The sequence below is a fragment of the Pituophis catenifer genome, unplaced genomic scaffold (genome assembly GCF_029215685.1).
Source record: "Pituophis catenifer annectens isolate HBS135680 unplaced genomic scaffold, rPitCat1.0.hap2 SCAF_2, whole genome shotgun sequence".
NCBI lineage: Eukaryota > Metazoa > Chordata > Lepidosauria > Squamata > Colubridae > Pituophis > Pituophis catenifer.
Window position 1 is genome coordinate 43,005,791 of NW_027256882.1, and position 114,924 is coordinate 43,120,714.

The 114,924-nt window shown below is 43.2% G+C and overlaps 1 protein-coding gene across 1 annotated transcript; it reads left to right on the plus strand.

Moving 5' to 3' along the window:
• The first annotated feature begins 4,602 nt into the window (after positions 1-4,602).
• On the plus strand, positions 4,603-101,941 carry PLXNB1 (plexin B1). Its single transcript, XM_070933505.1, has 36 exons — positions 4,603-5,721; positions 23,580-23,762; positions 32,113-32,241; positions 37,725-37,825; positions 40,491-40,623; positions 43,767-43,923; positions 45,549-45,657; positions 45,766-45,874; positions 47,139-47,993; positions 49,257-49,382; positions 51,441-51,563; positions 55,075-55,168; positions 55,869-56,035; positions 60,672-60,823; positions 62,932-63,037; positions 64,382-64,518; positions 66,320-66,496; positions 68,970-69,138; positions 71,794-72,036; positions 75,610-75,786; positions 77,269-77,417; positions 77,549-77,649; positions 79,180-79,397; positions 81,485-81,663; positions 82,695-82,761; positions 84,118-84,264; positions 88,170-88,347; positions 88,677-88,780; positions 92,595-92,679; positions 92,912-93,078; positions 94,448-94,608; positions 96,587-96,734; positions 98,177-98,241; positions 98,348-98,423; positions 100,278-100,352; positions 101,722-101,941. The coding sequence occupies exons 1-36, from the start codon at positions 4,603-4,605 to the stop codon at positions 101,824-101,826; spliced, it is 6,591 nt and encodes a 2,196-aa protein (XP_070789606.1). The 3' UTR covers positions 101,827-101,941.
• Positions 101,942-114,924: the final 12,983 nt, after the last annotated feature.

Sequence of the window (114,924 nt, forward strand, 5' to 3'; positions counted from 1 at the left end):
ATAAAGAATTCTATTCTAGAAACAACAAAGTTATAGTCATAAGAAGCTAAGAAAATAGGTAATAAGAAAGGTGAGAAGGATAATAGTAATACAACCCTACTAGGTGTTTTGACATCCCAGGGGATAAAACAGTGTTGTGGGAATTAGTTGTTTAGCAAATTGATGGTATGGGGGTAAAAATTGCCCTTGTATCTAGTTGTTTTGCCGTGCAATGCCCTGTAGCGTCATCTTGAAAGAGTGTGAATGGAAACCCAGGTTGCAACTCTTTTGAAGCAGCCGTATCTTTAAGCGGCTACAGTTGTGCAGGTCTTCGAAAAGACACGGCTGCTTTAAAGAGTTGAGTATAGATGCTCTGAAGCTCTGTTTTGGATTCCGCAGCCCTGCCCGCTAGGTCTCAGAAGCTTAGGTATTCATGTTCCCGTTGGAGGCGAGGGTTGGAAATATTCATGAATTTCTTCCCAACTGAAAGCTTTCATTTATTAGTGGACACGTGATTCAGCGAAACGACTTGAAAGAAAGAGGCTTGGCATGGACAGCCTGTTCCTCATCAGGCTGTGGAAAGCTGTGTGTCCAGCCTCTTTTTGATGGAGCTTGTTCTCCTCGCCAAGCTTGAGTGTGTGAAAAAGCCAAGTGTGCTGGCTGCATCAGGAGGCTTTCCCACTGAGACTTGAGCCTGGACCCTTCTTTCACCGCCCTGGCCACGTTGACCCTTCACGCCTTGATGGGCAGTTCCCATAGTGATGGATTAAGAATGGGGAGGGTAGGTGGCATTGTTCCCCTGCAAAGGCCTGAAACTGTTGTCTGCCGGACTCATTTTTGCAAAACTTGGAGGTTGAGAGGCCCAAGTTTCTTTCTTCCTGGGAAGCCTTCTTTTTCGTTCCCACCCTTCTCTGGCAAACCCCGCTCTTTTGCCTTACTGAGTAAATTGCTTTCTTATTCAGTAGAATCTATTATTTCTCTTTCTTATCTTTCGATCATTAACATAATGCTGACCTAGTGGATGGGTTTGCACAACACACAGCTAGTTCTCGGCTTACAACCACCATTCATTTAATGACAGTATAAAGTTGCAAGAGTACTAAAAAAAATTTCACTTATTATACACTGGCGACCGCAGCAACATCCCCGTAGTCATGTGATCAAAATTTGGATGCTGTATTTGCGGTGGTTGCAAGATTCTGGGGTCATGTGATCTCCAGGGGTGGGCTTCAAAAATTTTAGCAAGGGGTTCTCTGCCCGGTTGCTGGGTAGGTGTGGCCATGGTGGGCGTGGCCTCTGTTTCCGGCCTTCCCGAACTTATTGTAGGCCCATTTTTGGCCCTCCCCGAGCCTCCGTGCGCGCCCTGCACTTACCTGCATCCAAAACAGGCCGCGTGGGGACTCCTGGGAGGGGAGGAGTGGGCAGGGCCAGCCAGGAGTGGGATTTGGGGGTTCTCCGAACTGCACAGAATCTTAGCTACAGGTTCTCCCGAACCTCTGCGAACCCCCAGCAGCCCACTCCTGTTCTTCTCCCTTTGTGACCTTCCCAGCTGGCTTTCAACAAGCAAAGTCAATCAGAAAAGCCGGGTTCGTTTAATGACCAGGTAATTAACTCAATTGCAGTGGTTCATTTAACAACCATGGAAACGCAGGTCATGAAATTAGGTACGGCTCACTTAACGACCCACCTTGCTTAGCAACAGGAATTCTACTCCTAACTGTAGTTATAAGTTGAAGACTATCTGAACTAAACCAGAATGAAATGAGGTTAGGTAGTTTCTGATTCAGTGAGCTGTGTGAATCCAAGCATTGTCATAACATATTGTGTGAACTAGGCCATCAGAACAGGATAGGGATTATCAAACTTTAAACCCCTTTAAAGGAAAATGAGTGTGTAGGACTCTTTTGTGAATAGAAGACATGATTTCATTGAGCTAGAGCTGGCCAAGAAATAAGCATATCAGATAGTTCTAATAATAATTTTAAAAATAGTTTTTTGTGTTCTCAAACTTTGAAGCTACAAGCTTGTGCAGGGAAAGTTGAGGCGAAGCCCAAAATGAGTTTTGACAATGCTGCTGCTTTGTCTGTGCAAGCCAATTCTTTTTAATTGTGTCCCCTCTAAATTGTTTGCAATTCCCAGGATGTGTGTGTCATGACCCACTTTTTGAGAATGCAGTCATGATCCTATATTAGAGCAATTTTTCAGACACAACGTATTATGTAGGCAGAGCAATTTTTTTTTTTTTGCTTTATTGTGTTCGGTTTATTGTATAAATACAACCATTGTGTTCAACCATTTGTGGTCCCATCCAACTATTTTGTGGTTCTCAAGATGATGGACTTTGGGGGACTTCAATTCCCATCAGCCTTAGCTAGCAGAGCCAAAGTTGGAGGGTATGGGGTGGGAATGGGATAAGTAGACCATTTCGCTTTCTTCATATTTTCATTGGCTCTGCAAATTTTGGTCCAAAACTCCTTGGCTGTAATCAGCAAAGATTTACTGGTGACTTAATTTTATTTTATTTGCTCTTATTCTTCCTGTTTACATGGGAAGTTTAGATTTTATTAGTGGAATGCATGTAGTTTGAAAGCGAGAAAAAGTATCTTGCAGCCAGTGGAAAAATACAAACAAAAATGAGTTTATGAGTTTTATCTACTTAGTTATTTATTACATTTTTAACAGGGGTGCTATTCAGCAGGTTCTGACATGTTCTGGAGAACCAGTAGCGGAAATTTTGAGTAGTTCGGAGAACTGGCAAATACCACCTCTGGCTGGTCCCAGAGTGGGGTGGGAATGGGGATTTTGCAATATCCTTCCCCTGGAGAGGGGTGGGAATGGGGATTTTGCAGTATCCTTCTCCTGACACGCTCACCAAGCCACACCCACAGAACCGGTAATAAAAAAATTTGAATTCCACCACTGATTTTTAACTTGCCTTTATTATTTTATAAGTAATTCAAAGTGGCAAACATACATAATACTTCTTCTGCCTCCTTCTTTCCCCACAACAACAATTCTGTGAGGTGGGTTGGCTGACAGAGAGTGACTGGCCCACGTTCACCTAACTTAATTCTATTTTAATTGGGTTTGTTTTATTATTTTTATTTGATTTTTTTATCCTGCCTTTATTACTTTATAAGTAACACAAAGAGGTGATGTGAACATATATAATACTCCTTCTCCCCTTATTTTCTCTACAACAACAACAATCCTGTGAGGTAGATTGGACTGACAGAGAATGATTGATCCAAAATCACCCAGCTGGTTTTCCTGCCTAGGGCGGAAACTAGAACTCACAGTCTGCTCATTTCTAGGCCAGCACTTTAAACACTACACCAAATGATTCTTTTGCATCATTGCCCCACTCTTTCTAAAAATTGAGTGTGAAATTATTATGCGATTTCCCCCCTCAGAGACCATTCATCCTATTTTTAGAATAAATAAAATATACCTATAGGTAGTGCTCCATTTACGACCACAATTGAGCCCAAAATTTCTGTTGCTAAGTGAGACAGTTTTTAAGCGAGTTTTGCCCCATTATATCACATTTCTTGCCATAGTTGTTAAGTGAATCACAGCAGTTGTTACAGTTAGTAGCACTGTTGTTAAGTGAAACTGGCTTCCCCATTGACTTTGCTTGTTAGAAGGTCACAAAAGGTGATCATGAGATCCCAGCTCACTGCAACACTTATAAATATGAATCAGTTGTTAAGCATCTGAATTTTGATCACATGACCATGGGGATAACGCAACCAACATAAGTGTGAAAAACGGTCATAAGCAGTGGTGAGATTCAAGTAATTTAACAACCAGTGCCCTAATGATTTCTTCCAACAACCAGTTTGCCAAACTGCTCAGAAAATTAACAACCAGTTCTCCCGAAGTGGTGCGAACTGGCTGAATCCCACCACTGGTCATAATTCATCTTTTTTTCAGTGCTGTTGTAACTTTGAACTGTCACTAAATGAACTATTTTAAGTCAAGGACTACCTGTAGTATACCATTCACCCTTTCAAAAGAAAATGTGCAAATATAATAATTCACATATGAATGTGCTTCAGCTTTTATTCTTAATTTCTCTAACTCCATGTGGAACTAATTACTACCCTAAATGCACACATTCATAGTTGAGAATAATGGTAAATCTGTGATTCTGACTTTTTCAGGGGAAAAAAAATGTGTATATGGTTTGACAATTACTCTTTCCTATTGATTATTTTGCTCCAATATGTGGAGGATGTAGATAGATTTGAATGTTACAATCTGTTTGAATTACTGCGGCAAGACAAGAATTGCACATGGTGTGGTCTTAATCCTCCAGCTTTGAAAGAATTGTGCTTTAGGGCCTGGAGTATAGCAATAATAATTACATTTATATCTAGTAAATTGTATTGATTACATTTATATTCTTCTTTCCTCTTAAAATGCCCAAAGGAGCTTTATCTCCAAGGAGATGACAGATAATAAATACATAGAAACATACGAATGAGCATAATCTCCTTTGTTTTTGGAAATGCAAAATAGAATATATAAAAAAATTCAATTTCACATAGATTATGTTATGAAATTTTCCCCCCCAAAAAATAACCTTACCTCTGTCACCTTCTCTCTTGTAGGATAAGTATGATGCCTCTGGGGACATTCCTTCTCCCTTTTCTGTGTTTCCTGCGGCCAACAATTTCACAGGAACTACGATATCCCACCTTTTCACGCAATGCCACCAAATTTATTCACTTTATTATGGATCCCGATTCAGGAACTCTGTATCTAGGAGCTACAAACTTCCTTTTTCAGTTGACCCCAGACCTGGTGATGGAAGAAGCAGTTTCCATGGGCCCGATCCTAGACAGCAAAGATTGTCTTCCTCCTGTTTTCAAGCAGGATTGTCCCCAAGCTCTGGAGACCGACAACTACATCAAACTCCTGTTGATCAACTCGTTAGAGAAGGAGCTCATTGTTTGCGGCAGCGTGTGGCAAGGGATCTGTGAGAAGAGGACTCTTGGCTTCATTAAACATGTCCTCTTCCAACCCCGGACACCAGGAGACACTCAATATGTGGTAGCCAATGATCCCAATATTTCCACCGTGGGGCTGGTTGGTTACTCCAAAGAAAATGTGCCGCTTCTCTTTGTTGGCCGAGGATACACCAGTCGGGGCGTTGGAGGCAGTATCCCTCCCATCACAACTCGCAATCTCAGGGCCCACCCAGGAGAGGTGCCAGGGCCCGACTCCCACTCCATCTTTTCCTACGAGGAAACAGCCAAGCTGGCTGTGGGTCGACTCTCCGAATACAGCCACCATTTTATCAAGTCATTCACTCATGGTTCCAGTGTCTACTTCCTGTTCTACCGGCGTGATCTCAAGTCGCAGTCCCGTGAATACAAGACGTACATTTCCCGGATCTGTCTGGACGACGCCCACTATTATTCCTATGTGGAGCTGCCCTTGGTCTGCAGGAACGAAGGGAAGACATATAGCCTCTTGCAGGCAGCCTACGTGGCCCAGACAGGGGTAGAAGGACAAGTGGGAGATTCACTTTTTGTGACTTTTTCTGCCTGGCAGGCTTCTTTGGGGAAGCTGAGTGAGGAATCTGCACTCTGTGTTTACCCCATGGAGGAAGTAGATCGCTTCATAACTCAAACCAGGGACCTTTGTTATACCAAGGACGGGAAAACAGAGGATGGCAGGGAGGTGGCCTACATAGAATACGATGTCAGCTCTAGCTGCGTCCAGCTCTCAGCAGTAAGTGCACTTTTATTAAATTTCTACATCACCCATCTCACCTAAGTGACTCTGTGTGGTTTACGACATCACATTTATTGCATATGGATGTAAATCTATCCAGGGTGCTGGAAAAGTCAGTGCCCACAAGCAATTTGTTATATCAATTACGTTAAAGGTTTGAATGGGTTGCCATTTGTTTAACGCATGACCTTTGAATAAGCTAATATTTTCTCAGAAAAAAAATTAATAAAACATATTGCCCTTTGGGAATCTTACTGTAGGTACATCCTATGCATGTAATTCACATGGTTTTGGATGGGATTTCCAGGCAATTTGCCATTCAGGCCTTCTCATAATTCTCAGTTGTATTGTTTTTCAACAATGTTGACTGGCAGCCCCCAGGGGGAGAGCCTTCTCTGTGGGGGCACCTACTATCTGGAACGAGCTCCCCCCGGAGATACGGAGGATCCCGGATCTGCGCACCTTCCGCCGCGCTCTAAAGACCTTTTTATTCCACCAGGAGGGCCTGGCCTAACTTTCTCCCTCTTTTTAAACAATTTTAATAATTTAATATTTTTAATATTTTTAATACTCAAAGTTTAAATTTGTTTTAAATTGATTGGGGTTTTAATCTGTCTGGGCCAAACTATTTAATTCGATTTTATTTCTGCTTTTTAAATTTTGTATATATGTATTTTATTGTTGGCTGTTCACCGCCCTGAGTCCTTCGGGAGTAGGGCGGTATATAAATCAAATAAAAGTAAAGTAAAAGTAAAGTAAGCTGATGATCCCTCATAACCTTTAAGAAGTTTGTTGGCGGAGACGTTCCAGCAAACAAGGATGATGATGATTAGACTTCTGTCCCGTTCATTCATTCATTCATTCATTCATTCATTCATTCATCTATCTTTCTTGGTCAATTCAAGTTGGTGAACTCACCTAATATTCCTGCCTTCTATTTTCCCCATGACAATTAGTTTTTACCCGCCTCTGGACCTCATGCGGGCTGGACAGGGATACCCAAAGGGCCAGATGTGGCCTGGGGACCATAAAATGCCCAGGTCTGGTCAAGAAGCTGTATCCAGCTCAGCGCAATATGCCTAGGATTTATTACTATTATTCAGCTGCACTGCCCCATTGATTCCCAGAGGGAATTCATAGGGTCCTTTCAGTTGGGGGAGACCAAATGGCAGCTGTCCAAGCCAGCTTAGAATCAGTCACTCTTCCCTGTTAGATGCTGTGGGCCTAATTCAGCACACAGGTCGCTTCTGATCTAATTTATGAATGATCTGCTTTGTTGGTCCCAGAGAAAGGCCAACTAAAGCTGGTACAGAGGTGAATGAAGTCCAGAATTCAGTTTTTTTAAATAGAAGTAATAGACACCAACAGAGGTTTTTCAGTATAAACCCACTCATCTTATATTCCTGAGCATTTGGCACTGAGAAGGATATTGGCTTTGATCCTGGAGGAGGTATGTAGCTATCATGAGTACTGACAGTTTTATGTCTATTAATTTTTCTAATCCCCTTTTAAAACTGCCCAGGCTTCTGTGGTTTGACTTATGTCCCAAGTGAAAAGCTGCTTCTTGCCTGTTCAGAATGTCTCATAATTCAATTTCACTTGGTAAGAAATGGAGAGAAGCTTCCCTGCCACAGGTTAAACATGAGTCAGCGCATACATAAGTTGCTTATGTTATCTTAGGGCTCATGATCATCTGCATAGAGTCTAACTAATGGAAATTAATGGTTCTACTCTATTCTGCCCTGCTGAGATCCTGTTTGGAATATTATGTCCAAATTTGGGCACTGCAGTTGCTCATCTGTCAAAGATAGCCCTGTTGTGGAGTTTTTTAACCTTGGCCTCTTTAAGTTGTGTGGAACTGGCTGGGGAATTCTGGGAGTTGAAATCCACACATCTTAAAGATGCCAAGGTTGTAAAACAATGCTCTAGTGCAGAGGTCTTCAAACTTGGCAGCTTTAAGACTTGTGGACCAGTGGTGGGTTTCAATTTTTTTTACTACCGGTTCTGTGGGTGTGGCCTGGTGGGCCTGGCAGGGGAAGGATACTGTAAAATCTCCATTCCCACCTCACTCTAGGGGAAGGATACTGTAAAATCTCCATTCCTTCCCCAATCCAGGGAAAGTTTACTGCAAAATCTCCATTTCCTCCTGATCAGCTGGGACTTGAGAGGCAGAGAATAGATGGGGGCGGGGCCAGTTAGAATTTTTACTACCGGTTCTCCGAACTACTCAAAATTTCCACTACCGGTTCTCCAGAACTGGTCAGAACCTGCTGAAACCCACCTCTGTTGTGGACTTCAACTCCCAGAATTCATGCTGGCTGGCTGGAAGTTGAAGTCCACAAGTCTTAAAGTCTTAAAGCTGCCAAGTTTTGGGGACCCCTGCTCTAGTGATTCTGTCAAGAGCAGGGGTTAGATCAGATGACCTCTGGGGCCTCTCTGCCTACTCTATACCAGATTCTGGTACTCTATACCAGGGGTCTCCAATCTTGGCAACTTTTAAGCCTGACAGACTTCTACTCCCAGAATTGCCCAGCCGGCTTTGCTGGCTGGGGAATTCTTAAAGTTGAAGTCCTCCAGGCTTAAAGTTGCCAAGGTTGGAGACCCCTGCTCTGTACCATCTCTTTGGATACCCAAGTTTTTCCTTAAAAGGAAGTTGAGTACTTTAATTGCATCCTTTTGTAGCTTTTCCAGTTTAACAGTATTAAATTTGAGGCCCAGAATTAAGCGAGCTTACAAGATGGATTTGTATGAAAGGGTTAGGATCAGGGGCCTTTTGTTCTGGATTCATTTCTTTTTTAATATACCGGTAATCTTTATTGAAAGTTTTAATAGAATAGAATAGAATTCTTTACTGGCCAAGTGTGATTGGACACACAAGGAATTTGTCTTCAGTGCATAAGCTCTCAGTGTACATAAAAGATATAAGTGATGAATCATGATCATAGTCATCATAAATACATTCATCATAAATCATACGATACAACACTTAATGATAGTCATAGGATACTAAATAAGCATACTAGGAAACTAAACAAAACAATATAAATCATAAGATACAAGCAACAAGGTTGTACTCATAAGTAGAAAAGGAGATAGGTAATAGGAAGGATGAGAAGAATAGAATAGAATAGAATAGAATAGAATAGAATAGAATAGAATAGAATAGAATAGAATAGAATAGAATAGAATAGAATAGAATAGAATAGAATTTTATTGGCCAAGTGTGATTGGACACACAAAGAATTTGTCTTGGTACATATGCTCTCAGTGTAAATAAAAGAAAAGATACATTCGTCAAAAATCATAAGGTACAACACAATGATAGTCATAGGGTACAAATAAGCAATCAAATCATATTAGGAAACAGTCAATATAAATCGTAAGGATTCAAGCAACAAAGTTACAGTCATTAGTGGAAGGAGATGGGTGATAGGAAAGATGAGAAGATTGATAGTAATGCAGACTTAATAACTAGTTTGACAGTGTTGAGGGAATTATTTGTTTAGCAGAGTAATGGCATTTGGGAAAAAATATTCTTGTGTCTAGTTGTTCTGGTGTGCAGTGCTTTATAGCATCGTTTTGAGGGTAGGAGTTGAAACAGTTTATGTCCAGGATGTGAGGGGTCTGTAAATATTTTCACAGCCCTCTTTTTGACTCGTGCAGTATACAGGTCCTCAATGGAAGGCAGGTTGGTAGTAATTGTTTTTTTAGCAGTTCTAATTATCCTCTGAAGTCTGTGTCTGTCTTGTTGGGTTGCAGAACCAAACCAGACAGTTATAGAGGTGCGGATGACAGACTCAATAATTCCTCTGTAGAACTGTATCAGCAGCTCCTTGGGATTTAACAATTATCAATAACTATTAACAGCAATAATAATAAATGCAAACAAAAATGGAACATTTCTTAAAGTTCCTCCTATAGAAAACAGCTTCTCTTCATAGCACTAGCTTGACATCTCAACAAACTAGCTGTCATAACCCTAAGATCCCTCCAGATGTGTTGCTGTCATTTTACATCTCATCAGGCACAGTGGGGGAAGGTCTGGAGACTATCTGGCTGCTTAAACATTGTTTGCTATTTTTTGTCACTGGCCAGCTGAGAGAGAGAACAAACTGCTATTAGCATCAAGAAAGCAGGAGCCTTCTTCAGAATTGCCATATAGGAAGAAACAATGATCTTGCCTGATTTGAGATCCCAAGAAGATATGAAATTAAAGCTTTCCTTGCCTCTTCATTGGTCCTGATTTCCTTCTAGGCCGGAGACCGTTCTTTCTGAAATCCCTTGGCCTTCTTTCTTGGAGACATACTGTCCTCCTAAATCCTGGCTCTTCTAGATTAGACCCGGGCATTTTATGGCCCCTGGATCATATCTGGCCTGTTGAGTGTCCCTGCCCAATGTGCGTGAACTCAATCGGAAAGTAGAAATCAAAAGTGTATGCCACGCATTCAATACAACCGCATTGCTTTTATTTTGAAGGCACTTGCTGATTTTTTTCTCCAATTTATGTATATGTGTGTGCCTTTGCACCTTCGCAGCCCTTTTGGTTTGGCCCCTCCATCCCCAATTTGTCATGTGGCCCCTTGGGAAAATTAATTGCCCACTGCTGTCCTACATTGATTCTGAAAGTGCAAAAAAAATATATTCCAATATTCAGCTGTACTGTATATGGAGGAAGTTTATTCACAAGGCATGTCTTTTAATTGACTCGGGTAGATACCGCCTTCACTGTGACACTTTTTGCACATCACAGACAACATTTAATTTTGTAATTGCTGTTGTAGCAGTACTAAACAGAAATGCATAGCATCATAATTAACTTTGCTGCACAAGAGAATAATAGGTAATTTAAACTCTGCGTGGGTTGTTTTATTTTTCCTGCTATAAATTGAACCTCTAAATTGTTATTTCAAATGCCCTAATCATATACTTCAGAAATAATTAACTCTCCTCCTGTCTCAATACACACAAACACTTTTGGGAGTCACAGAAACATAAATGTTTGCGGAGGGAGATGTTTGTAGCTAGAATATGATTTGTGCCATATTATTATAAAGCATCTAGATATTTGGAGGGAGTGCCGTAAAAAATATTTCCAAAGTCTTGCTACTGATGATGTTATTTTTATTTATTTATTTTTTATTAGTCATATTTCTATGCCGCCCACTCTCCAAGGACAGTATACTAAATAGCATATTGCCCCCAACAATCTGGGTCCTCATTTTACCCACCTCGGAAGGATGGAAGGCTGAGTCAACCTTGAGCCAGTGAGATTTGATCCGCTGATCTGCTGAACTAGCAGTCAGCTGAAGTAGCTGCAGTACTGCACTCTAACCACTGCGCCACCTTGGCTCTTTATCTTCTCTTTGTGACGTCCTCCAGATGTATGGACAAAATGTCTGAAATCATTGCAGTGTCCATTTTGGCTGGACTACAACTGTATTAGCAGAGTGCCCAGACTAGGCGCTCCCTTTAGATCAGGAGTGTCAAACTCAAGGCCCACAGGCCTAATCTGGCCTGCAGGGTGCTTAGTTCTGGCCCGCGCAACCGTCATGGAAATAGCGAAAGATCGGCCTGCAGTGCCTCTGCCAGCGAAAACAGAGCATGCGCCCCTCCCGAGCTTCATTTTCGCTGGCAGAGGGTTGCAGGAGGCCATCCCAGCCAAAAACAGAGCTCATATTTGCTGGCAGAGCACTCAGGCCGCCATAGGTGCCCCGCGGCATGAGTGATGTCAAGCTGCCCCCCCCCCCAGTCAAATACAATCCTGATGCGGCCCTCAGTGAAATTGAGTTTGACACCCCTGCTTTAGATAGATGATTTTGTGAGGGAAATTGTTCCAATATCTCATCCTAAAACACATAAGCAGAGTTTTGATAAATCACACTAAAGATCCATTCTCAAGAGGCTTTTGGGAAGCTGGGAAGGGAGAACCAGGCAGTATCCTTTGTTGTTGTTTCTCCTGTCTATAATTATTCTTCTGTGCCTCTAACACCTAGATAAACTCTTAGAGGCTAAATATAAGAGGAGCAATTACAGCCACGGTAGTGCTTTTTGAGGGAGGCCATGTTCACTCATGGCTACTGCTGCATGTTATGTCAATGAGCTGGAAAAAATTACATTGTGTGGATCCAGCTTTTCTTCCTTCATCTGTCCTAGGCAGAACATTTTAAATGGAAAAGGCTGAGTGGCTTCAGGGATCAACTGATTTCCAATTCTGAGGGCAAATGCATAAGTGAATGCAGAGACACACACCCTTCACAGCCCTGTTCTCCATGGTTTCTTTGTCCTATATAAGCGTAGTATATAAGTGTATATATAAGTATATAAGCGTAGTACACAAAATTATCTGCTACAATGTCCTACCTGTCGATGACTACTTCAGCTTCAACCGCAATAATACACAAGCAAACAGTAGATACAAACTCAAGGTAAACCGCTCCAAACTCTATTGCAGAAAATACGACTTCAGCAACAGAGTGGTCAATGCCTGGAATTCTCTACCTGACTCTGTTTTTATATCCTCAACCCCCCATAACTTTAACCTTAGACTGTCTACTGTTGACCTCACCTCATTCCTAAGAGGCCTGTAAGGGGCATGCATAAGTGCACCAGTGTGCCTTCCGTCCCTTTCCTACTGTTCCCATTTATTCATACCCATTTCCGGTATTAATATCCATGTTTATATTTATTCCTGTTATCTCGTACATTTTTGACAAACTAAATAAATAAAATAAATAAATATATTCAAAAAGGCTCAGGCACATCCAGTTCAAAGCATCAGGTAGCTGGGAATGAGAAAAATCTGCCCTGGTTTTGGGACACACAGCAGAGGAAAATAGGATAAAAGAAAGAAAAAAATGACTTTCTTGCCATTTTGGTTCTTCCTGGCAACGGAAGAGTTAAAACTTCCTCTTTTGCCACTTCTCTGATTTAAGCATCTTCCTGTTCACCTACCCCACCCCCACCCCCAATTTTGCAGCTGCTTGGCCAGCCTCCAGATTCCCAAGCATGGCTGTCCATCAAATATCCATCCTGCTCTTAGGAGAGAGGTGAGGGGTGAGAGGGAGGATTTTTAGAAAACTGCAGCCAGCCAAAACTCATCAGAGGAGGGAGGAGGGGAACAGAACAGGAAGTGCCAACCTACTTGTTAGAAAGTGTCACACTGAAAATCCTCATCTCTGAGCATTTACTGTGATTGCTGTTCATGCCTAGCAGAAACTCAAAAATTTACAAACGATAGTTAAACAGCCCAGTTACAACACTGAGTTTTACTGTGTTTCCCGCAACTTGCATGAAGTTAGTCCTCGAGTTACAACCATTAATTTAGGGACCATTCAAAGTTGCAACAGTACTGAAAAAAGTGACATGTCCGTTTTTGACACTTACGACCATTGCATGATCAAAATTTGGACACTTGGCAACTGGCGTGTATTTATGATGGCTATAGTGTCCCGGCATCATGTGATCAATCACCTTTTGTAATCTTCTGAGAAGCACACTCAGTGGGGAAGCCCGATTCACTTAATAACCGTTTTACTAACTTAACACCTGCAGTGATTCACTTAACAATTATGGCAAGGAAGTTCATAAAATGGGGCAAAATTCATGCCGTCTGGACTACCTGTGTTATACTTACAGCTGTGGTTGTCCCAGAGCAAGGGGGTTTTTGGGGGTGGGGAGAGAGACAGAGGGAGGGAAAGAGAAAGAGAGAGAGAGAGAGAGAGAGAGAGAGAGAGAGAGAGAGAGAGAGAGAGAGAGAGAGAGAGAGCGTAACATAGTGTGTTGTTTGGGAAGAATCAGATGCTTAACAGCTTGTTATAAATAAGAAGGATGATAAATTTTAAGATTTCACCTCTGGCTAATTTCATTAGATTGACAAGGATTTCAAATTCTCTGTTGTTTAACAGCAGAAGTAAGAAAACCTTATTTCTTCCCTACACATTACTCCTAAACTGAAAAAGGGAAGATTTGGGATACCTACGTAGTAATTTGGGCCTTTTTGAGTGTAAAAAATAAGAGATCCGTTTATTTCAGGTGTAAAACAAAAGCTAAACTGTCTTCAGAGGAAACAAATTCTCTGAATTGGTTCAGAGAACTATTTAGCTCTAAATAGGTGTCCTTTTTAGACCAGCTGACCCTCGTTGATGGATTTAAGATTCTTGACCAAAAAACAACAACAACCCAAAACAAAACATAATCAGGTCCCAATTATTCTTATTCTTGTATTTTCCTTTATTCCAAGTATGGATTGTAACAAGTGAGGCCAGAAACAAGGTGGGTGCCTCTTGTGGCTCACACAGCAGGTTTGATGTACAAACACTGCAAGTTGATGAAGGACATAAGGAGGATATGTGATGACCTGCAGAGCAGAGGAATGTTAAAAGTCCTGACTACCCAAACTGGTTTAAAACCTGGCATACTTTGCTCCAGACCTCAGATCTCTCAGCCATGAGCTACGGTAAATGAAGTTATTAAGGGAAGGAGCGTTGACAGAGCGCAAACACTAGCACCCGAACTGGAAAACCAAAATCCTCCTCAATTTCTGGTGGATGTATTTCCTTTAGTTGTAAGACACCAAGGGAGGAGTGATGACAACATGTTTATTTGTTTAGGGCAGAAAACAACAGAAAGATAAATCAGCTCTATTATCTGGATGGAAAGCCGGAATTTAGGTCTCTAGATTTGCTACAGTAATGGAGCACTAAATTAGGAGAGTGTTTGAGATGAACAACTGGAGAAGAGAAAATTGTGTTACGACATCCCAAATGATAGTTCTAAAAGGTATCAACTACGGATAGTTCTCGATTTGCTATCGTTCGTTTAGTGGCCATTCGAAGTTACAATGGCACTGGGGAAAAAAATGACGTGTTTTTCACACTCATTCATTCATTCATTCATTCATTCATTCATTCATTCATTCAATTTATATGCCGCCTTTCTCCGGAGACTCAGGGTGGCGTAGGATCATTGCGGCATCCCTGTGGTCACACGATCAAAATTCGGACACTTGACAACTGGCGTGTATTTATGACGATTGGGGGGGCCATGTGATCCCCTTTTGTGACCTTCTGACTAGCAAAGTCAATGGGGAAGCCAGATTCACTTAACGACCGTGTTACTAACTTAGTTAACTAACTGCAGTTAACTAACTTAACAACTGTGGCAAGAAAGGTCATAACATGGGGTAAATTTCACTTAACAACTGTGTTGCTTAGCAAAGGAAATGTTGGGCTCAACTGCAGTCGTAAGTCAAGGACTACCTGTAGTCCTAATTAGATAATTTGAACACCCTGTGGGGGGAGGGAACAGGACTGATCTACAGGGGAGGGTAAAAATAAAAAAGAGAGATAGCAATAAATGTAAAAAAAAATGTTGATTAGATAGTGGTCACCATCTTGACCGTATTAACTGCTGATCTTTAGATTTTCTTTGCAGTAAAACATACTTATTCTCACTAACAATTAAATGTCCACTGAGGGACGGATGCTGTGAGTAGTACCATTATGGGTGAATGCCATTATAATGTCTTTATTGAAATGAATGTGCGGTATCAAAATAAATCACATGGCTGAATGAAAAAAAAGATCTGTGGGAAGAACCATCCTATCTCCACAGTATTGGCTTCTTAGCGCTGTACGATCCCAGCTACATAAATATGCTGTAGGGAACATGGACTTACCCAGTGGTTTGAGAACTTAACCTTTAGCCTTTAATTTAAGGGAGGATTTTTAAAAATCTCTGTGTGGTCATCTCCACATTCTGTCTCTTAGCTTTATTGCCAGAGGCAATTTTTAGCTTGGCTGGTTCCTGACAGTGGTCATTCTCTCTTCTTTTTTAGGCAAAAGTCTATTTTTTTCTCTCCTCAACTTTGCAGTCAGTACAGGTTTGCTCTGGAAGCCATTTCTTCAGGCAGTTCCCAAGCCAGCTTTGGTTTCTATTTTCAACATTTAGGGAACAGCTAAAAACATCAGACATTAGACAAAAATAGAGTTTGGCCAGTTCCATTACAAAACCATTAGCCTGGATTCCTGATGATCTGAACAAACTTCAGCAAACAAGAATGTGTTTCAGATGAGGGTTTGGGGTGATAGGGAAGAAAAGTATAGGTAGTCCTTGATTTACAACCCTAATCGGAAGCAGGATTTTAGTCACCGAGTAATACTGTCATTAAAGAAATTATCACATGACCGGACTTGGATTTTACAGTGATTTTTACTATGGTTGTACTATGGATTTTTACTAGGGGTGAAATCCAGCAGGTTCTGACAGGTTCTGGAGAACCGGTAGCGGAAATTTTGAGTAGTTTGGAGAACTGGCAAATACCACCTCTGGCTGGCCCCAGAGTGGGGTGGGAATGGAGATTTTGCAATATCCTTCCCGTGCCACACCCACCAAGCCACACCCACAGAACCGCTAAGGAAAAATTTTCCTTAGTTTTTCCTTAATTTTTCCTTAGAAAAATTTTCCTGAGTCCTTCAGGAGTAGGGCGGTATACAAATTCAATTCAAATTCAATAAATAAAAATGTTGAATTTCACCTCTGTTGTGAAGTAAATTGTGTGGTCATTAAGCAAATCTGGCTTCCCCAGTGTAATTTCAGGATGCTGCAACCGGTCATAAATGCAAGCAGGTGAGCAAGTGCCCAAATTGTGATCATGTGACTACAGGGGTGGTGTGGTGTGGTACAACGGTTGTAACTTGGAGGACAGGTCATAAATCACCTTTTGAGAGAGAGAGAGAGAAGCCTTTGAACCATCAAGGATTACCTCTACTTATTGACCTGAGTCAATTTTCCATGTGACATAAAGAATATTAAAAAAGAAAAAAAATATGTGCTTAAAACATGTTTCCTTTTTCTAAGTAAACACAGTCTTGCAGGACCTTGATGGGGATTGGCCTACAGCTCATGAAAGTTTCTGCTTCTTTCTGCTTTTTGCTTTTAAAGACTATTTGCAGGAATATTTTTAGAAAAAAAAATAACTCTCAGAGCAATGATTGGCAGGAAATGATCACAAAGAAGACAAGGCTGTTTGTCTTCCTTTCCCCACATCACAGTTTTATGGTCTGGATCAGAACCCAGCATAGTGACCAGTATCAGTTGCATGGTGGACAAAGCTTCTGTCATCTGCATGAAAAACCACAACGTGCTTTCAAAACTTCAGAGATGCCCCCCAGTTCAAATAGTTTAGAGATCTTCGTTGCAAGACTTTCCATAGTTAAGAACAGATTTCATGTGAAATACTGAGCAACACCATAGCTGAACGTCCCAACCAACTGTGAGAGGGATCTTGGAGTCCTAGTGGAAAACCATTTAGATATGAGCAAGCAGTGTGCAGCAGCTGCCAAAAAAGCCAACACAGTTCTAGGCTGCATAAACAGAGGGATAGAATCAAGATCACACGAAGTGTTAATACCACTTTATAATGCTTTGGTAAGGCCACATTTGGAATCCTGCATCCAGTTTTGGTCGCCATGATGTAAAAAAGATGTTAAGACTCTAGAAAGTGTGCAGAGAAGAGCAACAAAAATGATTAGGAGACCGGAAGCTAAAACATATGAAGAACGGTTGCTGGAATTGCGTATGTCTAGTTTGATGAAAAGAAGGACTAGGGGGGACGTGACAGCTGTGTTCCAATATCTCAGGGGCTGCCACAAAGAAGAGGGAGTCAAATTATTTTCCAAAGCACCTGAGGGTAGAACAAGAAGCAATGGGTGGAAACTAATCAAGGAGAGAAGCAACTTAGAACTAAGGAGAAATTTCCTGACAGTGAGAGCAATTGATTAGTGGAACAACTTGCCTCCAGAAGTTGTGAATGCTCCAACACTGGAAGTTTTTAAGAAGATATTGGATAACCATTTGTCTGAAGTGGTGTAAGGTTTCCTGCCTAAGCATGGGGTTGGACTAGAAGACCTTCAAGGTCCCTTCCAACTCTGCTATTTTGTTATAACGTGCTCCCTTTCACAAAAGACTATGTCTGTTTTCTATAAGCCTATCTTCTTGGACCCAGAGGGCATCCTGTCTCTTTAAATTTAGCTCCTAGGATTTCTGGCCAGCTCCAGGAAACTTTTTATGCAGGGCTAGATAGTGGAAGTATTGGACAGGCCCAATAAATCAAGCCTGGCTTACTCATTTGTTTAGCTGCTGTAGTCCAATGAGACTCTTTTCTTCGTTGATCTTCATGATAAAACATAGCATCCTGCATATTTACATTTGCACATTGTTTGGCTATGGGAAAGAGAAGCAAAGGCTCTGAAATAAGAAAACCAAGTTTGAAATGCAGTCTCTCGATGCAGATAGCTGGTGAATAAGCAGCTGCGTGTCCTTCAACAGAAATAATGACAGAGGATACAGATGATAGCAAGAGTCAGAGGAAAGCTTATAACTGCGATGGTGGGAGTTGTAGAAGAGGTTGGCTAGATGGATGAGTTTTCACCTCCCATCTCCTACTAAAGCAGGCTGGATCACAAGGAATTATGGGAGTTGTGATCCCAAACATCTGGAGTTGCCTAGTATTGGACTAGGGGATGTAACTCGGTTCAAAATGATTTGGGGAGGAAACTTAATGTTTTTTTAGTTTTTGCAGGTGCCTGGCCTTGGAGTGTTGCTGTTAATATTCGAAATAAATAAGCTGGCTTAGGTCAGCTTCTAATTAAATTTGCTCCTTGAAATACAGAGTGTCTTGCTTAGATAAATCGTGCTAATGACACCATATGTATTCACCAGTGCTCTAGCAGACCTGAAAAGATGTTAGGCAGCTACTTCATCTTAGCCTCATTAACTGTCTTATTTTCTCTGAGTTGGTTTTGGGGTTGTGGTAAGGAAGGGGATAGAACAGGGGTGTCAAACTCAATTTCATTGAGGGCCGCATAAGTGTTGTGTTTGACCTTGGGGGCCGGAATGGGCGTGGCCAGGGTGGGCATGGCCAGCTTGATGTCACTCGTGTGATCAAATATCACTTTTGCTAATAGTTTGTTTTGCTACCAGTCTGCCAGCAAAAATTGAGCTCATGAGGGATACATGTGGCCCTCCCGGGCTCCATTTTCAGCTGCGGCGGCCTCCTGCAGCCCTCTGCCAGCAAAAATGGAGCTCATGAGGGCACGAGCTCCATTTTCGCTGGCAGAGGCCTGCAGGAGGCCATTGCAGCTGAAAATGGGGCCCAGGAGGTCCATGCACGGCCCTCTCGAGCTCCGTTTCTGCTGGCAGAGGCACTGCAGGCTGGTCCTTTACTGTTTCCAGGGCAACCCCACGGGCCAGATCTAAGCACTCCATGGGCCGGATTCGGGCCCCGGGCCTTGAGTTTGACACCCCTGGGATAGAAGAAGCAGTAGGAAAACTTGGAAGGGTGTTAAATGGAGGATAATAATTGAACTCCATTTCCATCGAATCCCAGAGGGCAGGCAGAGCAACTCCACAGCCGAAGCCCTGTCTAGACTACATCTTGAATATCCGGGTCAAGGAACAATTCTGAAAGAGGCATTTTTTGAGTGTTTGCACTAATGCTATTGACGCTGAAGACTTGTGATGGGATGTAATGAGGAGCTGGATCCCCAGGAGAGAGGGGGTGCATTCCAGAAACATAAGGGGGAAACTCAGATGTTATGTGTGAGAGAGAGAGAGTGAAGAAAGCCCCTCCCTAATAGTTCACACTTCACAGTATATTATAGATACAGATAATAGAGTTCTCAATCTGACAAGATATGAGGTAAACAATAAAAGACATCAGCTCAGAAGAATCACCTCGTGTCATTCTTGGTTTTGGGCCTGACAAGACTTTTGATACTCTAGTTCACGGGTGTCCAACCTTGGCAACTTTAAGACTTGTGGACATTAACTCCCATGGCTGACTGGGGAATTCTGGGAGTTAAAGTCCACAAGTCTTAAAGTTGCCAAGGTTGGATACCGTTGCTCTAGCTGATTCTCAGCCCTTGGCTAAAGCTTGGGGAGGCAAACAAGCCCCCTCATCTTTAAGAGATGGCTAGGAAGCCTTTAAGGGATGGCTAGGAAGCCTTTAGGAAGCCTTAGGGATGCAGTGGCTCAGTGGCTAAGAAGACTCTGAGCTTGTCGATTGAAAGGTCAGCAGTTCAGCGGTTCGAATCCCTAGCGCCGCGTAACTGAGTGAGCTCCCGTTACTTGTCCCAGCTTCTACCAACCTAGCAGTTCGAAAGCACTGCAAGTAGAAAAATAGGGACCACCTTTGGTGGGAACGTAACAGCGTTCCGTGTGCCTTTGGCGTTTAGTCATGCTGGCCACATGACTATGGAGACGTCTTCGGACAGCGCTGGCTCTTCGGCTTTGAAACGGAGATGAGCACACAGCCCATGTGTGCGAGGGGCACCTTTACCTTTAGGAAGCTTTTAGCAACTTCAGGGTTGAAGTTCTCCCAGCTCACATCTTACCCTTAGAGGAGTGGTAATGAACTCTTATTGCAATCTGACGTTGATGGGGACAAATTTAGAAAAAATGGGTTTGAGGGAATGACCAGCAAATGTGTGGTATAGAGCTCAGGCTGGGTTCGAATCATTGCAACCTCAACGTTGAAGAAGAATGGAGGTTTAATAGGAGGAAGCAATATGCTTTCCGTTGTAAATTAGTCCATCTTCTTTCAGATTCTGCCCAGGGTTGTGATTTATAAATCCTGTCTCCCAGACACAATGGAAGTCTGTTATCCAGAGCCAAATACAAAGTGGTGATTCAGAGAGAGATATCCACCCTTGTCTACTGCACTGTGTGAGTTGACGTACTACCTAGCCTGCTGGGCAGGCGCCTTTTCACAGGTCTGCAAAGGACTTTGCTGATAGAATAAACTTGTGTCTCGTCCAGCTAGGACTTCACATTCAGAACAGGTGCTGGTGAGATGACAGAGATAGGCAATGCTCCAGAAATGATGATTTTTCAGTTCATGCAGCCTAAGTCTCTTGATGGACAGGTTGCTTGGAGGAGCGAAACCAAGCTCATGTATTTTGGGCCTGTGCCCATCTTGGCTGGCTATGAGGAGTGGAAATGATAAATCTTTATTTAAAGGAGTGCTGTGTTCTAAAAAAGCTGATTGTCAGAGGCTTTATTAAAGTTCCATCCTGCCATTTTACCTGATATATCAGATTCTTATAACCTTTTTTTTTCTGAGTACAGTTCACAAGTGGGTGTTGGCATTACATGTCCGAGTTTTTCTTGGATTAATCTAATTATTTGGACCAGTGGTGAAATCCAATTTTTTTTACTACCAGTTCTGTGGGCGTGGCTTGGTGGGTATGGCAGGGGAAGGATACTGCAAAATCTCCATTCCCACCCTACTCTGGGGCCAGCCAGAGATGGTATTTGCTGGTTCTTCGAACTCAAAATTTCCGCTACCAGTTCTCCAAACTGCTCAAAATTTCCGCTACTGCTTCTCCAGAACCTGTCAGAACCTGCTGGATTTCACCCCTGATTTGGATCCACCATAAGTTGAATTCAGATCTACAGGTAGTCCTCAACTTACAACCATTCATTTAGTGACTGTTCTAAGTTACAATGCATTGAAAAAAACCCGGTTAGGACCAGTCCTTGCAATTATCAACCATAATGAAACAAACAAAATGTTAAAAGGCTATGATATTTATGTAGTTATTTACCAAGCACATCTAAATTATATTAAGTAATCAAAATATTTGTACAATCCCCAACGCATGTCGCAACTTTTGAGCACCCCTAATGTTTGGAAATCGAAAATTGGAAAAATTTGACACACCCTACCAGTACAGCATCCCCACAGTCATGTGATCAAAATATGGTTGCTTGGCAACCAGCATGCATTTACAATGGTTGCAGCATCCCAGGATCATGTGACTGCCGTCGTTTGTGACATTCCCAGCTGGCTTTCAACAAGAAAACTCAGTGGAGAAAGCAGGATTCACTTAACAACCATGTGATCTACTTAACAGCTTCAGTGATTCACTTAGCAATGGCCAAAAAAAATAATCATATAATTGGGCCTGCCTCACTTAACAACTACCTTGCTTCGTAATGGAAATTTTGGTCTCAATTGTGGTTGTAAGTCAAGGACTACTACTATTACTATTTTAATAAAGCTCTACTTGTCTACAGCACCTTCCCTTTCCATGCAGCCATTTCTTCCTGGGCTTTTCGGCTGCTGTGTTTTCTGCTGATTGGCAGCTGCCATTGTTCTGTAATCTTTGTGGATGATCCAGCGATGACCTCGGCATTAGGGTCAAAGATAGTGTGGGAAGGGGGTGTGAAGGCAGCCGACATCTGGAAAAGCAAAAGAAAAGCCATCGGGATTTGTGAGGTGGGAAGAATGACTAAAAGGAAAGATAGACCAGTGTACAAAGGGAGGCAACCACTCAGCCTTCCTTTCCCTGCATGGATACAACCAATCGGTGCCTGTGTAATGGCTTCTGGTTTGGTGTCGTGGTGATACGGTCGAGGGAAAGCTGGGCTCGGCTTGCAGTCCAAACAGAGCACTGACCGGTTCCTTTGCCAATCCTGTTCAATCCAGGCTGGATTTTCTGAAGCTGGTTTAAGCAGCAGCCAGGAGTACCCCCCCACCCCCCCCAAGAAACAAGCAGCTTACACTGCAGTGCAGAACTGCCTTAGATTATTCCAGCAGAGTCTAATAAAGGGCAGAATCCACATAATTCGGAAAACATAGAAGATAAGCGGCTGATTGTTCTGCAGTTTAGAGACTGCATAACTTAGCGCTTGGATCGGTTGTCCTGGCTTCTGGCTCGTTCTGGAATACAGTTCATCATGCTGGTTCTTCATTATGAAACTGAGAACCATTTTTACAGAATAACAGAGTTGGAAGAGATCTTGGAGGTCTTCTAGTCCAACCCCCTGTTTAGGCAGGAAACCCTACACCACTTCAGACAAATGGTTATCCAATATCTTCTTAAAAACTTCCAGTGTTGGAGCATTCACAACTTCTGGAGGCAAGTTGTTCCACTGATTAATTGTTCTAACTGTCAGGAAATTTCTCCTTAGTTCTAGGTTGCTTCTCTCCTTGAACTCTTAAAGTGTTTGTAATAAAATAGTTAAAGGCCTATTACCTCTTCCCATTCATATCTACTCCTAATTTTCAAATCTCGGAAAATCTTCTGGTAAAAAGATCCTTACCATGCTTTCAGTCAGCAATGAAAACAATTTTTGTTAAGGTTTTGTTTCTGATCTTGTCTCCTGATTGCATTGGGATGAATGCGTTGGCTTCTGATTTATTTATTTAATTCCCAGATACCTCTCGCTTAGATTTACTTTTTAAAATTTTATTCTTGGACACACTACATTACATTTTATTACATTAATTAATTTATGCCTTTATATGCAATCCGGGGAACATGAATAATTACCACGATGGTGAATACAAGTACATTATATTTTTAAATAGTTTTGTCTAATGATTGTACATTTTCTCCGTCACTTAACGGTTGGAAGGTGTTTACAAATATGCAGATGATGGTAGTAATGATGGAAAATCTTTATCTGAGTTACTATTTCAAACATCAGCCAAGAGGGGGAAAACCTCTGTTGTTTCTATTATTAAATTATGCGAGGAGACAATCTTTGTTGAAATTATGGAAGGAGACATTTGTTGGTGCACTACACAACTTCTTGTGATTTTCTATTCTGTTCCCCATCTACTTACTACCCACTTAGCCAATTTTATTTAACCTTGGTAACTTTGAGATGTCTGAATTTAAACTCCCAGGATTCTCTAGCCACGATACCAGCTGGGGAATTCTAGGAGTTGAAGTCCAGACATCTTAAAGTTGTGAAACCCTGCCCTTGGCACTGATGAGTATTCTTGAACTCTAGCATGATATATTTGTGTCAAAATCAATGATCTTGTATTCTTCCTTCATCCAAAGGATACTTTGGCTGCCTATCCTTGTGGTTCGGACCACACTCCCAGTCCCATGGCGAGTCGAGTACCACTTGAAGCAGCGCCAGTCCTGGAAAAATCAGATGCCCGACTAACTGCTGTGGCCGCCAGCATTGAAGATGGACACACAGTTGTTTTCCTGGGTGACAGCCAAGGACGACTACACAAGGTAGTTATCTCAGACCTGAGAGGGAAAGCGTGCTTATACAGATAATGATTTTATTACTTCTCAAAGTTGGTTTTTATAGCCAAGAGGAGAATAGCTCTCTATATGCCTTGCCCCAGCAGAAATCTGAGTCCATTTCAGAAAAAAAATATTACCAACAGAAGAGAATATTTGTAGCTCAAGGTTGAACTGTGAGGTTCTAGGTGCTCTCTGACTTCGATGATTTTCTTGAAGACATTTCATTACCCAGCTAGGTAACATCATCCGTGCTAGTAGGGAGTGCGGTTTGCTCTCTGTTTATATATAAATGGTTTGCCCTGTCAGTCTTGGTGGGGTCTTCTTGGCGGTTCCTTGATTAGGCTGTTGTTTACTGTTTGCTTGTTTGTCTGAGTTAGAAAATATTCATTATATAATGAGTGCAGGGGTGAATAGCCTAAAACAGGGCTGCAGGGTGGATGCTTCACACACTGGCCACGCCCACATCTTAACTACTACATACCTATATTCACTTTCATAATCCATGTGGGATTTTTTCTTAACCACAAATGTTTATTTTTCATACATTTTAGGCCAGGGGTGTCAAACTCACATCATCACAGCGGTGTCACGTGACATATCAGGGCTTTCTCCCCCCCTTTGCTAAACCGGGCACGGGCATGCTTGGTGGGATCACCTAATTGTGGGGACATAATTTCAGATCACATAATTTCAGGGGTGGTAAATGGGAGGACTGGTCATAGATTTCATTTTTTTCAGTGCCATTGTAACTTCAGACAGTTGCTACATGAATGATTCTTAAGCGAGATTAGCTGTAAGTGGAAATTTCCATGCATATTGCCTTGAATTCCCAAAGAAAAATTACCACATACATGTAGTGGATAAAGGAATATACAGTAGTTGCTTTATACTCTCACGCTTGGCTAGTTTCCCTAATAATTTTACTGATTCTACCTGTGACCACATTAAGGGCCACATCTGGCTTTCAAGCAAAATAAAACTGCTCACAGATGTCTAGAAACTTGAGTGGCTTCTGTGAACTGAGCGAATTCTGAGATTTCACACAGCCTCATTGATGACCAGAAACTTGAAGAAAAATTAGAGTCTGAGATTCTTCAACTGGCACCAACATCTGTGTTTGTTGTAAATCATAGAAACATATATTCTGTTGTTATTATTCTGTTACATATCCCTAAATAATTTTTCTTCTTTTTGGCAATGCAGGCTGGTGTAGAACACTCTGCCCTGCAGTGTATATTTGATAAAATAGAATAGAATAAAATAACAGAGTTGGAAGGGACTTTGGAGGTCTTCTAGTCCAACCCCCTGCTTAGGCAGGAAACCCTACACCACTTGAGACAAATGGTTATCCAACGTCTTCTTAAAAACTTCCAGTGTTGGAGCATTCACAACTTCTGGAGACAAGTTGTTCTACTGATTATTGGTTTTAACTGTCAGGAAATTTCTCGTTTGTATGGCTTCTTTGAAAAGTAGGTAAATTTCTGAATTCGGAAAAGTGACTGAGCTCATTTTCCCACATATAAATAACTTGCGATATGAACCTTGATTTGATATATCGCTGCATTAGTGGCAATGGCATTTAATACAACCTTGACTCAAGATTTAGAACTACATTTTTTTTCCCAGCTATCGCCCAGAAATGCTTTTTTTTTTCTTTTTTTTAAAAAAAGGAAGATTTTGCAATCCAGAATAGCAATTATTTTGGGCGGGTTCATGAAAAGAAGAAATCCGCGGTATCTGGTATGCAGTTTCCATATTATAAATCAGAAAACTGAAACTGCAAGATCATCATAGATGTCCAGATGTCTCAGCTGTCATTTAGCCTGACTGTCCTGTCAGACAAAAGGATGTTCTGAGGCTTTGCAATACAGGTAATCCTTCCTTACCATTGCCTCATTCCAGCTACCGTCCTAAGTTACGACTTAGGACTGTGAAAAAGCAGGTTTACAACCGGACCTTGTAGCATTACAACATTCCATGGTCATGTGACTGCCATTCAGGTGCTTCCTTCGGTCACATGATCGCCATTTGTGACCTTCGTAGCCAGATTCAGAGAAGCAAAGGCAATGGGGAAGACGGCAGGAAATCACAAGTCGTGGCCACGTGATGTTGCGCTTAACAATTACCCAATGATTTGCTTAACAACCACAGCTGAAAGTGATGTCATAAGTTGGGCAGCTTCACATGATGTTTCATTTTACAACTGTATTGGTTAGTGATGGAATTGCCAGTCCCAGTTGTGGAGGGTAAGTGAGGACTACCTGTACCACACAGCAGTATCTTTATCAAACCTTGGTGTGCCAAAATGATGCATGTGTGTGATGACGCCATCACTCAAAGAGTCTTATAGAATAGAATAGAATAGGATAGGATAGGATAGGATAGGATAGGATAGGATAGGATAGGATAGGATAGGATAGAATAGAATCGAATAGAATAGAACAGAACAGAACAGAACAGAACAGAACAGAACTCTTTATTGGCCAAGAGCCTTGATAGTACAGTGGTCTACGCACCCTGTTATTAACACAGCTGCCTGCAATTTCTGCTGGTTCGAATCTCTCCAAGGCTCAAGGTTGACTCAGCCTTTCATCCTTTCTAAGGTAGGTGAAATGAGGACCCAGTTTATGGGGGCAATAAGCTGACTTTGTATAAAATATACAAAAGTATGAAGGCTATTGCTTAACGCATTGTAAGCCGCCCTGAGTCTCCGGAGAAGGGCGGCATATAAATCAAATTAAAAAAAAAAAGTGTAATTGGACACACAAGGAATTTGTCTTGGTGCATACACTCTCAGTGTACATAAAAGAAAAGATACGTTCATCAAGAATCACAAGGTACAACACTTAATGATAGTCTTAGGGTACAAATAAGCAATCAGGAAACAATATCAATATAAATCGTAAGGATACAAGCAACAAAATTACAGTCATATAGTCATAAGTGGAAGGAGATGGATGATGGGAACGATGAGAAGATTAATAGTAGTGCAGACTTAGTGAATAGTTTGACAGTGTTGAGGGAATTATTTGTTTAGCAGAGTGATGGTGTTCGGGAAAAAAACTGTTCTTGTGCCTAGTTGTTCTGGTGTGCAGTGCTTTATAGGGTCGTTTTGAGGGTAGGAGTTGAAACAGTTTATGTCCAGGATGTGAGGGGGTCTATAAATATTTTCACAGCCCTCTTTTTGACTCGTGCAGTATACAGGTCCTCAATGGAAGGCAGGATGGTAGCCATTGTTTTTTCTGCAGTTCTTTAGTGACGTTCTTTTGCAGTTCTTTCTTGCAGTTCTTTTGTTTTGTGAAGTCTGATGCAGGTAAACACTTTGCAGCATTTGCATGGTGATCCTTATTTATTTCTTTTATTCAGCGTACAAAACAGCCCAATTTTGACTATGGATAACAAAAAAATAAAAACACTCATCAAATGCAGATGACGTGCAATTAAAAACACCCAAAGTATCCAGGAAGAACAACCAATTTTCCGGGCTTTTTAGACACTGTTGAGGTGAGGGTCAGACAAATCTCATGGAGGATGGTGTTATGACATCACAATAGAGGTAGTCCTCAACTTATGACCACAATTGAGCCCAACATTTCCATTGCTAAGTAAAACAATTGTTAAATGAGTTTTGTTCCATTGTACGACCTTTCTTTCCACAGTCGTTAAGGGAATCGCTGCACTTGTTAAGTTAGTAACAAGGTTATTAAGTGAATCTGGCTTCTCTATTGACTTTGCTTGACATAAGGTTGTAAAAGGTGATCACATGACCTCTGGACCAGTGATGGGTTGCCCCCGGTTCAGACCGGTTCTATAGAACCGGTAGTAAAACCGGTGTGAGGCTCTGCCCACTGACCCTGACACCATCAAAATGCTTCTGCGCATGCGCGAGCGAAGCAAGTGCGCTCGTGCGATCCCATTGCGAACCGGTAGTAAATGTAAGTAGAACCCACCCCTGCTCTGGACACTGCAACCTTCGTAAATACAGTCCGGTCAAAATTTTGATCACATGACCACAAGGATGCTGCAATGGTTTATAAGTGTGAAAAACGGTCAGAAGTCATTTTTTTTCATTGCCATTGTAACTTTGAACGGTCACTAAATGAATATCCCAAAGGTGCTTTTTCAGGAAACACTTCTTTTTTTTCTTTTGAAGACATTTCGCTTCTCATCCAAGAAGCTTCTTCAGCTCTGACAGGATAGTGGTAGTGGGTAGCCTCCTGAAAAAGCACCTTTGGATGAATGAGAATCTCTACAGCCTTTTCTCTGAATGGATGGTTGTAAATTGAGGACTACCTTTATCATCATGTACACATCACCGTCTGCTCCCCATGCCACCTCCATGGACACCCCTGGTCCCACAGCAATGCTTCCTGCTGTCAGTCCACACTAATCAGACTACACAGAAAACCAACATTGCTTCATTTTGGGGCATTAGCGCCACCTAGCGTTTCTGGGAGTTGAAGTCCACATATTTATAGTTGGTGAGATTAAGAAACACTACAGCAGTGTTTCCCAAACTTTTGACATATGTGTACCCCTTCTATAATTTTCGTAACGCTGAGTACCCCTCATTAAAAACATATGGTACCCCTGGGGGTACGCGTACCACACTTTGGGAAACACTTAGATAACACTGCAATTCTCCGGCGTTTAAACAGCTCCGCGGCTCAACATCAACTGTTAATGTTCCCGCAGTTTAAAAATGGCCGAACCCGAGCTGCGTGAAGGATGCGCAGAAGTTCCCGCCATAATGAGTTGCGATACGATGTACGATGGCCCCCGTTCCCGTGTAAAAACTGCGATACGCGCCTATTTCTTTCCTTGTTCTGTGGGTGCAGCTAAGCACGGTGCAGTGGATATTCCCACGTGATCCCCACCAAACTCTGGTGCAACGCGTACCCCCACCAAACTCTTCCCGTACCCCTGGGGGTACGCGTACCACACTTTGGGAAACACTGCACTACAGTATGCAATGGTTGGTAAAACCACTTTATTACAGCATCTACTGTAATACAGCTTAAATATCAGAATAACGTATATCACAAATGTTAAAACAGTAAGGAGAAAAAAGAGCCAAAGAAAAGACGAAAACCACAACTGCATGAACACAATATTAGAAGACCTGGAAAAAACAAAATGGATTTTGCTTCGACCTGCAAAGAAACTATCTTTCTGAGGAGGACATTCCAATATCTAAGGGCTTCTTGGCATCCATTTGCAGCACTTCAGAATAGGTAAATGTGGGTGACTTTATGTTTTGGTTAACAACATCGTGGAAGGTTTCCTTTGATGGCACCAAAGTGTGAAGACCTGATAGCAGTGGTGAAATCTAGCCGGATCTATCCGGCTCGCGCGAACCAGTAGTGCCAGCGGCGGGAGGCTCTGTCCACCTGCCGGGACGTCATTATGTCCTGTTTTTGAGCCTCTGTGCATGCGCAAAAGAGGTGTGCGTAGCGAGCGAGCGCGCTCCCATTCCCGAACTGGTAGCGAAGGTAAGTGGATTTCACCGCTGCCTGATAGGTTGTCTAAAAACAATAGAGGGGACCAGACTGGGGAGAAGTACTCCAAAGCAGCTATTACAAAGCTTCATTGGCTACAATTCTGATCTGATAGCAGCCAATAAAGACAGGCAAAGTCAAGAGCCAGAACCAACAGAGATTCCAGAAATGCTCTCTGTGGGGTAGAATCACAATCCTGAAAGCCCGCATAGTTTCTAGGATCCAATCTGGGTCAGTCACTGGAATCAGAATTTAGTTTTCCGAGTTTTTGGATTCGTGCTGGAGCGTATCCACATGGAACTTCCCTGAGGATTGGCTCCAGTATGAGTCCGAAAGCTTGGAAGACTAAACCTCTGCTCCCCGTGACCGAATGAGATTGGCTCTACAGCATTATCCTGGAACATTTGCCTTCATCCCACACAGTTTCTCTTTACCACATTTTATACTTAACAAAATCACTGCACCTCTATAACTGTCTGGTTTGGTTCTGCAACCCAACAAGACAGTCACAGACTTCAGAGGATAATTAGAACTACAGAACAAACAATTGCTACCAACCTGCCTTCCATTGAGGACCTGTATACTGCACGAGTCAAAAAGAGGGCTGTGAAAATATTTACAGATCCCTCACATCCTGGACATAAACTGTTTCAACTCCTACCCTCAAAACGACCCTTTAGAGCACTGCACACCAGAACAACTAGACACAAGAACAGTTTTTTCCCCGAACGCCATCACTCTGCTAAACAAATAATTCCCTCAATACTGTCAAACTATTTACTAAGTTTGCACTACTATTAATCTTCTCATCGTTCCCATCACCCATCTCCTCCCATTTATGACTGTATGACTGTAACCTTGTTGCTGGTATCCTTAAGATTTATATTGACTGTTTCCTAATATGATTTTATTGCTTATTTGTACCCTATGACTATCATTAAGTGTTGTACCTTATGATTCTTGACGAATGTATCTTTTCTTTTATTTACACCGAGAGCATATTCACCAAGACAAAGTCGTTGTATGTCCAATCACACTTGACCAATAATATTCTATTCTATTCAAGAAGGGGGCATTATTTTGAGATCCCCCCCCCCGCATTCCCCTCTCCTCCACTCTTAATAATTCATTTTCCCTTTCCTCTTCCCAAGGCCATATCTACATTATTTCACATCTGGATTCTCTCTAGGTCGCAGGGTAGAAGAGTGCAAAGCGTTTCATTTGATCTATTTGAACTCGCATCACAAATCCCACAGGAAGCATGAAAGTTCTGTTTCAAGGGCAGAAAAGGTTCTGAGCAGCAGTTTTGTGCTTGGAATGGACGGTAAATAACAGTTTTGTGCTGCAAATGGGACTTTAGGGAAATGTCACGCTCAGAATGGTTTGACGCACAATGGTTGTACACACTGCTGTTCAAGAAATAGTGGTTTCCTTGGCACGATCTTGCAATAGGTGAACATATATGGCACCCTTCTGTATGCTTTCTTACCCACTGGGACAATATTTCTCAAGCCTGGCAACTTTAAAGAGGTGTCGACTTCTATTCCTGAATTCTCCATGATGGCTGGGTATTCAGGAATTCATACCATAGCTCTTAAAGTTGCCAAAATTTGAGTCACACTTCACTTCAACTTCTTTTCCTTTAACTCGTGCCCTTTGTGTGTGTTGAACTACTACCAAAATAACAGAGTTGGAAGGGATCTCTGAGGTAATAAGTTGTCGTAACAACTTGCGGACTACCTGTATTTCATTCCCTCGAGATTCTGGAGGAGAGGTGGGGAGTATTATCCTAACAGTTCTAATGCAGGCATATGTCCAGCCACATCTGTTTAATGCAGTGAACACCAGCCTGGCTTCTCTTCCCTATCCCCTTCCCCGTGGCCCTGCTTTAATCTGGCAACCATTTGCTTTTGCTTTTTCAAAAGTCCGATTGTTTGCATGCTCCCCTTTTGACAGTCCACATGGAACTGCCTTTTTACAAACCCGAATTGGGAGGGAGGGGCCTTCCTCACCCATCTTCCAGATGGCAAGTTTCTCTTCCTAACACCATTATCTTGATCTAATATTCCCAGCAAACAAACGGCAATGCAGGTTCTTCTCAATCTTTTTTTTTTATAAATCTGAAATGTAACTAAGTTTGATGGAAATGTCTTAAAAGATATTTGCACCAGAACTTGACAATGAACACTAGGCCTCTGGGTCCATCATCAATAACACTTAAAGTTGCCGAAATTAAATAACGGTTAATTAAAAACATCAGGATGGTTGAAATTGGTGAGATTTCACAGCACCGATAGGATTTCAGTTGAGAATATGAAAAATGTTAGATTAGGACCTTTAACAGTTTTCTGAGATTTGGGTGAACGTGCGAGATTTTGGCTCTAAGTGTCTATGGAGATTGTCAATCATCCAGGTCATGGTTGTCTCAAAGGTGCTTTTTCAAGAGGCAACTGGACTTTCTGTTTTTTTTCTTTGAAGACGTTTCGCTTCTCATCCAAGAAGCTTCTTCAGAATGAGAAGCGAAACATCTTCAAAGAAAAACAAGAAAGTCCAATTACCTCTTGAAAAAGCACCTTTGGGTTGGCCCTGTGTATTTTTGGGAGGTACCCACACTATTGCTTGATTGTGTGCTGCAGTGCTCCCTACCTGAAAATGCCAATCTTTAGTTTACTTTGACTGCAACATTGAGTATTGGGGAAGGTTTCTGATAATAAAAGAGGTATAACAATAATCTTCCTTTTCACCAAAGGATACAATTAACAAGCTTCCTCCAAGATAGTTTCTCTATCCCTTTCAATTAAATAAAGCATTAGCCATTTTGATTTGTTACCTTGCAGGGCTACATGGAAACAACGGGAGAGGCCATCCTCTATGCTTCTTTGATGATCCAGCTGAACAGTGCAGTATGTCGAGACCTCCTGTTCGACCAGCCGAAAGAGCACCTCTACGTCATGACTCAGTCAATGGTGAGAATAGATGAGGCCCTGTTGATGGAGATGAGGAAAAACATCCTATGATGATGAGAGAGCTTGTTCTGTTCTGTTCTGTTCCGTTCCGTTCCGTTCCGTTCCGTTCCGTTCCATATGGGGCATGCTAAATCAGTAGAGTAAAAGAACCCAGTAGTGCCCAAACAGAATCCCCAACTAATGTATCCCACCTCAGATCTTAAGAAAAAACATTGCAGATGAAAAAAATATTCTCTGCAGCTAAACATTTAAGGATACAATCCTATCTTTTACCCATACCCAAGAATATCTATGATAGGACTATAATAGGATATTACTTCCAAGCAAACGTGTATAGAATTATTCTGTCTTAACGGCACAGCTGTGTACCAATATTCAGGCATAATTCCTTTTTAAATGCTACAGTAGGGGCCAAAATTGTGGAAACCTTTTGGGAAAAGTGTATTTTCTAAAACTAGCGAATAACACCACTTTTGTTTGGAGTAGTACCATAACATTATATATCAATGGAAAGATAATTTGATCAAGAATGTAATGCAATAAATTTTATGGAGGATTTGCTATTAGAATAGCAGTTACAGTATAAAGAAGAAAAGTGAAACACGTAGAAAAAATGAGATATACAAAAATTATCACGTCAATTAATACTTAGTTGGGTAACCTTTAGCATGAATTACAGCCTTACAATGTCTTCCCATGGAGCAAACCAAGTCTTTTAGTTCTGCAGCTGTTATAATGTGAAACCAAGATTGAATGATTGTTTCTATTAACTGGGTTTTATTGCTGGGTCGCTTCTGACTAACAAGTTTCTTTAGTCGGCTCCATAGATTTTCAATTGGGTTAAGGTCTGGGCTATTCCCAGGCCATTCCAGCAGTGGAATATGATTATCTTGAAATTCCAAAAAAAAGTGTCATTAGCCATCAAACCTCAAAAATACACTTTTCCCAAAAGGTTTCCACAATTTTGGCCAGTACTGTACAAGATTGACTCCTGAAGAAAATGGAAGCCATGAGACTGTGAATTCTAGTCCTGCTTTAGGCATGAAAAACCAGCTGGGCCAATCACTCTCTCAGTCCAACCCACCTCACTGGTCTGTTATGGAGAAAATAATAGTAGGAAAGAATAGTGTATTAGGTATGCTTCCTGCCTTGAGTTATTTCTAAAGTAATAAAGGCAGAATAAAAATGTAATAAATAAGAGTTTTTTAAAAAAATCTAATAAATAAAACAGTATTCAAAATATTAGAGATGTGCCAAATGATTTGGAATTGATGACATTTTTAAGATCTTGCAGCATTTGGACTTTCAGCCACATTTAGTGATTCGATGTATTTTTCATCCTGTGTGCCCCAAAGGAGAAATTGTTCTAACATTCTTATAAAATGGTGATCTTCTCTGAGCCATTGGTGTAGTAAAGTGGGGGTGGACAAGTATGGCCCCTTTATGGCCTATGAACTTCAACTCCCAGAATTCCTGAGCCAGCCATGCACAGGAATTCTGGGAGTTGAAGTCCACAGGTTGTAAAGGGGCCGTAGTTTCCCAACCCTGTAGTAAAGGATGAAAAATACGCATCCATGAATAAATATAATAAAGTCATAATATCCAGATGATGCTTGAATATTGGAAGCCCCCCCTCCCCTGCCAGAAGCAAAAGCTGTGTATTAATTTACTTTGACCTATGGAGTTGCATTTCATTTTGAAATAAAATTGAAAATAAAGCCACCAATGTAGTACAAGATCTCAAGAGAAATAAAGCAATGTAGAAATAAGGTTTACAAACCTTAGCGCAAGTTTTGTGGAACAGCTGGAGAAAATCAACTTAAGGAATTGATTGGTCTGGTATATGGCATATCTAAGGTGTGCAAATGCGTGTGCCCATAGGATAAAATAAAATAAAATAGAGGCGTCTGTATTTAATTAGAATTTGATCAGTAGTCTTACTGAAACATCCTTGTGGAAATGAACAAGAATCATTTATTTGGTAATAAGTATTTTGAAACAAGGGATGTTCTTGCTTGCAACTTGAAATACATTTAAATATAATCATGGCCTTTCAGATGGTATTAGCCCACTGATGTTTGGATGGTTGCTATGGAGACTTCAGATCATATACCTTTGCCATGTTTAAAGTGTTATTTACTCAGGAAATAAGAGCATTAAGCTCAAAGTGAAATAAAGATGTAATCGTAAAATGGATATGGGATTTAGAGAAGGGACCAGTCTCATGAACATACTTTCCTTTAATTTATCTCTCATCTTGTTATCTGCTTTTTCCCAAGGACTCCAGGACTTAAGACTGATTATGTAACTATACTTAGGAATGGGCATACATGTAGGCATTAAACTATCTAGCACCTATGGATTGCAAACCATTTATTTGCAAATCAGCCCCATCAGAGTAAATACAACATTGTCAGACTTTGCAGACCCACAAGAATCCAGAACCTTTGGCAACTGTTGGGTTTCAAGAACAAGTTCTTTATATAGAAACCATCATTAAACCCACTTGTACCTCTTTCTCCTTCCCACACTAAGTAAGGCCTTCTTGGCCTTTCTTTGACAGGGCTGTCCAGTTTTGTCTGGCTTTTGATTTTTGCAGTGGTCAAGATTTGTTACGGTGTAATTTTTCTCTGGCGTGGGTGTGAGGTAAAACTCTCACTTTTATCTGCAAATGCACAATAGAGCTGTGCAAGGCTTTGCACTCGGCTCCAAAACTGTGTTTTGGAAAACAAGGGGTGCTTGTGTGGGTCTCATCTGCAATTTTTTAAAAAATTTTTTGAAAGCTGTTGTGTCTTTTCCTCAAACTAGGCACCTGGTTCTCCAGCTGCTAGGTGATCTTGGGAAAAGCCCAGAATTGCTTTAAAGAGTTATAGAAAGGTGCTGTGTTTTGAACTCACCAAATGTTGCAAAGCACATTTTTAGGAATCAGTTCAAAGGACCCCATTTCATAGCATTCATTTGAGGGCTGGGGCGGGAGAGTTAATGTTAGCTTTTTAATTATAAAATGGTTCAGACAATATTGTACCGAAGCCAAAAAAAAATATAAGATAACGGTGGAATAAGCCTAGCAGATGAAATTTTCCTCTATCTAAGAATCTCTCCCAGCCTGGTGCCATTGATCGCTTTCTGTTTTTTATCAGCTCTCCATCAAGTTTCTCATTAGGGACTACTAGCTCTGTGTCCAAGGGAATTGGGAATTTCAACCTTGATATAAATCCAATACCAGAAAATTTCATCGGAGCCTATCTCATGCCCCCATTCTTCTTGCCCCCAATTTTGCAAGTACCCTCCTTCCTGCCTGTTGCTGTAACTTTTTGGATCTTTGATAATTTTCCCACCTGGAGCAAGCAGTGACAGAAACTGGGCAGGCCTGGATATATTCTGCATATTTAAATAAGGCTGTTGTGTTCAGTCAGAATCACCTAGGAAAAACAGAGCATTCTGGTGCAGTAATAATAGGCCATTTGTTATAAAAACAGGAACTATTCCAAAACCAAAATTGTAATATGTGGTTTTTGAACCAAGTACATTTAGATACAGATCTTAGAACTTTTAATAATGAAAAAAAATCTGCTTCTGCTTCTAACATGGAAGAAAGTACAGGTAGTCCTCAGCTTACAACCACTATTAGGATCAGAATTTTGGTTGCTAAGTGATGCATTCATTGAGTCATCATGTGACTAGACCCAATTTTATGATCATTTTTACTGTGACTGTTAAGCGAATCATGTGGTCGTTAAAGTGCATCACACAGTTGTTAAGCAAATATAGTTTCCCCAGCTGATTTTACTTGTCAGAAGCCAGCTGGAAAAGTTGTAAACTGGAATCAGATGACCGCAAGAAACTTGCAACCATTGTAAATACGAGCCAGTTGCTAAGTGCCTGAATTGCGAATGTGTGATTGTGGGGGTGGGCAACAGTCATGGCTTCGAGAACTGTCATTTTTCCCGAGGCTGTTCTAACTTTGAACCATTGTTAAACAAGCAGTCGTAAGTTGAGGACCCCCTGTACACAAAAAAAGTGATACATTATCAAAATGAATTGATTAAATTCTCTTCCCCTCCACTTCTTCAAATGACGAGTGTCGAAATTAAAGGAAATTAAGGAACCATTGCCCATCTCGCCAGGATAATAGAGCAATACGATTGGTAGAGCCTTGGTAGTACAAGGGTTTAAAGCACCCTGTTATTAAGCTGCTTAAGACCAGCTGCCTGCAATTACTGCAGGGTTCGAATCTCGCCAAGGCTCAAGGTTGAACTCAGCCTTCCATCCTTTCTAAGGTAGGTGAAATGAGGACCCAGTTTGTGGGGGCAATAAGCTGACTTTGTATAAATATACAAAAAGGATGAAGGCTATTGCTGAGCACATTGTAAGCCGCCCTGAGTCTTCGGAGAAGGGCGGCATATAAATCAAATTAAAAAAAAAAAAAAATACAGACTCTTAATTTGGAAAGTGCTTGGGCTTTTGAACTGAACAGAGAATTCCAGGCTCAAGTTTCTGGTCAGCCATAGAGATCAGCTTCCAAAAACTGTTGTGGGATCGAATGAGGGGAGACCTGCTCTGTGCATTGTCTTGAGTTCCTAGGAGAATGCTGGGATAGAATCAGTGGTGGGATTCAGCCGGTTCGGGTGAACTGGTAATTAAATTGTTGGCTGGCCCCTCCCCTCCCCGCCCCTTCCAGGAGTCCCAACACGTCTCATTTTGGCTCCCAGGTAAGTGCAGGGAGGCCCTCTAGGCTCAAAACGGGGCACAGGGGTGCAGTACACCTCCCTGTGACCCGTTTTTTGCTCCCAGGAGGCTGTAGGGAGGCCTCCTAGGCCCAAAATGGACACACACACCCCGCGGCCCATTTTTGTTCCCAGGGGGGTGCAGTAGGCCGAGTGCCTATCACACCCCCGGCCATGCCCACCATGGCCACGCCAGGGGTGGGTTCTAAATTTTTTTACTACTGGTTCTGTAGGCGTGGCTTATTTTGTGGGTGTGGTTTGATGGTCATGTGACAATTCTTTAGGATTTAGCAGAGGTACTGGTCTACCAGGCTTTTAACTGCTTGCAGAGCCGTACCTGTCTACCTATTTGTTTTTGGAGCGCACCAGTCTACCCATTTGTTTTTGGAGCGCATTGGTCTACCACCACACTGCCTTTTACCGCTGATCAGCTGTAGTGCAGCCCTTTGAAGCGCCGCGGCAAGAGTTTAAACAGTTTTTTTCCTTCTAGCCGATCAGCTGGGACTCGGGAGGCAGCGAATAGATTGGGGATGGGGCCAGGCAGAGGTGGTATTTACCGGTTCTCCAAACTACTCAAAATTTCCACTACCGGTTCGCAAGAACCGGGGAGAACCGGTAGCAACCCACCACTGGGCCACGCCCAACCAGCCGGTCATTAGGGCAGAGAACTGGTTGTTAAATTATTTGAATCCCACCACTGGATAGAATTATAGTATAACAGCACGTCAAAATCCATTCTCTGCTTCTCTCTTCCAGTTGGCCAAAATCCCCATCTTTGAATGTTCTCAGTTCTCCGATTGCAAGTCCTGTTTGGCAGTGAAAGACCCGTATTGTGGCTGGTGTGTTCTTCAAGGAAAGTAAGACCTCATTTAATTCATTTCATTTTTTTTCATTTATTCGAATTTCTATACCGCCCTTCTCCTTTCGGACTCAGGGCGGTGAACAGCCAGATAAAAAACATCTATACAAACATCACAGTTAAAATAAAGTTAAAATAATTTATAAATTTGGCTCATAATTTAAAACTTGTCAATTAAAATAAATATTAAAATTTTAAAACTAACCCTAAAATCAGGACAGACCGGCTAGCTGAAAAAAATGAGTTTTTAGGGCCCGACGAAAAATCCGGAGGTCGGAGATCACTCGTATCTCTGGGGGTAGATTGTTCCATAGGGTAGGTGCCACCATAGAGAAGGCTCTCCTCCTGGGGGTCGTCAGCCGGCATTGTCTGGCCGACGGCACCCTGAGGAGGCCCTCTCTGTGGGAGCGAACCGGCCGGTGGGAGGCTATTGGTGGCAGAAGGCGGTCCCGTAAGTACCCTGGCCCTAAGCCATGGAGCGCTTTAAAGGTGATCACCAACACCTTGAAGTGCACCCGGAAGTCCACCGGAAGCCAATGCAGCTCGCGCAGGAGAGGAGTCACATGGGAGCGCCCCGTCGCTCCCATAATCCCCCGCGCAGCCGCATTCTGCACCAGTTGGAGCCTCCGGGTGCACCCCAAGGGGAGCCCCATGTAGAGAGCGTTACAATAGTCCAGACGAGAAGTGACGAGTGCTTGAGTGACCGTGCGTAGGGAGTCCCGGTCCAGAAAGGGGCGCAACTGGCGTATCAGGCGAACCTGACAAAAAGCCCCCCTGGCCACGGCTGTCATATGCCCTTCTAAGGACAGCCGCGCATCCAGGAGGACACCCAAGTTGCGGGCCCTCTCTGTGGGGGCCAATGATTCGCCCCAATAACCAGCGATGGCGTCAGCTGGCTATACCGGGACGCCGGCAGCCACAGCCACTCGGTGTTGGAAGGGTTGAGTCGAAGCCTGGGAATTCATATCCATCTGCTTTCATATGGGATATCTCTGCTGACTTCCAGAAATTAACACAACACTGTCCAGAGGGTGAAGTAGATGCAATCCTAAAATTTCCCCCACCCCCCAAAAAACGTTTTGCTATAACTTTGTGCTGGATGATTCTAAAGAACTCCTTCAGGGGCACCAATGAGGATTTTGCAGAATCCTTTGTTCACATGCAGCAGTAGTCCTGAATTCAAATACAATGTTTTTGGAAGTTCTTGTAAACTGTAATTCAAGAAGTTGGTTATAAAGTCCCTGTAAATCCTAAACATTTGTTCCCTAATAGGCTTGGCAGGACATTGTTCTTACAATTTAGAAAGTACTGATTAAAATTCCTTGTTAAGCAGTGCATTATCTACTTCTGGAGATCATCTGAGGTTCCCAGACGAATTCATTGATTACATCTGTTCCTGGGATTTGGTAATTATGTGTAAATTAACTGAACAGATTCTAAGTGGGAAAGAAGAATCACTTCCAAGAGCCCATTATCTGTTGTTTCACATACGAATGCAAACAAATGTTACCAGGCAAGAAACATAAAAGGAAATTTATTGAAAATGATGTTCCATTTATATTTTCCAGTATTTTCTCGGCGCTGTTTGGAGAATTAGGGTTGGAGGAAATTTCTAAACAAAAATGTTTTTTTAATGGAAGCAGAAAAGTGTAATAGCCATTTTAGTTTTGTTTTCTGAGTTGCATTCTTATTTCTATAATATTTGCATTTATGTGTAAGCAACATAAAACATAAATTAAAAAGCTTTCTCTTTGCTTGCGAACATTCTTTAATTGCTGGTTTCTGTGAGGGATCAAAAACATTACTGAGGATTTGGCTTTGGAACTGAGATCCAGTGCTAAGAGTTGGGGAGTTTCTCCAAATTAAACCAGCTTGCAGATCAACCTCATCTGATTATTCCATAAGGCAGTGCTTCAAAACCTTAGCACCTTTAAAGATGTCCAGACTTCAACTTGCAGAATTTAGGGAGTTAAAGTCCAGACATCCATCTTATCTTTTTCTACTACCTTCTCCTATTGATATCTTATAATTATGTTATATTGTTATTTGCATGTACACTGAGAGCTCATACAGGTAGTTCTTGACTTACAATGGTTTATTTAGTGGCCATTCAAAGTTACAACAGCACTGAAAAAAAAAATGTGACTTTTGGCTGTTTTTAATTACCACCTTTGTAGCATCCCCGTCATCATGTGATCAAAATTCAGACGCTTGGCAACTGGTTTGTACTTATGACTGTTGCTGTGTCCCAAAGTCATGAGATCACCTTTTCTGACCTTTTCATGAGCAAAATCGACAGGGAAGCCGTGATTCACTTAACAACTGTGGCAAGAAAGATCGTAAGATGGGGCAAATGTCTCACTTAACCACAAAATTTTGGTCTCAGTTGTGATCGTAAGTTAAGGACTACCTATACACCGGAGTCAAATTCACATTTGGCCAAAAAAGAATTTTGTTCTGTTCTGTTCTGTTCTGTTCTGTTCTGTTCTGTTCTTAAAGTTGCTAAGTTTTAGGGGCTTAGCAAAGGGGCTCAGAGCAGCATTCATTACTTTCCTTATGCAGAAGGTATATTTTCTGGGAACAGCATGGATGTTTTCAGGCAACCCTATACAATCGCCTCATTCAAGAGTCTCGTTGCTCTGCCTTTATCCGTGTCTCTGCAGGTGTAGCCGTCGCTCCGAATGCACCAGGTTCCACGTGAAAGAGCAGTGGCTATGGGGCTTTCACTCTGCCCAGCAATGTCTATCCGTCCTGTCTCTAAGCCCCACCAGCATCAGCAGGGAAGAACAGAAAAACGTGAGCTGTGATCCATAACGTTTCCCTTTGAAGGCAGAGACGCCATCATGAGATGGTACCTCACCCTCCAGTGACAGCAAAAGCCTGAATGTGTGCGCATCTTTTACATGAAGAGAGAGAACATGGAGTCTATTTACACTTTTGCTCTTATTGCAAAATGTTAAATGGATGTTGATTGGGTAACTATGGGGACCGAAAGAAGCTTGTTCAGAACAGGTGGATGGAATAGAAGAATAGTGTGGGTCAAAAGAGAAGGGGGGGAGGGGAATGAACAGACAGGCAGAAGATGTTGAGTCAAATAGAATAGGACCAGGGGAGACATGATAGCAGTCTTCCAATATTTGAGGGGCTGTCCCAGAGAGGAGGGGGTCAAGCTATTTTTCAAAGCACCTGAAGGCCAGGCAAGGAACAAAGGATGGAAACTGAACAAGGAGAGATTCAACCTAGAAATAAGGAGAAACTTTATGACGGTGAGAACAATCAACCCATGGAACAACTTTGCCTTCGGAAGTTGTGGGAGCTTCATCACTGGAGGCTTTCAAGAAGAGATTGGACTGCCATTTGTAAGAAATGGTGTAGGGTCTACTGCTTGGGCAGGTGGTTGGACTAGATGACCTACAAGGTCCCTTTCAACTTTGTTAATCTGTAGATCACTTCAGTATTGTTAGGTAGCAGCTCCCAGAATTTCAGCCAAAAATCCTTTCCAATCCCTTAGGATTGAAGATTTGCACTGAATGACAGTCTCTATGTCTCTGCCAGTATAGCCGAGGTTAGATCCTAAATCTTCCTTGCTCTAACTTAGCTGTCTCCAAAACTTTCAGCTGTGATGGAAATAGAAGCATCTCTCCTATAGGTCAGCAGAGAGCAATGAAGAGTATTTCAGGGTCCTTGGTGGTCTCTGAGCTTGGTTGTTTTCTTACGAGCATTTCATTACCCAAACTAGGTAACAGCAATGAACATGGCTTTGACATATCCCACTCTGGAAACAGAATAGAATGTTGGTACTGGTTGTGAAGGTTGTTTCTGATTTAAGAAATTTTAAAAAATCCAAAAATGCAGTGTAGTAATGTTTAATGACTGCCCAGAATTCATGAATTCAGAACTTCAGATGCCCAGAAGTTTTGATTCAGGAACATACTGCAAAAGATTACTGCCAGTCCAGTGCCTGGGTGAAAGCTCACTCTTGGTTTTTCACTTCAAATTTGTACCATATTCTTAGAGGAATATGGTAGAACCAAATCCAATCATGGTTTTTATTATTATTATTATTATTATTATTATTATTATTATTATTATTATTATTATTATTATTATTATTAGATTTATATACCGACCTACTCCCGAAGGACTCAGGGCGGTGAACAGCCAAAAAATAAAACACATAGATTACAAAATTTAAAAGATAGTATAAAACCACATTAAATAATTTGGCCCGGGACAAGTTAAAAACACCCCCAATGGTTAAGACAAATTTAAAATTTACAATTTAAAAAGGGAAAGTTAGGCCAGGCCAGCCTGTTGAAATAGAAAGGTCTTGAGGGTGCGGCGGAAGGTGCGTAGATCCGGGATCCTCCGTATCTCCGGGGGGAGCTCATTCCAGATAGCAGGTGCCCCCACAGAGAAGGCTCTCCCCCTGGGGGCCGCCAGTCGACACTATTTGGCCGATGGCACCCTGAGGAGCCCCTCTCTATGAGGGCGTACTGGCCGGTGAGAGGCTACTGGTGGCAGCAGGCGGTCCCGTAAGTATCCAGGTCCTAAGCTCTAAAGGTGGTAACCAAAACCTTGAAGCACACCCGGAAGACCACCGGGAGCCAGTGCATCTCGCGCAGGAGAGGTGTTACATGGGAACGCCATGTTATTCTTTGCTTTCAGAACACATAGAACACATAGAAAGCTTTCGTCCTTCCATATGAGAAGGAACGTCTTCCTAAGCACCAGAGGACAATTTTTCTGTTCCACTCTTGTTCTTCCATGCCAGTTTTTGCGGAATAAATAGACAATCCTGTGTTCCTTTGACAGTCTCAACTGGCCTTCCTCAACTCAGCAAGATGATTAGGGAAGGCAGATTCAACTCAGCAGTAAATTAATACATGGATATGATTGTAGTAAATTACATTTTGAAAGAATATCGTCATGCACATGCCTAATCTGGTTACTAAATTGACCTATGTGGCAGAGTCAAATAACACAGTAAGTAGAAAACAAACAAACATATTATTCCCACCCAACTTTACACAATGTGTAAACACAATATATAGAGTATAATTGGCTTAATCAAGCACACTGTGCAATTACAGCCAAAATTTAAACTTTTTAAATTGACAGTTCACAAAGAGCACCATTATGTTTTGTCTGGCCTATTTAAAGCTTAGTTGACCATCTTCATATTTTACAAGAATGTTTGGGGAGGCCTGGATGTCACTTTTGATTAAAGAGAAGTGTTGTCAGTTTACATAGATTTACATCAGTGTACATAGGTCTCCAGCTCACTTATATAAGCATATCACAGAGGTGGGTTGCAACAGGTTCTGACCAGTTCTGGAAAACCGATAGCGGAAATTTTGAGTAGTTCGGAGAACCAGTAGTAAAAATTCTGACTGGCCACACCCCCATCTATTCTCTGCCTCCCGAGTCCCAGCTGATCGGGAGGAAATGGGGATTTTGAAGTAACCTTCCTCTAGAGTGGGGAGGGAATGGAGATTTTACAGTATCCTTCCCCTGCCACGCCCATCAAGCCACACCCACAGAACTGGTAGTAAAAATTTTTGAAACCCACCACTGGCATATCACCTATCTCTACAATATGGGAGATAACCAGGCTGACCCTAAGGGATGGGCCAAATGCATCATCAGTCTAGAGTCCCTACACCCCCGAAAACTTAACCCCCCCCCCTCCCCTTGAAGTTTATTGACTCTTATCTTGCACCAATTTGCCTTGAGTAGATCAGATTCTTATATGGAATAAACTCAGAGTGCTTTTGAACTCTATCCTGGCTCCTGGTTTCTCGCACCTGACAAACAACTCTGTTTTTCTCCATGCTCCCTCCTCATTTTCAAAAAGGGAGAGAATGCTGATTATGCAAGAGAATCTTCCTTAGGAAAAGCAAATTACTGTACTGATCTGTCTGCTCTCTGATTGACAGATATTCCTGACTTTTTCGGACTTGCCAGCCCTACAGAATGGAGAGTCCTATTCTTGCTTCTTTGGAGAATATAAGAGCCCAGCTATACTGATGGGTTCAGGCATTATGTGCCCCTCGCCAGAGCCCAACCATGCCCCAAGTTTGAATGCAGGGACAGGTAAGTGGCATGTTCGGAAAGGTCTCTGTGGTGGAAATGTTTTAGAAAGGATAAGCAGGCCGCTGTGCCAGAATGAAACAGGAAACAGTTTGCTTTGTAATGATACCAGTTGGTTTCTTCAGCTTGATGGTATGAGATACAGGGCTAGAATGGACATCCTTTTTCAGTCTCATTGCCACATCTTTTCATTCAGTCTTGCTTCGAAACCGCAAAGTTGTGAGGAGAATAACTAATGGCATTACCAGAATGATCAAGGCCGAAATTGTGGCCAGGTATTTTGCGACAGGTTACTCCCTAAATTCCTGAAAAACAGGAGGAAAACTATTGTACTCGGAGTTTAATTTATGCAGGTGACAGCTTAAAATATCCCAATGTTCAGAAAGGTCCAAAAATATCAATCCAACCATTCTAGAGGCCACGTATGAGATCTAGTCATCCCATAGACTTCCCTCACTGCTCTAGGAGAAGACATTGAGGCCTGCTGTAGGTTTTCTATAGCAGGGGTCTCCAACCTTGACAACTTTAAGCCTGGAGGACTTCAACTCCCAGAGTTCCCCAGTCAGAAAAGCTGGCTAGGGAATTCTGGGAGTTGAAGTCCTCCAGACTTAAAGTTGCCAAGGTTGGAGACCCCTGTTCTACAGCATGATTCATCTTCAACCTTAGGGAAGTGGTGGGCTGCGAGTAGGTTACGTTCGGCCCTCAGTTTAAAATCAAATCACTTTAGACCGTTAGTTAAAAGCAGCCTCTTCTCTTCTACCTGGGAGAAAAAGACAAGCAAAGAGAGAGAGGGAGGGAGGGGGAGAGAGAAAGGGATGTGGAGAATGGACATCCCGAATACCATATAGTTTTGATTTTGTGTCCCAGATGTATATTCCCCAGCTGTCTATGGCACCACAAACCCTCCAAGAGGAAACAGTCCTCAACAGGGCTCAACAGCCCACCCTATTTTAACAGACCCCCCCTGCAAAGCCAGATTTAAGTCATGATAGGTATTAGCAGTTACTTGGGAACCATAAATATTGTGTTCTGATGAATGTGATTCGCATCAATATTGTCTTAAAATACTGGCCTTGAAGAAGCCTTAGCTTCTCTTCAGCTAGTTCTCTGAATAACAGATAGTCCTTGACATGTGACTGTTATGGATCCTGCCCAATTTGGTTGTCAGCAGTATTAAAACTAGTCATTCCGGTGACCAATCTGATTTAATCTTATTTGAGGCAGTCATTAGGCAAACACTGCAGTTGTTAACCAAATGCATAGTTCACTATGGGTGCGGTGTTGCCAAAAGAAGGAAGTGTTGGTTTTCAGGAAAATTATTCTAAAACATTGTCACGTGACCACAGGATGCTGCAAACAGCCTTAAATGTAGCCATGTTGCCGAGTGCCTGAAGTTTGGTCACAATCCAGGTCATAAGTCGGCCAAAAGGAGGTCTTCAAATGGTTGCTAAGTGCCCGATTGTAAATCAAGGACTACAGTATCTGTAATTTTTCCTGTTTAATTATGTTTAAGCATAGACAGAAGAAACAAGAAATATTGATATGTAAGTCCCTCAGACTGGAAATACAAATTCCAGCTGCAGATGCTGTGGCATCATGTTTGAAGCCTGCCTGATTTCCATTTTCAGACCACATCACCATTCAGCTGGAGGTGCGCTTCCACGACATCTTCATTGCCTCAACAACTTTCTCCTTTTATGACTGTTCTGCTGTGGCTTCCCTGAGGAGATCTGCACCGTACGTCCATGAAGAGACCTTTCCTTTCCCCAGATGCCTTTCCCCACGATTGCATTCTCGCTTCGATTGGTTGGGTTTACTCAACAGCTGTTGTGTTCTTGTTCTTAGGTGCCAGGGATGTGTGAGCAGCCATTGGGGGTGTAATTGGTGCGTCCATCAACACCTCTGCACACACAAAACTGTCTGTGAAGATGGGTCCATTATCTACAATCAGAAGGTAGGTTTTTCATAGGTCTTTTAAATCACAAAACTACATCTCACCGATTTTGGCCATATCATGTGGGGGAATTTACAAAGTAATTGTGTTGGGTAGAATTATCAGTAAAAGGAAACCAGCCCTCCAGAGAACATGATAGCTGGACACCATCAAAGCTGACTCCAGCCAGAGCATAGACAAAGCACAGAGAAGCAGTGCAAGATCGGTAGATGTGGAGAGACCTGGCCCATAGAATTGCCAAGAGTCGGACATGACTGAATAGATAACATCATTGTCATCAGCAACAACATTGGTCTTCTATGAGAACGATGACAGTGGGGGATTTGTGAATACATGTGTGTGAGCATGTGTACATATTTAATGTGCAACCCTAGATCCAAATGGCAATAAAAACACTGTGAATGAAAAGATAGCTTGTTCCTAGTTTATAAGAATCTTAGCTCAGTCTGGTTTAGAATACGAGACCTTCTGGGCACTTTTCAAGAAAACCTGGGAATCAGTGGGTTGCTATTTATGTATACTCCATTTTTTTAGGATTGCTTTCTGAAGGCAGAAATGCAATAATGTTCATGTCTAGATATCACTGACACTCCTCCTCCTCCTCCTAATTACGCAAGAATTATTCATGTGTTTTTAAAAATGGCATTACTAGTATTACAATTAGACTAAAATGCATTATTTCAGGGGTTGGCATTGCAGAAGCCTAACTATTGTCTTAGCATGTCCTGTGATTCACAGTATCACATCACACCCTAACATGGTGTATTTGTTTGGTGATGGCATTCAATATGAACAAAGCAACAGTATGGTTAAGCTGGTGTATGAACTAAAGCAAGGGACACGATGGCTCAGTGGCTAAGACGCTGAGCTTGTCAATCAGAAGGTCGGCAGTTCAGCGGTTCGAATCCCTAGCGCTGCATAACGGAGTGAGCTCCCATTACTTGTCCCAGCTTCTGCCAACCTAGCAGTTTGAAAGCACGTAAAAAATGCAAGTAGAAAAATAGGGATCACTTTGGTGGGAAGGTAACAGCACTCCGTGCACCTTCAACATTTTAGTCATGCCGACCACATGGCCGTGCTGGCTCTTTGGCTTAGAAATGGAGATGATCCCCACCCGCTAGAACTGGAAACGACTAGCACACATGTGCGGGGGAACCTTTACCTTTACCTTATGAACTCAGGCATCGAGTATGGCCTCCTTTTGATCCTGTTTTTTCCTAGCACTGACTAGCTATCTCTTCTCCATTTTCTTTTGCTTCTCCAGACTCAGATACTGGACTCCAGCCCATTCCCTTCCTCAGCCATTCCAAGTACAACACAATCATCTTTGCCTATTGTGGCCACTGAACCCCCTACATTCTCGGAAACACCAGGGACTACTTCCATGCCTGCTCCCACCACCATTCCCATTATCTACACCAGCCTGCCAGCCACTTCTGCCCCGACCACTTTGAAGCCCGAAACCCTTACTTCCACAGAGGCACCTCTATCAACCCCAAGTACGGTTACTTTGCTGGAGACAACCCGGGATTCTCTGACATTGCCTCCTACTGAAGTGCCCACTACTGCGACTGTTGGTCCTACCTCAGAATATCTCTCCAGCAACCAGCTGGAGATACTTTCTTCCACAGTGCATCCTACTTCAGAACCAGCTACAGATCCAGAAGATGGCTCTACTGATTCGTCTACTACCATGTATAGCACACCCCAGCCTGTTCTAGAGGGAAAGACGCCTTTTCTTGAAGCTGAAAGTTCCTCCACTCCATCGTCTGCCCCTACGTCTTCTTCCCTAAATCCTCTCACCCCTAACCAGACCGGAAGCCCTTCCACATCTACTAGCGTACTACCACCAATTGACCTGGAGACCGAGCCTCCCATTCTCGAGTTGCCTTATCCTACAGACCTTCCAAAGTGGCTTCCTCCTGAAGAGATCTCAGAATCCCAGGAGAGCGAGGAATGGATGGTTTCGCTGCCACCTGAAAACGACACCTCTTCTTTCTCTGCGTCCATCCTTCTCTCAGGTGATGGGGACTCCTCTGAGAGTGACATCTCTGATTTTCCTCGAATTATGAACCCAACACTCGATTATCAATATGACGCGCCTGGATTCCTGGATTTGGTAAGTCTCATGCTTCACTTCAGAACGCCACAGATGTTATTGCGTGTCATTGATGGTTGATTGGCTGGTTTACTCTGCATACACGCATAAACACATATGACTACAGGTAGTCCTCGAAGTACAACCATTTGTTTATTTGATTGTTCGAAGTTACAGTGACACTGAAAAAATTGACTTATTACCAGTTTTCACACTTACGACCATTGCAGCACCCCCATGGTCACATGGTCATTCAGATGCTTGGCAACTGGTTGTGTCAAGCACCGGGAAAATCAGGAGATTCAGATAGTTCAAACAAGTATAAAGATTTATTGCAAGCTTAAGCTCTCTACAAGAATCTGAACTACTAATGGTTAAAGAAAATTAGCGGCAGTTAAGAAAGGAGTTCAAGGTGGGCTGGATTTAGATCTCTTGCGGGCGCACAGGGACTCATGACTGATGACGCGTTTGACCCCTCCCTCAGGCTCAGTCTGGTCATCCCCTACAGGATCATAGTTTATGAAGGTTGTAGTGTCCCAGGGTCATGTGATCATCTTTTGCAACCTTCTGACAAGCAAAGTCAAGGAGGAAGCCAAATTCACTTAATAACCATGTTACTAACTTAACAATGGCAGTGATTCATTTAACAACTATGGCAAGAAAGGTCGTAAAATGGGGCAAAACTCACTTAACAAAGGTCTCACTTAGCAATAGAAATATTGGGCACAATTGTGGTTGGAAGTTGAGGATTATCTGTATAGGACAACCTGGTTTCAGTGTTTCTGTGCATATTCTGTTTTATTAATCTATGCCAGGAGTGTCAAACTCAAGGCCCGGGGCCCAGATTCGTTCTATGGGGTGCTTAGATCTGGCCTGCAGGGCTGCCCTGGAAACAGCAAAGGACTGGCCCACAGTGCCCCTGCCAGCAAAAACAGAGCTCAGGAGGGCTGTGTGTGGCCCTCCCGAGCTCTGTTTTCGGCTGCAACAGCCTCCTGCAGCCCTCTGCCAGCAAAAACGGAGCTTGGGAGGGCTGTGTGCAGCCCTCCCGGGCTCCATTTTTGCTGGCAGAGCACTGCAGGAGGCTGTCACAGCTGAAAACAGAGCCCAGGAGGACCATGCGCGGGCTGCAGGACATTGAGCTGGCCACACCCACCCTGGCCACACCCACTTGTTCCCCCAAGGTCAAACACAACCCTGATGTGGCCCTCAATGAAACTGAGTTTGACACCCCTGATCTATGCAGAATCCTCTTTTACTCTCTTCAGCATGTTTGTGTGCTTTCAGACGGAGGAGTACAGCTGGGGGCCTGAAGCCTGTCCGTGTGTGAGGGGCATTCAGGGATCCTCTCTGATGCCGGTCAATGTGCAGAGAAAGATCACCCTGATTGGACAAAACTTTCACCTCTACCAGGCAAGACTGTGGCAGCGGGTCAGGTGGGGGGGGGGGCAGGGTGTTGTGAGCCTGTGCTCTACCTGGAGGGCGTAAACCCAGTGGTGTGCTGGAAACCAGCTTGCACCGGCTTGTGAAAGCCGGTTATTAAATTTTCTGGAATTTTGCCAGCCAGCTGAGAGCAGAACTGAGCCACTAGGCTAGCATTTCGCTGGCCTATGACGGTAATAATGATTTGATTGATTGCCTAACTTAGCATGCCAATCAGCTGTTCTGCGCTGATTGGAATGGAGCCAGCAGAGACAATTCTTAAATATGTACAAGGACACCACTCCTTGCACCTTTTCTATGACTGTCCTACTCCTGCTGCGATATTCATTCTATGAATTTCATTGTTGGTGATTGTGAAAGGAAAGATAAAATATGAAGCATATTTCTGTTCTCTTTCCTTTAAAAGCAAGTGCCATATAGAGCCGTGATGGCGAACCTATGGCATGCGTGCTGGAAGCAGCACGCAGAGCCATCTCTCCAGGCACGCGAGTCATTGCCCGTTGCTCTTCCGGGTTCTGGCGCGCTGGCCAGCTGGTCTTCATGTGCATGGGAGCACCGGAAACTGGAAGAACAGCTGCCTGGCGTGCATGTGCACGCCAGGAAGATGATCATCTGGTTTCCGGTGCATGCATGCACACCAGCCAGCTGGTCTTCACATGCGTGCCAGAAACTGGAAGACCAGGTGGCCAGTGCTCATGCATACACCGGAAACCGGAAGATCATCTTCCCGGCGCATGCATGCACACCAGGTGGCTGCTGTTCCATTTTCCAGCCAGCTGGTCCTCGTGCGCACATTCATGCCAAAAATCGGAAGACCAGGTCCTCGTTTTGGCACTTGGTGCTGAAAAGGTTCGCCGACACTGATATAGAAAGTCCTCACTCACCAACCACTCGTTCAGCAACTGTTGGAAGTTATGACGCTGCTGAACGAGTGACACTTACAACCAGGCACTTAAGAAATTGCACTAAATAGCATTATTTGAACTAAGAACTATGTTTAAAGGTTAAATTGCTATATTTTTAAGATTAAAGATAGGATTTAAAATTTGGTAAAGTAAGAATGGAATAAAGATTTAATGAGCATCATGAAATATAAATATGTTTGAATTGTATTGTTAATAGTGAGGATTTAGGATAAGAATTGTGAAATGTATTATGAGACATTAATTGAATTAAGATTTAAGGTAGGTTAATAGAAGGGTAATTGTTTCGATCAAGTAAATATGTGTTAATTTTTTTAAAAGATGGTTGAATTTGTGATTTAAGATTAAGAAATAAGTGTTATGGCAAAATAGAATAGATAAAATTTTGTTAAAGATGACAAAAAATTGAACAAATTGATGACCGGATCAAAAAAAAACAAAAAAAAAAACAGGCACTTAAAATCACTCCACTCCCAATCTTGATTGTGATCTGGATACTTGCCAACCTGTTCACACATCCTATGATCACAATTCAACACTTTCCCTGCTGGCTTCCCACAAGGAAAATCAATGGAGAAGCCGGGTTGGGAAGGTTGCGAGTCGCTTAGATAAGTCTCGCCCACCTGACAGCAGTCACCTCCAGGCCCGAAATCTCTTGCATGTGGAATAGTGTACCAAATATATATATATATCTTTGTGAGACATATTGCAAAAAATATGTGGCTGTTGGGGAAAATGGTATAAATAAAGCAGTTAAGAATGAAAATGCACATGCAAAATGCAACGTGCAAATATTATCAAATTTGCAAAGTGATTTGGAAATGGGATGGAACAAACCTGGCTTTGAAATAGTCTAAATCAGAAGTCTTCAAACTTGGCAGCTTTAAACTATGCTGGCTGGAGAATTCTGGGAGTTGAAGTCCACAAGTCTTAAAGCTGCCAAGTTTGAAGACCTCTGGGTCTAAATGTTGTAGTTAGATAGCGAAGACTGATGCATTTGCCCAAGGCTGGCTCAGAAAAAGTTAAAAGAGTTACATGGGAGGTTTGGAAAGGAAGGCAGGAATCTCATTCATAAGAATCAACTCTGCTTTCCTTTCCTTTCAAGGATCAGCTTTGGGACTATGAATGTGCCTTGGTTCTGGAGGGGAAGACTTTGTCGGTAGAGGCTTATATTGAACAAGATGAAAATGATCCCTCTATTTTCTACATCACCTGCCAATTGCATCAGGTAAGGGCTTCATGGGAGCAGAGTCAGTGTTCCCCTAACTTTGGTCTCAACATTTGTTTATTGATTTATACCCAGTCTTTCTTATTTTTATAAATAACTCAAGGCATTGAACATATCTAATACAGGTAGTCCTTGACATATAACTGTTTAAACTTAACAGTAGCAGTGGGAAAATGTGACTTATGACATGTGTCATAAGTCACATGTATGAAATGTGACTTATGACTTATGACAAGTGTGATTTTGGACATGTGATCAAAATTTGAATGCTTGGCAACCGGCATGTATTCAGTGTCCCATCTGATCACTTTTTTTGTGATCTTCTGAGAAGCAAAGTCAAAGGAGAAACTAGATTCATTTAGCAACCATTTTACTGACTTAACAACTGCAGGGATTCACTTAACTGTGGTAAGAAAAGTCGTAAAATGGGGCAAAATTTCACTTAACTGTCTTACTTAACAGAAATTGTGGTCCCAATGGAGGTCGAAAGTCAAGGACTTTCTGTACTCCTTCCTCCTCCTATTTTCCTCACAACAACAACAACCCTGTGAGCTGAGTGGCCTAGCTGGCTTTGTGCCTAAAGTGGGATTAGAACTCTAGCCTGGTGCCTCAACCACTAGACCACACTGGCTCGCATATATATCCGTGCATCTTATTTGATATTTTTAAAAGGCCACCCACATGTTGAGTGATTCTCGGTGGCTGCCAAAGCATAGCCAAAAAAAGGCTGGGTATAAAAATCTGTCATCAGAAATATGTTACTCCCCCGCTTCAATATATAACAGCCAAGATACAAAGGAAAATAGAATGGGGGAGAAACAGGAAAGCCAGTAAATCTCGGTGACCAGCCGGAATATTCAGCGATGATAAAATTCTGGAAAAGGAAGGAAACAAATAGTAGCTGGTCTCAGCTAAACCGATGCAATAACAAAAGATAGCTTCAATTGAGCCAAAATCAAGTCTTGGTCGCATCCGTATCTCTGACAAAAGTATGGAACTTGTGTGCCATTTTGTGCTAGGATATAATTTTAATATAATCCTTCACACTACTCCAGATGTTCCTGTCATCAGCTGAAATAATTGGAAAAAAGTAAAAACATGAGTGTTAAAATGATCTAAATCAGATTGTAAAAAGAACATTCAAACCATCTGGAAAACAGTTAACAAAAGAAAAGGATCTTACACCGTTTGATTTTTATTTCTAAAATCCTAAGTGCAAAAAGCAAGAATCTACAAAGCCAACCTATTTCCCCAAGGCAGAATCCCATTATTCTTTATTATTATTATTGATGACCTCATTGATACACTAAGAGGAAAATCCAAGGAATACAAACAATCCTAAACTCATACTATCAGCTCAGTGAATATATTCAACTAGGCCAGGGGTCAGCAACCTTAAACACTCAAAGAGACACAAAGGTCCTAACCAGAAGCCCCCCATTCAATTCTAGAACCGACCAGAAGTTCAGTTCCCTCACCATAGAGTCTCTTCCTAGCATGGTGTCCTTTTTCCTCTGCCTGTCCTAACCGAAAGCCCTATCAATTGTGGAGCCAATCGGCGACAGGGAGCCGCAGCAGAGGGATGGAAGAGCCACATGCAGCTCCAGAGCCGCGGGTTGCTGACCCCTGAACTAGACACATACCAGTCGGATGGTTAGGAAGAACAAAAGACAAAACACAACAGAAAATTGCTACAGCAAAGTGAATGGAATAGTCACTAAGATCCCAGGCTTGCTACAAATTGCAATGATGCATTTGTACAAGTTTATACAAATAACAAAACACTTCTAATTGCATAATGCACGTGCTCTACATGGGGCTGTCCTGAAGACCACCCTGAAGCTTCAGCTGTTCCAGAACGGCGCGATGTGAATAACCGTAGTCATGTTTTTATGTGCCCACATGACACCTCTGCTTCATGAGCTGCGCTCGTTGCCTGTTTGCTTCCAGGGGTGGTTGCTACCTACAAAGCTCTACATCATGGGTGTCAAACTGGCCACGTCACGTTTCCTTCACGTTAAGTTTCGCAATGTTTTTCCCCTTCGCGGAGATGGGGTGGGCGTGGCCTGCGCGTGATGCATCCGGCTCGCGGGCCGCCAGTTTTACACCTCCGCAAGTCTACATGGTGTAGTAGGGCAGTTAGATGGCTAACCATTTTGCCATCACAAAAGGAGCGGGGTATGTGTGTCGCATACTATGCACCCTCCCCCCGCACATGTGCATGCAACCCCCCTCCCCCCGCTCCTGGCACGCAATGGCACAGTAGGCCCATTTTTTGCTCTCCCCAGCCTCCAGACCCTTGAGGTCCTCCGGAGGCCGAAAATGGCCCGTTTGCCACCTTCCGGTCCCACTGGAAGTTGGCAAACAGGCCATTTCTGGCCTCCGGAGGGCCTCCGGGGGGGTGGGGGGAAGGCCATTTTTGCCCTCCTCAGACTCCTAGAAAGGCTCTGGACGCTGGGGAAAGAGAAAAACGGGCCTTCCCCACCATCCCCTGAGGTCCTCTGGAGGCAGGAAACAGCCTGTTTCCCTACTTCTGATGTGCCCAGAAGGCCCAAAAATCAGCTGGCAGAGCTGAGCTCGCGTGCCTACCAATATGACTACGTATGCCACCTGTGGCACGGGTGCCATAGGTTCGCCATCACGGTAGTAGGGCCTAGCTACTACCTCTCCCATAGTATCATCCCAAACAATTCCATCTTGCAGGATTGTTACTTTCCACATTCCTTTGATTAAACAATGTTGTCGACTGAGAGACCCGGGACTTTTGCCTACCCCATAGTAGCGCCTGCCCTCTGCATCGAGGTTTTGGGCGCCTCCACTCAGCTGTTGTTTAGAAGAGCCGTCAAGGCCTTGCTCTTCCCCCAGGTCTTTTAGCAAGTGACAGGGAGATCCCTTGTTTCATTCCATCCAGGCCCTCGTTATTGCTGCATTTTATCAGGTTTATTATGATTTAGTTTTCCCTCTGTATGAAAATCATGAAATGTGTAAAGGGAAAAGGAGAAAAAAATGATATAATTGGGAAGGCAATCTTTGGAGTCAGTATTATTTTTCCCTTAGGTTTTTTTCCCCCTAAAAAATACCAGTAACATACAGGCTATCCTCAACTTACAGCCATTTGTTTAGCAACCATTCAAATTACGACAGCACTGGGAAAAATTACTCACAACCAGTCCTCGCACTTACAACCAATGTAGCATTCTGACGGTCAGGTGATCCAAATTCAGGTGCATGGATTAACTGGCTTGTATTTACAACAGTTGCAGTATCTCCAAGTCATGTGCGACATTCCCAGCCAGCTTCCAACAAGCAAAGCCAATAGGGGAAGCCGGATTCACTTAACAACCGCATGAGTCACAACAGTGGCAAAAAAGGTTGTGAAATTAGGCGCAACTCACTTAACAACCGCTTTGCCTAGCGACAGAAATCTTGGTCCCGGTTGTGATCGTAAATCGAGAACCATCTATAATCTTGTATCTTTTCCAAGACTAATACTTGGGTGTCTCTTTTTCAGTACAGCTACTCGGCTCCCCAACTAGAATTCAGTGTGGTCATTTTCGTCCAGCGGAAACGGCATCTCCGCGTGGACAGCATTGAAGATCTCCATGGTAACAGGGAAAGGGCACTGGGCTATCATGGCTTAATAACAACAACATTGGAGCAACTATAGACAAAAAAGTCTTTGTTTTATGAAATAAGAGAGTTTGTGGTAGATTCTAGGCATATCTTGATTTGCTTTAATTGAGCTTGCTTGCATGTGACTGAGTTGTGTTCTGCAGTGAACTAGGAGCCAGTGGGGCGGTTGAAGTAGAAATTTTGGTAGGCAAAACATGGTGCCTATCAAGACTAGGGAGGGAGGGAAGGAAAGAATAGGGAAGGAAGGAAGGCACAGGAAAGGAAGATAGGCAGAGGGAGGGAAGGAAGGAAGGAAGGAATAAGGAGGGAAGGAAGGAAGGAAGGAAGGAAGGAAGGAAGGAAGGAAGGAAGGAAGGAAGGAAGGAAGGCACAGGAAAGGAAGGCAGGCAGAGGGAGAGAGGGAGAGAGAAGGAAGGAAGGCACAGGAAAGGCAGGGAGGGAGGGAGGGAGGGAGGGAAGGAAGGAAGGAAGGAAGGCAGACAGAAGGAGAAAGGGAGGAAGGAAGGAATAGGGAAGGAAGGGAGGCACAGGAAAGGAAAGCAGAGGGAAGGAGGGAGGAAGGAAGGAAGGAAATAGCTTGCTTCTGTTTCTTGCATCATTTGGTTTCTGCATCCAAAGAATTGCTGTATAGACCCTACTAATGCCCAGCTCAATGTGTCTCTTTCTCTTCAGTGACCTTATACAATTGCTCGGTGGGACACTTAGATTGCAGCCGCTGCCAAACCGCCGATGCCAAGTATAGCTGTGTGTGGTGTGGAGGAGAGCAACCTAGCTGCCTATTCCAAGACTCCTGCAAAGAAGAGGTCGCAGACACATGCCCGGCCCCATTGATTCATGCAGTGAGTAACCGTCCGGTGTGATGGAAGCCAGATGCTTGGTGAAGAAACCCACAAGAATCTAGAATGCTTGCAAATAGCCCAAGGAGGCCCCAGACTGGTGAAGATAATGGTTACCAAGGCAGCTAGTTCTGATATAGCAACTGGAGAGCTTCTCGTCCCAGGAAGCAGCAGCTTCCTTTGGAGAAGGAATAGCCATTTCCCTTTCTTTCCAGCAGCCTACTTTGATTTTGCACCTAGCTAAAGTTCTGAAACGCCTTAATCATAGAAACATCTGGGGCTTTTCTTTATGCACAACAGAGAGCAGCTTGTAATAAGTTGTAATTGTATTACAACGTAAAATAACAAATACATATGGTAGTGTGATTTGAAGACAGGAAGTTAAGAGATGTGTCTCTGCTTGTGCTTCATTCAGCTGGAGCAGCAGGCTCTTCGGGGTGTGCAGGTGGAAAGGAAAACCTGATTCTGTCTCCAAGCTCCAGCTTTCTATTAAAGAGAAGAAAGCAACGCATGTTGGCTTGATCTGCCTACAGATTGCAGCCTGGAAGCATTTGCAGGAATTGCATTTGGCTATACAGTTAGACCAGAGGTCTTCAAACTTGGCAGCTTTAAGACTTGTGGACTTCAACTCCCAGAATTCTCCAGCTGAGAAGTCTTAAAGCTGCCAAGTTTGAAGACCTCTGAGTTAGACCATTTAGATCAAATGGAGCTATAAATCTCTATCTAAAGGGTAGTATAACAGGATAGTTTTTGTATTCTAAAAATGGAGCTTCATCCATATATATATAATTCATGAGCGTTGCTTTTTTCTGAAAAATACATAAAATGTATATCGGGACCAAGTCTTATTTATACGAGCCATCTTGATAAGTATCTGTAAGACAACTGATCAGAGAATAATGTTCAGAGCTCCCCCTTCACGTTTACAAGCTTTTTCACAAAATTGACCTTGACAGGAGAAATCAATATTATACTGAAATTTAAAGAAAGGCTTCACTGAGGAACGGGGTTTGTAAAGAAGATGGAGGAGAGATAGGAGGATAATGAATAGAGGGCAAGTAGGAGAGAATTACAGGGACGCGGTGGCTCAGTGGCTAAGACGCTGAGCTTGTCGATCGAAAGGTCGGCAGTTCAGCGGTTCGAATCCCTAGTGCCGCATAACGGGGTGAGCTTCCATTACTTGTCCCAGCTTCTGCCAACCTAGCAGTTCAAAAGCATATAAAAAATGCAAGTAGAAAAATAGGGACCACTTTGGTGGGAAGGTAGTAGCGTTCCATGTGCCTTTGGCGTTTAGTCATGCCGGCCACATGATCACGGAGATGTCTTTGGACAGCACTAGCTCTTCGGCTTTGAAACAGAGGTGAGCACCGCTCCCTAGAGTCGGGAACAACTAGCACATATGTGCGAGGGGAACCTTTACCTTTACCTTTACCTTTACCTTTAGGAGAGAATTATCCCGAAAAATAACATATACCGAAAAGAAGAAAAAGTGATTTTTTTTTTAATTAGATTTATATGCCGCCCTTCTCCGGAGACTCAGGGCGGCTTACAATGCGTTAAGCAATAGCCTTCATCCTTTTGTATATTTATACAAAGTCAGCTTATTGCCCCCACAACTGGGTCCTCAATTTACCTACCTTAGAAAGGATGGAAGGCTGAGTCAACCTTGAGCCTGGGGAGATTCGAACATGCAATAATTGCAGACAGCTGAATGTTAATAACAGGCTTTTAGTCTGTTGAGCTATCCAGGCTCCTGATTTAAAAGAGAAAACGTGTAATAGCAACGAAAACAAACAGGAGGATATGAAAAGATGAAAACGGTGATAAAGCAAAAGGCAGACAATCAGAACATTAAGCAGATATGTTTTAAAGGCCTTGATAAGATCAGAAGAAAATCAACCGTGAACAAAACCCAAAACAATAAAGAGATTTTATAGTGCCTTAAAAAGGTAAACAGATTAATATGTACGTAGATTGCTTTCTGTTTAAACGTTTCAGAGATAAGCATAGAAGTGATTAAAATACGACTGATAAATTTACAAAACCTTAAAAAATAATACATAACATAACACCACATGCTTTAAAAAGGGATGGGGCCAGGAACAAAACTACCGTAATCATTTAAAACACATAGGGATGAATAGGGAAATTTCAGTAGAAGTTCTCACAATAGATTCTCCTGAAGAGAGAATTACAGTAAGTCTGTGCCACCATAAAGAAGACTGACTAGTGAATTACTACAAGACCATCCACAAGTCATAGTGCAGGCAGAAAGACCTCTTCAGACACAAGGAATCCATGGTGACAGTTAGAACAATTAATCAGTGGGAACAACTTGCCTCCAGAAGTTGTGAATGCTCCAACACTGGAAGATTTTAAGAAGATGTTGGATAACAACATGGACTCCACTCCCTTCATCCAAGGAAGCCAGGCTACCTAGACCACGACTTCCAGGTTGTCATCTCCTATGTTCACCATTTCCAAAGAGGCCACCGTAATAGTCAATTGCAGCAAAAACAAAAAAGAGATTTTTTGCATCTTGAAATCTTTATCACTAACAGTTGCCACTCTAGGGACTAGAAGCACGTAAACGGTGTCCCTTGAATGTCATCTATCAGAATTTGGCAACAATGTGAGAACGGGGTAGAAGAACAGAAAAATGAACACTGAGTCTATTCGTCCTTCGTTCCATGAGTTTAAAATTCAGGATGCAGTGAGCAGTTTTGCTAGTAAAGTCATAATCATGCTACCTATCCCATAAATCCCACCAGATTTCATCTGGTGAAATTTCATCCAATTAACATAGTTATAGTTTAGTTTATAGTTTATTTGATTTGTATACCTCCCTACTCCCGAAGGACTCAGGGCGGTGAACAGCCAACAATAAAATACATAAATACACAAAATTTAAAAACCCGATAAAATCAAATTAAATTATTTGGCCCAGACAAATTAAAATACCCCAATAATTTAAAAACAGATTAAAATTTACATATTTAAAAAGGGAAGAGATTAGGCCAAGCCCACTTGATGGAATAAAAAGGTCTTCACAGCACGGCGGAAGGAGCGCAGATCCGGGATCCTCCGTATCTCCAGGGGGAGCTCATTCCAGATGGTAGGTGCCCCCACAGAGAAGGCTCTCCCCCTAGGGGCCGCCAGTCGACACTGTTTGGCTGACGGCACCCGGAGGAGTCCCTCTCTATGAGAGCGTATTGGCCGGTGGGAGGCTATTGGTGGTAGTAGGCGGTCCCGTAAATAACCAGGCCCTAAGCCATGGAGCGCTTTAAAGGTGGTAACCAAAACCTTGAAGCGCACCCAGAAGACCACCGGGAGCCAGTGCAGCTCGCGCAGGAGAGGTGTTACATGGGAGCGCCATGTCGCTCCCATTACCACCCGCGCGGCCGCACTCTGCGCCAGTTGGAGCCTCCGGGTGCTCCTCAAGGGGAGCCCCATGTAGAGAGCATTACAATAGTCCAGGCGGGAGGTGACGAGGGCATGAGTGACCGTGCGTAACGAGTCCCGATCCAGAAAGGGATGCAACTGGCGAATCAGGCGGACCTGATAAAAAATCCTCCCAGTCACGGCCGTCAAGTGCTCTTCTAAAGACAGCCGTGAATCCAGGAGGACGCCCAAGTTGCGAGCCCTCTCCGTGGGGGCCAATGATTCGCCCCCAATAGTCAGTGATGGCGTCAACTGACTATATCGGGACGTCGGAAACCACAGCCACTCGGTCTTGGATGGGTTGAGCCTGAGCCTGTTCCTCCCCATCCAGATCTGTACGGCCTCCAGGCACCGGGACATCACATCAAGGGCATCGTTGGGGTGATCTGGGGTGGAGATGTACAGCTGGGTGTCATCAGCGTACTGATGGTACTCCACCCCGAAACCACTTTAACCATAAAGTTAAAGGTAAAGGTTCCCCTCGTACATATGTGCTAGTCGTTCCCAACTCTAGAGGGTGGTGCTTAGCTCCGTTTCAAAGCCGAAGAGCCACTGAGCCACCGTGTCCCAGTTATCCAATTAACATACTAGAGGACAAATCTGGAAATCCCTACCTCTTCTTTTTCTTTTCTTTTTTTTATGGGACCCTGTAGTCCCATAATTCATGGTCAGGATGACTGGATGAAGCTGAGCATTTACTGGCATATTCCCTTCCTGATGCCTATGTAGGGCTCACAGTAGATATTTGTTCTTTGAGCCCTAAGAGAGAAACATCTGCTGCTACCTAGGATTGAACTTTCAACCTTCTGAGTGGGAGGCAAGCGTCTTCACCACTAGGCCACTACCCTGTTCGCTTTCCATCTTGTTTATGCCTTCCTCCAATATTAGGTCTGTCCCACCAGCAAGGAATTATAAAGACTGAAGATCATTATTGGTCTGTTTCTGGTGTGTGGTGCATTAGATAAGTTCACCAATTTAGTGTAGTTTTCAAGTAATCAGATAATATATCTCAGCTGCAAGTTTCTCAGCAGCTACATATGTTGATTTTGGATGTTTTAAAATGTCCTTAAAATGTTTTTAGTGTTTTTATCGTAATCTATTTTTTGAATTGTAAGCCGCTCAGAGTCATTGACTTAGAGGGGTGGCTGTAGAAATTGAATAAATGAATAATTTAAAAAAATATCCCTGTGGTCATCAGGTGTACCCCCTAACTGGTCTGGTTGAAGGTGGCACCAGAATCACCATCACGGGTTCGAACCTTGGGCAGAAGCATCAAGATATTGCAGAGACTGTCACAGTTGCAGGAATCCCCTGTGAAGTTGATGCTCTGGTGTATGAAATCTCCAGCAGGTAAGTGCACGACCAGCGGGCTCATGGCAGTAAGAATGGCACTGTTCTATTGCATAGCTGATAGTGACAGTGAACATGTCTGCCCTTCTCCCTTAAGCAGATGGTGGTCTTTCCATCAGCAGCAGCACAATCTTACTTACCACTAGCTGCTTCTGTCCAACTGATGAGGGTGGAAGAGGGTTCTCATGGGCCACTGGAATTCATAGGACCAGCTTTAGTGACAGGAGAAAGACTACAGGAGGATCTGGCAGTGACAGGCTGAAATTTGAAGCTTGCAATAATATGAAGTTTAAAACATAGGTTCACCGAAACCTACAGGTCCAACCAAACCTAGCAGATGCAAGGAAACCAAAGTTACATCCCCTCCAAATAAATAAATGCCAGTTGCTATATCGGACACCTTTCCCTCATTCCTATTTTACAAGGTACTGGGAATTGTAAAGCAGTGAAGGAAGGGCAGCTACTTGACTCCGGAGTTTCTTTGTCCCAAGTCAGTAAGACGTGTTCAAACTTGATGCTTCTGCCATTTAAGCTGCTTTGTCCATGAACTCACTGGTGAGATAATATCCTGAAGGCAGGACAAGAAGCAACGGGTGGAAACTAATCAAGGAAAGAAGCAACTTAGAACTAAGGAGAAATTTCCTGACAGTGAGAATAATTAATCAGTGGAACAACTTGCCTCCAGAAGTTGTAAATGCTCCAACACTGGAAGTTTTTAAGAAGATATTGGACAACCATTTGTCTGAAGTGGTGTAGGGTTTCCTGCCTAAACAGGGGGTTGGATTAGAAGACCTCCAAGGTCCTTTCCAACCTTGTTATTCTGTTATATCCATAAAAGTAGGAGAAAGAAAATCCTTGATTGCGGCTGCTATTTGTTCCCATTGGGGAAAAGAAGGAAAGGTTGATCATTGGGGTGGGGAACCTGTAGTTCTCCAGCTATTGGTAGACTGTTATTATTTACAGCGAAAAAGAATTGGACTCCAGCAGCATCTAGATCAGTGTTTCTCAACCGTGGCAACTTTAAGATGGGTGGACTTCAACTCCCAGGATTCCTCAGCTAGCATAGAGTTGAAGTTGAAGTCTACCAGAGATGTCAATCTAGAACAGGGGTGTCAAACTTGCGGCCTGTGGGCCAGATGCGTCACGTGTTGGCCCCACCCCTGCCCGGTTTAGCGAGGTGGGGGGAAAGTCCCGATACGTCATTTGACACCGCCATGACAACGCGAGTTTGACACCCTTAATCAAGACGAATAAAGACCTAAATGGCCATGTACCCTGATTTTGGATATTTTAGCCCTTGAAACTGCAAGCTTCAGTTTTGTAATGAAACCACCTGCGATAGGAGAATTGTCTTCAATAACTAGGCCGCTGCTTTGCTGACTGATGTCTCTGGCAAAGCTGTGCTTTGGGAGATCCGGTATAATTTTTTTTTTAATTTGATTTATATGCCGCCCTTCTCCGGAGACTCAGGGCGGCTTACAATGCGTTAAGCAATAGCCTTCATACTTTTGTATATTTATACAAAGTCAGCTTATTGCCCCCACAAACTGGGTCCTCAATTTACCCACCTTAGAAAGGATGGAAGGCTGAGTCAACCTTGAGCCTGGGGCGATTTGAACCAGCAGTAATTGCAGGCAGCTGAATGATAATAACAGGCTATTAGTCAGCTGCGCCACCAGGCATAATTGAAATCTAGGGAACCAGATGAAGCAAATCCCACATCTGAATGTAAAAGGGGATTTCTCACGTGAAAGACAGGTGACAAAATGCAGTATCAAGGAGTTGAAAGATACCCAGAATCCATCCCATTCATCTTTATGCTGTGAATTTGGTCACCACAAAACACACACCCTCACACAGAGTCTCCTGCATTACCAAAAAGATTTATTCGCCAAGCTCTTGGCTCGAGGAAGTGATCCAGGTCTCAGACTGTGGAGGAAAGACATTTGCTCAACAGGATAAGTCTTCAGGTGGGTGACGTCTCCTCCCCCACCAGGCCAAGAGCTAAAAGTGCCCCCCCCTCTCATTAACTCAGGTTTAGAGCAGCCCATGTGGTGCACCTTGGTGGGGGACTCTTCTCCATCCTCTCTTCTGCCCTTGTCCTGCAGTATCGTATGCACCACGGGCAGAAGCGGCACAGAGAGGTCCGGGCATGTGGTCGTGGAAGTCCCTGGAGGTGGGCAAGGCATCTCTGCTCATGTATTCACCTATCAGGTAAAATAAGTCTTACAGCTCAAAAGGAGGGATAACTTCCAGGAAAAAGCAGACATCTCTGCCCTTCATTGAAGCCCTAAATAATTCATATGGTGCCATTAATGCACTTAAATTCCAGTATATTTGCAAGGGATTCTTGATGTTCTCTGAGCTTGGTTGTTTTCTTGCGGATGTTTCATTAACAAACTAGATAACTTCTTCAGTGCTCACTGATGATGTTATCTAGTTTGGTAATGAAACGTTTGCAAGAAGGATGTCTATGGAGATTCTCAATCACCAAGGTCATAGTTGTCCCAAAGGTGCCACTGGACTTCCTTTATTTTTCCTTGAAGACCTTTTGCTTCTCCAATCCAAGAAGTTTCTTCAGTTCAGATTCAGCCAAGCTAAAGAAGCTTCTTGGATGTGTAGCTGAACCTCTTCCAAGAAAAACCAGAAATTCCAGTGGCCTCTTGAAAAAAAAGCACCTTTGGGACAACCATGACCTGGATGACTGAGAATCTCCATAGACATTTGGCCAGAGTAGTTGGGTGGCCTGAAAAAAGTGATTTATGACTGTTTTTTTTCACATTTACGACCCTTGTGGCATCTCTCTGGTCACGTGATCAAAATTTAGTGTTTCAATTAAGGAGAGCGACTTCTGCTTTTCCTGGAACCATTGTAAATACATACCAGTTGCCAAGGGCCCAAATTTTTATCCCGTGAGCCTTTTTATCACATGATAAATGCAAGGACTGATTGTAAGCCGCTTTTTTTCTGTGCCATTGTAATTTCAATCATTCACTAAACGAATGGTTGTAAGTTGAGGACTCCCTGTACTGCTATGCTGGGTAGGACTGATAGAAATTGGAGTGCTAGCTAGTTCAGAGGACCATAAATTCCCACTTCACCTCCCCACCTCATGATGCTTTCACATGGAGCTGGTTCAATGAATGGGGTTACATTTTCTTTTCCTCTTGAGTGGAGGGAGCTTTGTTTCCTGAGCAAAAATTGGCCCTGGAGCAACCAGATCAACCCTCCGTAATTTAGAGCAGTGGCCCCCAACCTCTTGGGCACCAGGGACTGGTTCCGTGGAGAGAGGTTTTTCCACAGATCGAAAGGTTCATGGTTTTGCATGCTGCCTGCATCCACGGGTGGGGCTTCGCCTGTTTGCGTGGCCCAGCTGCTAGCATGCCGCGGCCCGGTGCTCCTCCACAGACCAGGGATTGGGGATCCTGATTTAAAGGAGTCTGTTATTCGATGCACTAATGGTTTCAAGAGGACTAGCACCCTCACTCCCCAAACATTCTTTGCTTGTGGATGTTGCCTTTTCTAATACAGCCGTTCCTTCCCTGCTTCTCTCTGCAGAATCCAGAGCTAAAATTTGTTTCTCCAGTTCGAGGCCCCAAAGCGGGAGGAACCAGCCTCACGCTGACCGGATCCAAGCTACTGACTGGAAATCCCAGCACAATCAGCATTTGGGTTGGATACTTCCCTTGCTACATGTAAGGAAGTTGGGCTGCCAGCAGCAGCTTTTTCAGATTGGCTTCTTGTTTGAGGATGTAAGAATATGGCATCTCGGTCCGAGATGCATTTTATTGGAATCCAGCTATCCCACCCCATATATGCACACCCCGTATATGGGTGTGCAGAGGGAGATATACTGCAGACACATACATGCAGGATGAAAGACAACCTTTGCTATGGGTTTGGAAATCATGCAGGGCAGGGGGAGGGGGCTGCATAAACTCCTGCTTTTTATGGTTGTTGAAGATCCTCATGAAAAACCTAGTCTCAAATCTCTAGTCTGCCTGCTTTTTAGAAGTTTGGGGGTTTTTTTAACTTTATTTTTGCAAATGTATTAATCCAGTTTCTGAGTTCTCATTTTTCCATTCATGTATCTTTTTCAGTTCCTTTCTAATTTGTCTGTCTATACATGCATATATATTTGCCTGGACTACATAGATTTTGCCAAATAATTTCCCCAATGCATTTTTGTACATTGTTTTCATGAATATATGCATTTTGCTACAGACTTGCTCCTCCGTTATGCTTTTAAAAGCATATTTTATTTTTTTAACGTATATTGGTTTTAAAAGATGCAAAATTAGATCTGATCTCATTCAGATAAGAACTGAATATCTTTCTTCCCATATCCCTATCCTGCACTTCTAAGAAGATTTGACAGAAATCCTGCTCAGCCCCTTGTGAATCTTACTAGGTTCATATTCAAAAGTTTTGTTATGATGTATGCAATATATTTGTGATAGGGGAAATCCATCAGTCAAAGCCTTTTCAATCTGTTTTAGGTTGTAATCCTACAAATAGTTGGGAATAAATCCTATCCACTCCAAGGAAATAATTCTGAATAAATAGGATTAGGACTACACTATTCATTGTTTCAAACATTAATAAAATAAAATGGTTATCAAAACAGAAAACAAGAGCTTTGTGGCTTCCCAGTGCCATTAGACAGAACACGGGAAATGATGGAGAAGATTTACTTTATACCAATTATTGTTTCTTATGGCACAATGCTATTCGCATCATTGTTTTCCTTTATATGTCCCTAGGAACAAAAGTCTAGAAACTAAGATTTTATGTGTAATGAAAAAATACAACTGAAGACTCAAAAACTTTTCATGAACATGTTTTTAATGTTTAATTACATCAGGGAAAGGAGCTTCTGGGGACAGCATATATTTACAGTCTCTTCAAGCTCCCTCTCTTTCATTTTACACTGGCTGTGCATTTAGATGTGATTCATTTTCATGGCAAGGTAGAATTTTGGAATGTTCTCACAATTTATGGTTGAGGAGAAAAGGCAAGTCTGTGAATTCAGTCTTCTCACCTCCTCCTCTTGGTGGCTCCTGGAAGATATTTTACAGAAAGCCACAGAGTGCCCAGCTTTGCCCACAAATACAATGTGGCTTTTAAATTGTCTTTTTCAAAGTTTTATTGTTTTTTTTAAAAAATAATTTTATTGAATATACAATTTAAAAACATTAGACTTGGTGCAACTTGTCTGGTACATACTTTTCTAACACTTTTTCTTTCGTGTATATTACAATATAACATCATGCATATTCCATATATACTTTTTGTACATTCAGTCACACTTCAGTTACATACATATTCCCTTCGTATCTATTCAAATCCAATTTAATCCTATCTAATATTTCGTATATTATTTTATTTATTTTTCTCCCCTTTCTTCACTCTGTTTTATTGTTTTGTGGTATCAGTAGACTAAATCTTTTCTAGAGTAAGTTTATATATTTCTCTTGCTTTCTTTTCCTTCTAAAGCCATTCTGAGATGCAGGAACATGAGTTGCTATGCCAGACAAGCGCCAGTAATGTGTCTACAGAGTTTTCCATCACAGTCAAATACGGCGATCAAGAACGGAGGTTGGAGCATTCCTTCTTCAAATACACCCTTGACCCCAACATCACCTATGCAGAACCAGCCAAGAGTTTCCAGAGGTAACAGCAAATAGGACAGATCTTGAGATGAAGCTTTGTGGTTGGTAAATCCTGTCCCTTCTGCTCGTGGTTGACTAGGATTGATAATTTTAGGAGTCCAGTGGTGTCTAAAGAAGAACAGATCCCTATCCTATCTTATGCTGAGGTATTTTAGCATTTAAGGATTAAATGGCCTGCAGGTTTCTGTCATGCTGTCTATTGGTGTTTCCGAACCAGCGGTGGAGATCATTGGTACATCATGAGGACTATGCTAGTGGTTCCTGATATAAAAGCCAAAATAAAATAATAATTAAAACTAAAGCAAAATCTCAGAAGACAGTTGGGGCAAATCTAACGTGTTTTCAGTCATTTTCCAATTTTATATGTAAATGTAATGTTGAGGTTTAATGTTGAGATACCATTTGAAGAAGAGCATGGGTGCCATCATGCTACAGTCAGTGGCATTGTAGACATGATGCAGTGATCCTCCAAATCTCTTGGATGATGATGATGTCCTGGTCCACATAAAGGAGAAGCTAACCTGTATCAGAAACTAGTTAGTCTTCCTGAAGAGAAAGCAGCCAGTGTAGGTTTTGTATCTCCCCATTACAATTCCCCAGATCAGATCAAAATTTCCAGCCAGTAGCTGTTCTCGGGAGTCAGACGGAGAAATGCTTTCAGCCAACGTATCTGGAGTTGCCAGTTGTGTTACCAACAAGATGGGCCTCTGGATAGCATGATTGAAAAAGAGTTTCTACCATTCTTAATTTAGCATTCTGACCACTGCAGGGTCGCAATAGCATTTAGACTTATGTACCGCTTCATAGTGTTTCACAGCCCTCTCTAAGCAGTTTAAAGAGTCAGCCTATTGCCCCCAACAATCTGGATCCTCATTTTACCCACCTCAGAAGGATGGAAGGCTGAATCAACCTTGAGCCTGGTGAGAATTGAACTGCCAAATTGCAGTCAGCCAGCAGTCAGCAGAAGTAGCCTGCAGTACTGCACTCTAACCACTGCGCCACTGCAGGTAGTGATTATCATCCAGTGAACCCACATATCTTCTCTACGAAGTACCAATAATTGCACAGGCAGGCAGACAATTCTGTGAACATCTTTGGACATCACAGTTTTTTCATAGTTGTTATGTTTTGGCTATTTTCAGGTGATTTTCCTTAAACTGTGTAATAAGATAACAAGGTTATCAGAATAGAAACATAGGAGGCTGCCTTAATCTGTCTTAGATTATTGGTCCACTGAATTGCGAATTCAGACTCTATATTTATATGCGAATTTAAACTCTAGAACAATTAATCAGTGGAACAACTTGCCTCCAGAAGTAGTGGGTGCTCCAACACTGGACGTTTTTAAGAAGAGATTGGATAACCATTTATCTGAAATGCTATAGGGCCATGATGGCGAACCTATGGCACACGTGCCACAGGTGGCACATGGAGTCATATTGGTGGGCACGTGAGCTTTGCTCTAGCTCAGCTCTGGCGCACATGTGCATGCCGGCCAGCTGATTTTCAGCCCTTCCGGGCCCACCGGAAGTCAGGAAAAAGGCTGTTTCCGGCCTCCAGAGGGCCTCGAAGGGGGGGGGGGAGGTCGTTTTCACCCTCCCTAGGCTCCTAGAAAGGCTCTGGAGCCTGGGGAGAGTGAAAAACGGGCCTTCCAGTCCCACTGGAAGTTGGCAAATTGCCTGTTTCCAATCTCTGGAGGGCCTCCAGGGGAGTGGGGAAGGCCGTTTTCACCTTCCCTGGGCTCCAAGAAAGCCTCTGGACCCTGGGGAGGGCAAAAAACAGGCCTACCGGGCCCACCGGGCCATTGCGTGCCAAAAGCGGGGGAAGCGCAGGGGGGCAGGGTGCATTGAAATATGGGTGTGGGCATACACACACGCGACCCCCCCGCGCGACCCCCGCTTTTGACACGCAACGGCAAAAAGGTTAGCCATCACTGCTATAGGGTCTCCTGCCTGAGCAGGGGGTTAGACTAGAAAACCTTCAAAGTCTCTTCCAACTCTGTTGTTATTGTTGTTATAATGGTTGGACACAGTCTGTTGTTAACCCACAATCTGTTTGCACTACTGCTCTTATTGGCCCCAGACAAGAGGTTGAGTGGCCATGAATTGTAGAAGTTGTTCTCTGAACCATTTGGACAGCACCAAGCTGCCACCTCCTGTTCTACGCTACCTACTGAGGCCAATGTGATAGGATCTATGAGGTTGCCAAGAATCACTCTGGGATTGTCTTTCATTACTTTAATGCAGACATAGGCAACTATGGTCCCCTAAGAACCTGTGGACTTCAACTCCCAGAATTCCTGAGCCAGTATGACTGAATGGCTGGCTGAGGAATTCTGGGAGTTGAAGTCCACAGCCCGTAAAGGTGCCACCGTTGCCCACCACTGTCTTAATGAAACAATTCCAAAGCTTCAAGTACCAAAACTAAACATGCTAAAACCATCAACGTTTGTTCATCTGTATGCATGATTTCAGTGGCGGGCGAGAGATAAGAGTTCGAGGACATAACCTCGATGTCGTGCAGTGGCCAAAAGTCCGTGTCACAATTTCACCCTTGGAGCGCCGACGTCGGGGAGTGGGAAGATGGCGTAGGATTATTCCAGAAACAGGATGTCTAGAGAACGCTCTCTGCAGTGTCCAGCAAGTAAGTGAAATTAAAAAAAAATATTTCCCTTAGCCTGTTTCAAGTTAATTCTAGAGGGATCCCGGTTGGAGAATTAAGAACCATGTTCTGCTCTCTTCAGAGCCAAGAAGAATCAGGTGGATTGAAGACAGTTCAAAAGTTTGGATATTATTCCAACAGTCAGAGCCATTTGGCTTCAGCTGATTTTTCTAGCATGCCACGCATGGGGGAAAGGAGCCATGTTCTATTCTGGAGGCATTCTTGAGATCACCCAGATGGCAAAGATCAGTTCCCCACCTATCCAAAGAGCCAGACTTTAAAAAGCATGGCTGTAAATTACAGGAAGGCAAATTCTTATCGAGTGTTAGAAACAACTTCCCAAACAGTAAGAATTACTTTGACAGTGGAACCAATTACAGGTAGTCCTTGGCGTACGACCACAATAGAGCCCAAAATTTCTGTTTTTAAGTAAAACAGTTGTGAGTTTTGCCCCCACTTTATGACCTTTCTTGCTACAGTTAAGTGAATCACTTCAGTTGTATAGGGTTTCCTGCCTAGGCAGAGGGTTGGACTAGAAGACCTCCAAGGTCCCTTCCAACTCTGTTACTCTCTTCTCTTCTCTTCTCTTCTCTTCTCTTCTCTTCTCTTCTCTTCTCTTCTCTTCTCTTCTCTTCTCTTCTTTTACTCTACTCTACTCTACCCTAGTCTATCCTACTCTACTCTACTCTACCCTACCCTAGCCTACCCTATCCTACCCTACCCTACCCTACTCTACTCTACTCTACTCTACTCTACTCTACTCTACTCTATTCATTAAGTTAGAACCACGGTTGTTAAATGAAACTGGCTTTCCCACTGACTTTGCTTGTGAGAACTTCACAAAAGGTGCTCACAGGATCCCGGAACACTGCAACCGTCATAAATATGAACCAATTGCCAAGTTTTAATCATGTGACCATGAGGATGCTGAAATCGGTCATAAAACTGTCATTTTTTTCAGTGTCATTGTGACTTCAAATGGTCACTAAATGAACGGTTGTAAGACGAAGACTACCTGCAACCAAAGAAGTGGTGGGCTCCAATTCCCTAGATATGTTTCCTTTCACTAGAAAGTAGAAACTAGGTAGCCCTCAGCGAGGAATGCTTCAATTTGGGATTCCTGCATTGAGGGATGGATCTACTGGCCTCTTCCATCTCTATGATTCATTATCTTTGGCCTTTCTAGGAAATTTTCTGCTATGCTGGGGAGTGGGGTGCCCTTTCTGCACTGCCAAGGACTCTGACAAATCTTTATTACACTTATTTTAAGCAAATGCTGCTAATAGAGATGTTTGATTCTTGGGGTTTCCTTAGGAATTTCCTTGACTTTGCTTGTGAGACGGTCACAAAAGGGGACATGGCAACGGTCATAATTATGAGTCAGTTCACAGGCGTCTGAATTTTGTTCACATGACCGTGGGGAAGCTGCAATGGTCATAAGTGTGAAAAACGGTCATAAGTCACCTTTTTCATTGCTGTGGTAACTTTGAAGTGCCACTAAAGGAACTTTTGTAAGTCGAGGATTACCAGTACAACTATCCCATGTAGCATAATTCCCACCCAGTTTTCCCCTCTCTGGAACCTAAACCTTCTCAGCTAGCAATGATCTGCCATTTTGTATGTTTCATTTCCAGTGGTGGGCTTCAGACCCACCGGTTCGCTGTGCGTATGCGCCTTTCACACATGCGCCTGGCCTTCCATGCATGTGCTTTGCTCGTGTGCGTGCCTTCCACGCATGCGCCTGGCCTCGGAAATGTGGCTAAATAGGACAGCATAGTGCCGGGGTGGGTGGACAGGCCCACCCGTGATCTCCACTACCGGTTCGGGCGAACCGGTCTGAACCAGCTGAATACCACTTCTGTTCGTGTCACCAAAAATAGATTACTTTTTAAAGATTTTTGTTTATCCCACTTTTATTATTTTTATAAATAATTCAAGGCATAGAACATACCTAATACTCCTTCTCCCTCCCATTTGCCCCATAATAACAACCTTGTGAGATGGATTGGGTTGAGAAAGAGTGAGTGGCCTAGGGGCACCCAGCCGTCTTTCATACCTGAGACAGGACTAGAACTCCCAGTTTCCTGGTTTCTAGCCTGATGCCTTAATATATATATATATATATATATATATATATATATATTTTAATCGTTCATTGTTTAAATATATCAACAGTACCTTTTTACTACTGGATTTATGTGATTTTTTTTCCTTTACACAACTTACTGCAAATTGTATTAATCATTAATGTATTTTCATGTAAAGGTGGCACATACATCTGACTCCCAAACCCTATCCCATTCCCCCCCCCCCAAGCACTCTGTAAAATAGGTTGGACTGAAAAGCAAAATATAGAGTCGAAGCTTCCCTTGTTCACTTGGGTCTTACAGGTTTTGGTCCAAAATTCTAAGCTCTAACTCAGTCTACTGTGCTTGGAGACTTGGGTAAAGGAATGGGTCTTGGAAAAGGGTATGGAGAGCCACTTCAGAAATTTCTTGGAAATAGAAATTTAGAATAGAATTCTTTATTCTTGTGTGTGATTGGACACACAAGGAATTTGTCTTTGGTGTATATTTCTTGAAAACAGTAGCTTTGGAAGAATTGTAGTCATTCATTTCTCTTCCTTTCTGATCCTAGTTTGAAGAGCCATGTCAGGTCAACTCCTCCAACCTCATACTTTGCAAGACTCCAGCAATTAAGCCGTTGTCCCACCCCATTCAAGTAAAACTGGAGTTTGTCCTGGATAATCTCAGCTTTGACTTCAATGCCTTTCATCCCACTGGCTTTTCTTATGAAGTTGACCCTTTCCTGAAACCCCTCAACACAGACGACATCACCAAACCCTACCGTCACAAGCCTGGAAGCATCATCTCCGTGGAGGTAAACGGAACAACTTGTTCTGCATAAGTGGAGGCAACGCCCCTTCTTTGGTTATTGGCTGTGATCATCCTGTATTATGTAGGATACTGCTCTTACGTCTGAGGTTCTCAGGGTACAGTGTTTTATTTTTTCCTCATTTCTGAATCGTCCATCTCTCTCAAAGAAGGAGTCTGGATGGTGCACAACAAAATATTAAAATAAAAGAAAGTATATACAAATTTTTAAAGTATTATACATTTCTTTATAAATAAATAAACAACTGTACGTGTATTTATATATGTACAGTAATTGATCCATTCACTAATTTACATTGCACATTTCCTCTACGATCTCATGGTGATATAGCTAGTCTTCTATCCACTCATTTTTTCCCCCCACAGCTAGAGAGAGAAATGTCAGGCTGAGATAACTCAAAATCTGCTATTAGTTTCTATGGCTGATGGTGGCTGGAATTGGGATATGCCTTGTCCTAGCCAACACATCATACCGAACACTGATGAGCCAAGTAAAGCAAGAAGAATATTATTATTTCTGGTTTACAAATAGTCTGCCTCAGGCTTGGACATTCTGTATAACCCTTGGGGATAATAATCTAAGATGTTATAGATCAATGACCCCCAACCTTTTGGGCATCAGGGACCAGTTCTGTAGAGGGAGGTGTCAACTCTGAAGTGAACCTGGCTGAAGCCATCTTTTGCTGCCTCATAGTTGCCACGAACCCTGAAAGTGGGAAGGGAGGTGGGAAATAGATAGACCGGCTAACAGTCAAAATAAAAAGTTTTCCTGTGGGAACCAAGGTCATCTTAACAGGTGGCTTGTGGAAGGAGGAGAGGAATTATTATTATTATTATTATTATTATTATTATTATTATTATTATTCATATTTCTATGCGCCCACTCTCCGAGGACTCTGGGCAGCTTACAACAATTGACAATATACTAAATAGCATATTGCCCCCAACAATCTGGGTCCTCATTTTACCCACCTCGGAAGGATGGAAGGCTGAGTCAACCTTGAGCCAGTGAGATTTGATCTGCTGATCTGCTGAACTAGCAGTCAGCTGAAGTAGCTGCAGTACAGCACTCTAACCACTGCGCCACCTCGGCTCTTGTTGGAATGGCCAAGCAGCCCTGCCAGCTATTTTCTTTTATTGAAAAAGTTTTAAAACAAATTTTCCCCACAACCCCCCCTCCCAACCCCCCCTCCCCCTCCCCAACTTCCCAGAGCAGAACACAAGGTATTTCTATTGATCTTTAACAATAATCTAAATTGCATAACCAATCATTAAACTAACACCCCTATAAAAAAATTCTTAACCCCCCCATATATAAAATCCTATTTCTTAAACATAATACTTCTAATATCACTTATATAGCGCTTATACAAATAAAAGAGATCATTCATAAGCTATTTGATATTTTTTGGTCTGATACTTATTTTGTATATAATCAATCCATCCTGCCAGCTATTTTCATTGGACAATGTGACCGGTGGCATCTGGGAGGGAGGATTTTTGCTCTTTTAATTAGGTGAAAACCGTGGAAACTTTTAGAGTTGGTTTTCACTGGCTGTGCCGATATGACGTATCCAATAAATATGTTCTTTGAGGAATCTACCTGCCTTGGAGTTCTGCTTTTCATGGGTCCGTTATTTGGAACGTTGACAAGAGGTTTTTCCACGGACTGGAAGGGGCATGGTTTCGTGTGCTGCCTGCATCCCGTGGATGGAGGTTCGTTTGTTTGCGTGGCCCAGTTTCTGGCATGCCGCAGACCGGTGCCATCCATGGACAAGGAGTTGGGGACCCCTGCTGTAGACCTCCTCTAGTTGCATAAATCTGACAGATCCTTTTAACACAGGGATGAAGGATCTATGATTTTTCCAATTTTTCTCGCCTACAATTCCCTTTAGCATTAATCTCTGGATTGGGGTTGGAAAAAAAAATGGATGAAAAGGAAATAATAAATGTAAGGGGTGTTGAAAACTTATATGGCTGCAGGCATGGATGAATTAACCAGAGAAGAATTAAAGTATGGGTGTAATTAAAATATGGATGTGGTTTGTTTATGGGGAGCTAGAAACTTACGTAATATATACATGAGGGGTGCATCTGTGCCTCATGAACTGGAGGAATGCCACTATTGTTCCTTTATACCAATGTTTTTCAAACTTGTCGGCTGGAGAATTCTGGAAACTGAAGGCCATTCATCTTAAAATTGCCAACTTTGAAAAACACAGCTTTATTCAAGTGGAAAAGTAGGAAGAACAAATGCTAACACTGCATGGAGCTTGGTTTGCTGACATAGCCTGGGAATGTTTGACAGAAGTCTGGTTTAATGGATAGAAGGATGACAACGAATAACATTTGGGAAATGAAGTGGGGTACTACACCTGGCGGGGGATGCATGAGCCAATTTTTTTTTGCTCTTAGCAAGTCTTTGAGAAATGTGTGATCATGAGAAGAAAGATTAATGCAGAAAAAGCTTAACTGCCAGAAAACGAATCATAAAACAAACAGGTTTGAGGTACAATGTATTTTGTACGGAGTTCAAATTTAGTTATAGAATGTAATAAACTATGATGGAACAGGAGCATGTTTGGTAATCATTGGAATTCACAAGAGACGCAAGACCTTCAATCTGTCCTCTGCCCTCAGCACAGAAATGTAGCTGGGACTTGCCTACCACAACAAGCTAGTGATTATTTTCTTTTTCTTTTTGTTTATTTATTTGGAAACTGGAAATGAACAGACTAGGGTCCCTCAAAATAGACAGTACTGTATTAATGGGACAATGCAAGGTGTCGATACTCTTGTTATTAGTATTATTCATAGTATTATTAAGTAAAGTAGCGTTTGTTAAATTATTTCATATAATAAATGTTTGTCGAGGTCAGCAAACAACCTGAAACTTCATGAAGGAGTTGATGAGTTGTTGGGGAGCTCATTTGAATTGATGTAGAGCAGGGATGTCAAATTCAAGGCCCGAGGGCCGGATTTGGCCCGTGGGGCCACCTGGAAACAGCGGACCGACCTGCGGTGCTTCTGCCAGTGAAAGCAGGCTCGCGAGCTCCGTTTTTGGCTGCCACGGCCTCCTGCAACCCTCTGCCAGTGAAAATGGAGCTCGGGAGCCCGTTTTTGCTGGCAAAGCACTCGGGCCACCACAGGTGCCCCCGATAGCAGTGATGTTGAGATGGCCACGCCCACCTTGGCCACGCCCACCCTGGTCCCCTGAGGCCAAACACAACTCTGATGCGACCTTCAACGAAATCGAATTTGACACCCCTGGTGTAGAGTAACCAAAGGAGCTTTTTCAAAAGGCAGCTGGCCTTTTTTTTCCCCCTTGAAGATATTTCGCTTCTCATCCAAGAAGCTTCTTCAGTTCTGTAATCCTTCCATCCTCCACCATTCAGTCGGAAATGAAGAAGCTTCTTGGATGAAAACAAAGGAAAAACAAAGTCCAGTTGCTTTTTGAAAAAGCACCTTTGGGACAACCATGACCTGAATAACTGAGAATCTCCACAGACGTGGTGTAGAGTAACTTTTCATAAGGGTGTCCTTATCTCTGTTCCTCCAGGGAGAAAATCTGGATCTGGCCATTTCTAAAGATGAAGTAAAAGCCATGATTGGAATTGGGGTCTGCTCAGTCAAGACCCTAACGAAGAACCACCTGTATTGTGAGCCTCCTACTGAACAACCGGCTCCTCAGCACCGGGCTAAACGGGAAGGTACCGACTCACTGCCAGAATTTACGGTAAGAAATAGTCTAGGGCAGTGTTTCTCAACCTTGGATACTTTAAGTTGGAAGGACTTCAACTCCCAGAATTCTGGGAGTTGAAATCCACCTATCTTAAAATGGTCAAGGTTCAGAAACACTGGTCTAGGGATATTGAGAATTAAATTCAATCCAGAATGGGAAACTTGGTTTAGGAATTTGGTGTTCTGCTTTAGAAATTGCAATGATGTGTAATCCATTTGGGGTGGGTGGGGAATGAAAATTTTTGGTCATTGGTTTCTTCCTTCACCATCAGCAGCTCTGAGGGTGTATTGAATGGGTGTCCAACTTTTTGGCTTCCCTGGGCTGCATTTAGTGAGGAGGAATTGTCTTCGGCCGCATCTAAAATATATAATATAGTTTATGTATATAAATATTGCTAAAAGAGCCTTGGTGGCGCAGCAGACTAAAGTGCTGTTAAGTAGCACCAGCTGCCTGCAATTACTGCAAGTTCGAATCTCACTAGGCTCAAGGTTGACTCAGCCTTCCATCCTTTCGAGGTAGGTAAAATGAGGACCCAGATTGTGGGGGCAATAAGATGACTTTGTATAAAAAAAGAACACCGCTTGGGGGGCCCGAAAGCCCTACTAAGCAGGTATATACAAAAGTATGAAGGCTATTGCTTAACGCATTGTAAGCCGCCCTGAGTCTCCGGAGAAGGGCGGCATATAAATTGAACTAACAAATAAATGAAAATAAAATCACATAAAAATGTTTAAGTTTACAATATTTTAACAGTTAGAACAATTAGAACAGTTAGAACAATTAATTTAACAGTTAGAACAACAGTTAGAACAATTAATCAGTGGAACAACTTGCCTCCAGAAGTTGTAAATGCTCCAACACTGGAAGTTTTTAAGAAGAGATTGGACAACCATTTCTCTGAAATACTACATAGGGTTTCCTGCCTAAGCAAGGGGCTTGGATTAGAAGACCTCCAAGGTCCTTTCCAACTCTGTTATTCTATCTTGTGGGGCTGCATTACTAGCTGTCCAGGGCTTCCTGCGGCTCACAGGTTGCACACACCCTGGTCTATCAGATAAAGGATCTCAAATTCTTGTCAATAAAATGAAAGTTCAGAAAATAATGCCAAAAGGAAGAAAAAATAGGACTGGTGGTTAGCTGTGATGCTTGAGAAATTGTGATGGGATGTAGTGAGGAGGTGGATCCCCAGGAGGGAGGGGTGCATTCCAGAGGAGTAAATCAGCCCAGATATTATGAGAGAAAGAGGGTGAAGACAGTCCCTGCCTAATAGTTCACAGAGTATATTGTAGTCGCAGACAGTAGAATGCTCAGTCTGGCAAGATTCTGTCTATAGGCATGAAAATAACTCATCTTGGAAGAGTTGACACATGTCATTCTTAGTTTTGAGCCTGACAGAAATATTATGTTTGTCCAGGTTGATGCAATACGTACTGTTATCTCCCAGGCTGTTGTATTTACATGTTTGTCCTCCTGCAGGTTCAAATGGGGAACAAGAACTTCTGGCTCGGACGTGTGCAATATGACACAGAGAGTCAGCTCACTTTCCCCCTGGAGGCCCGGATTGGCTTGGGAGTGGGGACCTCTTTTGTGGCTTTGATTGTACTCATCATCGTCTTCATCTACAGGTGAGAAGAGGGTGGTCAATTGTGGTCGTAAATCGAGGACTACGTTTATATGATCCAATGAAGGGGGTACCTGCATAAGATCTGGGAAGATCTGACCAGCATGGTTTTTTATTTTCTTTTTTTCATTATAGGCGAAAGAGCAAACAAGCTCTGAGGGATTACAAAAAGGTTCAAATCCAGCTCGAAAATCTGGAAACAAGTGTTCGGGATCGGTGCAAAAAAGAATTTACAGGTACCACTTCTGATTCTATCCTTTTTTATAGTCACAGATCAGAATTAAAAATAAAATAAAATGAAAAACAGAACAAAACAAAACAAAAAAGTTAATATTACATTACAGTTAGTGGTGAGATCGCCGATGAGTGGCCAAAGTCTGCCTCATTTTACAGACATGATAATAGAATTTAACTTCATTCTCATACTGAACTGATAGTAACAGCTGTATACATAAAATAGATTACAATTTCCCAGATATTTTTCCAGGTAAGGAATTATGAGTTCCTGAATCCTTATAGAGGGAACAATATAACAGCATTTGAGCTGTAGTTTCAGTGGCCCCTTGTCCATAAAGGCGCGGTCTCAGGTCATATGAGACTTATTTATATCAGCCTTCCAAAATTGCTTTGGAAGAGTATGCTAGAGTTAGTACCCTTTGAAATTTAGAAATAATTATACAATATAGCTGGTTTACGAAGGGAGTCTCAAGAAAATGTTCTTAAGTACTGCAGATAGATCCTTTTGGATTTCCTGGCCTTTAGTACATTGTTTAAATGGGGACAGTAAGACAACTGACTGACTGTGCCCAGCTCACCATCGGCATCTTGCCGTGCCCAACTCGCCATGGGACAATCCACATGGGATAGCTCAATGCGATAAATGTTATCCGACACTGTTCCTTCTCCATTATTTCCATTTTTGTCAATGAAAATAATGTCGAAGAAACAGTGGCGGATAATACCGCGTTTCTCCAAAAAGAAGGCCAGGTCTTATTTTCTTTTCACCACTGAAAAAACGGCTAGGCCTTCTTTTTGGAGGGTTCTAATTATTGACTCACCTCGCAGTGGTGGCAGCCCCGACAGCCCCACCCAGCAGGAGCCCGCTGCTGGCCCACTTCTTCTGCGGCCGCTTGCCGCCACTCAATCCGGAGCTCTGTTATCGGCTGCAGATGCCTTCTGGCAGGCATCTAAAGGTGAAATGGAGGCCGGGGCGATGCGTGCGAGTGGCGGCAAGCAGCCACAGAAGAAGGTGAGGCAGGTATCATGGTGTACGAGGCCTGGTAAGTAGGGCAGCTCCACCACCCCCATCCCCACGCTAGCTTATTTTTTACCTGTGTGCCTCGCCCGACCCCCTGTACCCTGGGGTGAGTGGGGTCTTAATTAGAGCTAATTTTGTAGTTGGGGCTTCATTTGATCACATGTGCTCAAAAACATAATGGCTTCTTTTCAAAGTGGCTCATCGTTTTGGAGAAACACAGTATTTATCATGCTGAGTTATCCCACATCGAATTGTCCCTCAGCGAGTTCTCCCACGGTTGAGTTGGCAGTGACAAAATTGTAGCGAGATGGCTGCAGCAAGTTGTCTATGGCAAGAGGTCCCATTCTGGCTTAAACGTACTGAGTGCAGCTCATAGATGAAGATGGCATGTTCACTCAATTCCTGATATAAGGCAGAAACATTTTTAGTTTTCTACATTCATGACACATACAGACCCTCTCTTGTCAGGCCACTTCCACATGTCTTGTGTGATTCCCTCTGTTTCTAGACCTCATGACTGAAATGATGGATCTCACCAGTGACTTGGTTGGCACCGGGATTCCTTTCCTGGACTACAAATCCTATGCAGAACGCATCTTCTTTCCGGGCCACCGGGAGTCTCCACTGCAAAGGGACCTTGATGTGCCTGAATCTCGGAGGCAGACAGTTGAACAAGGCCTAGTGCAACTCTCTAATCTCCTCAACAGCAAACTCTTTCTCACCAAGGTATGTTTTAAATACGGAATCAAATCAAATTAACCACACAAAACACAGTTCTGCCATGGCAGGATCCAGACTGTAACAAATAGACTAAAATGTTGCATTTAGTATGCTATGGCTGGGTTTCCATAATAATACCCAGGCTTGTTTTAAGGCCTACAGACTGCACTCAAATAACATGCTAAATTTGTTTGGTTTCAAAAAAGCCAATGCAATCCTAAATTGCATTAACAAAGAGATACAATCAATATCAAATGAGGTACTAATACCACTCTATAAAGCCTTAGTAAGACCGAACCTAGAGTACTGCATCCAGTTTTGGTCACCACACTTTAAAAAAGATGTTGAGACTCTAAGAAAAAGTGCAGAGAAGAGCAACCAGGATGATTAGGGGACTGGAGGCTAAAACATTCGATGAACAAATGTTGCAGGAACTGGGCATGGCTAGTCTAGTGAAGAGAAGGACCAGAGGAGAATAGCAGTATTCCAATATTTGAGGAGTTGCCATAGAGAGGTGGGGGGTCAAGCTATTTTCAAAGGCACCCGAAGGCCAGACAAGGAATAATGGATGGAAGCTGATCAAGGAGAGATTCAACCTAGAAATAAGGAGAACTTTTCTGACAATGAGAACAATCAAACAATAAAACAGCTTTGCCTTCGGAAGTTGTGGGCGCTTCATCACTGGAAGCTTTCAAGAGGAGACTGGACTGCCCTCTGTCAGAAATGGCGTAGGATCTCCTGCTTGGGTGGGAGGTTGTACTAGATGACCTACAAAGTCCTTTCCAACTCTGTTAATCTGTTAAAAAAAAAACTTGGCTTTTTTTTTTTTTATTGCCTTGGCATGTTGTGCGAATCTAGCCTGCTCGTTGAATTTTTAGTATAATTGTGCAAATGCAGAAAACGGGTAACCCAGTGACAAAGTTAAATGGTGTTGTGCAAAGTCAGTGGATGTTCACTACATGAAGCATAAAATCAATTTCCCAGTCACCAGGATAGAAAAATATTGGAAAGCCTATTAGCAGTTATTACAATATGTTTTTTAAAAAGAATCTCCTGAGCATATGACTGTTACTCAGTGCAACTTTTTATTTAAAAAGTTTTATAACAAAAGCCTGTTACAGGCAGTCGTGGACTCACAACCAGTTGTTCAAAGTTCCTACTTGGGTGCTACTTAGCACTTAGACTTATATATTGCTTCATAGTGCTTTTACAGCCCTCTCTAAGTGGTTTACAGAGTCAGCCTATTGCCCCCAACAATCTGGGTCCTCATTTTACCGACCTCGGAAGGATGGAAGGCTGAGTCAACCTTGAGCCAGTGAGATTTGAACTGCCAAACTGCAGCTAGCAGTCAGCTGAAGTAGACTGCACTGCTGCACTCTAACCATTGCACCACCTTGGCTCTATGGCACCTGGGCACTTATGACTAAGATTCTAAGTTCCAGCAGTTGACCCTGTCTACACAGTCACATGACTATACTCGTTTGAGAACTGGGACACATTTATGGCCATCTGCAACATCCTACAGTCATGTGACAATGTTTTCCACCATATTTACTTCTGATTTTTGGCAAACCTCCCCCCATAGCGAACCATTGATTTGCTAAACAACCATAGTTGCTCACTTGATGACATTTTATGTCATAGTCATCAAATCGGGTTAGTCGTGTGATCAACCTGCTTTACAACTGTCACATCTTATGACCATGATGGGCAGGCTCCATTATGGTTGTAAGTTGAGAACTACCTATAATAAGTTATCTGTAAAAATAGTCAAAACAGGATGCAAAATAACAAAAATGAACAGATTCTTTGAGTGGAGGAGCAGAAAAAGAGATGGGAGGTTGGTGAGAAATTACACCGTGATGTCTTTTTAGAAAATGCAATCTTGTCCAGATTGCATATGTTCTTTCATTTGCATATAATAAGACATGGAATTTTTTGCTTTATTTATTCCTGCTTGAGGTTTTTTTTTTTTTTTTTTGCTTGTCTTAACTTTTTATGAGCTACCAATGAATTAAAATGCCTATTCTGCCCCCCCCCGAAATAATTGCACTAACTGCAATGCCATCTTAGATCATCTCCCTTTTGTCTAGTTTATTCACACCTTGGAAATCCAGCGCACCTTTTCTCCAAGGGACCGGGCTTATGTCGCATCCCTTCTCACAGTCGCCTTGCATGGGAAACTTGAGTACTTCACAGATATCCTCAAGAATCTCTTGAATGACCTGGTAGAGCAATACGTGGTCAAGAACCCAAAGCTGATGCTGAGAAGGTGAGGGTCAAGGTCAGAAGAAAAGCCCAGGGGAGATAGACAAATTGAAGAAGGATCCATGCATCGGGTCTACTGCTCATGATAGTTGGGGGATGCTACAAAGTTGGGGGACAATACAATGGGGAAGTTTTATTGTCCTTGTTCCTGATACCCAGATTTATTTTTTTTGTAGGCATCTAGTATAACTTTGTGAAACAGGACATTATTATTATTATTATTAATTCAATTTGTATGCCACCCCTCTCCGAAGATTCAGGGCGGCTCACAATGCACTTAAAATCATTATAAAAAACATTTAAAAATTAAAAACATTAAAAACTCATTCACACCATTCATGGCCGGATCTCGCTGGATTGCAAAAGCGAGATCAACGGCCCCAGGCCTGCCGGAAAAGCCAGGTCTTCACCGCTTTTCGGAAGGCCAATAGGGTGGGGATGGTCCAGACCTCAGGAGGTAACTGGTTCCAGAGAGCTGGATCCAAGAGGCCTTTGATCTTCTTTCTCAAATTGAATAACATTCTCTTGATTGCTGGCTCATATAAATAAATCTGGTCTGAATACTTACTGTACCAAAAACCATCAGAACTAAACCAGAACAATAATATTTAGTCCAGTGTTCAGTTTGCAGCAGAGACCAGCTAAAAAAAGCTTAGTTGTGGCCAAGAAGGCAATACTCCATTCCCAGTATTTGCCAGCTAACATAATGGCCCTCTAAGAAACAATAGCCTCTCACTTCTTGATATGAGAATGGAGTAAAGGTCTTTTCAGTATGGGACTTACAGTAGAATCCCCTCCATAAGAAGCTGACAGTGTCCACATCTCATAAGAGATTTAGGCCGGTATTCTCTGCATGATGTTCAAGAGTTGTTGTTTTTTTTTAAGAGAACTGAATTTGCCTCCCTTCTCAGTGTTAGGTTGTAGTTTTTAATACCCTTCGTTTTGGATTCTTTTAAACCAATTGGGAGGATTGTTAGCATTGAAGGACAATATTCAGTGGGGTCAAGGTTGAAACAACTTCATCTTCTCTTTCAGGACAGAAACTGTGGTTGAGAAGCTGCTGACCAACTGGATGTCCATCTGCCTCTATGCATTCGTCAGGGTGAGACATCCATCAATTCCATTTTACGTAGAAGGTCAACATATATACCATGTACTTCTCAGCCAGGTAGCCGCATAAACCTCTGCTCTAATGCCAAGGACCCCTTCATTCTCAGCTGTTAGGATATTGATGGAAGAGTACAGAAGGCTTAGTGAGACATCCGCGAGTGTCCTCTTGTGCATTAAATATTGCTAAAGCAGATGAATAAGAATCTGAGCTGGCTCTGGATCAGGAACAAGACATTCTAGCCAAGGTTTTTTTTTTTTTGTAATTAGTGACATGATGACATACTGGGAACAGTCAGACCTGTGAAATAGGAATTTATACTGTGCCTGTTTTTTGGCACACTAGTGCTTAGGTTGAACCCAGACATTTTTAATGCTGCTGCAAGCCGGCCAGCTGCTGACTAAAACAGATCTGCTTATCCTATGAATTGAATGTTGAATGTCCTTCTGAATCTTTCATGGTTTTGAGACCCAGGTGATGCCTTTTCCTAAGATCCATCAACTTATAATATATTTGCATGGTCCTAATGTTGCACATCAGACTGGATTCATTTGCCAGATGAAAGTTAAAAATTGGCACTGAACCTGGCCAAAGATTTCAGTCACCCACTGATCTATTTCTTATATACAACTAAAAGGTCAGAAATGCAAGGTGGAAACTTTAAATGCTCTAGATCCGTGATGGCGAACCTATGGCACACGTGCCCAAAGTGGCACACGAAGCCATTTCGCCCGGCACGCACGGCCTTGCCTGTTTGTCTTCCGGGATTCTGGCATGCATGCGTGCGTGATGATCAGCTGTCCTTCATGTGCGCTGCAAGTGCCGAAAACTGGTCTGTGTATGTGCACCAACCAGCTGATCATCGCGCACGCATGTACGCTAGAAACCCGGAAGACAAACAGGCAAGGCTGTGTGTGCCGGGCAACATGGCTTCGTGTGCCACTTTGGGCACGTGTGCCATAGGTTCGCCATCACGGATCTAGAGCATTTAAAGTTTCTACTTTGCATTTCTGACCTTTTAGTTGTATAAGAAATAGATCAGTGGATGACTGAAGTCTTTGGCCAGGTTCAGTGCCAAATTTTAACTTTCATCTGGCAAATAAATCCAGTCTGATGTGCAACATTAGGACCATGCAAACATATTATAATTGATGGATCTTAGGAAAGGCATCATCTGGGTCTCAAAACCCTGAAAGATTCAGAAGATTCGTTTGGTTTTTTCTGGAGCGCGGCCCCGACGAGCATGGGCATCCGTGCACGACATTTCCACGCAACCTTTTTGGCACTCGCTGCCAAAAAGGTTCGCCATCACTATTCTAGATGTTGAGGATTTCTCTGTTTCTCCATTAGGACTCTGTTGGGGAGCCCCTCTATATGCTCTTCCGGGGTATCAAGCACCAAGTAGACAAGGGGCCTGTGGACTGGGTCACTGGGAAAGCCAAGTACACCTTGAATGACAATCGACTTCTCCGAGAAGACCTGGAATATCGCACACTGGTAAGGGCTAATGAGGCACCTGTCAGGAAGAAGCACAGCTAGAACCAATCGTAGACCACGCAATCAGCTGCATGCTTCTAGCCATCTTCAGAATCCAGGATGCTTCTTTCCAACCTCCATCCTTTTTCCTACCGTAATAGTCTTCCCATTCTTAGCAAGTTGTCTTTTTCAAGTTCTGTGGATCAAGCCAACCTTCACCCTGGCTAAGCAAACGGGGTGGGAAATGGTGTGCGACTATTCTTGCCCAGTCTACTCCAACCTGTTGCTCTCCACAGCATGTTAGATTTTATTTCCCAGATTGGATGTGCTGTGACATCATTGCACAAATGGCCTGATTGCATAATGATGTCATGACACAATACAAGTACAGTAAGTATGATAGTTGCTGGTATCCTTACAATTTATATTGACTGTTTCCTAATACGATTTGACTGCTTATTTGTTCCCTATGACTATCATTAAATGTTGTACCTTATGATTCTTGAGGAATGTATCTTTACTTTTATGTATACTGAGAGCGTATGCACCAAGACAAATTCCTTCTATGTCCAATCACACTTGGCCAATAAAGAATTCTATTCTATTCTATAATTGGATTTGCTATGCAAATCCTGGGGGCTGAAGCCACAACACACCTCAACTGGAGAAGACTGTATTAAAGCATCCGCATCGTTTTTCACTTTTTTTCCCCAGCTTAAATAATACTTGACTACTTTAATAAGGCTGGGTTCACGTACTGAACTGAGATGAAGAAAATACAGTTACTGTGTCCACATAACATTTCCAACATTTCCAACCCTTCCAAGACTGAGTGGCTGTGGTTCCCGGCATCCCAATATAGTCAGCTGACTCCATCACTGACTATTGGGGGCGAGTCCTTGGCCCCCTTGGAGAGGGCGCGCAGTCTGGGAGTCCTCCTGGATACACAGCTGTCCTTGGAGGAACATCTGATGGCTGTAGCCAGGGGGACCTTTTGTCAGGTTCGTCTGATTCGCCAGTTGCGACCCTTTCTTGATCGGGATTCCATGTGCACAGTCACTCATGCCCTCGTCACCTCTCGCCTGGACTACCGCAACACTCTCTACATGGGGCTCCCCTTGAAGAGCACCCGGAGGCTCCAACTGGTCCAGAATGCGGCCGTGCGGGTAATCACGGGAGCTGCATGGCGCTCCCACATAATACCACTCCTGCGCGAGCTGCACTGGCTCCCAGTGGTCTTCCGGGTGCGCTTCAAGGTGTTGGTTACCACCTTTAAAGCGCTCCATGGCATAGGGCCTAGTTATCTTCGAGACCGCCTGCTGCTACTGACAACCTCCCACCGACCCGTGCACTCCCACAAAGAGGGCCTCCTCGGGGTGCCATCAGCCAAACAATGTAGGCTGGTGACCCCCAGGGAGAGGGCCTTCTCTGTGGGGGCACCTACCCTATGGAACCAGCTGCCCCCTGAGATAAGGAGAATCCAAGACCTCGGTGCCTTCCGCCGTGCCCTTAAAACTTTTTTTTTTCATCAAGCCGGGCTGGCTTAACATATTTTTACATTTTTAATTTTTAATTGGTTTGTCATTTTAAACTGGGGCCAAATTAATATATATTCTTTTAATTATTCTTAATGTTTGTGTTGTATGTTTTTATCTGGCTGTACACCGCCCTGAGTCCCTTGGGAGAAGGTGCGGTATATAAATTTGAAATAAAATAAAATAAAAATAAAAAATAACATAATGTTCTCAACCATTATGACATAGTTCCCATAGGGCAGTGATGGCTAACCTTTTTGCCATCAGGTGCCAGGAAGGAGGGACGGGGGAGGTTTGCGTGCGTGCGTGGCCACACCCATAATTCTATGCTCCCCGCCCCACGCATGCACACGCCCCCCTCCCCCCTGTTCCTGGCACGTGATGGCCAGTAGGCCCGTTTTTCTTTCTCACCTGGTTCCAGATCCTCTCTATGCATCTGGGGAGGGTGCAAACAGCCTTCCCCACCCCCTCGGAGGCCCTCCGGAGGCCCAAAATGGCCCATTTCCCAACTTCCGGTTGGACAGGAAGTGATGTTTTTTGCTGTCCCCAGCCTCCAGAGACTCCTAGAGAGGTTAGGCATGTGCACTGGAGTTGAGCTGGTCTCCCAGGCGACATGGCTCCGTGTGCCACCTGTGGCACGCGTGCCATAGGTTTGCCATCACGGCCATAGGCATGAAGACTGGATTCCAGCACTTACACTGAATTGCCAATTACCAGACCTATTCCCAGTGAGCCTAGCAAACTGTAAATTCAGCATGCTAAATGTGTGCCCCCAAACCCCTACTCTTTTCTACAAAGATTATGCCGAGTGAAAGTATCAGAATCTTACCTGCACAGAGTGGCTCTCTTTGAAAATGAACCGCCCCCTCTCAAATGCATTCATTTCTGCAGTTTAATTGGAGAAAACAGCTTCTCTGCAGAGCTAGCATGGAACAGGTAGTCTTCGACTTAACAACCATTTGATTAGTGACCGCTCAGAATTTCAATGGCACCGAAAAAACTGACTTATCACCGTTTTTCACACTTACGACCATTGCAGTATCCCATGATCCCGTAATCAGAATTCATATGCTTGGCAACCGATTAATATTTATGACTTTTGCTGTGTCCCGAGGGAGTCATGCGATCACCTTTTGTGACCTTCTGATAAACAGAAGTCCAAGGGGAAGCCAAATTCACTTTACAACTATGTTGCTAACGTAACAGCTGCAGTGATTCACATAACAACTGTGGCAAGAAAGGTCGCAAAATGGAGCAAAAGTCATTTAACAGCTGTCTCGCTTACCAACAGAAATTTGAGGCTCAATTGTGGTCGTAAATCGAGGGCCACCTGTATATTGCTTTGGATCTAGATTGACAGAATTCAGTTCCCCACGAATCCATAACACTTACTAACTTTTGGGCAATCGGTATCTCCCTTCCTGATCTATCTCACAGAATGGCTCTGTTCACACAGCACTTTTAACTGAGCCTGGGTGGGGTGGGGTGAGGTGAGCCAAAAACCTGGATCAAGTATCCCATTCCTCAGAGTACTGAATATGCTGATAGATCAGTCTGTCAATATTTAACAGCTTCCTGTCAACTGTTTTCCTTTCTTCTCACTGCGATGAAATCCTGCAACGCCCTCCCAAAAGCAGAGCTTCAGTAAGCATCCAGTTTCTGCTGCCAGCTGAGAGAAGAGCCTCCCAAAAGCAGCATCAGTGAGGGAAAGTTTATGAGCCCCTCCCCACCCCCAAACCAGTGGTGCTACCAGTTCGCCCTGGTTTCGTGCGAACTAGTAGTGGCGGGAGGCTCCACCCACCCGCCCAGAAACGAGCAAACCAGTAGCAACTGGTTTTGAAACCCGCCCCTGCCCCAAACTCATCTGCAATGTCACCTATCCTGCTTGCACCACTGTGTATATTTTCTCTCTGATTTTCATTCTGGCCAAATCATAATCATGACAGGGAGTGGGAGTGGGAGGGAAGCCCTCCTTTTCACTGGCTCTCTGATGGCTGATCAAATCTTTCCAGTCTTGCATGGCTGGGACATACCAGTTGGGTCACGGGGAAGGAGAGTTGCATAAGCCATGAGCCAAACCAGTGACTATGAGGATAAAAGAGAAGCCACGCGTACCTCCAATTAATTAATGAATCCAATTCTAATCCAAGACTGGCTAGGTGGCTCAGTGGCTAAGACACTGAGCTTGTCGATCAGAAAGGTCGGCGGTTCGAATCCCTAGTATAAGTCTCCTGCGTGAGCAGGGGGTTGGACTAGATGACCTCCAAGGTCCCTTCCAACTCTGTTACTATTATTACCACAGAAGGGGCCACCAGCACTCCTGTGATTGCCAGGAGCTAAGAAGAAAAGGAATACACTGGATCAGTTGGCCTTCATTTCTGGTTTTTGCAGACATTAACGGCACTGTCGCAAGCTGGGAACACCGGGGGAGGAACGGAAGGCAGCCAGGGAGTGTTGGTGAAGGGTCTGGATTGCGACACGATCACCCAAGTGAAAGAGAAGATCCTGGACCAGCTCTACAAAGGGACACCTTACTGCCATCGACCTGACCCGGACTCACTTGACTTGGGTGAGTCAAAGACGCTGGAAGAGCCACCTTGAGTAACCCCCACCCCCCCAAAGTGGAAGGCCTCCCCAAGATCCCCTAAAGTGGAAGGCCTCTTGTCAGCCTCCCTTGTCAGCTTTATCCAGGTTGCTAGGCAATTGCAAAAAAAAAGTATTCCCATCCATTTCCAAGGCAATCCAGATGAACCAAATTAGCCAACAGGATGTGGGGAGGATCCCTTGACTAACTGCAATAGCCAATAGCATGTTGGGATGAACAAATGTGGGATTTTGCAGAGTGCTGCTTCCTAACAAGTTTTGCCTTTTGTCTTTTCTTCTGGGTGATGACAACAGAATGGCGGTCTGGGCTGGCTGGACATCTCATCCTCTCTGACGAAGATGTGACTTCAATCATCCAGGGCAGCTGGAAGAGGCTCAACACACTGCAACACTATAAGGTGAGGGAAGCTCTCCTATTTTTATGGTTGTCTCTGCAGTGGTTAGCTTCACTCAGGATAAGAAAAAATATTTTGGCCTTTTCTCAGTGAGCATCTTTGTGGTTCCGTCTGGTCCTGGAACCTTCCAAAAGGGAAGAAGGTTAAGGCAAGGAGTCTTTTGGTCTTCTCTGCCTCAGAAGTCCATGAAAATACTCTCCCTTAGAATTAGGCTACAGGTGGCCTAGCAGTTAAGACACTGGGCTTGTTGACTGGACGTTTGGCAGTTTGAGACCCAAATGCAGGGGTGAAAGAACCAGCAGGTTCTGGAGAACCGGTAGCGGAAATTTTGAGTAGTTTGGAGAACCGACAAATACCACCTCTGGCTGGCCCCAGAGAATGGAGTGGGAATGGAGATTTTGCAATATCCTTCCCCCAAGAGTGGGGAGGGAATGGGGATTTTGCAGTATCCTTCCCCTGCCATGCTCACCAAGCCACACCCTTTGGGATTCTCTGCCTCCCCCCTCCCCCATGCCTCTGCCTCCACCTGGCTCCAGCACTCACTTTTCGCTCAGAGGGAGACTTAAAGCTTTGTCTGCTTGCAAGTGGGGTGCTTTGAAACAGTGCTAATCGCTCAGTTTCAAAGATCCCCACTTGCAAACAGACGAAGCTTCCAGTCTCTGTCTTTCCTCCATCCGGGCGAAATGTGTTTGGGCGCCTATGGAGCAAATCGCTCTGTTTTCAAGTGGCCCATAGGTGCCCAAACACTTTTTGCTCAGTCTTCATCATTTCTCCGTCCAGGCAAAAAGTGCATCTGGGAAGCCCTGTAAGCCGTTGCGGCCACGGGCAAGCAGATGGTGGGAGCGAATGGCCAGCCTGCCGCAAAAGAAGACATCCCCTGAAAATAAACCTAATGGTTGTTTTGGTTCCAAAAATAATATAAGACCCGGTTTTATTTTTGGGGAAACATGATATACACATTCAATCACTTTCTGATGAGGGCACCTTCAGTGTAATGGCTGGGACTCATTTTGATAATTAGCGTTGATTAGCATCAGTATAAGACTCACTATTCAGTCAATGGTTGCCTACAACTCATGCCACAATAGCTGTTTTTGGACATAAAAAATCACAACATAAGGGATACTCGGACTGATAAACAAGAGGAGCATAATTCCTCCCCTATGAAATCAAAGATAGTGAATATAGGTAGCTTGTAACTTACAACCTGTTGCTTAGCAACCAGTTGAAATTGCAATGGACCTTCACGGCGGGGACTTACAACTGAGTTCCAAAGTTCCAATCGCTGTTTCCCCCCCCCGCCTCCCCCCCCGTAGTCACATGACTGCATTTCAGATCCCTGGCAATGGCCGTTGATAGCATCACATGATCGCACTTTGGTGAAAACCGGCATTTACCACAAAACTGGCCCATAGTGTGAACTACGAGTTTGCTTACTGACCACAGCAATCGCTTAACGATTGCTGCAAAACAGATCATAAAATCAAGTTGATCGTGTGGGTGACTCACTTTGGTTTACAACAGTAACGGGCGGCCTCCGTTATAGTCGTAAGTCAAGGACTATCTGGCTGGTAATTGGCAGCCTCCCCACCTTCCCGTCCATGGTAAAATCTTCCAACCTGTCTGTGTGTATCAAGAAAGATTGCTGGCTGGACTGAAAAGAAGTAATTAAGTCCCTAGGCAGCCTATTAAGATGTAATCAGTGAACAATAGTTTTGGCTTCCTAGCACCACCATTCCGCCATCTTTCAAAATAGCTTCTCCTTACATTCTGTTAAGTTCTGCAAGGCTGGCAAGCTCAGGAAAACAAGAAACTTGGGTTTCTGGAAAAATAGCCGAATCTCGAAAACCTGCCAGAGCAATTCTCTAGCTCAACCTATAGCAAAATTAAGGTGGAGTTACTCATGAGTCTCTTTCTCCTACCTCCTCCCTACCCAGGATTTAAAAGTCTATTGTGTAATTGTCCCGTTTCCTCACTTAATTGTCTCCTCTGTATTCCCAAAGCTAGTTAGGCATTTCATCACACCTTCAGACAAAAAACTCATCCCAATCCATCTGCTGCATCTGGAAAGTTCTTAACCGACTCCTTTATTACTCCCCTAAGAGTTTTTAAAGATCAGCCTTTATAGTTCCAAAAGTGCTTTTCAAAAGGCAGCTGGACTTCCAAGGGAAAAATAAAAAACAAGAAAGTCCAGTTGCCTTTTGCAAAGCATCTTTGAAACAACCACGATCTGGGTGATTGAGAATCTCCATAGACAATCAACCTTTATGGCTAGTCCTCCTGGACAGAATAAATAAGAAAAATAAGTTGCCTATCACTGGAACAGCATCTGTCCATGTCGATTCGGGCAGTCCTCGAGTTATGACCACAATTGATCCTAAAACTTCCATTGCTAAGCAAGAGTAAGTGAATTTTGCCCCATTTTGCCCCTATTTTATGACCTTTCTTGACACAGTTAACGTGTTAGTAATGAGGTTGTTAAACGAATCTGGATTCCCATTGACTTTGTTTGTCAGAAGGTCACAAAAAATGTTCAGACAACCCTGGGATATTGCAACCGTCATAAATACATGCCAGTTGCAAAGGGTCTGAATTTTGATCATGTGACCCCGGGGATATTGCAATGGTCATAATTGTGAAAAATGGTCATAAATCACTTTTTTCAGTTCTGTTGTAACTTTGGTTGTAAGTTGAGGACTACCTGTAATTTCAGGCAACCCTCCGCCAACTACAGATAGTCCTCAACTTATGACCGGTCACTTAGATCATTTGAAGTTACAATGAACCAAAAAAGGGACTTACAACCTAGATTTGAAGTTCTGATGTCTAGGGCCCCCTTTGTGGTCACATGACTGCATTATGGATGCCCAGCTACTGACCCACATCTTTACAGCATCCTATGGTCACGTGCCTGATTTATGACATTTTTGCTGGAAACCAGCGCTTACCCATTTGAACTTGGATTTCAAGCTGACCTTGGATGCTAGCAATATAGTTTATATCTTTCACCTTCCTCAGGCTGAGGAAAAACCTTTTCTGAGCATGGTGTGCTGTATTACCATCAGCACCTCTCTCAGATTCTCTAAAATCCTCTTATCCAATTTAGTTTGCTCTTGTGGTTCAGATGAAATTAATCCGCCCTACCCTATTTTGCTATAGTGAAATTTGTAAAAGGAAATTGAATTCTCTTTTTTCACCTCTTCTATGTCAGTATTCAAGAAAGCTTAAGCCATAGTTGAATAGAGCTTTTACTTTATGATTCTTGTATTATTATTACTGACGCCATGGCTAAATTCTGTGCTGCTGAGGTAAAAACATGTCACCAAATATTATATGGTGATTGTTAGGTTTTTATGTTTCTTCAACCTATTGATTGCAATAAAGTATGTGCGTGTGAAAAGCCACTCTGAGTACTGGTTCGATCCTGGAAAAACAGGATATATACATAAATAAATAACTAGCTGCCATTAATAACAAATGCCATGATCAAATACAATAAAAGAGGCTAGTTTTAAAAATACATTCTTCATAAGGGAATCCTGACCCAAAGTATTTTGGAGGTAAAGCCTGTCCTGTCAACCTCCAAGCATTTTAAATTATGGGCACCGCTGAATTGGGTAGATTCTACTCTAATTATATCAAAAGCCATATTGTATCATATACTGTATGTTATATCACATTAGAACACAAGGAGATAAGATGGTGTTATGTGTCTAATCTCAAATGCCAACTTCCAGATATTTTTTGCTGAAGAACAATGCAACAAGATGTTGAGTCCAGAAAGCTATTTAACCCAATTTTTTTTGTTCATGCTCAGGTGCCTGATGGAGCCACTGTTGCCCTAGTCCCTCGTATGACCAAGCACCTTCCCAGGGAGAATCAGGATTACATCCCTGGAGAGAGTGAGTGACCGCGCCAACTCTTATTTGGTTATTAGGGAAAAAGCAGCTTGGGTGGACTGAATGGACAAAGGAACAAAAATGGACTGAAAGTTAGTTACCAAACCAGTTTAGAGTAGCAGGTTAATTTAAGAAGAGGGGGTGGCGGGAAGGTTCAACTGAGAAATTGAGCAACTGCCATCTGATGATCTACTGTCAATCACCCAGAGTGGTCTTATGCTGGCTTGTGCTTTAGAAACTCCAATGCTGGAGGATGCAGATGAGGGTGGCATGAAGCTTTGGCACCTGGTGAAATCGACTGAGGAACCTGAGCTGCCTAAACATCGGCGAGGGAGCCTGCGGGAACGGGAGAGAGCCAAAGCGATTCCAGAGATCTATCTAACACGCCTCCTTTCCATGAAGGTAAGAAGGGATCCAGTCTTTAGTTCTGCTCTATTTATTCCCAACCGTTCTTTCAGGCTTTATGTCCCTGGATGCAATCTTTGGACGAAGCCCTGTTGAAAGAATAATACTTTCTCCTGAACAAACATGCACAAATGCAGGTCTAGTTTCCTTGACTTGATCTCATCCACATTGTTGTTTACTAGGAATTCAGTCATTCAGTTATTCATTTATTTAGTCATTTATTTTGTCAAGCATATATAAGATTACAGATAAAAATATAAACATGATTGTGAATACATGAAATGTATAAACATGATTATGAATACATGGGATGGTTACGAATAAAAGGGGACATTAGGACAGGGATGGTAGGCACGCTGGTGCACTTATGCACACCCCTTACAGACCTCTTAGGAATGTGGTGATGTCAATAGTAGACAGTCTAAGGTTAAAGTTTTGGGGGTTTGGGGAAGAGACCACAGAGTCAGGTAGTGCGTTCCAGGCATTGACCACTCTGTTGCTGAAGTCATATTTTCTGCAATCGAGTTTGCAGTGGTTCACTTTAAGTTTGTATCTATTGTTTGCTCGTGTGTTATTATGGTTGAAGCTGAAGTAGTCATTGACAGGTAGGACATTGTAGCAGATAATTTTATGTACTACACTTAGGTATATTATGTACTACACTTAGGTGTAGTATTCAGTTGGAAGGCACATTAGGACAGATAAAAGGAGACATTTCAACACACCAGGCATATGGGATTCTTTGACACAAGGTGTAGTAATAATGTTAGGATTGCTGAGAAGTTGCCCAACACAATATGCTTCTAAGGGGGCTCCATAGGAAAAAGTATTTAAGGTAGATGCACATTTTTGCTTTCCAACTCTGTGATAGAAAGATTTCTTCATTAGAGGAGATTAAGACAAACAGCAACAGATAATTTGGTTTAAGAGATTCTGTTTTTAAAAAATGCATGTAGGAAATGACCAGCTATTTTTTTCTTCTCTTCTCTTGATCTATTCCAGGAGTCTCCAAACTTGGAAGACATGTGGACTTCAACCCCCAGAATTCCCTAGCCAGCATGGCTGGCTGAGGAATTTTGGGCGTTGAAATCCACAAGTCTTAAAGTTTCCACATTTGAAGACTCCTGATCAATCAGGATTCTCTAGCCCACAGAATTTGTGATTTCCTTAGCTGGTTTTCCTTAGATCAGAACTACATGGTGGGATCACCTTTCCCACTTTGACACATAAGGGGAGAATCCATAACATCCATTGGCTGTAAATTTATCCTAAACTTTCCTTCAAGGTTTTCATTGCTCTTGTATTTGTTAGCCCCCAAGAGGACTGTGCCATAACTTGGTCCGATTTGTTCTATATTTGCTTGTAGGGCACACTACAGAAATTTGTAGACGATTTATTCCAAGTGATCCTCAGTACCAATCGTCCTGTCCCTCTGGCTGTGAAATATTTTTTTGACCTGCTAGATGAGCAAGCACTGAATCACGGGATCACAGATCCAGAAACCATCCATATCTGGAAAACAAATAGGTAGGCAACCAAATCTACTGGAAGCCGCTTCTCAGAAGCTGAATGTCTTGATCGTGCTATTTATTGGCTTGCTCTTCATTTCCCCACAGAAGATAATAACCCCACAAAACTCTGCTGATGCCCAGCCCAATATCATCTCTGTGATATTAATAATCCTATTTTACAGTTAGGGTATATTACACTCAGAAAATTATGGACCAGTCTAGATGCGAGAGTGAATATGGCACCAGTGGGAGGGGACTTTATCTGTAAGACAAAATAATTAGAAATTTTGTAGGCACTGCATTTGGAAGAAATTAGGGTAAACCACGCTGTTTCATGTTTTATAGGCTTAGTTCAGGGATGAAATCCAGCAGGTTCTGACAGGTTCTGGAGAACCGGGTAGCGGAAATTTTGAGCAGTTTGGAGAAGCAGCAAATACCACCTCTGGCTGGCTCCAGAGTGGGGTGGGAATGGAGATTTTGAAATAGTCTTCCCCCAGGAGTGGGGAGGGAATGGGGATTTTGCAGTATCCTTCCCCTGGAGTGAGGTGGGAATGGAGATTTTGCAGTAACCTTCCCCCCCCCCAGGAGTGGGGCGGGAATGGGGATTTTGCGCCCCTGGAGTGAGGTGGGAATGGAGATTGTGCAATATCCTTCCCCCAGAAGAGGGGAGGGAATGGGGATTTTGCAGTATCCTTCCCCTGGAGTGAGGTGGGAATGGAGATTTTGCAGTAACCTTCCCCCCCCCCAGGAGTGGGGCGGGAATGGGGATTTTGCGCCCCTGGAGTGAGGTGGGAATGGAGATTTTGCAATATCCTTCCCCCAGGAGAGGGGAGGGAATGGGGATTTTGCAGTATCCTTCTCCTGGAGTGAGGTGGGAATGGAGGTTTTGCAGTATCCTTCCCCTGCCAGCCTACCAAGCCACGCCCACAGAACTGGTAGTAAAAAAATTTAGATTTCACCACTGCCTTAGTTAAGTAGCCTATAAATTGCACTACAGAAATACTTCACATCATGAAACTGGCATGTTTTGCACGTACAGTAATAGTGTCACTGACGCTTAATTCACTGGTTGACTCATGTGCCCAGGGCACATTTCATTTGTAGACAGCTCCAAACAGCCAATGACAGCATCGATATGGTGACCTTGGCCTCATGACATCATTGCACAAATGGCATGATTGCGTCATGATGTCATGACGCTACACAAGTTACAGTAAGTATGATCATTGTAAAATGGGTCAGCCGCATGACGGACCCAATTTTACATTTTTTGCAACAGTTGTTAAGCAAACTCTGCAGTTGTAAAAAGGCCTCTGTGGTTGTTAAGCAAACACAGCAGTTGTTAAGTAAAGCCATAGTTCACTATTGGCACCAAAAGGTGCTTTTTTTTTTTTCAAGAGGCAATTGGACTTTCTGGTTTTACTTTGAAGATGCTTCGCTTCTCATCCAAGAAGCTTCTTCAGCTCTGACTGGATGGTGGGGAATGGAAGGATTCAGAATCCAGTCAGAGCTGAAGAAGCTTCTTGGATGAGAAGCGAAATGTCTTCAAAGTAAAAAAAAGAAACTCCAACTGCCTCTTGAAAAAGCACTTTTGGGACAAGCATGACCTGGATGGTTGAGAATCTCCGTTGAGATTCACTATTGGGCACTTTTCCCCCAAAAAACCAGAAGTTTGATTTTCAACAAAACTGTCATAAAACCTGGTCATGGGGCCACAGGATACTGCGGCCTGGTTGCCAAGTGCCTGAAGTTTGGTCATGTGACCGCAGGCGGGGCCCGACCATCAGAACTATAAATCCGGGTCATAAATACCTCCCATGTAGGTCTGTTGCGACTTCGAATACTTACTAAGTGACCAGTTGTAAGTCGAGAATGACATTTACATAACTGATATCATTTCTGTCATGATGTTCTCATGAATGTGTCGTTTGCCAGCCTCTACGTGTTAGCAGTCCTGACGAGCGCTCTCGACTGAGCCTTTTTTCTTCCTGCAGTCTGCCTTTAAGGTTCTGGATCAACATCATCAAGAACCCTCAGTTTGTGTTTGATGTGCAAACGTCAGATAATGTGGACGCTGTGCTCTTGGTCATTGCTCAGACCTTCATGGACTCCTGCACCCTTGCTGACCACAAACTGGGTCGGGTAAGCCTGGAAGAATGCAGCTGAGAATGAATGTGAAGAGAATCTGGAAGCCATGTCCCCCCCCCCCCCCCAAATGATTATTTCCTGGTGCAAGACGTGTGTGACAGGGTATCCAGATGTTTAGATCTAGGCTGCATTAACGGAGGGATAGAATCAAGATCACGTGAAGTGTTAGTACCAATTCATAGTGCCTTGGTAAGGCCACACTTGGATTACTGCATTCAGTTTTGGTCGCCATGGTGTGAAAAAGATGTTGAGACTCTAGAAAAAGTGTAGAGAAGAACAACAAAGAGGATTAGGGGACTGGAGGCTAAAACATATAAAGAATGGTTGCTGGAATTGGGTATGTCTAGTTTAATGCAAGTGTTCCAGTAGCAGTGATAGCAGTGTTCCAGTATCTCGGGGGCTGCCACAAAGAAGAGGTAGTCAAGCTATTCTCCAAAGCACCTGAGAGTAGGACAAGAAGCAATGGATGGAAACTAATCAAGGAGAGATGCAACCTAGAACTAAGGAGAAATTTTCTGATAGAACAATTGATCGGTGGAACAACTTGCCTCTAGAAGTTGTAAATGCTCCAACACTGGAGGTTTTTAAGAAGAGATTGGACAACCATTTGTTTGAAATGGTATAGGGCTTCCTGCCTGAGCAGGGGGTTGGACTAGAAGACCTCCAAAGTCCCTTCCAGCTCTGTTATTCTACTCTATTGTTTTTCTCTCAACTAGCTGGTTCCATGATTTGATCTATATTCTAGCAAGATCTCAAAGGAGCTATAGTTAATATGATATGATTAATAATATAATAATATAATATAATATAATATAATATAATATAATATAATATAATATAATATAATATAATATAATATAATATAATATAATATAATATAATATAATATAATATAATATAATATAATATAATATAATATAATATAATATAATTAATATACTATACTATGCTATGCTATGCTATGCTATGCTATGCTATGCTATACTATACTATACTATACTATAATATAATATAATATAATATAATAATATAAATATAACAATAAAAAACAAGAACTCGACAGCACCTTCTCTTGTGGTTATATTGTCTCCTGGTATAGAAGCCACAGGATTTTCTTAAAGGGAAGATGCTACTTTATGAGCATTAGTGTAACTTGTCATATGAGATGTGGTTGCTGCATTATCATGGATATCTCTTAGCTAATTCTAGTGATGCCAGCAATGCTTAGGAGCTCTGCACCCATTTTTCAAAGGAAGATTCAGGTGTGATTGCTTGGATAAGGAGAAGAAATGGAAGTATTCTGCCAGTGCCTCCAGTTACAGTTTTTGCTTCCTTTCCACCTCATTCCCTCTGAGAGAGTTGTTAATTATTTTCTTTATGCGTAAAATTTTCTGGGCGTTGAAATTAATGTCTTGCTTTTCTGGTGGCCTTTCCAGGATTCCCCAATTAACAAGCTGCTCTATGCCCGCGACATTCCACGCTATAAACAGATGGTGGAAAGGTAAGGAAGAAGATTCAAAGGGAGGCCAGATGTATTCAGAGAAGGAGAACAGGCAGAGGACAAGCTGGATGCAACAATAATAAGAAAGAACCTTTCTCTTCTGCAGGTACTATGCAGATATTCGCCAAACCATCTCAGCCAGCGATCAGGAGATGAATTCTGCCTTGGCGGAGCTGTCACGGGTAAGAATCCTCCCAGCTACATCCCTCCATTTTTTTCTACACATTCCTAGCCAAGGCCTTTATGAGGGCCGTTCTTAGAAGCAGCATCGGTGTCTCTTGCCTCTTGTGATTTCCTTATAGGTAGTCTTCGACTTATGACCAGTTGCTTAGCGACTCTTCAAAGTTATGACTTACCTGGAAAAGTTATGGGAGTTATGACACAGTCGATCTCCCCCGGGTCACATGACCACGCCCTTCAGGCGCTTGGCAACACAGCCGCATTAACCACTGTTTGCTAGATCCCACAGTCACTTGGCTGCATTTCATGACATTTTTGCCTCAAACTGCCACTTACTTCTGGGTTTTGGCAAAACTACACCTGTAACGAACCGTTGGTTCGCTTAACGGCCACTGCATTTGTTTAATGGTGCAGGGTTTGTTTTTCAACCGCCGCATAAAAGGGTTATAAAATCAAGTCAGCCAGTAGGCCCCGCTACGGTTATAACTGGAAGGCTGCCTGTACTGCAATGATTTGTAGCCTGGGCTCTCTTTGAAGATCATTCAGGAACTTCAGTTTCTTCAAAACCAAGCTTCAGCGTTGCTCAATGGAATTGGCTGATGAAATCATGTGAAACCAATGCTTGGCAGCTGCTTTGGTGGCCAAGCCATGTCTCCATCTGGTTGGAGATTTCTAACGGCCTGAATGACTCCTGGTGATAAGGGTAATAGCGAAGGTATCTCAAGGAACTTCTCTTCCTTATGAACTTGCCCAGGCTTTTTAGTCACTTTTTAGGCTGCTTTTTAGGTTCTCTCCCCATGTGAATAAATCAAGAGTCTGCAAGGGACAGACTTCTCTTAGACAGAGGCCCCATCAGACCTTGCTCACCAAAGTCTTTTAGAATGAAGCTTCTATTCCCCGAGGCATTTCTCTAGTTTATGTTGTGGTCTGCCAGCAGCCTGTGTAGCTGGCAGCAGTCGGACAGTGAGGAGGCTGGGGAGGACAATGGGCCAGTCCTGGAGTCAGGGGAAGGCCCGGACGAGGGCTCTGCATCAGAGGCAGAGATGGGGCCAGGGCCATCTGGGAGTGATGTACGGACTTCGGAGCCTCCAGAGACAGACATCAGAGAGGCAGAGGAACAGGAGGAGCCTGTTCCTAGTGCACAGAAGGCAAGAGCAGCTAAAGCAAAAAGGATGACTCGGGAGTAAGGCCAGGAGATGATTGGCCCCTCCAAGAAGGCTTAAAAGATCTTGGGATCTTTGTAGGAAAGCAACGTTGCTACATTTGTTTCTTGTCAGCATCTCTTGCTTCTGAACTTTTGACAAGAAAAGCCTTTGGCAAGGTACCAAAGAAGACAAAGGTTTGTGATAAGGCTGAAGGACTGTTTATGAAGGATTTGTATGGGAATTAATTTGGACTAAGATGAGAATGAAGTAATTCTCAGCTGTTCTAATAAAATATCTTTGTTTAGGACTGATTGTGTCTGGTAATAACTACTTGGGCCTAGGTCATAACAGTTTATATGCTCACTTTCACCGAGTACAGCACCTTTGGGACAACCATGACCTGATGGATGACTGAGAATCTCCATAAAACTAGGATTCATTCAAATCATCCACAGGCTGCAGGCCTAACTCTGGTCATGTAGCCCTTGTTCGTTCCTTGGCATATCCAGCTAAAAGGCTCCGATAAGATATGATGAGGTAGGCATGAAATGGAGAAGAGGAGGCAATTCATCTGCCTTAGTGTAAGGGAGTCTGTGACTCATTTGCCACCTGGCCTGCCCAGCGTGGAACTTGATCTACTGTACTTTGAAACATGGCTTAGTGAGGCTTTGGCTCCCATAACTAAAAATAGCTGGTGTCTCTTGCTTACAGAATTACTCAGGTGAACTCAATTCCTTGGTGGCTCTGCATGAACTCTACAAGTACATCAACAAATACTATGATCAGGTGAGGCTATTTTCCTTCCAGCTTCGGGTTTTGTTTTGTTTTGTTTTGTTTTGTTTTGTTTTGTTTTGTTTTGTTTTGTTTTGTTTTGTTTTGTTTTGTTTTGTTTTGTTTTGTTTTGTTTTGTTTTGTTTTGTTGGGGAAGGGGAGATGTAGAGACCCACACACACCCATCTTCCCTATTCTGATTGTGGTGACAAATGAGTGACAAGAAGATTATGGCTCTCTTTGGGTGCCCCAGTGGCAAAACAATATCTTCAGATTGTATTCCACCAGAGTTTTTGGAGCATTGGTGACTAAAGAGAAAGCAAGTCCCGTAAAGCAATCTGCTTCTTGCATTCTGTCAAACTGAATTTAATAAACTTAAAACTCCTCTCACTCCATGTCTCAGACATCTGTTTTCATACTTCTCCTTGGCTTATGAAAAGTCTGTAAGGAAAGGAAATCTGGGGATCCATTTTGAGCACAGGGGACGAATCCAGTTCTCCAGATCTGAAGGAGCACATTCCACAGTTAGAACATCACCATCAAAAAGACCCCAATGCCAGCAGATGCCCCGTATCAGGCAAGGAAAACACCCAGAATACGTCAGTCAAAGCTTCCAAGATTTGGGAAGCTTTAGATCAGGGGTGTCAAACTGGATTTCTTCGAGGGCCAGATCAGCATTGTAGTTCTCTTCTGCAGGCCAGCAGAGGGAGCGCACACCTCTTGCAACACCCTGTCAGCCAAAATGGGGCACACACATACACAAACACCCACACCCACAGGGTGCTGCAGGAGGCTGTCGAGGCCGAAAACGGGGCATGGGGGGCAGTGGTGAAATCCAATTTTTTTTACTACCGGTTCTGTGGGCGTGGCTTGGAGGGTGTGGTGTGGCTTGGTGGGCATGGCCTGGTGGGTGTGGCAGGGGAAGGATACTGCCAAATCTCCATTCCCACCCCAGTCCAAGGGAAGGATACTGCAAAATCCCCATTCCCTCCCCACTCTGAGGGAAGGATATTGCAAAATCTCCATTCCCACCCCACTCTAGGGCCAGCCAGAGGTGGCATTTGCCGGTTCTGCAAACTGCTCAAAATTTCTGCTACCGGCTCTCCAGAACCTGCTGGATTTCACCCCTGATGGGGGGCCATTTTGGCTGCCAGAGGCACTCCAGGACGGTCCTTTGCTATTTCCAGACTGGCCCCATGGGCCAGATTTAAGCACCCCATGAGCCAGATCCAGCCCTTGAGTTTGACACCCCTGGTTTAGATTAACTGTCCCATGAGGCCTGTCTCTCACAAGCCAGAGATTTCTTCCGTTGGGGCATTCCCGCAAATATCCAGGCCTGATGGTGAAGGCCGTCATTGGTTAATAGCTCCGGTTCTGCCCACAGATCATCACAGCCTTGGAGGAAGACCCGATCGCACAGAAAATGCAGCTGGGATATCGCCTGCAACAGATTGCCGCAGCAGTGGAGAACAAAGTCACAGACTTGTGAGGTGTCCGAGGGACAGTCAGCTAGAAAGAAAACAAGACAGCACCCACCGCCATCCCAACCGATGCTCTATGCTGAGGTGGAGAGAAGCAGCAGCAGCAGCAGCAGCAGATGGTCAGAAAATGCCAAGGGCGAGGAGGTGCCAGAGAACTTTTTTTTTTACAGACTCTTTTTTTTTTAAGAAAAAAAAATAACACTTAAAATAATGATAATAATGAACTTGTGCCCAGAAGCCGAAAGGCTCCCTCAGATGAACTGAGCCATTTTCAGCCAGGAGGCCAGATGTTATGAATGTGCCAAGGGAGTTAGAGAACAGTGCAGCTGTGAGGGATGCCGGATCTTTACACACACACACATTCACACACCCTGTGAAGAATGAGGTGGGAACCAGAACTCTCATTGAGCTTCCTATGGACTTTCCTTAGAGAGAGAACCCTACTGGCTTAACGTGGGGAGATTCACCCCTGCCCTTCTTGCTGCACTTGGAGTCTCTCAACACCCAGCGAGACGTACCTTCCTCTGGAATGATGGGGGACGAGCTGAGATGAGCACAACGGACAAAGGAACAGGCAGAGGAAGGGAAGATCCAGCTCCCAACTTGCGGAAATCCCTGAAAGACGGGGGGAAATCACCTCTCCTTCCTCACTAAAGATGGTCATAGGTGTGCCTTCCTGTAGCTGCTGCTTCTGGCCCTTGCCCCGTTCTTGCTTTCCTCAAAAGCACAAACGACACTGCCACCGTTGGCCTTGCCTTCCCAACAATGAACTGGGGGTTGCCAGTCGCTCTGCAGAGAAAAGGCGAGACCTGTGTAGGAGCTTCAAGGTTTTGAGGTCCTCCCCGGCCCCTTTGGGTTAGCACTTCTTCCTCCTGAGAATTCCTTCTTCCTAGACGCCAGATTCACCCTTCTTTCAAGCCTTCATTAGAGTCTTTCCCATCTTTTTTTTTCAGAGGCTTTTTGGAAGGATGACAAAAGCTGATGATTTGCCCCTTTGGTTTTTCTCCTTCACCCTGGCAGGTTTTGCTATTTGTATGCATTGTGGCTACCCAGGGCCCCATTCGTTGCCATGCCCTTCTCCTCCTGTCTCTTTGAGAGCGGCTAGATTTACAGGCATTAGCAGATGATAATGTTTATCTCCCTGTCATGACAGGTACCGCCTGCTGATTTTTGTAACTTAATCTTGCTATTAAAGAGCACGGGGAAAAGCCAAGCAGAGCCACGCGCCCCCCCCCTTTTTTTTTTTGGCCAGCTTTATTCTGATTAAAATTAAATCTCAGCCATGGGTTGATGCATTGCCTAATTGTTCCCCAGTCCTTTCTGTCAAGAGATGAGGTGAGCACATCAGCGCTCTTAATTTCATTTCCTTTCCTCTTTGTCTCTTCTTCTTGTCCATTATCTGTTAGTAACCCAAATCCGGGGGGGGGGGGAAACAAACCCTCCAAGCTCCAGTCAGCTATGCTCTGATAGATTGGGATCTTTGCTCATTAGTAGTTTGATCTAATACCAGAAATAATTTCATTTTGCCGTTTGGTATCACAGGCTTCAGAGCTCTGCAAACCTTCTAGTACAGGGGTGTCAAACTCGATTTCATTGAGGGCTACATCAGGGTTGTGTGAGACCTGGGGGGGGAGGGCTGGAGTGGGTGTGGCCAGGGTGGGCATGGCCAGCTCGTCACTCATGTCGGGGGCACTTGTGGTGGCCCGAGCGCCATTTTCAGCTGTGACAGCCTCCTGCAACTCTCTGTCAGCAAAAACGGGTTCCCAGCTCCATTTTTGCTGGCAGAGGCAGAATGGAACAGTCCTTCGCTGTTTCCAGGGCGGCCCCACACAGGAGTGAAATCCAGCAGGTCCAGACAGGTTCTGGAGAACCAGTAGCGGAAATTTTGAGTAGTTTGGAGAACCGGCAAATACCATCTCTGGCTGGCCCCAGAGTGGGGTGGGAATGGAGATTTTGCAGTATCCTTCCTTTGCCACACCCACCAAGCCACACCATGCCCACCAAGCCACGCCCACAGAACCGGTAGTAAAAAAAATTGGATTTCACCACTGGCCCCAAATCTAAGCACTCCGCAGGCCAGATCCAGGCCCCGGGTCTTCAGTTTGACACCCCTGCTCTAGTAGCATTGCAATCTTTCGGGTGGGATTCTGCACACACAGGTGGAAGTGGCACACAGGCAAATACTCTCACTTTTGTAGCTATAGGCAGCAACTACGGTAACTTTTATTGCTCTGGTGAGATATACTAACGCTAGGTTTTGAGTTCAACCAGTTTTCAAGAATGTGGCTCAACTTAAAAAAAAAAACAAAAAACCAACTACATACTATTGTATTTGGGGACAAAAGTACGTTGACCGTTTGGGGAGAAAACGAAATGTCATGTTAGAAATGTCTAAGCAGCCTATTTGCAGAGAGTTTTGTTTATGTCATTATTTAAAATCAGCTACCAGAGAGAGGGGCTTGGATTGAATATATGGACTCTGCTGGGTGATAGTTAACCATTCTGCCCTATGCAATTTCCTAAATGAATGCAGCCCTGACATTGTTCTTATCCTGTGGGATTGGGGGAAACGCTGTCTTGAGTTGATGTATGTTTTCACACGTGTAACCAAACATTAGTGTCTAGGCAGGGCAGAGGTGGGTTCTAAATTTTTTTACTACCGGTTCTGTGGGTGTGGCTTATTTTGTGGGTGTGGCTTGGAGGTCATGTGACTAGGTGGGCGTGGCTAGCTGGTCCGAATCATTTCTGGAAGGTCCTCGCACTTACGACCCGACTCATTTGTTTGCTTTTAACACTGATCAGCTGTAGGACGGCCCTTTGAAGCCCCGCGGCAAGAGTTTAAACATTTTTTTTCCCTCTAGTCATCAGCTGGGACTCAGGAGGCAGCAATAGATTGGGGATGGGACCCAATAAAAGGTAAGAATAACATGGGTGGCGGGGGAGGGCGGGGGGGGAGGAGAACCGGTTCGGTGACGTCATATCGTCACCGCTACCGGCTCGGCCGAACTGGACCGAACCGGGAGGAACCCACCACTGAGGCAGGGAGATTTAAAGGAGAATCTCACAAGGTCGTAAGGAAAATGAGCCACCATTTCAAGTTTTACTGAGGTCGCCCATTCTCTCTTCTAACTATTTTTGAAAGTTTTCCTCTGTGGCCAACTGCTTTTTCAGAAAGAGATTGAACACTACAACTGCATTAGTACACTTTTATGGAAATAGGAATTCTATAGAAATCCCGTTATCAATGGGAATTCATTCGATGCCTCTAACAGCACGCAAGACATTTCTGGGTTTTGTTTTGTTTTTTGGTCTCCTGAATCAAATCACCCACAACAGGACAGGAAGGTGTGAGAAAGGCATGGAATATCCCAAAGTTTCCTTTTTCAAGAGGCAACTGGACTTTCTTTGTTTTCCTTGAAGACGTTTCGCTTCTCACTCAAGAAACTTCTTCTGTTCTGTCCAGTTGCCTCTTGAAAAAGCACCGTTGGGACAACCATGAGCTGGATGACTGAGAACCTCCATAGATGAGGCATGGGATGGTTTGATCTGAGCTGGGAACACTCAAAATGGTGCAGGCTATTTTGAGCCTTCCTAATTCAGATGAAAATAATCCCCCATCCTTCTCACGCACTTTCCTCTCTTAATAGATGCAGGTGAACCAGCGGTGAAATCCAGCTGGATCTATCCGGTTTGCACGAACCGGTAGGGCCAGCGGCAGGAAGCTCTGCCCACCTGCCGGGACGTCACTATGTCCCATTTTTGACCCTCTGTGCATGCGCAAAAGGCTCTGCGAATGCAGAGCAGAGGCAGGCGCGTAGTGAGCGCGCATGCACGCGCTCACATTTCCAAAGCGAAGGTAAGTGCATTTCACTGCTGAGGTCAACCTTAATGGTTGCTCTTGAAGCCAAAAGAAATGGAGAAGTTTCACCATCTCCTCTTTTTTCTTGGCTGGCCTTTGAAGGGTATTTAAGAGCAGCCTGAACCACAGATACGGGTAGGTGATAATGCTTCAGCTCTCATGCCACGGAAAGCTTGACCTGCTGATGGCAGCAAATTAATAACCATGTTGGACCACAACAGGATTTATTTTAACAAAACAAGGCTGCAGCTGCTCCCCTCTTTCACAGCAGCAGCTCTGTTTTGGCAGCAAGTCCAAGCATGATACATTAGTAACGTACCTCCAGCAAGGTGTGTTGTTGAGTTTTTGGGGTTTTTCGGTATATACAAGTAGTCCTCAACTTAACAACTTTTTGTTTAGGGACTCTTCAAAATTACAATGACACGAAAGAAGTGACTTATGACCATTTTTCACACTTGCAATCGTTGCGGCATCCCCATGGTCACATGATCAAAATTCAGACCCTTGACAACAGACTCATATTTAGGACGGTTGCAGTGTCGTGGGGTCTCACTCACGTGATCCCCTTTTGCGACCTTCCTTCTGACAAGCAAAGTCAACGGGGAAGCCGGATTCACTTAACCGTGTGGCTAATTGAACAATTGCAGTGATTCACTTAACAACTGTGGTCGTAAAATGGGGCAAAGCTCACTGAAGAACTGTCTCGCTTAGCAACAGAAATTTTGGGCTCAGTTGTGGTCGGGGGCTACCTGTATATTGCAGGAAGGGCTTCCAACCGTGGAGGCTACAGTTGGGAGAAAGAAAATGGCCCTGGCTACTGAGGAAAGGGCTCCCAAATTCTAAATTTGGGGAGAGTTGCAAAGGTGTTACACTGCTTCTATTTTGGCCCTTTTGCATTCTGAGCCAATAATCTGCCTTCCTTCCTTCCTTCCTTCCTTCCTTCCTTCCTTCCTTCCTTCCTTCCTTCCTTCCTTCCTTTCTTCTTTCTTTCTTTCTTTCTTTCTTTCTTTCTTTCTTTCTTTCTTTCTTTCTTTCTTTCTTTCATTCTTTCTTTCTTTTGCATTCTGGTTCAGCTCCTTCCTACTCACCCCAAAAAATCTGCTCCCTTAACTGATTGGAGGATTAGGTCATTATTAAACTTAAAAGCTTGATGGACAACCCAGCCTGGTTTTCTTATGATTGTTGTTGTTCCATAGTATAATGTTATTGTAGATACTGCTCTGAGCAAAGTAGGGATTTTTATCATGAAATGAGAAGTTTTGTCTGTAAATAATCAGCTTAGATTCCAGATGACTTTTATTACAGAGCAAAATTCTTACATGGTAATTCAATAAACTTTAATATACAACACAGAATATGACTCCTGCTCCTTGTTAATTGGTTTCCTTTTGTATGCATTTGTATGCCTTCTGAGGGCGAATGTGAGGGAAAATCCGTGATTGTTTTTTTACTGGATTTATTTTTGCCTTTTTTTTTTTTTTTTTTGCAGAAGACATCCATAAAATTAGCAGATAACAGGGAAGAGCATCAGCTCACTTGCACTAAGTTTTAATGTAGTTTATAGAACGTATGAATGAGATATTGTAATTTGCTGACTGCCGTTTATGACGTATTTGTAAAGCAATTGCTGTGATTTGTCCAATAAAACAAGACTTAAAGTAGTATATGAACCTAAGTGCCACAGTGATTTGAAACAATCGTGGATATCGTGTATAAAGCAGGCTATTGATAATCTAAAATTGAGTCTCATCAAGAGAAATCAAACAATACAATATTTTATTGCTCAACAAGAAATGATAAAGAGGCAGTGATTCAGTTCACACATCTACTGAGACACAGTATGGGCCTATTATGGGTGAGCTCCGTTATTTTGACTTTATAAACCACTGTCTTATGATTTAGTGTCCCAGAACCATAGGTGACTCCTAAAATCCTTGGTTATAGCCAAGTAACTATTTATAAAGTTGCAATTTTTAATGGGACAGATGTGGGAAAGTATTAAATAGTTGATTTTTGATTGTGTGCCATCAAGTTGATATCAACTCTTAGCAACCATATAACACGGCAATTTATTCCTAACTCATTTTTCAAGTCTACCATTTTTGCACTTATTACCACTGTAACTGAGTCTATCCTCCTGCTGTTGATTGTCCTTTTCTTCTCTTTTCTCCCACCTTTCCCAGCCTTTTCTGGTGAGCTACATCTTCGCATCATGTGTCCAAAATAGGATAAGTCAAACCAAGTATTTGGGCCACAAGTAAGAACTCTGGCTTAATTTGTTTCATGATCAATTGGTTTTATTTTTTTGGCTGTTCATGGTATTCTTAAGTCTTCACTACCATCAAAGTTCAAAAGCATCACTATTCTCCCTATCCTTCTTCAAAGTCCAACTTTTGCTTCTGTAGACTCTCAAAGCTTGCAGGATCCTGATTTTTGTAAGTATAGACCAGGGGTCTGCAACCTTAAACATTCAAAGAGCTATTTGGACCTGTTTCCCACAGAAAAGAAAACACCGGGAGCCACAAAACCCTTCCTATGCCTGACTATTTCTTGAGCGGCCACAAAACTAGCATATGTAGTTGAATTTTATTTATTTATTTATTTATTTATTTTATTAAATTTTTATACCGCCCTTCTCCTGCTGGACTCAGGGCGGTGCACAGCCAAGAATAAAAAACATCCCAATACAAAATTTAAAATTTTAAAAGAATTAAACAAATTTTGGCCCAAAATTTAAAACTTCCCGACTAAAATCCATTTACAATTAAAAATATCTAAAGGGGGGGGGTTTACACCACCTCAGCTTGATGAAATAGAAAAGTTTTGAGGGCACGGCGAAAAGCACGGAGATCTGGTATCCTACATATCTCCGGGGGCAGGTCGTTCCAGAGGGCAGGTGCTGCCACAGAGAAGGCCCTCCCCCTGGGGGTCGCCAGCCGACATTGCCTGGCTGACGGCACCCTGAGGAGTCCCTCTCTGTGGGAGCGAACTGGCCGGTGGGAGGCTATCGGCGGCAGAAGGCGGTCCCGTAAGTACCCAGGCCCTATGCCCTGGAGTGCTTTGAAGGTGGTAACCAACACCTTGAAGCGCACCCGGAAGGCCACCGGAAGCCAATGCAGCTCACGCAGGAGGGGTGTCACATGGGAGCGCCCCATCGCTCCCATAATCCCCCGCGTGGCCACATTCTGCACCAGTTGGAGCCTCCGGAGCCTAAAAGACAAAAGCTATTCATAGGATGGGCGAATAAACATATTATCTGTATTTCATTGTGACAAAACCAAACTTATTCTGGGTTTTGGCTCCTTCCTTTGGCAGTTTGAACTGCAGACTTCGATGCAGAAAAATTTGAGCATTGCTCAACCCCATCTGTGGCTGATTAAAGTGCAATCAAATATGTCACTGCTTACTATGATGAGACAACCATCTAAAGTTCATTCATCTCAATGTATTTGAAGGTCTCTCAATACATACATTTTCTATTGCTTTGAATGGTAGGACATTGGGCTGCATACAGGTTTTAATTTTTATTACCATTACCATTGTTGTTATGTAAATAATAACTGTAATAGGAATGCCATTAATAAGCTTCAATCTAATTTTTGCAAAATTATTCCACTCAAATTTCATTTGTTCTAGGATAATCTTAAGGTTACCAGATCTGGATTGCAAAACTGCTCAGTGCCACTGCAATTTCCCCTTTGCTGTCATATAGAAGCCGTCTGGATTTTTGCTGCTCAGATCCTGTGTAGCCCTAGCAACACCAGCTTGCTTCAACGAGACGTTACAAAGCATCATAGCTTCTCGCCTCCATTACAAATTACTGACTACAACAATAATGAAGCCCGTAGGGCCCGGGCGCTGCTTTACAAAGCTGTTGTGACCTAGGCTTACTGAGTAATTGCAATACACAATTAGTCCCAAACAAACCTATTTTATTGTAACAGCTGAGAATTATATTCATTCCCAGCTGAGTCCCAATTAGTTGTAAAACAAGTCCTTCGGAAGAAGTCCTTCGGGATAATCACCAACCTTTATCTTCTTTGACACCCTGCCAAAGGCCTCACTTGGCAAAGCCCCACGAAGTTCAGAAACAAACAAGAGATGCCGACTGGAAACAGAGTTAGCAACGTTGCTTTCCTGCAAAAAGGCCCAAGTGCCTTTGTTTCTCTTTTAAGCCTTATGGGAGGGGCCAATCATCTCCTGGCCTTACTCCTGAGTCGTCCCTTTTGCTTTAGTTGCTCTTGCCTTCTGGCAGCTCTACGCATGCGTGCACTAGGAACAGGCTCCTCCTGTTCCTCTTTGCTTTCTGCCTCTTTGCTGTCCGACTCTCTCAGATGGCCCTCGCCCCATCTCTGCCTCCGATGCAGAGCCCTTGTCGGGGCCTTCTCCAGACTCCAGGACTGGCCCATGTTCCTCCCCAGCCTGCTCACTGTCCAACTCTGCTCCCAGCTCCGCAGGCTGCTGGCAGACCACAACAAAAGCTGTCTACCCTAATCCTTCAGTGTTGCGTTAAAACTTGCGGGGGGGGGACATTCTCTGTCTGACCATGAAGTGGTTCCTTCGGTCAGTCTCTTTTTCGTACTAGCACTTGAAGGAAAGTGACCTGAGCTATTGAGGCTCTTTGCAAACGGGCGAAAGGAAGACAGCTGCGGAACTAAAAGTCTTGGTTCACTCCATGGGAAGACATTGTAAGGCCAGAATTCATGCTAATGGTTACCTGACATGGTGATAATTTTTGTATATCTCGTTTTTTCTCTGTTTCACTTTTTTTCTTTATACTGTAACTGCTATTCTAATAGCAAATCCTTCATAAAAGTTATTGCATTACATTCTTGATTAAATTATCTTTTCATTGATATATAATTTTATGGTATTACTCTACTCCAAAAAAAAAAAGTGGTGTTATTAGCTAGTTTTAGAAAATACACTTTTCCCAAAAGGTTTCCACAATTTTGGCCACTACTGTATACCATTTCAGACAAGTGGCTATCCAGTCTCTTTTTAAAAACCTCCAGTGATGAAGCACCCACAACTTCCGAAGGCAAAGCTGTTCCACTAGTTAATTGTTCTCACTGTTAGGAAGTTTCTCCTCAATTCCAGGTTGCTTCTCTCCTTCATTAGTTTCCATCCATTGTTTCTTGTCCTTTCTTATCTAGCTAGTTTAGACTGACAGGCAGAGAAAGGGAGAGATAGAGAGAAAGGGGAGGGGGGGGGAAGGCAAGTGAGACAGCATTCTGGCAGGGGCCCTTTTCCCACCGAAGGATCCTTCCCCAATCACGGCACCTGATTGATCTTCCTCCCGCTTCAGATCTGCCGGATCTCCTCATCCCGTGAGCGCGGGAGAGGGGATCCCGGCGTCAGGCAAAACGGGAGAGATGCGTGGCTCTCCCCGGAACAGCAAATCCTTCGCCTGACTTGTTCGGGGGTTTTATTGCACAGCAAGGGGATTGATAAACAGCATCCGGGGCCCTTTTGGGATTTTCTGTCTCGTCCAAAATATGCGCCATGACGGGCGCCGTTTAGCTCCGTGGTGCAAAGCAAATCCGGTCTCGTTCAGACGGTTCAGCAACAGTTACGCGTTACGCGGCTGCCACATTTTAGGCTGCCAAAACCAGATGGTCGCGAGGTGGCAGCCCAGAACTTCTGTGTCCTCTTATTTCCCCACATAGTAGCTCCGCGGATTTTTTGCCTTCCTAATGCAACAACCTTTCATGTAAGACAGCCAAACTGTAAAGGTTGGGCTAGGACTAGGTATTGCTGAGGAAACATTCTTACCCTTTTGGTGTAGGAAATAACAGTACTAAGGAACAGAATAAAATGAGCATCTGAAACTTTGTGCTTGTTCCTTCCCAAAAACATTTTGAAAAATAAGATTCTGTTCCTTGCTGCCCTGACATCTGTAATCCACTGTGGACTTCAATTCCACACTCAACCAGAACTGCCTTTGGCTAGTCTAGCATGTTGTAGGAACCCAGTCACCTCATAAAGGAAGGGGGCTTGAGAAGTAGAGAAGTTGGCAATTATTTATTAATTTGAAAAATTGATATCCTGCCCATCTCACTGTCCGATATTTCAAGTCACAGCCCAGATGTTCTCATTGGCATGAAATGGGAGGCTTTTTTTCCCCCTCAGCTAGGTCAGGATCGTTTTCAATCTTTATTTTGTCAGCTTCTCCCCTTGTACCAAATCTAACACTGTTCTATTTATTTATTTATTTATTTATTTTATTTATGTAATTTATATGCCACCCTTCTCCCGAAGGACTCAGGGCGGCTTACAAAGAAAACATTCAACAAATTCGAAAATTACATAAAAATTAAAATTCAATTAAAAATTAATTAAAATTATTTCAATGTAAAAATCCCCCAACGGGTCAGCCCATTTGATGAAAGAGCCACATCTTCAGTTCGCGGCGGAAGGAGAGGAGGTCAGGGGCTGTCCTAAGCCCTGTGGGCAATCTGTTCCAGAGGGTGGGCGCTCCCACAGAGAATGCTCTCCCCCTGGAGGCCACCAGCCAACATTGTCTGGCTGACGGCACCCTGGGGAGACCCGCTCTGTGGGAGCGCACAGGACGATAGGAGGATGGCAGGAGAAGATCCTGCCAAGTATTTAGTTTTTATAGTATTATCCTCAGTGGTGGGTTGCCCCCGGTTCTGACCAGTTCTATAGAACCGGTAGTAAAACCGGCGGGAGGCTCCGTCCACCGACCCCAACATCATCAGAATGCTTCCGCGCATGCGCAGAAGAGCGTGCACATGCGAGCGAAGGTAGCGCGTGCGCATGGCCCCACTGCAAACCGGTAGTAAAGGTAAGTAGAACCCACCCCTGATTATCCTGCTATTAGACAGACTGACAGAAAGACAGATGACAGTTCTGAATCCCTTTACATATTTTCTTCTGTATTCTTAGCATCTACAAGTGACCTGCTTATGCAAATGCTTTAAAACGTGGTTTGTTTTAACCATGATTTGCTAAAACAAATCATAAACTGGCTCAGTTTCCCTGTAAGCCACAAATACATTAAGCCAACATTAAGCCGCCTACATTTTGGCCGAGCATAATTCTGAATAACCACCAACACCAGAATCAAAAGTCACCCAGTAAAAATGAATCCTGGAAGAATGAGGAGAAACATATTTTTTTTAATACAACTTGTAATTAAGCTTTGGAATGCACTGCAATGCTATGCAAGGCTAGCTATCACATTGGATGGTTGGCAAAAATGGGTTGGACCACTTGATGAAAGTCCTGGGAATCCATGGTTATTAGTCATGATGGTGATGTATGAGGCCACCTGCCAGCAGACTTAATGGGCTTCTTTGTGCAGTTGGTTGGCTACTCTTAAGAACAGCCTGCTGGATGAAATGGGCTAGGAGTCTGATCCAGCAGGGCACTATTTATATATGACACACAAGCATTTAGCACCATACATTTATGTAGTGTGGACACAATTCCCACACTAAGATGTCTTACCAAAACTTGCAACTCCCAAACGCTTGGGGATAAAGCTATGCAAGCAAATGTTTTATCATGCCACCATCAAAATCTGGTGGACACTTTTTGGACCAGATCAGACAGATTGGGCTACACTGGACAAATCTGTCTTTGAAGCAAGATTTTGTCCCCTTCTCCCTTCAGGAGATGCCATGACCTATTCAGCCAAGAGACCATTGTCATATTGTATTGGGTTTCTTAAGTGCTGTAAGCTTTTTTGAAAACATAATTTGAAAGGGTTGGGTTTTTTTTTAAAGGTGGCTGTTTTTCTTTTGAATATTTTGTTTCTTTGGCTGCTGTGTTTGAAGTTTTTAAAAGAGATTTGTATTGTGAATCAAGAAGTCACCAAAGATAGCTCTTCCAGGAACTTGGTAGGGGACTTTTGACAAACTGGCCCATGTGCAAATCATAGAAATAATCTACAGAGAGAGAGAGAGAGAGGGAGAGAGAGAGAGAGGAGACTGATCTGATTCATACATGCTAAATAATTAGCTTAAGTAAAACCAGGATTTATCAAATAAACTAGAAGTCAGTGTTTCCACACAGTAGACTAAAACTACAAAGCACAAGTCACATTATTGCTAAACATGATGTGCAATCTACACCATTGGAAATGCTCACAAGAAGAATGATTCCCAGTTTGATCTGGTGCTTAAGGCACCAGGCTAGAAAGTCCTGCCTTAGCCATAAAAGCTAAGCCAGCTGGGTGACTTTGGGCCAGTCATTCTCTCTCAACCTAACTTACCTCACAGGTTGGTTGTTGTGAGGAAAATACAGGTCGTCCTTGCCTTACAACAGTTCGTTTAGTGACTGTTCAAAGTTACAATGGCAATTTTAAAAAAAGCAACTTATGATGGTTTTTCAGACTTATGGCTATTGCAGTATCCTTGTGGTCACATGATCAAAATTCAGACCCTTTGGCAACTGACTCATATTTACGACAGCTGCAATGCAAAGTCAATGAGGAAGACAGATTCATTTCACATCCGTGGCACCTAGCAACAGAAATGTTGGGCTTGATTGCAGCCGTAAGTTGAGGACTACTTGTAGGAGGAGGAAGGTGTGTCGGATATGTTCACCACACTGAATTATTCTTTATAATAATTGTAGGAAGTTAGCACCCACCCGTCTCTTAGAAGAATGAAATATTTTAGGAAATATTAAAAAGGCAGAATATTATATCTCCCTGGATGAGAAATGGAGAAACATGTTTTAAAAACAAAGCAGCTTCCTGCCTACCCCCACCTTTGTCAATGGGCCATTAAGGCCTCAGCCAAGCTCACTCATTCCCCCACCTTTGTCAATGGACCATCATCAGCAACACAATAGGGCCCATCTAGCAACAGAAACTCACGATATGGCACCTGCAAAGATTACATCAGTCAGCAAGGCTAGCTAAGACCCCCAACCCCTGGGAGTCTGACAACCAATCAGGATACTCTTCCTGTGCCCCAGGAAGTTCAAAGCTCAGAGAGGGCATAAAACCAAGGCACACTCAGCATCTCGGCCCTTTTCTGCTCAGGAACTCAAACCATGTGATCCTGTCCACCATTAAACCATCTTTCCAAGCAGTCTCCATGTTTTCCTCACTTGGAACTGAACCCAGAAGGATATTTCTTCCAATATAATAAAAGTAGGATATAAGTGAATAAATATTTTTTAAAATCATTTTAACGTGACAATCCCCTGCCCTTACAATGAATGACTGATGGCAGGGAGGAGAGTCCTAAACCTGCCAGCCCAACCTCAATTT

Excerpts from the sequence above, each read along its gene's own strand:
- PLXNB1 (XM_070933505.1), top strand. The coding sequence starts at position 4,603 with ATGATGCCTCTGGGGACATTCCTTCTCCCTTTTCTGTGTTTCCTGCGG. Across the intron at positions 45,658-45,765 it reads TCCCTGAGGAGATCTGCACC|GTGCCAGGGATGTGTGAGCA; the intron begins GTACGTCCATGA and ends TCTTGTTCTTAG. Across the intron at positions 64,519-66,319 it reads GGATACTTCCCTTGCTACAT|CCATTCTGAGATGCAGGAAC; the intron begins GTAAGGAAGTTG and ends TTCCTTCTAAAG.